The 144,179-nt window shown below is 37.8% G+C and overlaps 2 protein-coding genes across 5 annotated transcripts; one reads left to right on the top strand and one right to left on the bottom strand.

Annotated features, from left to right (window-relative positions):
- The first annotated feature begins 23,694 nt into the window (after window positions 1–23,694).
- On the top strand, window positions 23,695–87,225 carry TSPAN12 (tetraspanin 12). 4 transcript variants are annotated; one of them, XM_058528985.1, is made up of 8 exons: window positions 23,697–23,981; window positions 24,923–25,058; window positions 37,785–37,867; window positions 38,911–39,046; window positions 60,360–60,434; window positions 64,211–64,318; window positions 68,400–68,543; window positions 86,671–87,225. In XM_058528985.1, exons 2-8 carry the CDS (start codon window positions 24,993–24,995, stop codon window positions 86,974–86,976), a joined length of 918 nt encoding a protein of 305 aa, XP_058384968.1. In that variant the 5' UTR covers window positions 23,697–23,981; window positions 24,923–24,992; the 3' UTR covers window positions 86,977–87,225. The 4 variants fall into 4 exon arrangements, with proteins under 4 accessions (XP_058384981.1, XP_058384968.1, XP_058384975.1 ...); XM_058528992.1 differs by lacking the exon at window positions 23,697–23,981 and adding an exon at window positions 24,395–24,535; XM_058528994.1 differs by lacking the exon at window positions 23,697–23,981 and adding an exon at window positions 24,561–24,761.
- A 27,615-nt stretch (window positions 87,226–114,840) lies between these two features.
- LOC131399941 (potassium voltage-gated channel subfamily D member 2-like) lies at window positions 114,841–143,240 on the bottom strand. The gene is made up of 7 exons (XM_058534598.1): window positions 143,108–143,240; window positions 134,676–134,706; window positions 133,100–133,262; window positions 124,251–124,346; window positions 122,461–122,553; window positions 119,107–119,402; window positions 114,841–117,175 (listed from the first exon to the last, which is right to left on the bottom strand). Exons 1-7 carry the CDS (start codon window positions 143,238–143,240, stop codon window positions 116,998–117,000), a joined length of 990 nt encoding a protein of 329 aa, XP_058390581.1. The 3' UTR covers window positions 114,841–116,997.
- Window positions 143,241–144,179: the final 939 nt, after the last annotated feature.

Below are 144,179 nucleotides of genomic sequence, written 5' to 3'. Positions count from 1 at the left end.
ATGGTGTACTGGAATGCAATATTCCTAAATCTATATCCTTTCCACTGTATCACCTCGGTTCACATATATTCACTTTCACATTTATATTAATGTAACAGACAGAACAAACATATTTTTCATCAAATCAATGTAGAAGTGAGCATTATAAGTTATTTCACAGCCAGATAAACACAGAGGGATGTGTCAATTATTGTAAAAACTACTGACATCATAATCATGTACTTTGGAATGAGTTGTGCTTATTGGTTAATATTGAGATAAAGTATTTTCAATTTTGCAGTGTAGGTATATTTTTTATTTGCTTTGTTTTTTGTTTTCTAAAGGATTTTAGCAGTCCTGTGTCCTGAAGAAACCTGTGCTGTGCCCTTACAGCATAGTAAAATCCATGGCATGCAGTTCAAAGAAAGTGCACCAATTAGGCTAAGAACATTTTCCAGATTCTAGGAAGCCTTCTTCGCATTTGAGCATGGTCTATGGATCAGTGAAGATAGTAGTTCAAAGGGACTAGTCAGTTTAGTAAAATAAGTACCTTGGTTACCCATTAAATTTGCCTCTGTAAATAAAGTACAGTGAGTTTTCCTTTGATCTTATGAAGATAGTTCAGCATGCTATACATAGCACAGAGATGAAAGGAGATGGGGCTGCTTAAAATGAAATATGCCACTGAGTGATATAAAGCTTTCAAACTCTTCTGAGCAGAAGCAGAAGTAATCTTGTAAGTAATATCCTTGCTTTGCCGTATTTTCATAGGGCATTTGGCATTAATTTCAGGTTATTTTTGATTAATATGAATAAACAATGGGCACAGCAGGGAAAATGTTATAAGACATTAGGCATAAACAGGATCAATGATTTATGATAGGCTGCGTTTCCATTTCTCGGAAATTACACCTAGCTTTCCTATTATTTCATCAAAAATCAGTTGTCAATCTCCTCTCTGGCCAGCACATTAAATTTTTTAAATTTAATAAAAATGCCTCTACAGCCTTACATTTTATCTTTCTCTGGCTGGTTGGCATGACTTGTCCTATTATTGGTAGAGGATGGTGCATTAAAAAACAGAAAATAGGAAAAGTTAGATTATTATATTTGCCATTTTAATGACACATTTCTAACTTCTGGTAGAATTCTTCTGGTGTACTTGCCTCCTCAAATGTCAGCTTTTAGCCTAGTTTTTAACAAATCCAGGCCAAGGTTTTTGCTAATATTTAGCTTATATTCTGAGAGCTGGCATTTTAATAGAGGTTTTGAACACAAAGCAATGAATCCCTGTGGGGCAATTTTCAACACACCTAATAGATGGGGTGTAAGAAGTGGCCTGAAGAGTGTGCAACAACTGGCTCCCACTGGCATTCTTGTCACCTCTTTGGGAAGCTGACCCTGGTTGAGGGATGTACATAATATGTACAATAATTCCTACTTATGATTTATGGCAATCTGATTTTATTGTCTTTTTAAAAGTTTGTTGAAGAAAGAAACCTTATTTTTTTTAATTCCTAAACTATCTATAATGTTTAGGCTTTCAGTATTTGCATGACTGTGTTTTTCTTTGACAATTAAAAAAAGTACCTATTTTCATCTAAGTCATTATCATAATGTTTTTCAGTTTTAGTTTAGAAGTTATTTTGAATAAATTAAAATTATGTTACTATTTGACAATGTGTTTTGAATATTAAAATGTTTCTATATATTTTTTGAAAATTAGAGGAAAATTATATATAGATAAATACAGAATTATCAGAGTTATTTTCTGTATCTACAAGCCATATATGGTAGGCAGAATGATGGCCACCCAAAGATGCCCCTGGTCTAATTCCTGGAACCTGTGACCACATTACCTTACATGGATAAAGCAACTTTGAGGATATGATTACTCTTAAGGACTTTGAGATGAGAAGATTATCCTGGCTTATCCAGGTAGGCCCAACCTTCACAAGAATCCTTACAAGAACCTTTCAGACTGAGGACAGAATGAGAGGGAAAATGGTTAGAGAGATGAAAGGGGGCCATAAGCCAACCAGTAGGGATGGCCTTTAGAAACTGAAAAAGGCAAAAAAAATGGCTCATCCCCTAGAGCCTCAAGAAAAGAATACAACTCTGCCAATATCTTGATTTCAACCTAGTGAGACCCATGTTGGACTTCTGAGCTTCAGAATTGTAAGATAATAAATCTGTGCTGTTTTATGTCACTTAGTTTGAGGTAATTTGTTATAGCAGCAATAGAAAAATAACACAGATTTTGGTACCAGGAGTGAGGTTTGAACCCATGCAGCATACAATATACCAGGTATTATCTTTTCTTTAACTAAAGATAAATAAATGTCTAGGATTACAATTTAATAATAACAAATTTGAAAAAACAAAGCTACATATACAATTCCATTTAATAACTTTTTGTGTGCAGGAGTTATGTTTCTTTTTGCTTCACAGTGAAAATAGCTTTATTGGTTTTTCTTTTTTTTTTTTTGTGAGGAAGATCAGCCCTGAGCTAACATCCATGCTAATCCTCTTCTTTTCGCTGAGGAAGACCGGCTCTGAGCTAACATCTATTGCCAATCCTCCTCCCTTTTTTTCCCCAAAGCCCCGGTAGATAGTTGTACATCATAGTGTACATCCTTCTGGTTACTGTATGTGGGACACGGCCTCAGCATGGCCGGAGAAGCGGTGCATTGGTGCGCGCCCAGGATCCCAGCCTGGGCCGCCAGTAGCGGAGCATATGCACTTAACCGCTAAGCCACGGGGCCGGCCCTGGTTTTTCTAATTATAACATAAGAACAACACAGAAAAATAAACAAACAAACACAAACAAACCAAAAACCATCTGAAATCTTACCACCCTGAGAGATTGTCCCTTAACATTTTGATGATTGTCATTTCACATAACTCTATCTTTATACATACTCACACATGCAGGAAGTTTTTCATAAATGGAATGATTACACTTGTGATTTTTATCTTGGATAAATTATTTTTTCTTCTGAAATGTATTATTCATATATAAAAATATTAAACCCTATAACTAATGTATATATAATAGTAACAAACACTTGTGTACCCAGCACTCAGATTAAGGAATATAGCATTTAACAGTACTTAGAAAGTCCTCTGTGCCTCTTCCCATTGCATTTCCCCTTCTCTTCTCCTAGGAGTAACCACTGTTTGGACTTTGGAATTTTATACTAATCTTCTCTTGCTTAAAAAATAATAGATTCAGCAGCTGTATCAGTGACAATGTCAACTCGTCTTATTCAATGGAGAAATATTATCAAGTGCACTTAATTGCATAGCTAAAGTTGTGCCTCTAATCTAGCCTTCGCTGGTAAGGCAGCTGACATTTTGAGCTCCATCTGTATTTGCCTTTTAGTTGGTACCAAACTTTCGGGGTACAAAAGATGCTACCTATTAGGCTCCTCAAAACCCTGGTGGATATATCAGTTGTCTTGTCCCGATGTCATTAATTATCCAAATCATATATTTAATTCCTGTTGTTCTGAGTCCATACGTACCAAGCAGCCTTCAGATAGTAACTCGCCTCTTTACCAGGCTCGTTTATAGGAAAATAATGCATGCAGCAGAAGATTTTAAGTACCTGGCTTCCAGTTCTATTTCTCTTTGTAAATTAATACGGGGGCTTTTTGTTTTGATACAGTACTTTTGTGAGGCTGGTTAAGGTGCATCAGCCCTTAAGAGACGAGCCTCTCAATAGAATGACCTTGGAAGTTGTGAGCAAAAATAGTCAAAACTCCAAGACATTTCAGTATTCAATCCAATATGGTTTTAATAGTAGGAAGAGTGGGGTGGTTTGATTAACATGAGAAAATGCAGGGTTGACTTACATTCAAATGTCATCACACCTGTATGTGAATACATTTACTGGTCTTAAGAATGAAGGAAAGCAAAATCCATTTAACGGGTATAGCTACCTGGGTGGGAGTTATAGACTCTAACCTGACTTGAAAGCTAGATGATGATGTGATGCACTTCTAATGGATATGAGCCACATGAAGTTTTCTTCTTTAACTTTAAGTCCTTATTATAGTCTATTATAACCTACAAGGTTCAGTATGTTCCATCCCTGTCACAGACAGGATCCAATCTTACCCCAGGACTAGCCTCAGGTTATTGAGAAATTGAGAAGGCAGCTGCAAAAATTATATGGGGATATAACCCCTAAAATTTTGTGAGATGGTATATTTCCTTTGTGGAAAAGAATTTTTCATATCTGGGAAGATTTAGAATTAATTGTAGAAATGTTTAAGAGAACCAAAATGTAATATTAATATTTTTACATTAATTAATGTGTGCATACTTGCTATATTAAGTATCTGCAAGCTATAAGAGACTTTAACCTGTTAGAATAACAGGTCAACCTTGTAACACCATTTTAAATTGTCTAATTAAGAATTGATTTAGAATTGTGTGTCTAGACTGAATATAATTAACTTTTTATTTAGTATGTGAAGATTTAAGAAAACTCAAAACTATTTTTAAAGTTTCATTTATTAATTTGAAAAGTATTGCTAAATACTTGAGAAAGTTTGCTAGATAACTTACGTATGGATAGAAAGAAATTGAGTATATTAAATGTATTCATGGAATTTAAAATGTTAAAAGGAGTTTAATTAACAAAGTTTATAACTGGTTCCAGAAAATAATTAAAGGCCACCTTTAAAGTGACTGTGAAAATTTGCTAGCTTTATACATGGGATAAAAAGGTTTATAAAATGAACTGAAAACTGTAAAGAAGAACTAACCTTCTTTTACTTATAACTGTAATAAATTAAATATTTTAAAAACTAATAATCTATTAATGATTTTTTTCCCACATAAAAACCAGTCTGGAGAAACTCAAACTCTCATTTAATAGGAATCACTTTTAGTATCAGACACAAATCAAACTTCTGATATCAAAATTTGAGGCCAGTGTTTGGATTAGGCCGTAGTGTATTCATCAGAAAACGCTAACATAGGACGGCCCTTTGGGAGACAGGCAAATGACCGTTAATATACTGCATCCTGACCCTATTATTGGCAATTCCCTTCCTTTTTTTTGGAACTTCTACAGCTTTTTTAGTGCTTTATTAAAATAAGTTATTTCCTTAAAGTACTGAACATTTAAAATACAACATATCATTGAGAATAAAGCACAGACTTGGAGTAATCACAGGATCTTATTGTTCTCAAGCAAGTCAGCTCTGGTAATAATGAAGACAAGTTTGAAATTATAATAATAGAATTTACCTAACTTCCTAGATTTTTCATGAGTTTGCACTTCAAAAGAGCGTTTGCCCTTCTCTAGGTCCTATTGTGATGCATGAATAGATATCAATGGCAAGAGGGTTTGGAACCAGACAGATCTTGGTTTGAATTACAGTTCAGTTTACACTAGTTCTGAGACCTTGGGCAAGATATTTAACCTCTTAGTTTTCTCATCTGTAAATTGGGGATGATAATACCTACTTTATAAGGTTGTTGTAAAGCTTAGAGATGTTATATAAAAAGAGTTGGTACACAACTGGCCCTCAATGAATAAAATATGATTCTTACGGGTATTGTGAAAACAAGGGTATGTGTTGTTGGGTGAGAAAGGGTTAAAATCTGCAGTGGGTTGAGTATGTGTTTGTATGAAGGACCAGCTGCCTTGACAATATGCTGCTGCAGTGAATCATGGCTGGCTGCCAAACAGAGGCTCCCAAAACCCTTGTGCAATGTTAGGCGATGATCTGCATAGTGTAAATGATACCCCGCAAGAACTCTAACCTCAGACTTCATGGGGTTGAAGTTCTGGCCCCATACGGTCTCCTAGAGATCACATATCCTATAACTCATTGGAGTGAGAAAAATCCCTATGCCCAACTATTGTCCGTATAGATTTAGGGCGGCCTACTTAATTCCTTAAGGTCTCCTTCATTCCCTAGCCACATGCGCTGGTGTTAGTTTTGTTCATATAGCCAGTGGATACTTTTTTCCCCCTTTGATTATTCAATGCAAAATATCAGACTTGTGGAAACTGTAAAAAAGATTTTCTTCTACACACTGTTGTGGTGAATCAAATTCTGAAAGTGACATTTTATATCAGTCTCCAACACTAAACAACATTAAAAGAATTAAATAGAATGTTCTAGAATTTAGAGAAAGAAAGAGAAAAGATGTTGACAATATGACAGTATTTGGATACAAAAAAAAGTGAGGTGTTTTTTTAGAGAGCTACATAAAAGGGGAAAGATCTCCCCAATTGACAGCCTTACTGAAATTCACTATTTTTCAATGAAGTCTTTGTTACATTTGAAGACACTTTTTAAATGGAATAACAAATACAAAGATGGGATCTAATGTGTAACAGAAGAAAACTGACGACCAATTCCATGAAGTAAAGAACATGGAAATCAAATACTTTACCATCATCCCAAACACACTTTATTGATATCTTCTGTTTAGTATGCTAAAAGTTAAAATTTTCCAGTTGATAAACTGTTCCATTGAACTCTTCCCAATCTGGTCTAGAGGAAACTGAATCTTTTAGGCATTAAAATATATGTTGATTGACTAACTTTAAATTGACTTCAAGGGTTAGTTACACTATTTATCTTGGTGTAGATTTGATTGGGTAAAACTATTACCTTTTTTTTGTGTGTGTGAGGTAGATCAGCCCTATGCTAACATCTGCCAAGCCTCCTCTTTTTTTTTTTTTTTTTGCTGAAGAAGACTGGCCCTGGGCTAACATCAATGCCCATCTTCCTCCACTTTATATGGGACGCCGCCACAGCATGGCTTGCCAGGAGGTGCGTCGGTGCACGCCCGAGATCTGAACCGGCGAACCCCGGGCCGCTGCAGTGGAGCGTGCGCACTTAACCACTTGCGCCACCGGTCGGCCCCAAACTATTACTTTTTATCATATTATTTTAGAGAAGTTAATCTTTTAATTTGAAAAATATGTTTACCGAAGCCTATAGAATGTTTTTAGACACCAAGGAGATGAATGATAGAGACTGCTCTTAAGGAGCTTACAGTCTAGTGGAGAATATAGGCTAACAAATAATTATAATACACAATTTACGTATCAAAAGAGGTTACATGGGGTGTTTTGAGAACATCAGTGAGGGGCACTTAATTCAGCCTGGGGCTGTCAAAGAGTACAGTTTTAGGCCTACTGTGTTGAAAATGCCAGCGAGTCATCAGTTGAAGCTGGATGTATGGTGTTTCAGTTTTGGAGCCTTTACTAGCTGTAGATGGAACTCTAGGGACTACTCACATTTATGAAAAAATTGAATGCCTTTGAAAAGCGTTTGTCACTCGTGTGTAAATGGTGTGCTATTCCTTATGGTTAATTTCAAGTGTACATGGAAATGTAGTTTAACTATAACATTACTTAGGGTGGCTTGGGAATTAACAAAAGAAGACTTCTGATGATAACTTTGGTCAGGAAAATAGAGGAAGCAAAGTCTTAGAAGATTATAATTTCTAATCTCAGTTGCAAAGAACTTTTTGGCTAATCCCTATAACACAATCTATAAAATTAATAAAATCAATTAAGTTATTAAAATAATGAAAGTAATGAAAATTTGGTCATAAAACTAAAATAAAAGGGTCAAATGTTTCAGTTTAACTTAGTTTACTTAAATACGTATTTTAGTTATATTCAGACCAATTTAAAGCTTTATTGTGATTTTCTGATTATAACTGGTATAAGTTTTTAGTAGAAAATTTGGAAAAATGCAGAAAGAAAATTATGGAGAAGAAAATAAACTTACTCATAATTTCACCTCTCTCTTACACCCTCAACAATAATCTCTTCACATTTTGATGTTTTCTACAATATACGTGTGCATGTGTGAGTTTTCTGTTCCATTTTAATTTTGGAGAGATGAAAAATATTCCTCTGGTCACTATTCCTATAAATATAGAGTAGCAGTATAGTTGAGTAAAAAGAACTCAAAATTTGAACTAGCCAGGTCCATTTCGTAATTATATGGAATGGGGTAAATGGTTGAACCTCTGAGCTGGTTCACCTGGCTTAAAATTCCAGCTTTCTCCTTTATTGCCATGTAAAGGACCAATTTATTTATTATCAGGAACTTTGGTTTCCTCACCTGTAATAACAGGACAATAATTCCCATTACTTTTTTATGGAGAATGGATCAAGGGGAGCAAATATCAATGTTGCAAAGGCTGAGGAAGTAGTCCAGTTGAGAGACTGCCATTGTCTTAACTAGATTAGTGGCAAGGGAGACAGAATGAGATATGGATAAGAGGTATATTTTGCAGTAGAATTGATAGAACTTTCCATTAGAGTGAATAAAGTGTAGAGATAAGAGAAAAAGATGAATCAAGGATAAAATCTAGGTTTCTGGTTGAAAAATGAATGAATGGTGATTCCACTTACTACTTATTGAGAAGTGATGTGGTGTTCCATTGCTGAGAGTTCCATTTTGCACACATGAATCTTGAAATACCCTGTAGCTGGTTGGATACTAGAATCTGGAGTTCCCAATAGAGGGAGCCTGGGCTCGAGATGTACTTATAGGAGTCGTCAAGATGTAAACGTAATTTAAAGCTTGAGAATTAACTGAGACTGTGTAAAGGAAGGGAGAGACTGTGGAGGAAAAGAAAAGGAAGAAAAATAGCTAGAAGGGACAGAATGGCTCAGGAAATGCAGCTGCTCCCCATTGCATCAGCTCCCAGTGCCCTGCAGGGAGAAAGAGCTCTTGAAATTAATCCCACTGTCTCTTTCCCAGTTAATTTGGCGGAGTAGGGAGGGTACAGTAAAGACATATATGAAAGCCTTAAATAGAAGCAGCTGCTGACTCTTCTGGGTAGTAATTTGATGACTATTTATTTGGCTTCAATGGAATAATTTTGCTGAGTAGATGAAACGGTTTAAAATATTCTTTTGCTGACTATATATACTTTTATATCTTACCAATTTTTTTTTTTAGTGGCATAGGTAGATTTACAGAACTGCATTTCCAGGTAGAATTGAGATGTTTTTAGGGTATTAAAAAACTTAGATATGTCATATGTTCAGTTTGAGTTAGCCCAATGAGCAAATATTACTGTTAAAATTTTAAAGCCCTATATACCTGTTAATGATGAATGATCATTTCTATTTGTGCTTTCCACATTGTTATTACATAAAATTAAATTAAATTATATTGGCAATTTACACATATTCTGTCTGTGAAAGTAAGTGGTTTTTTGGTTGATATTTAATGGAAAGCAGTAATTTATAAGCCAATAAGAGTTTTAAAAAGATTATTTTATGAACTAAGAAACTTTTCTTCATTCTCCTTATTCAGCCTGTAAGTTTGGGGACTTTTTTTTTTTGCCTTTCTTTCTTTCTGTTTTTTTTCCTAAGGAATGAAAGAGATGAAAATCTAAAGCATCCCTGTTATGGTCTGCACTGAAGTTACTAAGTTAAAAAACAAGTTCAGCAAGTTTTAAAGAAAAGACCTGTTAGTTAAGTAGAAGGCAAATATTTTTATTAGTCCTGAATGGAAAAGGGAAAGTTTCATGTGACACATCAGTGTTCAATCACTTCTTACCCAAAGGCCTTTTAACTCAGAGAAGAGAGAGAAAATAAAATAACGAATTTGAGATGAGAAGAGTTCACATCAGCAAAATAGTTTTTTTTCTTATAAAATACAGCAAGAAGAGATGGTGCTATTTTATTCAGCACCTTTGTACTTTTTCATGTAAAATAGAAACTCATACAATTATTTTGGATATGTTTTTTAGTAGGATGGAACAATTAAGGAAAAAAACTAAAAAGAACATGCTAAATGTAGTAAGGAAGATTGGGAAAGGAGGTACATTCTTGTAGCCCACCCCACAGTGTGCATGTGGTGGAGATCAAAAAGGCTTTTCATCTCCTGAGCATCATCTCACATCTAGATGGTGCCCTGAAGGCTTTATTTACCTCCCGGAAGAGACGTCATGTCTGCATGTGCTGGAACTGAAACAGGCTTTTGGGATGAGCCTCTGGAGCAGAGAGAGATTTCTCTTCACAGTGGTCCTAGTCCTGTGGAACTCTATTTGAAAAGGGGAGAGTAAAGGTGTTCCGTTTTAGACCCTTGAATGTAATTATTAGTGAGGAGAGTTGATTTCTGTTAATTGTGGTACCTTCAACCCAACTCCAAAGGAAGCTTGTCCCAGGAAGCTAAATCAAGAACTCACATGAAAAATTTGTACAGGAAAACATTGGGATCTCAAAGCACTCTGATTATGAACCTATTAAAAGAACTGTTATACTCGCTGGAAGAGGACCAGCTCACCCTCCACATGCACATCCTTCCTGTTCAGCCTGGGGAGGAGCGGACAAGACCGTGGGAAGAAAGAAGCATAATGACAATGCAGTGACGCTACGATTTGCCTGCATCACCAGGAGCAACAGGCTACTGAAATGGATCAACAGTGGCAACGGAAGTTGAGTCACTATATTGGCACTTGTGTCTATAGAACAAAGTTCTAATGATGTCCAGAGACTGGGTGAGAGAGGCCAGATCTTGTTGAAGGAAAGAAGAGTATAAAATCTTGCAGTTTAAAAACAAGCCAAAAACTATGCTTATTATATCACCCCTTCCCCCTGCAAACAAATTCTGTCATGTTGGTGAAAATTGGCAGCATGTATTCCATTCAGAGATTTACTTAAAATATTTAATATCATGAGGGTCCAGACAACAACAAATTAGAATAAATGTTCCAAAACCTTGGAAGAGGTCCTGGAGGGCACGTGTTGCCCCAACCTTAATGCTTTATTTTCTAGGTAGTGCAAAGATTGTGGGAGAGGGGACCAGGTGGCTGGGGAGTCAAGGGCTCAGAGGAGCAGCTATTTGCCAGGTGGTTCAGAAGCACTTAATATTTTAATGACTAGTATGGCCGTATCAATGCTTGCCAGATGAATATAAACTCTGAGGAAATTAGATAACAGTTCCCACTCTTTTGCAAACTTGAATCAATGGTGTGCAGCTTATTTTTTGTATGTTTTAGTTGAATCAATGAATCTGAGCATTCTTTCTTGATAATTCATCAAGTATTTATTTTACTAAACATTAATTTTGATGATAGAAAGGATTTTAGACCTACTTATTTTGAAACTTTCTTTATACTTCAGATTTTTAATCAAAATTGAATTATTATTGGGGCTGGCCCCGTGGCTTAGCGGTTAAGTGCGCGCGCTCCGCTGCTGGCGGCCCGGGTTCGGATCCCGGGCACACACGGACGCGCCGCTTCTCCGGCCATGCTGAGGCTGCGTCCCACATACAGCAACTAGAAGGATGTGCAGCTGTGACATACAACTATCTACTGGGGCTTTGGGGGAAAAGTAAATAAATAAATAAAATTTAAAAAAAAATTGATAATAATCAAACAGCTTTTATAGGTCCAAATCAAGATTTCATTCATGTATTGAAACAACATTTTACTGTATACATGCATTTGAACTGTCTCCGAACCATTACACATAAAGATTTTAAAAGAACTCATTTAGCATAGCCTTTCCAAGCATGGTTTTAAGAAAAGTAATCAGAATAGCAAATAAACCTTGCCAATCAAAATTACAAAAAATTGCTAATAGGAAAGATTGTTTTTGGTTTTGTTTTATTTTTGCCGTTGATGCAAACAGGAAAAAACTGACTTGGATACAACTCAGTTCTGCCCGCATGTCTAAATGGAGTGGATGTCCTGACCATCCAAAAGAGAGTATGCACCCTAACTTGCTTTTCAGCACCAAAGTGGTTCATTCCTACCCTCCTATGAGCCCTGTGTTGAATAAGGGCCAATTTCCACGGGACAGCAAGAACTTGTGATCCTGAGAAACAGACTGACTCTTTCACTACAATGGGTAGCCCAGAGTTTCCTTGGTTATAGAAGGAAAGGAAAAAAATTATTAGGGAACTTGGAGAATTTTCTGTTTTGGAGAATTATAGGCAGAATTTAGTTCTCTATTCATGTGCCTTTTCCCAGAAAAAGAAGGATGATTTAAAAAAAAAAATCTGCTGCCAGGCGCATAGATAGATAGGTAGACAGACAAATAGATAGATAATTTTTGTCATTGTTGTTGAGGAAGATTCGCCCTGAGCTAACATCTATGCCAGTCTTCCTCTATTTTGTTTGTGGGTCGTCACAGCATGGCTGCTGACGGGTGGTGTATGTCCTCACCTGGGAACTGAACCCGGGCCTCTGAAGTAGAGCATGCCAAACTTAACCACTAGGCCATGGGGCTGACCCCCAGATAATTTTTTTAAATTAGGCTTAGATCACCAATGAGTGATATGAGTGCAAAACAATCTTTGTGTTCATGCTTCTCTCCAGTTCAGCCATCTCATTGACTCTTCCTTCTCTGATTCCTCCTTCCTTCTTCTGTATTTCAATCTCCTCTTCTCTCTTCCTTCTTTCCCCCCTCCTCCCCTCCTATGCCCTCCTGTCTCCTCTCCTCCCCTTCCCTCCTCTGTCCTCCCTTCTCTTCTCTTCTTTCCTCTTTCAATATCTCTTCTTCTCCCGGCTCTCCCTCCCTTGGTCCCTTCCCTCCTTCATTACCTTTTTGTTCTAACTCCAGTCACATGATGCTTCTTTAATCCTTTCCCTCTTCTTTTAATGCTTCAGCACAAATAACCAAGCACAATGTTGGAAATTTGGGAGAGCTTTGTGGGGATAGGAGATAAGGGTGTATAAGAAAGATTTTATGATGTAGCTATTGTAAAAGGTTTAAAGTAGGAAAATATTCAGCTTTTCTATAGTTATGATCATTAGAACAAAGTATATAAAAGGGGTACAGATTAAACTAAATGTGCCTTAGTGCTGCTAACTAATTAAACTAAGTGAATGCTCATGATTTGTTTTATCATTTTTACATTAAGGAAATTTCTCAAATGGAGGATAATTACAGCAAAAGCCTAATTAGATACTAACAGACCAAAGTCTTCTGTTCTGATGCATTAATGATTTCTTTTGTGTTATAATAGTTGTATTCATCAGGGCGTGTTAAGTGTTTCTTGTTCAGTATTCATGCAGAGAATGCATAGTGCAAAGTGGGGACTGTGACTTAAGAATGAGCCAGTTATTGAAATGAGTTTGATATTTCTAGTCCAATTCATTTCAGTTTTATTATCTGCTTTGCAAAAATTTCTAAAACACTTGGCACTACTGTCAGTTTTAGCAGAAAACATATCTTTTGAAAATCACACTTTTCCCTCTTTCTATTCAACTGAGAATCTCAAATGTGCTTGTACTGAGCTATTATTGATTACTGGTATACTACTTATTTTGTGATGGCTGTCAAGTCATAAAAATCATACAATATTGTCATTTTTATCTTGTAAATGAAAGGATAATCAGTTAAATGCATCACAATTTACTGTCTTGAATCTGAATGAACAGAGGAAATTGGTAGCTACCAATTAGCACAGATTAATAAAGTACAATTATGACTTCTATGAATGTCCAATGTACAAAAATTACAAGACTAAGTGTGAATGTGAATGCATAACATAATTGCATGTTTTAATCACAGCCATCTTCAAACTTGAAAGATAAAAGAAAAATAAGAAATAAAGCAAATTTAACACTTGTAATGCCTAGATACACCTGGAGGAGACCTGAGTATTTGATTTATGTAACACAAGGACCATTTCTAAAGCTGTCTTAGAAAGAAGAGATTGTTTTTTGCTTTTTAAACCGTAGATAATCTGTAAACTAATATTGTAAACCTAACTTGGAACCTAAACAATTGAGATGTGATTTGTCATAACAATATCAAAACACAGAACAACTGCTACCAATAGAATTGAAGGACATTCCCTGTATCAGCACTTAGTGTTTAGAGTTAAGAAAAGGGTGTTAGGTCCTGAATATTTTGCCTCTAAAAAATTTACTATGTGTAGTAGTTTTTGTCAAAACTAGAAAGGACAGAATTTTAAATATTTGATCGAATTGCTCAAAACTGGAACTATAATATTAAAGTTAAAGAAGTTAATAGAATGTTAGGGATAAAAAAACCTTTTCTTGTCCCTCCAGATGAAGAGCCATTAAACAGCTCTAGGTTTCCTGGCTCAGGAAAAATCTGGATTAGAAATTCAGATTTCTGGCTTCCCAGTTCACAGGTCATTTCACTCACTGTGTAGGCTTGAAGTAGCTCAGATACAAATTTAGACTTGGAAATACTATGATCTGCTAAAAGTAAAATGTTCTTTAAATATTGTCTGAGTTTTTTTTTGTTTTTCGAAAGGTTAATTTAGTAATACTTTCATGACCAGAGGCCACTGATCTTAGAACTTCACCTAGAGCATAGATGAGTAAAAACACACACGCACACACACACACACACACACCATCCTTACATTAAATTCTTATGCAAAAACAGACATCACAAAATCCTTACACTAAAGCTCCTGGATTTTTCTAGACTCTCATTAGAGTGTATTTCCTCTGACTTTGTGTTCCATTCTATCACGTTGGTTCTCCTGATTTTCTGCCCAGAGTAGATGAGAAGATTTGTTCCTTTGCTTTTGACAGGAAAGAGAGCAGGGTATGGGGATGGGAGGAGCTATGTAGCTTGTTGCAAGCACACTATGAGCAAAAATACCAAACCAATAAACAAAACCAGCGGGGTTGGGGGGCTGATGATGCAGAACATCGAGAAAATTCCAAGCGACTTGTCAAATATTTTACAATTATATTACGTGTCTGTAAGTCATAGGCCCAATAATACATTTTACATATATATATATATGTGTGTGTATATATGTATATATATAGATGTTGTTATTACATAAAATGCATTTATATATATAAATATAAAATGTCTGTTGGGTCTAGAACATATAGAAATGTTAGGTTCTTTTTTTATAATTTATATCTGTTTTTTGGTATTATCTATATGATGTGATTGCCATCATACCTTCCTCTACTCCTTTAGTCATACTTCCTTTTGTGCTGTGACCATATTTATGATGGCTACTTTGAAATCTTTCTCTGTTGGATACAACATCTGGTCACTGTCACAGGCAATTTCTGTTGTCAGCTTTTTTTCTGGCGTATGAACCATACTTTCGTGTTTCTTTTCAGGCCTCAAAACGTTTTGTTGGAAACTAGACATTTTGGATAATATATTGTAGTAACTCCAGGTACTGGTCACCCCCTCCTCCTTTGGGGCTTGTTATTGTTATTTGCTTGTTTATTTGTTTAGTGATTGGCTGGATTATTTTAGTGAAGTCTATGTCCCCCCATGGTGTTAAGCCTCTAATGTTACTCTTCAGGAAGGCACAGCTTTGGGTATGCCACAGCCGTACTGGGGTGACAGCAGTCCTGGTAGGGCTCTCTTCTGTTCTTTCCCTGACCACAGCCAACTGGTAAACTCCACTGATTACCCGCTGATTCTTGTGTTATTCTCAACAATGCCCTTGGGTATGTATTCCTCCACAAACTGATCCAATCAAAATGTGGCTTCTTGGAAGGAATAGTTTCTGAGGTCAGTATTTGACATTTGTTCTGATCCCAGCATGACTCTTCCCAGCTGTCTTAATCCTAGGTTCTCTTCTGAGAGCTAGTCTGTAGTCTAGGCTGTATCTTCATTAGATCCACAAATCTCTTCTCAGTTGCCTTGCACTAGGATTTCTATCAGGGAGAAAATTTTGTGAAGGCTGAGACCTCTAGCGCACAGTTTGAAAGAAGACTATAAAACAAAAAAGATAGCTATGTTGTCTGCATGAGAAGTTACCAGGAATTTGGGTTTGGAGTAGAAGCAGTGAGAGAAGAAGCAAGAAGAGGGAAGTAAGTCAACATGGAAACTTTAGGGAAAGACAACCAGGAAGAAATAAGTAGGACTAGAGCAGCCACAGGAGTTCTAATACTTGTTTTTTTTTTTTTTTTTGTGAGGAGATCAGCCCTGAGCTAACATCCAAGACCTCTAGCGCACAGTTTGAAAGAAGACTATAAAACAAAAAAGATAGCTATGTTGTCTGCATGAGAAGTTACCAGGAATTTGGGTTTGGAGTAGAAGCAGTGAGAGAAGAAGCAAGAAGAGGGAAGTAAGTCAACATGGAAACTTTAGGGAAAGACAACCAGGAAGAAATAAGTAGGACTAGAGCAGCCACAGGAGTTCTAATACTTGTTTTTTTTTTTTTTTTTTTTTTGTGAGGAGATCAGCCCTGAGCTAACATCCGCCAATCCTCCTCCTTTTTTTGCTGAGGAAGACGGCCCTGGGCTAACATCGGTGCCTATCTTCCTCCACTTTATATGGGACGCCGCCACAGCATGGCTTACCAAGCAGTGCGTCGGTGCGCGCCCGGGATCCGAACCAGCGAACCCCGGGCCGCCGCAGCGGAGCGCGCGCACTTAACCGCTTGCGCCACCGGGCCGGCCCCTCTAATACTTGTTTTTGAGTTGTGTGTGGAGCTGCTACAGAAATCCCTTCAGATTCTCTGAGGCTTCAGTCAAAGGCAGCTACGAATGTGGTCTTGTGCTGGCGATACATTGAGAGGGCAGGAATCTTTTCTTGAAGGCTATGGCCCTTCAGAGAAAAGAATAGCATGCATGAGAAGACAAGATGATCCACAAATTGATTCAGAACTCTGCAAGAAGTGTTTCTCCTTGTTTCTCATCCCTAGAATCCCCAGAGAGATTGCAAGGGGAAAACAAGTTTACCCAATGCTTGTGGAAAAAAGGCTCAGCCTATTCTATTTAAACCTCAAAGGACAGTGTGACCCCAGCTAAATTTAGGCCACTCGCGTATTGCATAATACTCATTACCACTTTAGGAGGTAGGTATACAGATAAGGAAACTGAGGCTTACGGAGGTGAGGTCATTTGCTCATTATCACATTACTAGTAAGTGATGAAGCCAGTATTCAAATCCAGTTCTGACTTCAAAACCCCTGCTGTTGTTTGTTATGTTATTCTTCTGCTCACGTCAAAACCCTTCAGTGGTTGCCATCGCCTCTGAATAAAGCGCAAACTCCTCAGCCCATCATTTAAGATCTTCCTTCATCTGGAAACCATAAAATTTTCTAATCTTAACGTTATGACTCTTAAAACTGGGGACTAGAGGAATTTCTCTGGGACTGTGGTTCTTGTTCTTGCAGCTTGCTTTTCTACAGACCTGCATTCGTCTCCCTGGACCAGCCTCACCAACTGGGCCTTTACAGAGAGTGACTAAATCACCTTGACATGGAGGAGGCCTCGCCTTCTTTGTGAACCTTTTTATGTTTTTTGCTGCCCAACTCCTGTGCCACTGAGTTCTGTCCATCTGCCAGGGCACCTGCCTGCTACCATTTGCTGGGCCTCTCTGATGCTGCCATCTGTCTTCCTGCTGAGATTTCCACCTCGGACTTGCCAACACATTCCCCTCATTCTTGGTTCTGCTCCACTGCCTGAATTTACAGCGCCTTTTGATGGGTCTTCACTCGAGTTCCAGTCACACCCTAATTGATTGGTCTAGTTTTTAGGTTCTGGCCATCCTTGCCTGCTCCCATAACTGAATGAGGCATGTTTGTGAAACTTTGGATATGTAGCAAATGTGATAAGTTCATGGGATAGTTGGCAATACTGGCCTGAATCAAGTGAAGGTTGTGGAAGAGAGGGACGGTGGGAAATGATTTATAATGTCATTAGTATACGTGCATGTTGGGGACAATAAAAGAAAGAAAAGATCAAGAAAGAGAGTAAACCTAAGTAACGTTAAGTTTTTTGCTGCTCAATTTTTTTGTCTGATCTCAGGAATGGCTGTTGGGATCTAGTTAGTTAAGTTAACATATGGCCAGCCTTGCACCCCAAGCTGGCTGCTGCCACATTTTAGACTACCTTCCCCCCTGACGTGAGAACCAGTTCATCTCTGCATTGGCAGACTTGGAAAGATTCCTCTCTGCAACCCACTGCTAAGATGATGCTGACTCATAAGACACCATCGATATAAAACTCACACCAGAAAACATATTTAATTCCTACTAGTCATTTTGAAAAATATATATAAGTTTTCTAAATCAAACGTGTTACATCCCACGTCTATTCTCTAGTCAGTTACAGTGAGTGATAACACTGATAAAGCTATGAAATGTATTAAAATAACAGAAATGTTTGTAAGTTATTAAAACTAACAGTATGAGTTATATATGGATATCTTATGTCCCTGACATGATATCTCTTCCTTTATTACTGTGAATAGTAATCATTTAATACTGCTTTCTGAGAAAGAATACTAACAATACAAAGATTGTAAAATATAACGGCAATTGTTAGTTCTTTGCAATGAAAAAAATGTGAGATCATCAATAAAAGAAAGTGAGGACACTAGCTTTTTTCCTTATCCATCAATCATTTATGTATTCACACTATGAAACATGAAATGAAAATTCATAACATCTCTAGTTTGCCATACACGGTTATGGCTAATACATATGCATACAAATAATAACATAGGAATAGAAAGTCTAAGTTGCAATGATAAAACTTTTGTAAAGGCTGAATTATAATTAAAAACATCGCAATTGTTTTTGCTACATAAAATGGGTGGTTTCTACCTGGTAGGATGAGGACACTTGTGAGTTTGGACTAGATAACTGAAAATAATTTTAAAATTAAATATTTTTATCTAGTGTAAATAAATAAATGTTTTATTAACGCAGTGTTGGAGTAACCTGAAAGTTTTAAAACACAGCAAGTGAATTGAGGGAGCAGCAGCAGAAGACAAATGTCTAATATTCATGGTAACCACGTGTTTATCTTTCTCCTAGTTGCTGTATTGTAAGCATGACAGGAAGCTGATGTAGTGGTATAATGGAATAATTCCTGAGGGATCTTTCTAAGAAAAGTAGAGTTTGGCAGCTGTTTGTAAATGGAGCCTGTATTCCTTCCTTTTCTTTACAGTTTGTTTCAAAGAACTGTAAATTAAGACTTCTTACAAAGGGAAAGAGTTCTTAAGTTTTATAAGTTTCACTTTGTGAAGAGGAAGTATGCTAAGAGAGTTATAAATTCTTTGAGAGTCAAAATTATGTTAGAACTTTTGGTATCTCCCGGTACAGTTCTGAGTTTGTAGTAACAATTCAATAAATATTTATTAAATAGAATTGGATTATTTGTACCAATGTCAGCTGGTGAAACGAGTTCAAATCTCTGAACTTTGTCCAGAGGCTGGGTTTGGATAAACTTTAAGAGGAAAATCGTCTAAGGGCTTTTATGAGGCTGCTGATTTGGGCAATCCTTTAATCAATAGTACCGTGTACAAAGGCAAATGTGGGTACAGGATATAAACTTATGTCACGGGATGGAAATGATGGGATTCGAGTTTTCTTAGCGTCTTTTCCTGTTGCCAGTAGGTTCTTACTTCAGTGGTTCTCTCAGCATAAGGGCCTTCGCTGAGTAGAGCTACAGAAATAGCTGGCTGAAAGCTGAGTTGTTTTAGCAGTGAATAGGAGAAAGGATGGTAGCATCCATTCCTTTCTCCACCCCTCAGTTCAAATGAGATCTGACTGTGTTCAGTTATTTACCCTCCTCTGTTTGGCCATGTGTTTCAGAAAAGAGCTACCCCAGGCACAGGGAATGCATCCTGATTGTTTTACACCAGTCACAGCAGACCCGTCCTCCTTGCCAATAATTGGTGCACACGTGAGAACCTGATGGGGTTCTAGCTAATTAATCATAGGGGATAACCTGCTGCAAAACTTCTCAGAGAGGTTTCCTTGATTCTAGGAGAGATCCATAGGAGGAAATAGTTTCTTCCTCCTCTAGAAGACATTGTAACTGTATGCAATGCCTGGATTTGCACAGCCATCTTGAGATGGTGAGAAGAGGTAGCCCAAGGACATTAGCTGACACATTGTGTATATCAGAAGAGTAATGTAGAAAAAGATCTGATTCCCTGATGCCATTGGATGAATTGCTATTTTTGGACTTACTGTTATGTGAAATAACATATTTACTTATATCTTTATTGCTGTGGCACTTGGAGTTGAATCTTCTAGTTTGCATAGAGTTGCCAGAATTAGCAAATAAAAATCTAGGATGTGCACTTAACATTTGAATTTCAGACAATAAATAACTTTTTAATATATGTATGTCCAATGCGATATTTGTCCCATGCTATTCGGGACATCCTTATAATACCAAAAAATTATTTGCTGTTTATCTGAAATTCAAATCTAACTGGGCATTCTGTGTTTTATTTGCCAATGCTAAGCTTGTTGTTGAGAGAAGTCTACCTAATTTGGTCATAAAAGGCTGTCTCAGGTCTTATTAGGTATACTCTTTCAGAAAGGAAAGGTGGAGGCCGGCTCACTGGCGCAAGAGGTTAAGTGTGCGCGCTCCGCTGCCGCGGCCCGGGGTTCACTGGTTCGGATCCCGGGCATGCACCGACGCACTGCTTGTCAAGCCATGCTGTGGCGGCGTCCCACATAAATTAGAGGAAGATGGGCACCGATGTTAGCTCAGGGCCAATTTTCCTCAGCAAAAAGAGGAGGATTGGCATCAGATGTTAGCTCAGTGCTGATCTTCCCCACAAAAAAAAAAAAGAAAAGAAATAAAAGGTGAAAGTAGATTTACCAGTCATAGTTTCAGTATACATATTTGAAATTCAGCTTCATATTCTCAAGAACTAACAAAAAATGCCTAGAATATTTTTCTTCCTGAGGCTTGTCAATGAATCTACACCTAGATTTGAAATATTATTGTAAGGCAGATTAACACTGGAGTGAGTCAGACAGACCTTAGAATCTCAGTTTCTTTACTTACTGCCTGTATGGTCCTGGAGAAAGCAACTATCTGAGTCTCAGTATCTTGCTGTGTAGTCATGAGGAATTAATAAGATACATTATGAGAAGGTCCTATTATGTCAGGCACATATGACTTGCTCAAAACATATTAGGTCTCTTTCCTGTATTGATTGTGAAGAACTATCTTAGGTGTATTACAAGGGTATTATACTAAGAGGAAAAAGAAACTCATTCCTCTTACCAAGTACCTATGCTGCTCCTTCTCTCTGCACAACTTGAGCAGAATGAGTGGAGTAAGACATGGACAAATGAGTTGCCTTGTGGAGTGAGGAACTTGTATTACCTTACTGCAGAGCTAGCTGGGTTTTACTCCTGATTCTGGGACTGACACATACTGATTGCTTGTAAATAGTAGCTGTTACTGTTTTCTAAACTGAAAAGAGTAGTTTTGCCTTTTCTTGGAGGATAGGGACCCATCTTATTCTCAGTATCTTCCACATGTGACACGATAGGTGCTACACACAAAAAGTACTTAATGAAGCCTACACGGCCATAGAATTGGGTTCCTATCTCATGGGCAGTGAATAAACCATATAATCTTCCTGACGTGTTATTATACATTCAAATTGTCATGTCCATTTTGGGATTTTTCTATCCTACCTTTGTGCACAAAAAAGTTATTCTCACAGAGAAAAATATAGAGCCCATAGAATGACAGCTGTGATGTCAAGTCTTGTAGGGCTTCTGTAATCCTGGAGAAGAGAAGAACTGGAGAGGAAGGGAGCAGCAGCTGCCCTCATGGAGTTGAAGGGCTGTCAGACGGGAGAAGGATCGCTCTGCTGTGGACTCCAAAAGGCAGAACCAGAGTTGAGGGGTAGAAATTACAGAGAGGTATGGTTAGGTGTAAGCAATCAGAACTATCTAGTACTGCAGTGCCTCAAATGTGGTAAGGTCTCTACTGAAATGCTGATTCACACACTCTGATGACCACTCATTAGGAATATTATGGCAGTAACTACAGCTCCGTTTTGGTCTTAACTTGTAAAATGGGGATACTGATCCCAATTTATCAACTCACAGATGTGGGATTTGATCCAGCTAAACCTGAAGAGACTCCTTTGCTTGTTTTCAGGCATCCATAAAATGCTGGTTGCAGTGGTTTTCAAACTTTGCTGCAGATTAGAATTACCTTGCAAACTTTGAAAAATCTGGATGCCCAGGCCATATCTGCAGAGATTCCAATTTATTTGGTGGGGTACTGCCTGAGCATTAGGATCCTTTGTACAGAAAACTCCCTAAGTGATTCTAATGTACAGCAATGTTGAGAATCACTGAACTAGAGTACTAGAGAGCATGATGCTGGATTTTAGTTTGGAATCTGATTTAACTAGATATGTAACGTTGAGCAACTCCTTTAACTTCTCTCGCTTCCATATTCCTTATTTACTAAAAAGAAAGGGGGCATACATATTTCTAAAGCATCTTCCTTTAAAATTTTATTATTCTAGAGCCCTTAAAGGTTTATGATTAAAAGGCGCTTAACTGCTTGCTAGCAGTAGAAGAGGATCTCTGTTCAGAGACATGGGAATTATTCGCACTGTTTTTGTCAGTTTTAGTGGCAATCATAGACTCCCCTCAATGTGGAAAGGTCTCTTTCACTCCGAGGAATGTACCACACCACAAGCAATCAGATGGCTGGCTGTTTTGGCAGTCCTCTGCTTAGAACTGGTGTACATTGTAATTTGAGCAGAAACTGATTGAGGATAAGTGGGTTTCTTTGCTCTTCTCCATGATTCCAGAAGGTACTTTGTTGCCAGAGTTAGAGTCATCTGATGGATGACTGGACATGTTTCTTGGTGTTTTGTGTGGATGGCTATCTTTGTGCTCTTTTGGGCTTGCTGCCTTGTGTATGGCTTAGTGACTGACTTACCAAGAATTTTCCTACTTGAATCCAGAACACTCAGGTTCTTTTTTGGTCTTCATTTTACTGCTACCCAAATGAGAGTGTGTGTCTCATTGTCACTCTGGTCCTGCAGCAACTGACCCTAGACAGGTGGTGATGGACATGGACTCCCATTTTCTTTTCTCCCACAAGGAAATTTAAAGAGAACTCCCATTAGATTTTCTCAAAGATGTTGCTTGTATTTCAGGTAATTCATATTTATTAGTGAGGTTTTATCTGCCACACAGTGTGCACAAAAGTATCATAACAAGGTGGACTCTCATTAGGCATAAAACATCAAAATTTTATATGGAAAATATGAGCCAGTGATTTTTAAGTGTGAAACTTCTTACTTCCAAGGGAAGGTACTTTTGGAAGGATAGTCTCCTATTATTACTTTAATACTTCCTGAATTTTTAGTTTTAAAAATATTCAAAACCCCTATGTACACAGTTCAACGTAAATCACTCAGTTAAAACTCAAATCTTATTGGGAGAAAGTTTTGGAAACTTTGGATCGCTTGTGAAAGAGTTAAAAATGTTCTTCCTATTCTGGACGTCAGATCTGGACACATCTACTCTGGTGATGACTTAAATGCTATTAGTGCATTATGGAAGTGGGTAGGAACTGTTTTTTTTAAACCAGGGAGGGCAACAAAGCAATAAGAAGGTTCATAGGGCACCATGTTAGTGACAAATCACAGGAGGTGGTTCCAGAAAGGTTTTGAAAACTAGTTTCTCATTGCAGGAATTGGGTTGGGCCACTCCTTCGCCCCCCTTCTCAAACACAAATATTTTCATATAATAAAAGCCTGTTTCCCCATGGTTATAACCCAGCCTCCCCTCCACCGACACCACCATTTTACAGGGGTTTACTGCGCGGACTTTTCCAAAGTCCCTACGCTTTATGTCTTTCTGGACCTTGTAGAGGTGAGGCGTCCCTCCGTGGGCTCAAGCCTGGCGAGGGGACAAGCAACACCCATTAGGATCCAACCCCGGCAGCCGGCGGCCCGAGCATGCGCTGAGAGTTTGTGCAGCTGGCCCTGGCTGCTGCCGCTGCCTCGTCCGGACTTGGCGAGGACTTGGGAGGGACAGCGGCGCTGGGAGGTGGCTTAGCAGAGACTTTCCAGCAACTGCTGCCCAGGACTCTTTTTTTTTTTTTTTCTTTTTCCCAGGAGGCGGCGACGGCGGCGGCGGGGGGAGAGGAAGAGAAGGAAGCGTCTCCAGTTTGAGTCTATGCAGCCCTTCGGCTCTCCGGGAGGAGCGTCCCTGCCCCGATGAGCCCCCGCCGTGCGTCCCCGACTGTCCCCCGGCGGGATTGGGCCACGGAGCACAGCGCCGACGGTGAGTGGCCGCGCGTCTCTCGTCTTTCCTGCCCGCTGTCCCGCCAGCCCGCCGGCGGCTGCCCTGGGCGCTGTGTGCTAAACTACTTAGAGGCTGGCTTTGGAGCTCCCCGCCGCCGGCGCTTCCCCCCGCGCCCTGCCGGGGGCGCGCGGCCGCGGTGGCGGGGCCGGTGACCGCGCTCGGCTTTGTGCTCCTCCGGCAGCTCGGAGCGCGAGGTCGCCGCAGCGGCGGGGGCCGGGGGAGGGGCACGTGAATGACTAACCCGGCGTCTGCACAGCTGCACCGGCCCTAATTCCCCTGCGCCCCGCCCCGCCCCCCCGCCCCAGGCTAATCCATCATTCCCGGGCCGAAACATCATTTCTCACGTTCTCCCAAAGAAACCCTAGTCGCCGGGCGGAATCCCAGCTCAGCGCTGCGCCCCCTCCAGTGCCCCGCGCTCAACTCGAGCTGCGGGATGGGGTGGGGGGTGCAGAGTTAGGGGGCCCAGGAACTGTCCTAATGAGAGCGACACTCGCACGCTCGGACTCGCCGGCGGCGCCTGTGACGTCCGAGGGGTAGTGTGGTTTCTAACCTTCAGGACAGTTCTGAGCAGAGCTGTCCCCAAGGAGAGGCATGGACTGAGGGAGGTTTTAAAGAGCGTCTCATCAGAATGCAGAGGACACCGCCGCGTGTCCCCTGAGAACCGGAATTTACTGTGTGCTTTCATTCATCCGGGGAGTCAGTCTTTTCTTTTCCCAGCAGGTGTTATCCGAAGCCGGTTTGGAACTTTTGAGAGTTTAGGTTACTGTTATAGCTTTAACAAATGATTTCGATGAAGCGATGTCTCGAATGAACTAGGCTTTGGATCAGACCCTGGATCCAGCTGAGGGCTGGCACAGGAGGGATGGGCTGGGGGTGGGGAGCGCGGTCATAAATCCCCTGTTCTCTCCCGCCCCTTCTAGATCGCTGCTGCTTTGCCCGTGGGGGTAGGATGTGGTGAAAGGATGGGGCTTCTCCCTCCCGGGGCTCACAATGGCCAGAGAAGACTCTGTGAAGTGCCTGCGCTGCCTGCTCTACGCGCTCAATCTGCTCTTTTGGGTAAGTCAAACAGTTGCACTGCACCAACAGGTGGGGACGGCTGGACTCGGTTTCCGACAGCCACCGCATAATACGCCAAAGGGCATGGCTAAGCATTAATTAATTACATAGGATCACGTCCTCTATTTCTCAGAGAAGTAAATTTTGACCTTAAAATGCCTTTGATCTAGCTCAAGTTCCATTTGTAATTAGAAAAAAGAAATCCACCCCTGGATACTAGTGGCAGTAAAATTAGACTTGAAGTTACTCTAGGGATATAAATAAATGCACGTGCTTGTGCTTGTGCTTGTAGATAAGAAAATTATGACATACTACTTAGGGAACTGCTTGTTTTCAGGAATTTCAGATAACTGTGTGAGCCATAAATTGTTTCCTTACATCATCCTAGCCTATAAAATCTGATTGGGGCAAGCAGTCTCACCATGTTTTTGTAGGAATTCATACCTAGATATCCTATCAGAAGACTGGGTACATTTTTCTAGGAGATTCCAAACAGTCTGAAAAGGTGGTTTCATGTAAGTATTTTTAAGTTGGCAAAGTTTTAAGGAATTTTGTTATGCTTTTGGAAAATCCCATAACCATTTAAGGAAATAAAATACATAAAATTTAACAAGCTCATGGAAATCTTTATGCCCTATGAGTTAGTGACTTTTTATGCTTTGCACCCAGGCATAAATTTTCATTAAGTGTTATTAATAATCACATTATTCTCATAAACTTATGAGGAAAATATAAAAATTAAAACTTTGAATTGCTTCAGGAAGCTGTCATGCTTAAGCAGACAATTTTTTTTCCAATTTTGTGTTCTATTAATAATTTATATTCAAAATGTTCTGTTAGAAAATTTAATACATAATTTATTTGGCTGACTGGCTGGCATTGACTAGCCTTTTTTATAGGCTGTTACATGTGGTCTCTGGAGGATCATACTTTGGTTGAATTACTCCTTATGGATGGCTCTATTTTAAGGTGACAAATTAAGGTTTGCTTCAGTGAGTAATCTGAAAGATATCTAAACTGGCAGCATTTTTTTCTCAACATCAAAATTAAAGCGTCGAGTAATTATAGTCACCACTTGGAAATGTAAAATCACTAGTTGATCTTATTGCAGTTTTTAATTCTAAAAATGTACATTTTTAAGTGGATCATTAAATTACCTGCTTAGCTATAAAGTATTAAGATTTCAAACTTTGTTTCTTTAAAATGTATAATTAGCACTCCTATTTACTTAGTTTTTCACTTTTCTACTTTATGCATTTTAATTATAGAATCATCACATTTTTATAACTAAAAGGGGATTTAAAGATGACCTGGTTGAACTTCCGTACTTTGTGGATGAGAAGACTAAGTGTAGGTTAGTGACTTGCCAGACAGTAAAGAGCCCAATGATGACAGTGCCAGGAGCAGAACTCCGCTTCCTTGTCCCTAAATAGTGACTTTACGTGGACGATTACTGAGTTCTGGACCTCGGAATTACTAGGATTTGTTGTTGCTGTCCAGCAAAGAATAATGCTTTGGAAAATTTCTTAATAATGTATATTATGAATTATTATAGGGGGGGAAATAACCCTAAATCATTTAACAAAAATCCTGCTCCTCTGAGTAATGAAATTTGCTTAAAAACACCTGTTCTTCAAACTCTTCCAGGGCTCTTTGTGTCTCCAAAGAATGTAAAGTGTTATTTCTTTGGTGTTATCCTGTGCTTCAGCATACTCACTTTCTGTGTGCGTGTTCTCATTTGTTTATTTAGTGAGATTGCTTCCCTCTTTCTCCAGCCCTCCTCTGCTCCTGCTAGCACATCCCCTCTAACAAAATAATCCATGTGAACCACCTAGTATGTGAACCCTCTGTATTTTTCTTTATTTCATACAAAGATATATTTACCCACACCTGTGCACATACACCCATTCATGTACATTCATAGGCACACTCAAAATATTTTTTGTTAAATTGTTTTTCTCATTGGGTTAGAGTCGCAGGAGTGGGATTGCTGCGTCAGAGGATATGTAATGACAACAGGAACAGAATAGCTAACATTTATGGAGTTCTTCTTATGTTTGCCAGGTGCATTTGGTGCCCCAGTTTCCTAGTCTGTAAAATAGGAGTGATAGTTCCTATTTTTTAGAGTTGCTGTGAGAATTAGAGTTAATGAATATAAAGCACTTGAACGGTGGCACTTAAGAAGTGCTATCTATGTAGCAGTAGCAGCAACAGTAGTACGTAGTAGTACTTGGAGCTGTTATTACTAGTACTACCATAATGATGCTCAAGTAGATTACCAGGAGGTGGATTGCTGAGTCAAAGGAATCTTTGTAGTAGTAATAGTAGTAATTGTTATTGTTGTGATTAATATTGCTACTACCTTTACCACTGCTATGCTTCTTTGACCCAGCAATCCTGTCCTGGGAATCTGTCCCCTAGAAATAAAAGCACCAATGCACCCCATCATATGTACACAAATATTTGCTGCCATGTTTTGGTTTTGTGGCACTTTTTAATTTTTGCCAATCTGAAAGGTTTAAAGTATTATCTCACTGTTACTTTATTTTTTACTTCCTCCACCACCGTTGGACATGAGCATCATTTTATATATTTTCAAATATATAATTTCTTTTCAGAATTCATGTTCATTAAATATTTCATATTTAGGGCCGGCCCCGTGGCTTAGCGGTTAAGTGCGCACGCTCTGCTACTGGCAGCCCGGGTTCGGATCCCGGGCGCACACCGACGCACCGCTTCTCCGGCCATGCTGAGGCCGCGACCCACATACAGCAACTAGAAGGATGTGCAGCCATGACATACAACTATTTACTGGGGCTTTGGGGGGAAAAAAAAATTTCATATTTACCATTCGGATTTGCCCTCTTCTTTGTCAATTTCATTTATCTGTTGCTATATAATAAACAAATTTTTATACGTTATTTTTAATAGAATTTTTTTCTAGAATTTTATATATTGTTTTATATTCTTCTGTTCTTTTAAAGCACCTACCTTTCTTGTCTTAGTTAAGGTTTCTTTTTCCATATGTGCTTTAACAGTGTTTTACACAATTAAGAATATCTGTCAGGGGCCGACCCTGTGGCGTAGCGGATAAAAGTTCCTGTGCTCTGCTTCGGTGACCCGGGATTTGCGGGTTCAGATCCCAGGCACGGACCTGTGCACTGCTTACCAAGCCGTGCTGTGGCGGTGTCCCATATAAAGTAGAGGAAGATGGGCACAGATGTTAGCCCAGGGCCGGTCTTCCTCAGCAAAAAGAGGAGGATTGGCATCGGATGTTAGCTCAGGGCTAATCTTCCTCACACACACAAATATATATATATATATATATATATATATATATATCTGTTGGGATTTCTTTTGGAATTGCATGCAATGTACATGCTAACTTTGGGAAAATTGGCATTTTTCTTTCGATGTTGAAGCAACGTTTGCAGATTTTATATTTCCTTACTGAGTCAGAAGCAGTTTTCAGCCTTGTGCTGTGCACATGCCTGGGCATCCTTACGCTGCCGTCTCAAATTCTCCTAAAAGCCCTTGAAAATAGTGGAGTTTTTTTAGGTAAAGAGAAGTTACTCAGAGAAGTTCAGTAACTTGCTAGTAAGTAGCAGAACAGGGCTTCAAAGTCCAATTTTTTTTTTCCCAAGTCTGGTAGAAGTTGTACTACTGGAAAGGGTGGTGAATTTATTTGTGGAGAAGTAAACATCCTCAGTAGGAAGGCATGAGCTGTCCACCTGCTCATTCCAGGTCCTCTAGAGCAGTGCTTCACGAGCCTCCACGTGTACAGGAATCACCTGGGCGTCTTGTGCAAGTGCAGCTTCTGATTCAGTATGTCTAGAGTTGGGCCTGAGAGTCTGCATTTCTGAAAAGCTCCTCTGTGGTGCTGATGCTGCTGGTCTGAGTGCTGCACCGCGAGGAGCAAGGCTTTAGTCCTTGCTTTTTGTTCTCACTGGAATTAGGAGCAGAACAAACCAGTGTGGCATATGAACCTCACTTCTTAAACCAGACTTCACATCCTGAGTGTGGAGAGAGAGATTGTTCTTGTCTCTGGTTTTGCAAGATTGGGAACCTGCCCTTGTTACCTGTGAGATCAAGAGCTGTAGCCTTTGACTCTTCAATCGGCATTTTAAATGGATTTTTTCCTGTCTATTTCTACTATACCGGTACCTTCTCCCCTTCTCTATCCCACAAGGATTTTAGGGAAAAGAAAAAGAAATCTTAATTGGGAAAACATGGAGGACTTATGCAATTTTGTTTTGCTGTTCTGGGAGTTAAAAATCAAACTGTGTGATTGTTTTTTAATTGGAAAAGTACATCTTGAGTATTTTTTTTTAAATATGAGGTGTAGATGTGTAAGAGGAAGCAACCCACAGCACATTCAAGATCACAAATGCACTGCATTCTCTTTGTTGCTATGGATCTGATCACCTTGATTTGCCGTCTGAGTGGTTCTTCCATGTTCTGAAGAAGCATGATCCCAGAGTAGCTGTGCTGGGGATGGCGGGCAGACACTGGGCCTTCTAGGTTTGTCATGAGTGTCATGGGTTTGTAATGGGACACCGTGCATGTGAGTAAACTGCCCCAAGAACTCTTTTGAGACCATGATTCACGTTCTGGCTATGATGGAGCAAGGAAATGGGTTATTTTTACATCAAATTTATCACACTTTTACTATTTAAATGGCATATTATTTAAATAAATGAAAGCTTCCCTCCATTCCAAAGACAGCTTCTATAGTTTTATGATATGAGTGTTTGCCTTTCTTAGCTGGTAATTTTCTGCTATTGGAAGTGTGGCTAAATACTGTTCTTTTTGGAAATTCCTGAAATTGGTGAACACAACATTCATCAAATATGTTTGCTTATTATTTTCTAAAAGTATAATATCTCATCTGTAGTTTTAAACACCCATTTGTCACCAGTAGATAAGAGCCGTTGTTTTTTACTTACCTTTACTAAAGATCAGCAATAGAGGGAAACTATGGCTGATTAAATATGAAAAGAAGCTTATAAAAGAAAGCCTTAAAAATGGACAGGAAATCTACTTTTGGGATGCATGCAAGGTAGATGAAAAAAACAGAAGGCTCAATGTTCTGTTTCTTTTTCTCTGGCCATCGGTAGCGAACTTTAGGTGTTTGACCCAGCAGACCCTGAAGGGGTTCTTGGCAAATAGACATTTGCATTCACATGGCATTTATATAGTCACGTTAAAATACTACTTTTTAAATTGATGCCCCCAACTTTATACTATGAAAGTCATTCTAGTTTTCTTTTACTCTTCCTATAGAATCGTGGAGAGCTCTCCAACAAATGTCAGTGCTTTTTAAAAATAAACTTTAATCTCAGGGGCAAAGCTGATACACTTTTTTTATACAGTGTGGCTCAGCTGAGCAAAGATGGGCCACTGCATGCTTTGTAAGGAATGCTTTTGGAGGAGAAAGGCATGGATGGTTCTTTGGAGCACATCCCTGCTGCTGATTGGAGCAGTAGACCCCTCACTCATCTGTCCCCCCTCAGAACAGTCACAAGCTGGGGCGCTGGGGATGTGGCGATGAAGTTTACTGCCGGACTGCCTAGAAACTGCAGCGTAGAATGAAGCATTTTGCCCTCCTTTGACCTGCAGTGCCTGTAGGGTGACCAGATAATTTGTCATGGAAATCAGGACCTTTTTGAGAGTGAAATGAAGGAGATGTCTCCACTAATAATTATGTCAGGTCAACACAGGCTTAAAGCGGACTCTGCTGGTCAGAGTGGGATGTATGGTCTCCCTGTCTACAGGGCAGCATGATGATCTATAAAAACTATTAATCAGAACAGCTCCAGGATGCTATTGACTTATTCAGCTCTAATTAATAGATGTTCATGCGTAAATGATGCCCACGAGTAATCTCCGGAACTCATTTCAGCCATCATTTCCGTTGCCTGTTCTTTCACAGTGTTTGCGAATAGTGTTATCTGTCTGCTCTCTTTTCTGCTGCTCGTCCCCTGGTAGAAGGGAAGCTGGTAACGCATGAACTGACCAAAAGGCTGAGGGGAGCAGTCGTGGGAACATGAAACAGACGTATTACTGGGAAGTACTGACACTGGGCTGCCAGCCTTCAAATAATCAAGAATTGATTTACCTTTATATTTCAATAAATAACAATTTGAAACCTTTTTTTCCCCCAAAAAAGGGAATTTTAAAAGTGTCTAGTCCAATTTCTGCATTTTCAAGATGAGCAAACAGAGGTTCTGAAAGTTTGAATTATTTGTCCGAGTTCTCTGTAGAGACAGAACTGTAACTAAGATCCTGATCTCTCTTCTGCATTCTGCTCTTTGCTAACAGATTTGACATAAAAAGGAAAGTTCAGGTACGTAGTTTTAGACATCTGTCAGCCTTGCACAGAAATGATTGTGTCACTGTCACCTTCTGTGAGACTATATATTATGTATGGCAGAGAGCTGAAGGATTTAAAAGTCTGTTTTTCGACTGTAACTTTACTATTTGATGGAAACTACAGGTATACATTTCATAATAAATTTAGAGAATGTGTGTACACATAAAATTCTGATTTAGAAAACAACTTGATTCAATACTTATTTTTACATAATTAGATTCAAGCAAAATCAGAATGTATCTCCAATACAGCAAATTTCATATTTATAAATATTTGTTGAGATCCAGCATTTTCTAAGTGTTTTGTAGAACAGAATCTGGCAAATGTCCTGCTAAGTTATATATTAAATATATTTCTATAAAGTAATACTTGTGTTATTTTCTAAATATTTCCTTGAGCTACAAATAATATTTTGCAAATTGGAGGAAATCTAAGGAGCTTGAAGCCTAGTAACATATGATAACTACAATGTTCCTAAGAATTTAATCATCATGAGTGACAGTTGATGAATTATTTTATTTTAATTTGGAAAATTAGCAGAAAATACCATTGTTAGTAAGGAGTACTGAATTGGCTTGCATAATTTGTCCTTCTAGATTTAATAGCATCAGGATAAGTTATTGTGGTAACCTAGTCTCATTTTAGCTTAATTTCTTGCTGTAGCATGCACTGTGTCATTTCTGTTATTATTTTCTTAATCCCACTGAGTAAAATCGCTCTTTGAGAATCAAACTGTTCTCACACATTTAGTGCGGCCAGAATTAATGTCATAATAAAAAAGCTGTTTATTCTCAGAGTTGCTTGTTTACTGTAAGATAAAGCTTTGTGCTGATATTACTTAGTTTGACTAGTGTTCTGTGCACAGCTGTGATGCTTGGGTAACTCCTGTGAAAAAAACAGTAGGGCCAAGTAGGGCAAAATTTGTAGTTTAAAGGACTTTTGAGAACGCTTAAGCCAGCTTCTGACCTGATATATAAATCTTTGATCTTGTAATTCAGCAAGCATCTCTCTACTGAAAAACTTCCAGTATAGAAAACTTAGTTAAACCTGTCTCCTAATTTTTGGTAAATATCTCTAATAGTTAGCTTTTATAGCAAGTTGAAATCATCTCCCTTTAATTTAATTGTTTTCTCGTTCATTCATCTGATATATATTAGGCCTCACTACTGGGCCTGGTACTCTGCTATGTGATGGGGCTCTGAGCAGTGGTCTGTGCCCTCTAGTGGAGTGAGATGGGTGGGTAAAAATAGGAAACAATAGATAGCTGCTCTGTGTGGTCTCTACAAGGGCATTGCTGTGAGTGAGCAGGGAGTTGGGAGAAAATCTTTAACTTCCAGCTGATATTTGAGCTGGTCTTTAAGGATAAGTCCATGTATTCATGACGATAGAAAGGCTGGGGCAGGATAGCCTTCGGGGCAGAGGGATCTGCATGGGCAAAGACAGAAAGACTTTGGGAGATCTCATGGTGCATTTTGAAGTGCAAGCAGGTTTTTTGTCATCTGTGTCTAGAATTGTGTGGGAAGGAGCTGGCAGGAAACAGGTTGAAGAGACTGGTTAAAGGGTGACTGAAGAGGGCCTCGTGTGCCCTGCTGAAGAGTTTAAACTGTTCTCTAGGAGAGAGTTGGGGGAAATGGAAGTGAGAGTTGGGGAGAAGCCGTAAGGAGCAGTTATTAGAGCTTTGTAAGCAGAAGAACTTGATCTCTGTTTTATAAAGCTAACTGAAGGACAAATTTGAGGTGGAGTCTGTGAGCTGGAGAGTGCTATGATAAGGTGATTGTGATTATCTGGCAAGAGCCTGAGGGCCTGAACCAGTCAGAAGTGCCAGGAAAGGGGGAGGAATTCACCAGACGTGTTGCAGGAACAATCTGTAGGACTTGAAAGTAATTAGTTGTAGGACTGAGGAAGAGGGAGAGGCTCAGGCTGCCTGCCAAGTTGCCAGTTTATGTGATTGAAGCCTTGATTATACCATTTACCGAGATAGAAAAAATAATGCAAGGGATATGTGGGCTTCCAGAGGAGCGGAGATGAGTTCAGGTTTAGAGACGCTGAAATTGACAATGGCCGTGAAAGTCCAGTAGGTAGCCACATCACAGAACTTCTTCTCTCGCCCATTTGTTAGACCTTCAATATCTGAAGACTCCATTTCTGAACTGATTTAGGAGTTGTCTAGTCTATTGAACTGATTGAGAAAGATTAAGAGAAAGTCCTGGGGGCAGAAGTGACTAGAGATTATATAGGTAATATAGATAAGAATCTTACTATGTATTTTTGTCATGTAAATCCTCTATGAAGTAGGACTTATTATTATAACATTTTAGATGTGAAGCAACTGTGGCTTAGGAAAGATTAAATGACGTGCCCCAAGTCATAGGGCTAAAAACGAGCAGAGCTGGAATTCAAAACAAGGCTTCTTAACCCAATGGCTTCTCATTGTCATCATGGTCAAGACTATAAGCCTTAAAATAACCTCTAAGACTCTGTGGGATCTGGCCCCTGCCTGGCTTTCCATTCTCACCACCAGCCAATTTCCCTTCCTTGAACCTATCATGCTGCCTTCCACCCTGGGACCTTTGCTGTTCTTTCTGACTGGAATGTTCTTTTCAACTTCCCTCTCCCTAATTAACTTGATAATTATCCTGCAGATCTCAGCATTCTTAGAGAAGTCCCTTTGACCCCATGGAATAGGTCAGGTACCCAAAAGGAGTTCTTATAACAATTTGTATTATTCCTTTCCAGTACTCATTACAATTTGCAGTTATACATTTGTACCTCTGATGAGTTGATTAATGTGTGTCCCCTTAGTTAATTTCACCATAGACTAGAGATGGTGTCTGTTACTGCCCGTCAGTGTATCTCCAGCACATAGTATAGTATCTGGCAAAGAGCAGCTGATCAATACATATATTTTGAGTGGAAGAATGACTTCAAAACCTATGCTCTTAACTGTCCTACCATACTAGAAATGTCTTGGAATATGACATTTAAAAGAAACACACATTTTTTTCTAATAAATGGAAGAACTGTGTATAATGACAACCACTGATAATATATTATACTAAATGAAGAATCTGATAATTTATTGACACCTCTCTCAGAGCTATGATATTGAAAATTGGCTAAACAGCCTGTAAGAAATTAGAGGATGGAGAAACCAAGATCAGTTATTACTTTGAAGAGTGATGAAGAGAGGAGAGAATTATTTATAACTGCAAAATAATTTGAGATAATTAAATAAAATAGCACATTAATGAACTTTCCTATCCCCCATGAAACTTACAAGGTATTTAAAGACTCACATATAGCCAAATAGAGAACACATAGCCTCAGATTTAATTAAGTAGTCCATGGTCCTCTGCTAGCCCTGTGTGTTTTAATAGCTTCTATTGTTGTTTAGATATCATTATTTAGGTCAACAGAACAGGAAACAACTGCCGTTGAAAAGATAGTTTATTATACTCACAGATCTCAGGAGAGGGAGTATGAGTTTCATCATGGAGGAGGGGTTGTGGGGGGCAAGAGAGGGAAGCACTGCGGTCCATCACAAGGCAGAGAGAGAGGTGGGGACTGGGCAAGTGTTTTCATTGTGGTTTCCGCCAGAAGGAATGGGCAAGGCAGGGTAAGTTGGTTTAGGATTGGCTAGTCTGAATAATTTCAGCAGGCTCTGGAGTATAGGGGCTGTCCCTAGTTGTGTGGCAACTGAACCTCGGGGTGATTAGGGCAGGTATAGAGTGGCCCGGAGTGAGAGAGCTCCATACAGAAGTTGGTTGAGGGCATGGGCTTCGGATTGGTTGGTTTGTATATGAAAATGAAAAGTGTGTCCTGTCCAGGGAGAAGGACTCCTCTCCAGGGTGGGTGGAAGGCAGACAACCAGGAAGGCAGGAGGCCAAGACAAGGTGACTCAGGCATATTATTGGTTTCTCTAGACCAAGGTTTTTCCAGCATGTGCATGTAGAACAGATATTAAAGCCGCAAGTTTACAGAAGCTAGAAGCATGGTTAATACACTGTGGCTGACCCACTGGGTAACTTTTATTAGATTTACAGTCTGTTCTTCATTCCCAACAGAAATGAGGATAATAACTGACCTAATTCTCCTCTGTACTGTTGTCCCAGGGTTCTTAACCTGACTTAGGCCATTGACTCCTGAATCCCCATTTGCCACAGAATATAGTTCAGATGTTCAGACCAAGCCTGCCCACTACAGACCACCTCGCCCTGCCTCCTTTTTTTAAAGGAACCCTGAATGCTACGCAGGCTAGACTCCTCACCGTCTGTGGAACTTACCATTCTTGTTTCTAAACTTGGAAGGCAGTTAGTGACTGAACCTAGGTCTCCAAAGCCCGAAGGCCTGGATTTAAATCTGCCAGTTAGGATCTGTGAGACCTTGAACAGGGTACTTCACTTTCCTGTGCTTCATAGTACTTTTTACACTTTATACTTGTCTGATTTATATATTTATTCCCTGTGTCCCTCAATAAGCTCTACAAAGGCTGGGATCTTGCTTCTCTTATTCATTGTCAAGTCTCTGAATCTTGCACAGACAATACAAGGCAGACAGTAGGCGTTGAGTAAATATTTGCAACCTAATGATGGACAAGTGAATTCACTAGGTGATTTTCCAAGCAAGTAGCCATGCTTCATGTTACATGAGGTCATAGAGCTCTACATGTGCGGCTTACTTTGGAGCCTTTATCCAGAAAGCATGTTTCATAACCACTGCTTGAGTCAGTGCAGACTCGTTCCTGTACATGCATTATATCAGCATTTACAGCTAAATCTGTAACACATAATGAGAATTGATGTTCACTAAGATGCCAGAAATTGTTAAAAATCAAGTTAAATTGAATTTCACTATGTTGTGTTAAAAAGATAAGTATAAGTCACGTTTTAGAAGGATTTCCATCAAAACAGGAAAAACCTTCAGAACTTAGGTTAACCTTCAGCTTTTAGAAAAGCTTCCTAGCAAGACTCTTTTTGAACATGTTCTAGATAGTTTCTTTCTTTCTTTCTTTCTTTTTTTTTTTTTTTTGCTGAGGAGGATTCGCCCTGAGCTAACATCTATGCCAGTCTTCCTCTATTTTGTATGTGGGTCGCTGCCACAGCACGGCTGCCAGTGAGAGGTGATCAGCTCTCTTTTGCTGATTGCACCCTTCTGGTGGCATTTAAAAAGTTTAAATCTATTTTCTGTATTTCCTATAACCTGATAGTTAGAGCTGGAGGCTTGATTAGATTCAGGTTTGACTTTGAAAATACTTTAAGGGTATCTCTGTGTACTTTCAATTGCATCACGTTGGGGGAGACATTATATCTGATTTTTCTCTTTTTATGATACTAAAATTAATCACTGGGTTCTGGTATTTTACGTCAGCCTGGTCTCTCCATTCTGAAAGTCCCCATCATCCTTTCACATAATGCAGTGGTTCTCAACCCCAACCACACATTAGAAAATCTGTGGAGCCTTTACACATTTCTGATGCCCAGGTCCCACTCCCAAGAATTGGTCCAGGGTGTACCTGAGCTCAGTAATTTTTGAGTCCTAGGTGATTCTGGTGTACAGATAGGACTGAGAACCACTGACCTGATAATTTTGGCAGCCATTGAGGGTCTTTGCCTAGAGGTCCATTATTTCAGAAAAGGTTCTTAAATAGTGATATTCTATCATGCTGTCTGCACACATTAGCAGAAATTCTTCTGTAAAAACTTTCATGAAGTCTTTGGTTCTCTCTTTAGTTTGTATAGGAAAGGTAGAATGAATACTGGATTCTTATCAGTTTTCTGAATAACGAGTTGACTATCCAACACCCTACAAAGGTGACCAGTGAGTTTTGTTTATGTATTATAATGAGTTCATAGATTTTAGCATATTTGATATGTTTCAAACCATTGCAATCCTTATTATTGCTACTGTTATTTTGATGTTCAAATTGTTTGAATTTTAGCCAGTGGAAGACTTTTCAAGTTAGCTCCTCTGACTTTTTTTGACATCAGTACTATTAGATTGCTTCCTTGCTTCTAAGTATGACAGCATGTTTTAGGCTCATCTTGTATGTTTGATAATTTAGTTGCTCTGTGGCCTCCTCATCTTGTGCAATTCCTGTCCTGAACCTGGAATCAGCCATTTAATACTTTAGCTATCTGTGTCCTATTTGGTGACGTTTTATTTAGTGGCTATGACATGATTACAAAACAGAATGGCAGATATTCATAGTACCAGTAAATTTCAACGGGTGGTAAATGGTACTTAGGAAAAAGCATAATGATTATATAATGAAAATCATTAATTTTTTTATTATTAATCCTGCAGAGAATGTTGCATAAATTCTTGGTAACCAATTGGTATTTTTTTCTCCCCAGTTAATGTCCATCAGTGTGTTGGCAGTTTCTGCTTGGATGAGGGACTACCTAAATAATGTTCTGACTTTAACTGCAGAAACAAGGTAGGCATTACAATCAATGACTGATTTTTCATCAAGTTTTCTCAGACACTGGTTTCTAAGTAACTTTGCCCTCAGTGGATTAGATGGGAGTGCTGTTCCATGATCATTTGGGAAGTTTTTCCTGCCCACGGCAGCCTCTGTTGCAGACACTTGCATTTTCTAGCGTTATCATTAAGGTGTGCCACTGGTCCTAGAGAACATTTCTGGGTGTAGTAATACTAGTCGCCTGTCCTCCCAACAGTGTGTCAGCCATGTCATATTTGTGTATAAAGGACAACAGAGCCACTTTTCTCTAAGAAAATCACTGCCAGCCTTCTTACAGGTTGATCCACTAACATTGCAAGGGGCAAATTACTTAACTTCTCTCAGCCTCGATTTCTTCATCTCTAAATAGGGATTGTAATATATACCACTGTGAAATGTCGTAAGGATGAACTGAGATACGTTTTTGTAAAGTCCTTAACACATTGGAGCTTAGCGATGGTAATTTTTGGTATCATTATTCTTCTTCTTACTATTATAGTTCTAGTTAATGATTTTTTTCAGTTTTCTAGCAAAAATATCTCTCTCCCATCCTCTTTCTTTGATATAGACCAATTTCCCATTACATGGCAGTCTTTTACATTTTAGGGAAGGATCAGTTTTCTGGGAGAAAGAAAGTTCTGTACATGCAGTCCTAGATCAGAGAAAAAGAGGGAGATTCTTCTCAGCTGGGGAATAGCAAAGGGTCCTGTGTGGTTTCCTCAGGCTAAGCCTTCAGAGCTAATAGTAGATTGACTTCTTATTGAGAACCCCTCTCTTATACTGTGTTTTAAATGGGTTGATGTAGGAATGCTACCACTTGTATAAAAAAACTAAACAAAATAAAACAAGCAAGCAAATTGGTGATAGCACAGTGATTTTGAAAATAGCAATATAGTCATCAGCTTTGAGGCATGATGATTTAAATAATTGTTGCACAAATCACACTTGTGTCTTACTATGTCTTGGGTACATTTTGATTATATTTTATTTATAATATGACATTATTGTTTTTCTTTCAGGGTAGAGGAGGCTGTCATCTTGACTTACTTTCCTGTGGTTCATCCGGTCATGATCGCTGTTTGCTGTTTCCTTATCATTGTGGGGATGTTAGGATACTGCGGAACAGTGAAAAGAAATCTCTTGCTTCTTGCATGGGTACAGTGTTTATATCTTCTCTTTATTATGGTTAAAACGACCAACCAGTAATGTATTATTTTTTCATCAGTGCACAAGATTACGTGCTTAGGGAACTGTGAAAGCAGTACTCTAATCTGTGGTAATTGTTCAACATCCTGTGAGAAGGGAAGCGTTCTTTCCATGAGAGATGATTTCAATACAAGTATTTGCTGTACTCAAACTATGAGGTGGGGAAATATGTACACTATTTAATTATTTCACTTAGGCTATGTGTTGACATTTTCATTTCAAAGTAGGAGTTCTGGTGTCATGGACTTTATTACTACTCAAACAGGACCCTCAGGACAGGAACTAAGTCATAATGGAACTCTCTTTCTCTCTCTTCTTTTTTTAAACAAACCCACCATGTGGAAATTCAGTTGGTGAGGTAGCAGACACACAACGCAATCCTGGCAGTACTTTTACATAGGTTAGTGGATATAAGTAAGTCTCAGTTTCTGTAACTTAGTGTTTTTTTTTTTAAATTCTGAAACAGTTGTAGATTACTTCTTAAATTCCCTTCAGCACTCAAATTCTATGATTACAAAATGTATGATTAGACTTTTAATTAAAAAATTAGCAAGCTCACTTTTAACCTTAAAAATTTGAGTCAATTAAAAATACAGCTTATGTATAGATTTTTTTGGAGCACACTGAGTATACAAAATGTTGCATGTTAGTGACACCAGCTAGTGAGGCTGCTAACATGTAATTGCAGACATATCAGACTCCTAAAAAATTAATTCATTGAGTATATTCCTTTCTTTGCAGTGGTTCTCAATGCTAGCTGTGCATTAATTTCTTGTAGGGAACTCAAAAAAAATTTTTAACGGTGTGCCGATATGCTGGATATCTGCGCACAAAAAAGCCCTGGTTTGTAGCATTTGAAGATTTCTGTGAGGTAAATACTCCCAGCACGGTCGATTTCAGGCTACCAACGTGGTATCACTGGATGCAGAGTTGGGGAGAGATGAACACAGATTGGCTCTCAGGAGCTGGCTTCTGCACACCAGTGCTTGACTGGCTCCCATCCCAAGCCAATTAAAACAGAATCTTAGGGGGAAGCTGAACTAAAGCTTTGAATTTCACAGGAACAACCTGTGTTAATGTATTACTTGGCTTCTTGGAAGATAACTTGTTAGGTCCATGATTGGAAAACAGAAAATAAACCACACTCAGAGAAGGGGAACATGCACGTTGTCTTCTCTCCACTTTGGTATACAGTGAAAAGGAGAATGGTGGAAGGAATTGGATGCTTATTTTGCAATTTAAGATATTTGGACAATAATTTAAACATAAACTAAAGAATTTACTTTATATGAAACCTATAGTTTAAAGAATGGATAAGGTATTTTAAACTTAAAGAAATCTCAGAATCCTTTTCTAAAACCACAGTCTTACAGTGATGTCCCATTTACACAACCAATTTAAGTATGACCGCCGTTCTTCCCCATCCTCCCAACTTGTATGACTCTGGATGATCCCTGGACTGTGGGATGGGGCGGTGTGGAATAGCATATTTCATGGAACCTCAAAGACTTTTAGGAACCCATTTTGCAAACCATTTATGCATTCCATTAGGCTCTTTGAATGCTAGTAAAGCAAGTTGACACAGAACAAAGTAATTTGGTCTCTAGAGGCAGGATGAATCATAGAGACTTGTACATGAGATGCTAGTATGTGAGGCTAGAAAGAGCTTTATGACGCAAAGGTGACATGGAGGACTGAGATTCTAAGGGTCACTAATTTGGTCATTCACTCATTCTTCAAATACTCATTGAGGACGTAGGCACTACTGGTTTTTGCCATCAGACCAGTGTGTGATAGACAGATGATTCCATTACTCCCTGATAAGACCTCTAATAGGGTTTACACTGGGTGCTCTGAGGTCAGAAAGGAGGAGCTCCAAACTCAGCCCTAAGGGGTCAGCCCCTCCTCTAGGAGGATGATAAGCGTAGGTTGATACAGCTTTATTCCCGCCCCCCGCCCCCTATGCTTGTGGGATGCCGTCTTTTTCACAAAGCAGCTTTTGGTGCACTGCTGTTCAGTGTGTCCCTCTTGGTTGCTCCTTCCCATTGACTGCCTGTTGCAGTTCATTTCCCATTCTCATGAGCCTCTCTGCTCATGGCAAGTTTCTAGGCCTTACTCTGTTTAGACCCAGCACAGCTTTTTCCCTTGCTAAAGAATGATCTGTGGTCTCAATTTCCAATTACTGGTCACTCATAACCAATCTGTATCTGATCTGCTTCTCAGGCAGTTTCTTCTCTGGCTTCCTTTCCATGGCCTTTTCCTTTCAACAGTTGCCAAGTCCTGTAAGTTCTGGTTCTACAATCTCAGGAGCCTGTCCTCTCTTTTCGACTCTTATTTGGAATGCCCAGGTTCAGGCTCTCCTGACTTCTTGCTGAAATGGTGCAGAGCTCCCTAACTAAACTTCCTGCCTTTGTTGTCTCCTTCTAATTTATCCAAAACCAATACTGCCAGGTTAGTATAGTGCAATGACGATCACTTTACTTCTCTGTTCCGAAAACTTGAAAGACTCCTGGTTGGGTAGTGAAGTATTTAGAGATGCCTCAGTCTTGCATCAAGCTCTTCTATAATCAAGGCTTCATCTGCCACTTTTAGCTTTCTTACCTACTTCATCATTCTCTGGTCAAACTGTATTTTTTGACCCTTGGACAAACTTTTCTTGCTCTGTTCTTCTCTGTTCTTCTTATTCTTGCTGTCCCTGTAGCTGGGACTTTCTTCTTAGTACTTTTGTTTCAATACTACCAGCCCATTAAGACTTGTCTGACATCCTGCCTCCTGAAATCATAATAATGACAAAGATGATGATAATCAGAGTAGTTAACATTTCTCAGGTGCTTATGCTGTAGAGATGTACATGAATTTTTTAATGAAGAGTTTTACATGAATTAATTAATTTTGTTCTCTCCACAATTCTAATGAGATAGATACCATTATTATTCCCACAATGTAGATGAGGAAATGAGGCACAGATTGGCTAAATGATTTGCTTAAGTTTGCATAGCTAGTAAATGGAGAATCTGGTACTCAGACCATGGCAGTCCAGTTCCAACAACATATTTGTAACAACTTCACTCTTTTACTCTATAATTACTGCCTTTTCCTAAATGCTTATAAATGTATCTCACATTGTATAAAACATTTTCCCTGTGATCTTTCATTTTAAACCTGACAACAATCATCTGAGATAGACAATTATAAATGAGGTTGAGAGAGGTTCAGTAATATGTCCGAGGTGACTCAACAATAATGAGTAGAGCTTTAATTCAGACCTCAGCATTTTCTACTGCCAAGCCCATTCTCCTTGGGCCTTTACTGAGGTCTCTAATAGATGCTTCTCAACCATTGAAGTCCAATGAATTTCTCCTTATTATAAATTTCTCATATTTATAACCAGCCCAAACTACCAGCCAACAAGCAACCTGATAATATTCACCTTGTCTGTTGCTTTAGTCAATTTTATTAAAGTGAATAATGGGCAGGAAATTAGAACAGTGTGAGTGGTAGTGGCCAGCACATCAGATAAAGGATAGTGAGAGTTTAAAGGAGGAGCCTGGCTGTTAGATAGGTTTAGACTACAAGGGAATGGCTTGTTAAGGAGCAGCGGGAGTGGGAATAATGCAAAATGTGACATGATGTTAGGTCTTTGGCAAATATTTGTAAGGCAAATCTCATGGTTTCTTCCTTTGTGTCCTTTAGCTTTTTATTCTAATTAAAAAATTTCTTTTAGGAAGTTCCTTACTTATATTATGGATGTAAATATTTAAACAAGCTCAATGCATTCAATCTAACTTCTCCATTTCCCTGGATTCAAAGCCTTGTTTCACTTTTAAGATGTGTAAACCAGATTAGCAGAAAGAAGATTTTTTTAAAGAAAACCAGTATCTTAGAGCTGCCATATCTCTTGAATGATTACTAAAAAACGAGCTGGTAACTGGTGTATGGTGCTGCTCAAGCAAAAGTCAAAATGCCATTATTCATCAGAGAGATTAAGAAAAAGTGAGAAAGCCTCAGAACAGGTCTTTATAACCAACCTGCCCTTGCACCCACCCCCACCGCTCAGAACAGGTCTTTATAACCGACCTGCACTTCTACCCTCTCCACCCCCCTAAAAAAAACAACTCTGCAGGCTAAGAGGCCACCCACAGGAAAACATCTCTGGTGAACCTTGGTCATGAATTTGACCCTTCTATTGAATTATAGATGCAAGTTTTTAAAACATCCTAATTTAAGGTTCCCAAATACAAGACATGTAATTAAATTTGGATTTCAGATAAACAATGAATAATATTTTAGTGTAAGTATGTCCCATGCAGTATTTAGGATATACATGTACTAAAACATTATATACATTGTTTATCTGAAACTCAAATTTAAATGAGCATTCTGTATTTCTTCTATCTGCTGAACCTGGCAACCCTACTCTAACTAGATTTGTTCTTAATAAATGTGAAACTGTCACAGAACAGAAACTTGTATATATTTATATGAGGAGATCAAGAACAATACAGTTCTAATTATATTGGGAAAACAAGCCAAAAATGTCTAGGAAAACGAACTTGAATATGTGGTGAGTTTCAAAGTAATTTCAGTAGCAGAAATTCCTTCTCTCTTTAAAAGAGACATTGAAGCTAATTGGAAATTGGTTTTAAGCCTTACATGGGCATTTCCCAAGGCTTTTAGCTGTAGACTAAATGAAATTCATTTGTTATTGCAATTCTACCTTGCTATTAACATAGGCATTAGGAAAGCAGTGCCAGCTCAGGGGGAACGTAAACAGATTGAACAGACATGTTTACAATATCGACAACAGCTGAATGTCGCCATCAGGAGATCGTCATTTGTCAGAGTGTGATGCTAATATGTGCTCAACTGCCAGCAAACCACAGCTAGCCAAGTGCTGGTCAGAAATTAAGTTGGATGCCTTTCACATGTTTAAGACCAGAGCCTTGTGTTTAAAAGGGAAGTTTTCTTTTTTTTTCCAATTTTATTATTCAAGAGAATTTGCATATGGCTTGTGATTGTGCAGAAACACTTTTAAAGCTTTCTTAAAATATACGGTGATTAAACCAGATTTGAAGTGATTCTCATAATGGAAAGCAAGTAAATTTTTAATGGCCATGAAGGAATTAACCATCCTTAGTTTTTTTGTTTAAAATCATAATGCAAAACTAGAATATCTTTAAATAGGAATTACTTTTCTACAGACTCTCTTTAAGGCCTTCTTTAAGTATTTATAAAGTTTATAATTATATAGCTAGACAGAAGCCATTAAGTTAAAATTAAACTATTAAGTTAAATATCTTTATTATTTTCTGTTTATAATTTTGGTTGATAGCCTAGCCTTGATTTCTAAATCAAGGTCCATCGTGTCATTGATGCATGTTCAGTATCTGCCCCGTATTTTACTCTGTTTTCCCAGAAAATACTTACAGCAACTTTATGCAGTTAGACTTATTTACAGATGAGGAGAAGTAGGGTGCCCAAAGATATGCAGCTGCTAGTTGCTGTCATTAGCATTCAAATACAGTCTATGCTCAAAGGCCCTGTTTCATTCCACCACACCACTATTATAGTGCTTTTAATTAATTACTGGCATTATTTCTGTAAAACTTAAATGCACTTAATTTATTTTTATTTTATTTTTTTGTGAGGAAGATCAGCCCTGAGCTAACACCCATGCTAATCCTCCTCGTTTTGCTGAGGAAGATCGGCTCTGAGCTAACATCTATTGCCAATCCTCCTCCTTTTTCTCCCCAAAGCCCCAGTAGATAGTTGTATGTCATAGCTGCACATCCTTCTAGTTGCTGTATGTGCGACGCGGCCTCAGCATGGCCGGAGAAGCGGTGCGTTGGTGTGCCCCCGGGATCGGAGCCCGGGCCTCCAGCATCGGAGCGCGCACATTTAACCGCTAAGCCACGGGGGCCGGCCCCTAAATGCACTTCATTTATAATTCCAAGGCATTCAGTAGTCATTTAGCTTTTAAAAATGTAATCTTTTAATATCCTTACTATAAAAGGAACTCTAAAAATTCTGCCATAGTTCTCTTATCCTGTCTGAGAATCAAACCTTTTCTCTTCTTCCTTCCCTTTCTCCTTTTCTTTCCTTTTTCCCTCCTTAAGCATATATCGAGTACCCAGTCTGTGATAGACACTTGAGATACAACGATGACAGGGAGAATGAAAAGAAAATAACAAAGCAAAATGCAGTATTAAAGTTATAAATAAATTTCTGTGGAACACAGAATAAGGAGCAATTGGAGACTTCTGGCAGGCTTCATAGGGGAGTCTTTCTTTGAGCTAGATATTGAAAAGGTAAGAGTTTGGTGCAGAAGGGGAGGGAAGGGCTTTAGAGCAACATGAAGGGTGTGTGCAAAGACATGGAGGAGTGAAGGAACGTGGCAATTTAGGCAAAACAGAAATTCGTGTGGCTATGGTGTCGGTGGACAGTGAGAAGAGTATGAAGTATTCCAATTGTGCAAGTCTTTGTAGCCAAGTCTGCTGTTATCCTTTGGGTTATCGAGAGCCAATGGATGTTTCCAGTGTGGGATGAAATGAGAACGTTTAGGGCTCGTGGCACTGGGAAGCCCAGTTAATGGTTACACTATAGTCTTCAGAGGCCATGGATTGAGTCTCAGTTAAGACTTTGGGGATTGGAGAAAGGCAGCTGAATTCAGTAGACCTTGCTGAGATAGAATTATGGATAAAGGATTGCACATGATGGTAACGTTTGTATTGCTTGACATCAGGAAATGATTTATTATTCAGCATTTATGCATTTTTTCTTATAATAGAAACATTCTCCTTCATACACACATTTTCTTTTGACATGTTAACTAGAATTTTTTAAAAGCTATAGTTTTTAAATTTAGTTGTTAGACTCACAAAAATCTGAAGCAGAGGAAACTGAAAATGATTTAGGCATTCTGGATCCAGAGGCTCCGTTTGTACATCTAGTTTTGCACAAGAGCCCAGGACAGAGTTTCGGAACCACTTCTCTTTCTTAAGTGATGTTGGTGTGACTGCCTCTAATTATTCTCCAGAAAAGCAAGTGAGCAGATGTCTTTAAAAGTAAATGTTATGTTGGAGACCAAGGACCAGGACAATTGTGTGATATTCGTGGCCTTAGTGTTGGGTCTTTGAGACAGGATTTTGAATGCTCATTGGACTTTTTGCTTACTTCAGAGTTTGAAGTATGCATGGTTCAAGTATTTGTATTTCTGTCCTTTGCATAATTGAGGTGTACTCTGTCACAGTAAGCATTTTAAGCTTTGTTGTATACTGTTTCTTAGTATATACATTTGAGATAACTTTGGTTAAATATAAGCCATATAAATCTATATCCATTGATTTGGTGAATGTCCTTTGTGCAGAGTTCAAAGCCAGGTATTTCTCTGGCAGCATATGCTTAGAAAGGCTTGTTCCAGCTGTGAATACTGGTCACCAGTTACAACAAATGCTACCTTGAGGCAAATTCAGCAATTGTGCAGTGTTTTTGCTTTCTCGTCTGCTTCCACATTGTTGGTCTGTTGACTTCCTTTAGCGAGCATAAAACGGTAGACATTCATTTAAAATCATATAGCTGTCTAATTGGTAATGTTCTGTTTCTTAAGATGGATGGTGGAGAGGAGGCTGTTTATTTTATTATTCTATCCACCTTATCCTATGTGTGTGCGTGTGATTTTGTTTATATAAAATACTACATGATAAAAAATTAAAAGCAATTAAAAAAATCATATGGCTGTCTAGATGACACAGAAAACAGTGTCCCTCAATGTACAGAAAGTTAAAATGAGAGGGCAAATAACACATGTAAATGATGACAGAATTAAGTCATATAAGCCAGTGAGGAAAATTGCTTTCAGATAAACTTTTTAGAAAAATGATGTTTAATATTTACTTTATTTGCAGTGTCTAATGAAATTGATGACTAAATAATAGCTTATCAATTAAAGTTAAGCTTTTTTCATGAAATTTCATAAATTTAAAAAACTTACTTTTTCAGAATCGTCATTCATATATCTTTTCCCTTTTTCAGATAAAGGGTGATAATAGGCCCTGATTATGTGCTCAGATTAAGATGAATCTTCTCAGCTCAGATGACAGAAACACTAATTTAAATTTTATTTAAAATATATAAAAACTGTAGTCGTATCACTTAGTATTCTTGTTAAGCAATACATTTGAATTATTTGAAAATAAGTGATTATTCCTGAATTTCCTTTAGATTACCATTATTTTAGTTTTAAAACTTAGAAACTACACATTTCCTCAAAATGATTACAACTATGAAGATATTTTAAAAACATTGTCTTCAAGAAGATAGGAATTTTATTAGATGATATTTGCCAATGTAAGAATTGTTTCTAATTAAGTAAAAACATGAATTTTTTTCAGTGTCTCTTCTATGAAACAAGCTTTTAAGATATTTTCAAGTTTCAAGTTCTGTGCAGGATTTGCACAGCTGAGTTGAAGGCATGGACTAATAACTTTTAATGAAGCCATGAGAGGTTTGCCTTTTATAATTAAAACATTTTAATTCTAGAAGTTCTTTCTTTGTGTTGTTAAAGATACTTTAAAAGAACTCTCAGGAACAATAGCCTTGTTCTACTGAGAATATTTCATAAAGGGACATGAGGAAGGGTTTGAGCTGAGATCTGACGCAAAGTGTGAATGGTTGGTGAATCCTGGGCAGGGGTCAGCAATGGTTTACCCACGGGCCTTGCTGGGGGAACAAGGCATTTTTGAGGAATTGAAAGGCTATGGAGGGAGCAATTATGATAAGACTCGGAAGCTCATGGTGTGTTGGAGAAGGGCCTGTGTCATTCACAGGGTAGATGTGTGCCAGACGTGCATGGCTGAGAGTTGGCTGTGTGACCTGGGGCCAAATTATGGACAGTTTTGAATATGATGCCTACGTACTCTGCATTTTGAAGTTTTATCAGCTGAAAAGTGATGTGATCTGACCTATCTTGTACTGCATAACCCTGGTAGCAGTGTTTCTTCTTGCTTGCTTCCGGAGCTTGCTTGCTCCTTTACCTGGGAGAAAATAGCTACCTGGTCTTGCCACTCTGGGCTAAGGGGGCTTCACATTTAGGGAATCTTTTTCATGGTAGAAGAGAGAATGGAAGACATACTTTTATTCTAACGGTGTGCCTTTACGGATGAAGAAATAAATGTATTCAGGTGGGGAAGTCTATCGAATGTTTTAGAATCTTTTTCCAAATGTACATTATAAACAAAATTCTGTTATTCTGGATGTGTTTAGTTCAGGTTTAATAGCAAAATTATAGTTTTTGTTATACCAGTGCTAGGATGCCCTTAGGGAGACAAGCCAGCATCAAGGACTCTTGTGCAATGGTTAGACCAGCAGTTCGTTGGAATGTTGCAGTCATTTTCCAGCCTCCAGGGGAAAAAAGTTCCATAAACAATTGAGGAGTATCAGAGGATTGTTGTAGAACTGCTTAACTTGTTTGAGAACAAACTTCAAGCATGTTAGAAGCATTTACCTACAGATAATGGATATGCTCCTTTCAAACCATCATTGATCTGTTTATAAAAGCAGGTCTTCAACGATTTCTACTTTTCAACATTGTTATAGCTCAAATATTTGTTGTAACAAAAGTGCATTTATTTAAAATCCTTTTATAATTCATGCTATGCAATTCAAGATGTTCCTTCTACCAGTTAGACTGAATTACTGATGTTTGGGCAACTTTGGTGAAAATTGAATGATTTTATCATTATTCACACATGGTTTTCTTTCCCTGAACATTAAGCATGACTGTAAATTGGGGATTGTGTTCTTATACTTTGTTTTTTTAAGGAAGAAAATATATTTTTGGTTTAGGAAGAAAGTGTTTTTGTTTGAACATATTTATCAAATAAAGGAAAAAAGAACAAACCTCTCCACTTGTAATAAATATTTGTATAAATGGATTTGTAAAATTTAAAGGAAACATTGTCCTTTAATACTCTTAACAAATAGGTTTGTGGTTATTCTGGAGAATATATAAAAATAAGTTAAAGTGTATATCTTGTCTGAAAATAAAAGTAAAACAATTAAAAGAATGTGATTTAGAAGAAGAAACTTTCACAGACATAGATTGATCAAAAGTTGTCGGCAGATATTAAAGCATGAGTTCCCTTTCTACCTAATAAAACATCACCTTTAAAAATTTTCCATTTCCTAACTTGTCTTATAAAAGGTGTTGTCATAAAGGTGCCTGCCATAATGAACTCATGCTCCGCTTGTGTTTGGGAGTGATCTGGCCACATTTGGTTGGGTCTGAGTGAGAGGCTCAATCTGGATCAGAAGTGAATCCAGTGTTACTTTGCCTGTGTTCCTTGGGATATTTCTAAGACTCCTTCCTATTTATACTTTCCTGTCCAGATTCTGGTGATGGGGGCTCGTGTCTCGAATTCTGAGGAATGGCCCAATGATATGTAGAGACAGCCTCTTCAGAGACCAGTAACACCTTGTAAATCTTTTGAGATGTGGCTGAGCATGCAGACTTTAGCTGACCTAGCTTACAAAACAACAGAAACTATATACGTGGTGACCTGTCTAGCATGTCCAGCTACTTTATTGCCTCACCCTTAATGCTTTACCTCTCGTGAGATAGATCATTGACCCTGGGAACTCGTAGCCCTTGACTAATTCCCAGATCCTGGTGTAACAAAATTCTGTCTAATAGTTGGAATAGCATGTGAAGCAAACACTTACTAATTTGAACTTCACCAACATCTTTGATAAAGAAATTAGCTCAGCAATTACCAGTGTAAATAGAATTGAAAAGAGGAGTAAATTAAGATACATTCTTAGAAATATTCTGCTATATGTATTCAAATATAAGCATGAACAAAGGACCACAGCATACCAATACTTTCTTACTTTAGCTTGGATTTCTGCACGGGCTCAGAAGTTACAAGACTTTGTTTCTTCAAAGACTGGTTTATAGTTCTAGCTTTTTCTAAATTAGACTGAACTCATTTCTTTTATGATTCTTAAAAGAAAGGATATTTAATGTTGCCTTGTCTTTGAAAAATTTGTAGACAGACATAGAACGTGGTGAATAATTGGCCTTCAGAAAGTACCAAGCCTGGGTCTGCTATGACATCGTTTTGAGACCAGGTTACAACAGAGGCTTTCTGTGGTTGTGTGTTTTCAGCAGCAAGTGCTCTTGGACTGTTAGTAGTTTAGCAGTTTAGCCCCAGTGGATTCTTAACAGAATGTCGGCTGTTCCATTATCTTGTACAAATATTTGGCACTGGAATTCTCTTATTTACTAACTATAAGTAATATAATATTTTTAAACCTCCAATCACTGGGAAAGGAAAAATAAACAACTGACATAGAGATACTTAGCACTGAAAACTTGCAGAGTTTCGTATTTGACAGGGTAGAGACTGGAGTTTATCATTTATCATTTAGTGAACACAGGCCTTTAATCAAACTTTTTGTTTATTAGAAGTGTGGGTTATGTAGCATGTAGATAGGAGTCAAAAGGAACCATGTTTTTAAAATATTAAAATGTCCAGTAAAGTAGGTTATATTTTGAAATAGTTTTTATTTGGGGGAAGGTGAGTCTCAGGTTGTATTAATTTTCCAAGATACGCAAATCTGACTTTTATGGTTTCAAATTATGTTGAGTGTTACTTATGAAAAAACGATCTGAGTTTTTAGTTATAAAGTAAGAGAGTAGCAGGTTAAAATAACTTTTACAGTGTTTATAATTTTTACTTTTCTCTCAGTAAAATATATTCTTACTAAGGAGGTTCTGTGATACTAGGTTGATTATCTGCTTGCTTGCACTGAGAAACTTATGTAAAAGTGTTCAAGGAAGACATTACAATTTTGTTTTAATGTAAAAATTCTTTTCCGGTTGGCATTTATGTAGAAAAACAGGTTAGAAAATAACTACTTTGTCTATTTGTGGTAGGTTGGATATAGAATTTTTTGTTTCCTTTTGATAGTATCTATCTCAGAGTCTTTTCTCTATAAAGCTGGATAGAATGAGGATAAGTTTTATATTAATAGAATATATTTTCTATAAAAGTGCTCTTGTCTTTTCCTCTATTTCTCAACTGCTTATAAATCTTAGTATTCTCAATAAATGTAAGCACTCAATAAATTGACTGGCTGTGTTATGGCAGATTGTTTTTTTGTTTTTATTGCATTGATAAAAGTTAGAAATGAAACTTTAAAAATAAATTTATTTTCCCAAAAGTGAAAATTATTTGAAATATTTTCTACAAAAGCAACTATTACTTTCTTAGAAATTTTATTAATATCAGTGATTAACAGTAAAGACGTAAAGATGTAAAAACAATAAATCACTTTCATTTATTAGTGCTTTTCTAAAAGTTCAATTTAATGAACTGTTAAGGACTCATTGGCTATATGGCACTGCACTTCATTATAAAATTTGTAAAATGTGAATAAGAACAAAAATTAATTTTACTATTTTAAAAGCAGGTGATCTGGCTGACTTAATATAAGTTCAAAAAACAAAAGAGAAGATGGAATTGTTGATATAATTTGTCCAGGATTTTGACATAGCAATTAAAGAAGTATTTATGCCTTTAACTAACCATATTAGGTGGAAGGAAAAAGGAATTTTTTTACCATCCTTAAAATTTTGATATTATTGGCAGTCTTCTTTTTTTCTGCTGGAAAAGGTCAAAGATGGGAACATAGGGGTTTTAGATCATTCCTCCTTAGTTTAAAGACAAGAAGGGTTTTGTATATACTTGTGTGTACATGTTCTTGTGTTCATGTGTGTTCGCAAGTTGTGGGTCTGTAGATGATGGATCAGGAAGTATTGCTAACACCACTAGCAACATCCTACTACAATACATACTGTGTGCCAGCCACTATTACACGTGCTTTACGTGTATTGACTCATTAAATTCTCCCAACTATACTATGAGGCTGGCACTATTGTTGTCCCCATTTTACAGATGAAGACACTGAGACACAGAAAGTTTAAGTGATTTGCCCAAAAATTAAGCGGTAGAGCTGGGATCTGAATCCAGAATGCTTGGCTCCAGAACGTGTGCTCGGAAACACTTAGTCCTCTGTTGCATCTCCATCATAGATGAGTGTGCCTAGCTCCATTTTCTATTTTTTTTTTTTTTTTTGTGAGGAGATCAGCCCTGTGCTAACATCCGCCAATCCTCCTCTTTTTTTGCTGAGGAAGACCGCCCTGGGCTAACATCTGTGCCCATCTTCCTCCACTTTATATGGGACGCCGCCACAGCATGGCTTGCCAAGCAGTGCGTCGGTGTGCGCCCGGGATCCGAACCAGCGAACCCCGGGCCGCCGCAGCGGAGCGCACGCACTTAACCGCTTGCGCCAACGGGCCGGCCCCTCCATTTTCTATTTTTAAAGAATAGAGACAGTGATATTTTTGTAATATTTTTTGAGGAGTAAGTTATACAATGTATGTAAATCTCTGGAACCATAAATGATTTGTGCATTCACACCTGTGTGTGTATTCACTCACATACGCACATTTGCATATACACATATATGAGTATATTTGATTTTTTTACATACTTTTTGTATACTTTTAATTTTATATACTCACAATGCTTGGTTGTATGTATACACACATATATATCTCTCCTGAAAATAAACTAAATCCAGGCCTCCCTCATTGAATGAAATTGCCCATAATATAGAATTCTAAGCTTCATAATTTTGTGACTAAAATGAACTATTGTGGATTTGAGCAGACTGTGTCTGTGGTTTTAATGAGCAATATTGCAGGAGAGATCCAAATTTCCAAACACGGTCTAGTGAAAGAGACCTGTAGGTGGGGTCTATAAATCATATTTATGTGTATGCACTTTTTGTATTTTTTATAGCACTCCTATTTTGAGCTACTGAAGGAACATTTAAAAAAAAGATGACGGTGCCTGAGCATAAAGTTTTCAGTTGCCACCCACCCCTTTTAGTCCCAATAACCAAGAAGTATAATTAGTCTACTTAGAATTTTCAGCCTTTTTGAATAACTATTGCCATGTAAAACATATATAAAATCCTTGAGCTATCAACATTTTTCTCTTTGATATCAAGGCTTCAGGGAGGCTAGTGTTTGTTTTCATTTTGTTTTTACTTCTATCAGATTGCTTCATACACATAATTTACTGAGTTAATTTCATTCTAAAGGGTTTATTATGAAAAATAGTAGTTCTCCACTCCTACCATTTTCCACTCCTAAGAGGCAGCCCCTTTCTATTTTGTTTTAACAGATTCCCTTGGAATTTACTTCCACGTCTCTAAATCTCATATTTATGTGACTCTTCTCATTCTTTCAGTTTTTAGTTTTAAGTACTATCCGTTGACTTCTTATGGAAGATGAAGAACTGGCACCCTTTCCTACCCTCAGGCCACTCCACCCATGCATGCTTCCTATCTCATATCAACAGGGTTGTATCATAATCTCAATTAGATCAGTGTTTACGTGATCGTGACTATGTAAATGCTATTGACAACTGGACCAGGTAAATGCTGGGTTTACTTTTTCTTTGTGGAAGAGTACTTTGTTTTTCTTGGAATTAATACTTTGTGTTCTATGTATTTCTGTTTAATTCAACTCTAAACTCTCCCTGGTGTAAGTTTTCTCTTTATATATTCAAATATTTTGGACATTCTTTTGATGATTTTTTTTAAAAGAAATCTCTCAGAACGTTCTCGACCTGCACTAATCTAGACCTGCTGAAGCTGTTGCCGTCATGGGATATCCCCTTACTACCACTCTGGGATTTCCTTTGTCTCCCTTGTTTCCTGCAGTCCAAGTCATTGTCCTTTTCTGTTTCGTCTCTCATTTTAGGGAGCACATCTTCCAGTAGTTTCCTGAAAAAGCATACAAAGGAGATGCTTTTTTTTTTAAAAGCCTGCGTGCCTAAACATGGCTTTATGTACCCTTACATGTTAATTTTGATGGCTATAGAATTATACATTGGGAATCATATTTTCCTCAGAATTTTAAAGACACTCTTCCACTATCCTCTATCTTCCAATATTCTATTGAGAGATCCAGTGCTATTTTGGTTTGAATTGAGTTTTGAACCTTTGTGGAAAAGGTATGTAAATTTGAACTTCAATTCTCTGTTGCCAGTACTGTACTTTATACTCTACTGTACGAAGTGTCCCCAATCCTGAGACTCTGTTTTATTGTCTCCACAGAGTGAGCCCCCCAACTTCTATATTGGTGGGGGTGGATAGTCACCCAGCTACACAGTGTAGAGAAGGGCAGCCGAGGGCTCTGACTTCTTGCTAAACAAGTTTTCAGCAAGTCGTCCTATTTTTAGCCTTACCTTCATCTACTTCCAGAAGTATCCAGGGCTGCCAATACCTGAGCATTTTGGGGGCTCTGCAGTGAGTCAGGTTGTTCCTGGCTTTCCCCACCACTGTTAAGCCTTCAGCTTTTCGGGGACTGCTGAGAAATTTGCTACTCATCTCTTTTCTTTGCACCTTCCAAAAATATACTTACTTTTGTCTCCTTTTCCTTTTTCTTTATCTCTGGGTTAATTTATGCCTTTTAAACCATCCCTTTATTGTTGTTTTAGTGAAGTTTCAAGAGGGAGAAGGAATAAGCAAATGTGTTTAATCTGCTTTCTTTAGGGGGAATTCTTGGAGGTGGGGGTGTCAGGGAACCAGATCATTTTTATAAATAAACATTTCTTTAAGAAAGGAGCTCCTTGGGGCTGGCCCGGTGGCATAGTGGTTAAGTTTGCACCTTCTGCTTTGTCGGCCCGGGGTTCGCCAGTTCAGATCCTGGGCGCGGACTTACTCACCACTTATCAAGCCATGTTGAGGCAGCCTCCCACATAGAAGAGCTACAACTCTACAACTACGATACACAACTATGTACTGGGGCTTTGGGGAGAAAAAAGAAAAAGAGGAAGATTGGCAACAGATGTTAGCACAGGGCCAATCCTCCTCCTGAAAAAAAAGAAAGGACCTCCTTGAGTTTGTACTATTTTGTCTGTACACATACAGTGAAATGAAGTAACCTTTAATAGAGAGAATGATCCCTTTTATTTCTGTTGAGGGATGCATTTACCTACAAGTCACCAAGGGCTTAAATAGGAAGGAGGGATTTCATGCCTTTCCCTGCCCCCTCAAATATGCCCAGTGAACAAAGGGGCTACAAATCTATGCCATTCTTGCCATTCTGTGGCCAATCTTAGTCTAAAATAACAGACGAATGGATTCCAGTATTTTTTGAAGTTAGATTCCCCACCCTCCACACCGTTCCTGCTTCAGTTTCCTAATAAACATGTTTTGAAAAATACCAGCTATATTCTCACTGTACAGGGATTTTACTAAAGATTTTATCAAATAGCTTATGAGATTAGATGTCCTTTACTGAGAGTGACCCTGATAGTTGTAGGAGGAGATGAACAGTTTTACTCACTGTCATCCTCCAATCTTAGTTACATCTAGTCAAGAAATATGCATTGAGTACGTGCTCTATGCCAGGCAGTATGTTAAGTGTTTAAAATTTAATGACACTTCTTGTCCTCATGGAGTTTACATTCTGATAGATACTATGGTGTGGTTAATAATGGCTACCATTTAGGTCACGCTTACTATGCAACCGCATTTTCCCTGATTGAATCCTTAGCACAACCCTGCAAGATAATTTTAACATTCTCATTTTATGGATGAGGAAACTGAGGCTTACTGGTTTGCCCAACGTCATCCAACTGGTATGTAAAGGAGCCAAAATCTCAAGCCTGGTCTATTTTATTCAAAGCCCATGTTCTTCCCATCTGTATAGTTTTAAAAAAAGCAGTCAGCAAAGCAATTTCACATACAATGTTTTGTCTAATCTTCTTTTGTCTAACCCAGTGAGGGCACTCATTTTTGAACTGAAAGGTAATTATTCTCAGCTTGAGAGATTTGGTGAAAAAAATCACTAATTAATTACATCATTTTGGGGGTGTCTCCTATCACCAACTTGCCTTACTTGATGCAGTTTTTTCATGAACATATGTTTATGGATAAAATGTATTCGTAGAACACAAATTTTAGTTTAATTGCATTAGAGGAACTTAGCTATTTTAAGGAACTCTGTACTGAATAATTTTTAAAGCAAATAAAATAGTTTGTCATGCAAATAATTGCATTCCAATTTCCTTGTATAAACACACACTTTCCCATTCTTCATTTCTTTTAAATGTTTAGTTGTTAGTAGCTCAGAAAGATGAGGAGAGTCTGCATATTGTTCTTTTTCTTTAGCTGTGTAAATTGTCTGAAATGTCTAAAGGCACACTGGATTATCATAGAATCATCCACAAAAAAGACAGTGGTAAAACAAAGAGGCAATATTTAAAATAGAAATGTGTAAGCAGAAGTCAAGGGGAATCAAATGTTAACAAGAAACTTAGTGTTAAATTAGTCAGAGAATCTCTAGGAAACCTGAAATTGGCCTCTTTAGTTGGTAAGCTGATCATTATTTCCACTGACATTTATTGAATACCTGCTGTGGGACAGGTACTGTTCAGGAACTGGGGATAAAATACTGTTTAAGAACAAGATCCCTGCCAGCCAGAACCGATGGTCTGGCAGTTAAGTGAGCATTGTGACTTGCGGATGAGGCAGCCAACTGGTTTAAAAGCTGAAGCCTCTGAAGCCAGATGTACAGCAGAGAGGGAAGCTTTGATACACAGAGGGAAGGAGAAAAGTAAATGGGTAAAGAACCAGAGATGAAATACTGGAAAACAATGATGAGGAAGAAACTGCAGCATGTTGCAGGTAATGAAGGCTATGCCCAGGAAGAAAGGACATGTCAATGTTGGGTTGTATTTCACAAACTAGTTCAGAGTAGCATTTGTATAATGCTGTACAAACTTAAAATTTAAAGTTTTTCAAACCACTTTCACATGTATCAAATAAACCTTGACAATAACAGTAAAGAGGTCTTTATTTTTATCATCATTATACAGATGAGCAAACTGAAGCCAGGGCAATTCAATGATTTGCCAAAGATCAGAGAGTGTGTTTCAGAGCTGGGTGCGAACTTCAATCTTCCAACTCCAGATTCAGAGCTCTTTTCACCATTCTAAAAGGACAGCACTCAAGGAAAAGAAAGGAGCAAGTTTCTCTGTAAACTAGATTGGTACAGGCCATCTCATCAAACCATGTGCATTGGGAAAGTCAGAGCATGAGAGATACATGCTGACACCATTAGGGAAGGTATATACATGTTCCCAGTAATGTTGAAGACAACAGGGAGTTTTGTAGTAAAATGTGATATGTATGTACACTTCATACCATAAAAAAATTCGGTGGGAGCTGTTGCTTAATTGTTTGCTAGTTTTGTTCTGCTGAAACTATGGAATAACACCATGTTTTACAGATGCCTCACTCAGATCCAGCCCTTAAACTAAATAGTGGCAGACTGATTCTCTGCGCAATAATCAAAATGAGGATGACTTTATCTAGGACTCAGAGCTCACTGAAAAAGAAAATGTAGGGGTAAACAGGGTTGATCAATGTACGTTTGTATTGAAGATGGATTTGATATTTAAAGTTTTCCTTGGAATTAGAAGACTGGATGTGTGAGGTTCACACAATGACATCAAAGCCAAGACAACTGATCATGAACTACAGCATCATTTGTAAAAAAAAATTTTATTTGAATTAAATTTTAGATTTAATTTGTTCTAAGAATGTTTTATAATGCTGATGAAACTTGTATTTTCAATCTGAAGTTCAAGTAAATCTGTGCTGCTGAGTATAAGTGGAATAAAGACAGAGGAATTGTTTTATATGAGAGAACTTACATCAAATGAGACCATTGGAAATCTGAAACATAAAATCATTTTCGAGTTTTCTGAATTAAAAGAGTGTCCAACTAATATGGACCCCCTCCCTCCCATGATTGGTAATCTAAGCTTTGAGTTTGTATTGAGAGATTGTTTTAGCTGTATATGCTTTATATATATGCATTCCTGGGCAGGCTTAAGTTATGGTATTGCTAGCCCATTGTAAAGCTCACTTAAAAAGTCAAAGGTGATGTCATGCCTGTAGTTATTGCTCTGTTGTTTGGATCAGCAGGCCTAGCAGAGTCACTCAAGTGTTGCATGTATTGCATACATCTGGGCACTTGCCCTTGGCCCTGTGCTGGGGGCCTTTCTGCTGGTATAGCACAGGCGTCTTAAACTGGTCAGTGACTCCAGGAGACAAGAAACAGGAGAGATGACTCAAGGGGGGTTTAAAAGGATATAAAATCAATCCAGAAATCTACATGGTTGTTTACCCCCAAGGCAGTCAGGGTATCTGCTATTTTCTTTCTAGCAACAGCACACATAATTCTTGTCCCTGCCCATGTTTTATCTTAAAGGTATGCCTTTTCAGGGCTGCTTTGGTTTTCATTGTAACCAGACATCAATTTTGAAAAGAATTTGGGTTAGGCATCTGAGAAAGCAAAAGTATCCCATAGTCCGTTTCTCTGGAGTCTCCTTCTCTTGTAGGGTCTTATCAAAGATAAGAAAATTGACCTAGTATATAATTACTGAACATTTGGTCTCTTTGCAACATAAGGTGAAACTATAGTATTGTTCATGTCTGGAAATCATCTTAAGTAAAGCATTAAAGAGAGTTGGAGAAACACTGACTTGGAGTCCTGTGTTCACAAAATTTCTTCTAATCGTCATTTCAAGGCTAAAATCTTTAAAGTAAGGCAACATTTGGAAATGAGATCTGAGTAGACTGAAGTTGACCAGGAGTACTACATATATTGGAAATAAAAGTGCTTGTACAATGGCATCCCTTTAACAAACTGTTACTTTATCTTTTGAACCAATTATTATTTTTATGCCATGTTATTGTCTGAGAGACTATGCAGCTATGTATTCTTTATTTTTTATATGAAAGAAACAAATCAAAACTAATAGCAGTGATTTATATTTTTAAATCATAAGGGATATATCATGGAAGTAGTGGAAAATTGCTCTATTTTCTGTATCTTTTATTCCCCCCTCCCCTTTTTTGGCAAAAATTATGAGCGAAGAAACTCAGTGTTCAAGTCTCCGTGGCTCACAATCCTAAATCAGTCCATTTTAACCCTTTCCCTGCTACACTCCTAGTTCAGCAATCTTTTATGTAGTTGCCCTGGTCATACACTTGCTTTCCTACAGGTCATTTTTCATAAAACAGCCAGAATTATGTTTTTATAATGTACTTCCAATCATGTCACTGCTAATGGATTTCGATTACGCTTACAATAAAATCCAAAATCCTTTCTATGGCCCACGAAGCTCTGGCTCTGTGCACCTCCAAACATCATCTGCTTGTACTCCCTGTACCCACCCCACCCCCTTCTGTGCTCTGGTTACCACTGAGTCCTTAACTAACTAGCTCACCCTGAAAGGTGGCCTTGCACTTGACATTTTCTCTTCCTGGCTTGTTTTTCCACAAGTCTTATCAGCGTTACCTTCTCCTTGTCATTACTGACTCATCTTAAAGGTCACCTTCATAAAGAGGCCTTTCCTGATCACCCAGTCCAAGGCAGCTCCCAGTTTCTTACTATCATATTGCTTTGCTTTGTTTCCATTTATTCTTTTATGTAACAAATATTTATTGAGCACCTACTTTGTAATGAGGAACACAAAGTTCCTGCCTTAATGGAGCTGTCATTCTCGTGCAGGGGAATAATCAATAATCATCACTGCCTGGTACCCCAACTTTGAGCCGGCATCATAAACATAGTGGAAGAGTCATGAGAGCAGTGGTGGTGTTTTTTTCTGCTGGAATTAGTGAGGAGAACTTTCAGAGAGCCCACTCTTTCTCACATTTTTACTGTTTACTTCTGTGAAGTCTCCTCCACCACTGGAGAAGTGTCAAGGTATAGCACAAGGAATAGGGCCACAATGATCTAGCCCTCTAGAATTTACCATGAACATTCTTGAGCAAGTCATGTTGTCTATTTTTTGCGTTAATTTTCTCATTTGTGAAATGAGGCAGTTCTATCCATTTCACAAGGTTCCTGAGTGAATTAATTATGAAAGTACTTGATAAATAGAGCACTATGGAAATGACCCACTTAGGTGAGTATTGAATGCTGTCTGCAGCTGTCTCTCAATTTGCTGAAATCCTTCCTGTCTGCTCCCGAGGGAGCTTCTTGATTATGTGCCTCTGTTTTCTTGTCCATCAGATAAACAACACTGAATAGTATTTGGCTTGTCTCTGATGCGCCTATTTTACTTTGATTCTATCCTAACAGCCTTAATTTTCTGTTCTTCTACAGTACTTTGGAAGTTTACTTGTCATTTTCTGTGTAGAGCTGGCTTGTGGTGTTTGGACATATGAGCAGGAAATTATGGTGAGTTCAAAATGGGATATAATCACAATCTGAAACAATATCCAGTTCAGACACTTAAATCAGATACTTTGGAGTAATTTAGGCACACTATTATTAATTTGAATGTTTATACTATATGATAACAATGAATCGTTCCAATACTTCTGAAAAATAACATTTTTTTCTGTCTAAAGCATGATTACAAATCATGATTTGTAATATTTCATTTAGTATACTACGTCTTTAATTCCACAGATTGCTTAAACGTGGATATAATAGACTAAAAGTAGTATGTTCTTTAAAATAATTTTACCAACTTCTCAGTATATAATAGGAAACCTTCGCATTTGCAGCAGGGTCTGAGAAAGCTTGAGAATCAACAAGACAGCCTTATAAAGTGCTCCCTGCAGCTGTACACTGAGGACTAGGAAGCACACTTCTGTTTGCGACACGTGGAACCATCTTCCACTTTAAGAAGTGTATTTGAAGAGTTGCCGTGTGTTTACCTCAGTCTAGAAATACTCTCAGAGTCTGAGACTTGGCTACATGAAAACAGCTCTTCAGCATTTTTCTCTTTCATTTTATCAATTGAGACTGCTGGAACAGCTTTTATAGCTATGTTGGAATGAATAAGGATAAGAGTTTCTCAGTCTTAAGATTTGATCAGTCTGGTCAAATGTTTGGTTTACCACTTGCACTTCACCTCTGCTCGCGTTGGGCATTATTACTCATTTATTATTTGCTCACTTCATTGGTGAAAATTGGTGCATTTATCACCGATGAGGTCGAGCGCCTTTGCCTGTCTGTGACTGCTGGCTGTTTTCCTGGTGCCAGGCCAGGTTTTTCCACTGTAAGTGTCGTGGAGTAATTCTGTTTCAGGAAGATGATGTTTTTTAACATGTAGTCCTTGGACTGTCTACAGCAGGAGTCACCGAGGGTGAATCTTAAAAATGCGCATTATAGGGTTCTAGTCCAGATCTGCTAAATCAGAACAGAAGGAAAGGCAGAGGGAGGGGGCAGGGACTGGGCATTTGCGCTTGTGACAGGGTTCCCAGGTGAGTCTTCAACATTTTTAAGAGCTCTTCAGAAGAGAGGGAGATGATTTTGTGCTTCTTTCAGAGAGGCATTTCGGCAGCTGTGTAGGAAAATTGAAGTCATTTCGGGTATGATGCAGTTATTTAAGATTCTGCGGTGAATTTGCCGCTGTACCGTGAGACTGTTTTGAATACTAAGTGGTATTCAGACTAGTGGGTACTCTGCTTACTCCAATTTCCATGTAAACGATGCTTTGGCACTGCCACACATCTGAACCCTTCTGAAAGCACTCATGCTTCCAATGTACGACAACTCTCAGTAAGAAGAGAGACTTTATGATTATTTTTTTCTCTATTGAAAAATCAGGGCAGGTTCTAACCAGTTTAATATAAAGTTAAGAACTTTCTTCAAAACTAAATCTCCCATTCAAATAGGAATTCTCTTACTGTCTTTGAAAATCATATTTTTACTCCATCCTTAGAAATTTTGTTTACTTAGGGGAGTGAAAAAGTAATTAGTTCCAGGGACTCAGTTTCTGTGTTTTACTGGTAAAGAGATGGTCCCTCTTAATTTTTTCTGTTTTAAAAAAATACATGTATCTCCCTGACGTTCAAGCAATAGATAGTAAATTATGTAATCAATTCTTGATCCTCTCACCTCAGCTTTTGATTGTGTTCTTTTTGATAATTAAAAGGTTTTTAGAAATGAGTTCACTTTCTGTAGATTTTTAAAATGGTTTGTATAGTGCTTATGTCGTACTAACATTTGATAAATCTCCTAGGTTATAACAAGTTCAAAATGAATTAATTTAAGGTATTTGAAAGGAAATGTATTGATTCTAATACAATTCTAAGAAACTTGAGCAAATGGAAAGGAATTTATACTTGTTTAGATACTTTCTTCATTTCTGTTAAGGTGGGAACTGCAAATATCTTCTCAATGTCCCACTGGTACTACAGGGGTGCACACTGCCATTTCAGTCGAGGGCAGACATCACTGGTTTGCTTGTGTAAATCCTCCCCATTAGGTCACCAGGATAGAACAAGGGCTGTTTAAAAGTGAAATGTGGAAAGTAGTCCTTCAGAAAAAAAGTTTGTCAGAATTTTTTTTATTGCTTTTGCACTAATAGCAGTGTGAATGAAAAGTGCCATTAAAGTTTATTAGCTGCCAAATTTTGCAGAACCCAGCCTTCGCATAGAATGGGCTTTGTGCTCTTAGCTGTTCCATGCAAGGAGCCAATAAATGTGTGTTTTTCTTCATTGCCAGATCACAGTATTTTGTGCCAGAACCTCAATGATCTCCTTTCTTTCTTGCCATATTTGGTGTCAGATCGATTGTGGTCACAAGGGAGAAACAACTTATACTTAGTTTGGAAAATAAAAGTAAAAATAAGACTATTCTGATAACCAAATCAAGAGTTGACATCGACAGTCTGTTTCTTTATTTTTGTTGTTTATATATGTTCACCTCCTATTTCTTATTCCTTCTCTAGATAAAAATCTGTCAATAATATTGCTTCAGATGATAAATTTCTAGAGAATTTCACTTCCATTTATTTTATGCTCAAAAGGGTTTGAGATAATAATTTGTAGTGAGTAGCTTGAACTTCAGTTAGTTCCCTAAACTTTGTTGAAATCATATGAACACAAAGCATACCCAATCAGCTCATTATTTGGAGAACAAAGTTATGTGTCCAAGTGTTGAGGTGTTTTCTATTGTGCATTTCCAAGTAACAAAAAAGAATATTAACAAAGGAAAAAAATGAAGAATTTCTGTGGTCAGGCATTTTTAAACTACTTTTATCAATATTACTATTTTTTAAAATAAGATTTCAGAATAATTCTAACCTTGAGTTAGTGTCAAGCTTGCTTGACTAAGCCTGGTCTGTATTACTTCGTAGATTGGATGTGGATGTCTGTCCAGTTTCCCAATTACATATTCCAAAGGTAATACCACACGTGTGGTGAGACTAGGGTTTGTATGCCTCAAGTTCCCCCCTTGGCAGTGTAGACAAAACACAGCATGATACGCTGCTAGGATTTCTGGCCATCTGTTGTGTTGTGTACCTGAAGCTCTGTCATGCCTCAACACTCTGTTAAGGGAGATGGTGCTAGGTGACTGGAGAATAGAAGCACAGAAAACACTTTAATTCGAGAACTATTCTTTCTAAAATTCTAGCATGTCTCCAAAATCCAGTTTTGAAAAGGTATTTATGGACTTATTCTAGAGTGAGGCTTGACTTGAACACTTTGCCTTCTCAATTCTTCTCCCTTTATTTTAGTACCATAATCTGCAGTGACTTCAAAGAACAACTTTATAGCATTATGACATCAAATCAGAGGGCATTTCTCTGCAAGAGCATTTGTTACCAGGAGCTCTTCAGGTGTATCTAAGATGTGTATATATATATATAGTTTACATATATAAACTATTTTCCTTGAGCCTGTTTTGTGATTTCCTTGAGCCTGATAGTGACATTAAATGATTTTGCATTTTTTTGCTTAATATGAAGTACCGCCTCATTAGTATGAAAATCTACACATAGAGATTGTTCAACAAGTATTTAGTAACCCTGAGCTTAATTTAGGCCACAAATAAATACAAATTTAAAATAGTATTTGTTGATTGCAGTACATTCTAAGTATGTGTGAGTATGTGTTTGAGTCTATGAGTGATTGTGTTTGTGAATATCTGAATGTATGTATGTCTCAATGTGTGTGTTTGTGTGTTACAGTTGTTGATTTTTTGTTTTTTATCTCCAGGTTCCAGTACAGTGGTCAGACATGGTCACGTTGAAAGCCAGAATGACAAATTATGGCTTACCTAGATACCGGTGGCTTACTCATGCTTGGAATTTTTTTCAGAGAGAGGTGAGTGCCACAATTTCTGAGACAGAGGGTATGGAATAAATGGCACACTTTCGAAGCAAATGTTCAAAGCTTTGGCTTTGGTCATTTTCTCTGTGCTGAAAGTTAAGCCTATGATTCAGTTACCACTGGTGTAATTCTTTATTGAGAAATACCTTAAGTAACTCCACATCCTTTTCTTTTCTTCCCATGTCTACCATTTCCCTTTAATTTCATACGATTCACATATATTTTAGAATTTCTTAAAAGCCATTTTGCTAAACTGCTGTGAAGTTTGCTTTTTATGAGAATTCCTTGATAAATATCGAAGTTCTATTTGAATAGGTCATTTTTCATAACTTTTAGAGCTATCTGTATTTTAAACATCAGTTAAAATTTTAAAATAATGGTTCTCATTTGGAAATTAGGAGTCAGTATATCAATAAACGCATGAGCCTTCTGGCCAGAAAGACCGTGGTTCAAATTCTGGCTCTGCTGCTTAATATTATATGAGCTTCTATAGTTTAGTTAACTTCCTTAAGCCTCAGTCTTCTCACCTGTAAAATGGGGATAATAAAAGTACTTTCCTCCTCAGGTTGTTGAGAAGATTAAACGGGATCATCAGTTTGATCTCATTTAGCTTATGGTTATTAACAATAACCTTACAAAGTATAGGTGCTTTTAGCTTTTCTTACCTAACTTTCATATAGCACTCTATCCAATCATCTTCTTAAACAGGGATTATATTTAGATGTTTAAAATCTGGTGACTTGAAGTTAACCGTTGATCTTGCTTCAAACCAGGCTCTTCTCCCAAGCAGTTTCCTTGTGATTGGTGTGACATTCCCAGATGACCAAGGATATCCATTTCCTTTAATTTCATTTTGAGCTGAGCAACAAAGCATTTGAGGATCAGTGTCTTTTATGATAGATATCCAGCTCTGTGCTCAGTTACTCTGTCTTGGATACACACAGGCAGAGGTTCAAGTCCAGGATAATCTCCAAATCTGGCTCTTTGTGTTCCAGTTGTTGAGATGGTGAAAATTATCATTGTAACACAGGTTTCTTGTTTATTTAAATGCTTCCTGACTTTGTTTGTTTACTGTTCATTTGTACTAAAAACAACATGAAGGGAAAATAAGCGAAGCATTAGGGAATTTATAAAAAGCTGTGTTCAGCTACTGCCCTGGGTAGAAGCTGCCTAGAGCTCTTTATTTTCCGGGATTTGTGATGTCGACCATGATAATCCAAGTTAAAAAAAAAAAGTGAGTCATTTTCTAATGGTCCAAGAGAGGCTCCACCTAGATACACTATGTACAAGCATTGCAAATGGTAGCACATGTATTTTTAGATTTGTTGCACAAGTTCCCTCCTCCACGTCATAGGTCTATTTCACCCAAAAGCAGGTGGTGAAGACCTCTGGGCACCCTGAGAGAGTTTTTAAAAGCCCCTTGTATTAGTTTTCTAGGACTGTGTCTATGATAAAGTACAACAGACTGGGTGGCTTAAACAACAGAAATTTATTGTCTGACAGTTATGGAGGCTGGAAGTCTGAGATCAAGGCATCGTCAGGGTCACTTTCTTCTGGGCCTCTGTCAGGGGCTTGTAGATGGCTGTCTTCTCTCTGTGTCGTCATGTCGTCTTCCCTTTGTATGTGTCTGGGTTTAAATTTCCCCTTCTTATGAGGACGTCAATTACACGAGATTAGAGCCAACTCTTATGACTGTATTTCAATTTAATTACCTCTGTAAAGATCCTATCTCCAAATATGGTCACTTTCTGGGGGTTAGAACTTCAGCATGAATTTTGGGAGGGGGACACAATTTAGCCCATAACACCCCTCTCTCAAAATTGTAGAGCTGAAAGTGACCTTGTCAGGCCCCAGTTTTCCTGGCTGCTCATTCAGTGCAGTTCTGTGCATCTCACTTTAGTAGACTCTTGCTTAAGCCCTAGTGACATTTATTTAATACCTTTAAAAAAAAACTTACTTTAGGAGCTGGCCCCGTGGCTTAGTGGTTAAGTTTGGCATGCTCTGCTTTGGCAGCTCGGGTTCAGTTCTGGTTACAGACCTACACCACTCGTCGGTGGCTATGCTATGGCTGTGGCGGTGACTCACACGCAAAATAGAGGAAGACTGGCACAGATGTTAACTCAGGGCGAATCTTCCTCAGCAAAAAAAAAAGCACAACTGACTTTAAAAAATATATTTATTTATTTTAACATAATGATTGGAGTATAGGCTTTGTAATAAATAAGCTCTACCACACACTTGTCTGTGACCTTGGCAAGTTACTTGACCCATTGGAGCCTCAATTTCTTCATATGTAAAATGGCAGTGGTATTTCTAGTTTGACACAGTGTTAGCAAGAGTGACCCTATCTCACAATGCTATTTTAAAGGAGGCAGGAAAACTACAAGGAGATGTAGACCACAGTCATGTGTGGCATAAGAATGGGTTTGCCTAAGGGAGTTTTCAGGAAAAATTTCAGTACCAATTCAGTATGTTCTGTTGATGAAGAAAAACAACTATGTAAAAAGAAAAAATATCTCAGTGACTTCCTAAAATAAAAAAATGTTTGGCACTGAACGCGATATGCCTAAGTTATTTGGAAAAGTCATTTCTATGGAGCACCCCATTTCCTAACAAGGCCAGATAAATGGGCTGTTCTGTTGAGGAGGGAGTCAGAATGTTCCAAGAACTTTCTTGCTGTCATCGACATAGAAAAACACATGTTGTTAAGAAAAGAGAAAAGTGGGTTTTCTCTGAGTGCGAGGATTTAAAAAGATGGACTTGGAAATGTAGTAGTTTACGATTTTTAGAAAGTAGAGTCTTTTTACTACATGTTTTTTATGAATACTCAGTGACTTACGTAAAATATATGATGTCAAATTATGTTTAACTTAATTGTGATGTTTATGGTATTTGTGATGTTTATGGTATATTTTGTGATGTTTATGGTATATTCATGGCTTTTAGAACAAGTTTATAAAAGGCAAATACTACAAATATAAAAACAGTTTTTCGGGAAATTTTAGGATTACTCATAGCATCGATAATTCATCATTTATAATACCCTTACGATGATGTTTTCTTTTTTAAAATTAGATATTTAGGCAAATGAAAATTTGAGAAGTTCAGAATTCTTCAAAGTTGATTTTAGTTGAATTTTGAAACGGTGCATTGTGATATTTTATGATACAGTGTTAATCTGGACACACATTGATCTGTTGGGCTACATAATTTGCAGAGCCAGGCATTCTTGGCCAAGTTCTTCTCAGTGACTCCCCGTAGTCCTTATTTTTGACTATATGGGAGAGTAACCCCCCTTCTCCAGGGGCGGAAAATTTTCATAGTTAATTTTCTGAATCTAATCTACATATGTCCTTAAGCAGTGTTTCTAAACCTGACCAGAGAAAGTTTTTGCTAATCTTTGTTGGAATGAGATGTTTTTTTTAAATCCAACTTTATTCAAGCTAAAGGCACATCATTTCTTCTGAGATTATACTGATAGAATATGACAGTTTATTTCAAGACTTTCACTCAGTTGAATAAAAATTTGTTGGCCAAACCTATGTTTATATCTCAAAAACTTTTGGAAATTTACTAGTTAATGAATCCAAGTTGGGTAATCTTTGTGACGTCGGCTTTTGGTCAACAAATCTTTCTACAGAGATTATGGAAACTTTTAATATAATATTTAAATTTGTTATGCAGTTAAGTTGGTAACTAGGTGAGGTACAAATAGATTGATCAACTATTCCTTAGTGGCTACAGGTTTACTGATAAACATAAAATTTCAGCTATTTGTTTTGTGAGTGTGTATATTAACTCTGTTGCTATCTGATCACTTGTAGAGGGTGTTACGGCTGGGGAGTGACACTCAGTCATGCCTGATCTGTTTTATGTGTTATGGGCATTGTTGTTCAGAATTGTTCCATTATAGAGTCTTTTACTACATTTCTGTCATCAACATAGAATCATTAGGTGATGACAGAAGTGAGTTTAGCTCTGGGTACAAAAATTTAAGAAATCTAATGTTTAATCTCCTGTAAGTTAAGAAAATATTTTTGTAGTTTCTGAGCCTGACGAGTCATTCTTTTTGCAGTTTAAGTGCTGTGGAGTGGTGTATTTCACCGACTGGTTGGAAATGACAGAGATGGACTGGCCCCCAGATTCCTGTTGTGTTAGGGAATTCCCAGGATGTTCCAAACAGGCCCACCAGGAAGATCTCAGTGACCTTTATCAAGAGGTAAGGCCATATGTGACTAACTTACCAGGGATAAAAATTTCTTATAATGACTTTTAAGTAAAGGATCAACAACATGCCAATGAAATGTTCCTCTTCTGTGTAAATTTAAAGGCTCCTAAAATTTTTCTCTGATACATGGAGAAACAGGATACAGCTAAAAATCAGTATAAAAATCTGAGCACTAATCACATTTTAACAAAGGAAATCGAGAAGGATTAGGTGTCAGAATTAATTGGATTTTAAACTGTGTTGTCTAGAACCAAGTTCTAGTGCCACCTCCAAGGGGTCCTGTAAAAATAGACACACAAGAGTGTATGACTAACTCTGGGTATTCGAGAAAACAAGGTTGGGAGTTCCTGAGCAGAATATGTATTTTAGGGCCTCCACATAAAGTAAAATATATGTAGGAAAAAAAAATCTCACTCTTCAGAGATGATGCTGTTCTCTACTCTTCAGTTCCCCCTGCTGGCTAATGATCAGTGATAGTTTTCGTTAGGTGATTTAATGAAGTTAGATGCTCACTGAAATTAAAATCAATCCTCATGTGCCCAAGAAACTTGCATATTTGTGTTTTCTGAGAGAACTTATCAGAATCATCAGTTATTCCTTTGTTAGCAGAAGTTTTCCTATTCCTTCATGTTTAGTGATGATTTTCAAACTTTGTTAGCAGTGGAATCCTATTTTCAAATTAAAATCTAGAACTGCGTCATCCAGTACAGTAGCCAATAGCTATATGTGGCTGTTTAAATTAAAATTAAATAAAATAAAAATTTCATTTTCTCAGTTGCACCAGCCATATTTCAAGCGTTCGATAGCCACTTGGACTAAGAGGTCCTGTATTGGACAACACAGACGTAAGACATTTGCATCATTACAGGAAGTCTTATTGCAGTCTTGATCTAGCAAAATGTAAATCAAATGGAAGGGGAGCTGCTCAGGCTGAGGGGCTGGGGTCATTTCCCGGATACATTTCCAGTAAAGTACTTGGGTACCACGATGCACTGTTGAAAACCTCTGGCTTAACCTAAAGTAAGAACTTATACTATTCGTAATATCACACACACACACACACACACACACACACGTATATAGTGTGGCTATAAAGAATGAAACTTTAAAACAAAAACACATCAGGATTTATAAAACGTGCATTTTTATATATTTCAAGATGGTTACCTTAGGAGCTCATACATTTTCCCCTAGAAATACTATTATTGTTGAAGACATCTTTTAGGCTGTCTGCCAAAGTCAGTTGTACAGATGTGCAAATATCAGTTTTATTAATTTATAGTGTAAATTAACTAATTTGAAAAAGATACTGGATTACCTACACAAATGATCCATTGTATTCATGTCATAGAGCTGAGTAACTTTCGGCTATTAAAAAATTCATCTCAGAGGACAAGACTATGTCACATTTAAGGATATCCAAAATAAAGTGCTTTGGGCTCTGAAGGCCTGCCATAAAGAAGAGTACCAAGAATTTTTTAAGAGATACAGAATTGTATTAGTTTCCTAGGGCTGCTGTAACAAAATACCACAAAGGAAGTGGCTTAAACAACAGATATTTATTGTCTCGCAGTTCTGAGGCTATAAATCTAAGATCAAGATGTCAACAAGGTTGGTTCCTTCTGAGAGGTGTGAGGAAGAATCTGTTCTGTGCCTCTCCCTCAGCTTCTGGTGGTTTGCTGGCAATCACTGGCATTCCTCGGCTTGTAGAAGCATCACCCCGATCTCTGCCTTCGTCTTCACATAGCATTCTCTCTGTTTGCGTGTATCTCCAAATTTCCCCTTTTTGGTAAGGACACAAGTCATATTGGATTAGGGACCCACCCTTCTACAGTATGACCTCATCTTAACTAACTACATCTGCAACAAATCTGTTTCCAAATAAGATCACATTCCGAGGTACTGGGGATTAGGACCTCAACATATGCATTTGGAGGGGACACAATTTGACTCATAACAAGAATTGTTGAAACAACTGAATAACTCAGGTTGTTTATTTCCAAGAATAATCAAAATACTTTTAGTTGTGCCTCACACGACTGAGAAGCATTGTATTTGGATGATAGCATTTTAAGCATATGTTTAATAACATTTTGGCTTTGAATGAAAAGGAATATACAAGGCATTGTGTATTGAATAAAGAGTTATTGGGTCAATGTCTCTGAGTTTCTCAGTGATTATTTTTTCTGGTGAAAGCTGAATATTGGCTGGTATCTGTAGTAGGGATGGTCAACTAACAAGTTCAACAGTTAACGTCCTGTTCGTTCCATAAAACAGAAAACAATGCTTAATATTTCTAAGATAATATTAAATGCAGACATAATTGTGGATATTCAAATACATTATAATTCACCACTAGGTTTATAAAAACAGATGATTATAGTATAGACATAAATATAAACATGTGACTTGAAACCTATCAACTTTCCTGGTGTGAACTTAATCCATTTGTTAGTTTTTAAGAGTGACAAGTCAATATGGGAAATTATTGGGCTACAACACCATGTATAATAATTTTTACCTTCTTTTGTGATTAATACTCATAATATGATTATGACCAATATTGATCATGAGAATGGCAAAACATGAATCAATTTACCAGATCTTTCCACAAAGTCTGAATATGAACAAATTCACTTCAATTCTACTTTATTTAAGTTGAAAAACATTCAATTAAACATTTAATAAAATTTTCCTGTTGTAAAAATACAATTCATTTTTACTAGTTTGTCTTAGATTATTTCCACTAGTAGTGTTTATAATGGGATGCTTTACTTTCAGGATGTCTATAATTACTTGTTCCATGAATTCTAAGATTGAAGGAAGCCACACTATTGTGCATGTGCAAATTGATGGCCCAGATTATTTTAAAATTTTTTTCATATTTTCATCAAAAGACTTTCTATAGCAAGCTGGCATTGTCAGTTATGAGACGTTCTTTAGACAGACTTCCAACAGAGATGGAGGTTCATTAAATCAGAGTAATCTGCTTTTGCATTTTACAGTTAATAACAGATGCTGATATTGGTAATGATATAGTGCATAATTATATGCATAGTTGACTTATAAAAGTGGATCACTTAGTAGCTTTATGGCACAAATGCAATTAAATCCATCATTAAAAATAAGATTTAATTCCACTTTGCCCTGGAGAACATATGTTTCCTAATTGCAGTGTGCTGAGAGATCATCCACCTGGAAGATGAGGGTTCTAGAAGAAGGAACAAGTGAGGGACAGCAGGAGGTATTTGGGATGTTTATTCTGATGTAGAAAGTACTAAGGGGAGATATTTTAGATGTCTTCAAATATTTTAAAGTTCATCATTCAGAACAGGAACTAGACTTACTCATTGTTGCTCCAAAGGCCGGAAGTTACAGGAAGGAAATTTTGACTCAATAGAAGGAAGACCTTGCTCATCAAAATCTGTCCAATTGTAATACAGGCTCTCTTGTAAAATAGTGAGTGTTTCATCATGAAAAATATTAAAGTCAAGGTCAGATAACCATGTCATTGGTGGGCATAATGGGTTTTTAAATTGAGTGAATCTGGACTAGATGAACATCTAGGTCCCTTTTATCTTTCGTATTCTGTAAGCTCAGAGATAAGAACTGGCTTTCTTCCTGCATTCTTTCTTCCGTAGTCTGAAATCAAGGAAATAAATCATTCTCAACCATCTGGTGGCCTGCATGGTCCCTGACCCAATAATATTTTATGACGCATTTGAAACCTGTGAAAAATGACAGAAGAGAAACATAGCGCCAATTGCACATTTTAGAAACATTCTCATCAGAGGTATTGTTGAATTTGGCACACAGCTCCTCAAATATCCGTAATGAGCTACACACTTGTATAAAAGTATAGATTTAAAAATCACAGATGCAAATATCTCTGATCATCAATTTGGTTCCATCACATTCGTTTGTTCAAACCATTTTGTGAGTACCTACTGGGTTCCAGGTGCTGTTATAAATGCTAAGGATGTAGTGGAGAATGTTGCAGACAAAAATATCTCCTCTTGTATTCTAGTTAGGGATATAGACATTTAACAAGGAAAAAAAAACAGCAATAAAAAATAATTTCAGGTGATGGTAAGCACTTTAAAGACTCTGAACAGGCTCATGTGCTGGGGAGTGACATTATTGGTAAGGGATCTACTTAAGATAGGATAGTTAGGAATAGGCTCTCTTAGGAGGTGACATTTGAACTGAGACCAATTGATGAGAAGGATCCAGCCATGAAAAGATCTGTTGAAGAGTTTTTGAGTTTTTTTTTGGCCTAGGGAACTGCAAATGCAAAAGCCTACCCAGAGGTGGCCTGGACCAATGATTACTGACGCTTACTACCCTGTTCTTTGGGGTGTAACCACACTCTCTAAATGCTAGGTGTGATGCTTGGCCTCAGCGAAACATCAATTGGTAAAATACAGGACTAGGGTGCATCTCTACTTTCTCTCACCTGCTGAATTTTCTACCATATGAGTTATTAAAGTTCTGTGTCTAGACTTGACCTTGAGAGGAAAAATAGAGAGAAAGAAGAATAAAGAAGGCTGGCAGAGAAAAAGTAGTCTTTGTAGAGCAGGGACTTGCAACCTCTTGCCCATGGACCTGTGCTCTTCTTGGATGGGCTTCAGGGGAAAAGTGATAGGACTGAAATTGTTTTCGATATTTTGTGTGCATTTTTTCAGTGACTAGGAGCCATAGTTTTCCTCAATTTTTCTTGGGGTTCCATACTTAAAAGTGTACAGAACCACAGTTGTACAGAATAGTTGCAGCGTTTGCTCTCTCAGATAGGAAATGAGGGATAAATGTCTCCTCAAAGGGACTAAAATGCCATTTTCCTCTTCTGTCTGCCAGAAGGATAAACGTCTCCTCAAAGAGACTAAAATGCCATTTTCCTCTTCTGTCTGCCACCTAAAGAAAAATAAATGGAAGCAGACAGGCTCACAACAGACCTTACTTCAAATGGACCGACTCAAAATATAAAACAAAGAAGAACAGAGAGTCAAGTTAAATGTACCCCCAAAGACACATTTCTTTGTTTTGTAGTTAGGAGAAAGACCTTGTTAAAAGGTATTTACTTCTTCTTCAGAAAAGTAGTGTTCACAGAGATTTATGTAAGGGCTAGACAGAGAGATGGTTTCCACACAGCTGTGTGTCTTTGAGACACTTTTCCTTTAGACCCTTAGTCTTTATATGTTCATGTGGTGTTGGGTTTGAATATCAAATATTCTTAATAATTTTCTTTGTGGCAAATAGTTTTGCCCCAAACCATTTCTGCCTCTTTGGATGGTTGTTTATTTCTTCTGCGAATAGTGGAAAACATTTACAAATAGGGAGACAGGGAAGGGCACTGGGTGTGGATGTGAAGGGATGTGATCTTTCTCTCTGAGTCTTGGCTTACAGGACAAAGGACCCAGATGATGACAAATATGTATAGGTCGCTGGTGCGCTCAGAAGGTAAATGGACATGTAGGGGTGCTCCCCCAGGTTGAAGGTCGGGGCAGCTCTTGGTGAACCAAGTGGGATGGATTGTTTGAGGTTTTTATTCTCTCGGTTGAATGTAATCTGCTCTGTGTGCTGAGAGTCGTGAATTCACACTCTTAGCCCCCACCCTGATTGAAGGTCCTGTCCCTCTCCATATCCTTTGTACCCTGCTGTCCTTGGCAAATGGCATTTGTATTACGATCTACGTACATTTTCTTTTTTCTGGGCAGTATCTCAGCCCTCAACACATTTTGTTAACACTCTTCTTCAGTTACTATCTTTGACCAAGTAGAAAGGTGAGTCAATACCATATGTCTGTTTTGACTAATAGGAACAACTTTTATTTTATAATTTTCACACACAACATCCTAAATGCATAAAAATTTCCTCAGCTCTTCTGAGCCAGAAGTAGAGACATAACAGAGTGTTGTGGATACAAAAGGACATGGTAGGTAATGGGGGTGTGGCCTTTTGGCAAGCTCTACACAGTTATGGGATTGATTATTTTTCTCCCAAGTAACCCTGCTCTTAAGTTACTAGTGGGATTCTTCTTAGGACCAAGTAAATTACTGCACTGGAAACAAGCAAAATTACAGCAAAGTGTTGAAAGAGAAGTCCAAGGCAGGAAGCAAGAAGTAACAGCTTAGACCCCTGGCCAGCTACTGGCCAGTTGCGCTAATGTCAAGTTAGTCGAATCTATATAGAAATGATCCTCACATCAGTGGCTAGACTACAAGGTAGGAATTAGATGACCTTGAATTGGGGCACAAGAAGGAGCCTGACTTAGGGCAGGCAATCCTTAATTGCCATTGTGTTTATGTTTAAGACATTCAAAGGGAGCACATAGAGGGGTTAGTAATTCCTTGGGCTTCCAGTCGTAAAAGATGAGCAGGTGTTAGTCAGGTGCAGAAAATATTTGGGTGGCATGGGGCCAAGAAGGACATTCTAAGCAAAAGGGTAATGGTGCAGAGTTAGAGCTGGAAGCAAGATGGCACAGCTGGAGCATGGGGTGTGAGGAGGGCCATGTTGACAGGGCTGGAAAGGGCAGGTGTTGGATTATGAAGAGCCCTGTATGTCCTGCTAATGCATGCATTTTATACTTATGTCTGCGAGTAGTTTTCAAAAAAAAGGCAAATGTTCACAAATTTGAGGCATTACAGTAGTCCCGCTTATCCACAGTTTCGCTTTTCGCCGTTTCAGTTACACACGGTCAACCTTGGTCCGAAAATATTAAATAGAAGATTCCAGAAATAAACAATTCATAAGTTTTAAAGTGCACACCGTTCTGAGTAACATGATGAAATCTCCCACCATCCTGCTGTGTCCCACCAGGGACGTGAATCATCACTTTGTCTAGTGTATCCATGTTGTATACGCTACCCGCCCATTAGTCACTTAGTTGCCGTCTTGGTTATCAGTATATTGTTACAATATAATTATAATTGTTCTATTTTATTATTAGTTATTGTTCTTTATTTCTTACTGTGCCTAATTTATAAATTAAACTTTATCGTAGGTTTGTATGTATAGGGAAACACGCAGTATCTAAAGGGTTTGGCACTGTCTGTGGTTTCAGGCATCGCTGGGAGTCTTGGAACGTATGCTCCGTGGATAAGGGGAGACTATTGTATTATGAAAGGAAGACGTAGGATGGAGTAATCAGGGGATTGTGATTTATTGTTAATGAAGCTCCATTCTCAGATAAACACACATAGAATCTCCTGCCCAGATAGTAAACGATAGGCAGCTTTCAGGCTCAGTGGTTATTCAGATGGACTATCCCCAAGAAGTTCCATTCTCAGGGTTCTTTTATATAAAGTCAAAGACACTCCCTCCTGGCTCTCTGCTGACTTCATTATCTCCTCAGAAGCTGCTGGCGGGGATCAGGTTGACTGACTTGGGGTGATATCTGTTTTATCATTCAAAGCCCTGCAGGACCAGTTTGGGCTTGGTGGGGGGAAAAGTCCCTTTTATCTTCAGGCTTTGCTTGAGCTAATCAGGACTTGAACTATTCTGCCAGCTTTACTTCAGGTATACAAATGCATCCTTCTTTTTTTTCACTCTCTGTCTGATATAGTTCAATGGTGAGTTTCCTGTTACCTATTCACTATTCAAACAACTTTTCCTCTTGTGCTTTGTGAGTAGAGACTTGCAAATTTTGCCTTTAGAATTTACTGATATGAAATCCATTATAATATTTTGACCTGAAAAAGTACTTCACAAAGTAACAATTTTAGATACGTGCTTAAATACATTCTGTCGGCTTTGTGGAGAATGAGTTGAAGTGAGGATTAGGCCTCTAGGCAGGGAAATCAGGTAGGACATTGTTGCAGGTATTTCAGGTGAGTGATTATAAGGGCTGGAATTCAGATTGTGCTGTTGAGGATGGAGAGGAGGGAATGAATGTGAAAGATGTTGAAGAGGGAGAATGAACAGAAGGATGAATTGGCTTTGGGGAGTGAGTGACAGGGAAGCTGCAAGGACGTTTGACTTTGACTTGGACTCTGGATAGATGAAGAAGCCATTTATTGAGAGGAATGGTTGGATTTGATTAGTTCCATTTTGGAAGTACTGGGTTTAAGATTCCAGTCAGGTCTGCCATGTGCAGAAACCCAGTAGGAAATATGAAGCTCAGGAGATAGAACTCAGCCAGAGATATGGATTTTGTGTGTACTAATTACGAAAAGAGCTAACTCCGGAAACAATGGCTTACGTAAGGTGGGAGTCTGTTTCTCTCTCATCTACCAGTGAGGTGGTCCAGGCTGTCAGGCAGCTCTGCTGCACAAGTTCAGCCAGGAGCCCAGGATGGTGAGACAACTTCATCTCTCTCAATACCTGTCTTCCAAAGTTGCTCCTGTTTTTTTCCAGTTTCAGTCAGTGGGGAGAAGGAAAAAGTGGGAAGGAGAACATCCAATGCATTAAACTCTACACTCACCACCTCTGCTCCCATTCCATTGGTGAGGGCTCAATCACATGGCTGTGCTTAGCTGCAAGGGAGACTGGGAAATGTGGTCTCTGGCTAGGAGGCTGTGTTCCCATAGATGGCATTAATTACCATGAAGAAGTGGAGAACAGACTGGGGCAGATGGGGGGACTAACAGTTTACAGATTTTATCAGTGTATATGAGGCACCAAATGCATGGATGGAGATAAGACCACACAAAGACATGGTGTAACATATGCAGCAGAGGGCAGAAGTTGGGCAATGATAATAATTAAGGGCAGAGGAGGAGACACCTATTGTAGGCAGAGAAGAAATGGAAAGCAGTATCCTGGAAGTCAAGGAAGGAGAGGTTTTTAGGTATGAGTTTTTCTTAGTGAGGAAGCATGGTTCATAGATTAAGACTAGGCTCTGAAGCCAGACTCTTTGGGTTAAATCTTCACACTGCTCCTCACTAGCTGTATGACCAGGGGCAAGTTTTTAACCTCCTTGTGCTTCCTTTTTCTCACTTGTAAAATGAGGATAACCAGAGTACCCATCCCAGGTTGTTTAGAGAGTGAATTGGCATATTTGAAACCCTTAGAACAGTGCTGTTTGCAGTATATACTACCAGTAATAGCTGAGAGTTAAAGTAAATTAGAGACTGAAAAGTACACATTGGGTTTTTCAAATAGGATACACATTTATATAGCTCTATGAGAAAGTATTTTACATGCACTACCTCACTTAAGCCCTAAAACATTTCTATGAAGGTACAGGATTATTCTCTCCATTTTGCAAATGGGAAAAGTGAGGCACAGAGAGGCTAAGTGACCTAGCCCCGTTTCACAGAGCTAGTCAGTGACTGAGCACAGATCTCTGATTCCAAAGCCCACACTTTTAGACACAAAAATTTTGAGATGTGGAATACATGGTGAGGAGCAAGCTGAGTGTTTGTAGATTTTTTTCACTTCTAAACCTCAATTTCCCTATCTATTAAATGAGATAATAATAGTATCTACTTCATTATGGTATTACAGAGATAAATTGAGCTGCTTAATGAGAAACCCTTAGCAAATCACTTGGGACATAAACACAAATCTTCAATGCACGATGGTGGCTGTGACAATAATAACAGTAATTTATTAGCATAGTTATTAAAGTAAATAGAGAAATTAGTGGTTTATGATTATATGTTTAACTAGCCAAATTGCCCCTGGTTTTGCCAGTAATGACAGGAAAGTATGCATTTTCTGGTTGTATATATTTGTGCTGGCCAAAGGTAGATTTTCAGGTCAAGGTTTTGGGGACTTCATGTGGTTTTCCATTTTGCTTGTTTTAACACCTTCCCATTTCTTATAGACGAACATTTAGGTGGACAGAAGGGCCCAATGAGAGACGATATTTGAATGAGCAGCTTGTAAATGTTCTTCCGCTCAGTCAGGCAGGGAAGGCCGGCTGCTGGAATGGGCCTCACTGGGGAGAACAGCACCTTCTGGGTGTTCTGACTGTAGTCTCTTTATAACTGAATTTTTTTGGTAAGAATGAAGAATTTTCAGTAAATATAGTCTGTTAAACTTGATGACTCTGCCTGTCTAATGGGGATATTGTGAGGATTACATGAGATATGAGGGCCTGTCGTTATTAAGAAATAAGAAGACTTTTTCTACTGTACTTCCTAAGCTTGGGTTTGGTTAACCTTACTCTTCAGAGAACAGAAAGTCCTGTAGTGAATTTTATTACTTGCTGTTTAATTTTTTTTTAGGAAGCATTTATTTCCCTGCAGAGCTTATGATTATCAGTGGAGAACTTTCCATCTAACCTGCTTAAAGCTCATGAACTCATGAACTGCTATCATTCAGTTTTTCAATTTTAAAAGAAAGAGGGTTGAAGATTATATATTTGTACCTGATCATTAACACAGTCATTTCAAACTTGAGAGTCATATTTATTACCAAAAATCAATTACAAAAATATCAATACTGACATGTATTGGCACCTAGATTTTATTTACACTTAATCTTCATAAGCACATTAGAAGTTTGCCTAATTTTTTGATGTGATCTGTGAATATTGAGCACTGAAAAGCCATGGGGGTTCTTCCAATTTTAGAAACTCATTTTCGAGATAGATAGAGACTAATTTCAAGTGTATAATTTCCTCAGGTGAAATGAGGCATCCTGACATGCCTTCAAATAGATTCCAGGAAATGTGGGGATTAATGATTTTTCTCTGATAAAAAGGTAGTGTGATTATTTACAGTTAATAGTGGACCAGAATTTTAATATTGCAGCAAGTAAAGTAGGGTAGCCAGTATGTCTTATTCATACCTTTGAATTATCTGAGCTTATTAACGTAGGGCTAAAATAGTTTCATTTATGAAGAAAACGTATTCAAGATAAGTCAACTCAGGGTATTTTATTTTGAGAAAAGCAAATAAATGCAATTTACTTCTTTCCTATTCCGAATAAAACACGCATTGTGAAACGGAATGCAGTTTTGAACCCTAAAATTTCTATTTCCTCTTTTAACTCACTCAACAAAAAGGTTTGTTTATGCAACTAAACATATATGAATAGGACAATAAATTATATAGAAACACATCTATATTTTTTTCTTCTCTAGACTTAGTGTCTTGCTTTTCAACAAAAGTGTCCAGATTTACACTGAAAAGTGTAAACATTATGCGTGATTATTTGACTGGCTCAAAATAAACTCACAACTTGTGTTCAGACTGAATTACTTCAGTGAGAATGATGCAGAGCAGATTGTAAACCCTGGAGCTGTTTTGATGAAGAACTTAGTGGCTGTGGAGGACGATTATTTTATACACAGAAATCTGGAAAAATACTGACTGTCTTCTCAAGAAGAGGAATATTCTTTTGGAAAGTTAATCCTTAACTTTAAGTAACACTGATATTCAGCATGGTACCTGATATGCTCCAGGTTTCTACAATGTCTTCTGAGTCATGAGAGAAATACTAAATTGAGTACAGTATAGAGGGATTTGTGGTTTCATTTATTTATTTACGCCCTGAATCTTTTTTGTTAAATAAAAGATTTAATGCAGCATACAACAAAAACTATACAATGAATTAATAATAAGATATAAATGGAATTAGAAAGTCAGAGTTAAGGAAAGAGTAAGTAGACGTGCTTAACATGAAGGCAAAAGGGGTTGCTGTTGCTGAGTTTCATATTTGCCTCTGAGCTTTCTGGCAGCCCAGGTGAAAGGAGACATAATCATCTGTATGACTTTAATGTTAGGAGATCAAATATCCAGTGTTTCAAAGGGAGCAAAATTCTGAAGTATTTGTTTCAAGTGAGATTTCATATCTACTCCTCTAAGGTACCTAGGAAAATATCTTCAATATTATTTTTCACAAATTTTGTAGAGCAATTTCTTATGGTGTTCTTCAGTCCATGTCATTAAAATACACCTCAGTGGAGAATAATATGCAAGGGCATAGGCTCATATATTCCAACGTGGCAGATTTTGGTGTCTGGTTTGATGCTTGGACTTATTGAAAGTACCTAGAGATGTCAATTGATTTCATTTCTTTTAAGAAATCTGTAGATAATACCTCTTTCTGAGAAGGTCTTGATAGAGAAGCATAAAAATATAATTTAACAAATTTCGATGACAAACTTAAGTACTAAAATTCTGTCTTGTTTGAGGGGTTATCTGTGTACTCTGTAAACTAAATAAGACTGACATATTGTTATAAAAATTGAGGAATCTACCTAGGACCTTTGCTTTGAATAAACCACCCTCCCCACCATGACGTGGAGATAATCTTCAGGGCCCAGTGATCCAGAAGGAGGCCAGATCCTGACTATGTGCCATATGATACAATACCATGTCCACTGACCTGAAAAACTTTTTTCATGAGATCCCAACCCATTCATAACAGCCTTGGTTGTCTTAATAGTTTATTGCATTTTCTAGTTTTTTAAAGTTAAAAATAAGTGATATTTTCAAAGAAACATTGACGAAATCAGCACGATCCAGAAAGAGATCATTAGGATAATGAAGTCTATATATTTGCAAATCTTAAAGGAGCTAGGAATGGAAAAGAGAACGGTTCAAGGGAAAGAAATGACCCTTCAGATATGACTGTCTACCTTATGGAAAAGAGCTTGTCTGAGAGCAGAGCTAGGACCAATACACCTTATTAAGAAGACAGGTTCCAATTATTAATTATTATAAAATTATTAAGATTTAGTGTTGTTTAAGTGTGGACAAAGCTGTCTAGTGAGACAAGGAGTTCCTCTCATTAGAAGTGCGTTTTCTTTGATGGCTCTTTTTGTGTATATATGAGCCATACTTTCTTGTTTCTTTGCACATCCGTTAGTTTTTGTTGTTGTTGAGAACTGGACGTTTTAAGTAATATAACTGGTGATTCTAGAAATCAGAATCTCTCCCCTCCCATCAGTTTGTTGTTGTTTGTTCATTAGTGACTTTTCTGAACTAATTCTGCAAAGTCAGTATTTTTTATTTGGCCACTAAAGTCTCTGCTCAGTTAGCTAATAAATGAACAGAGATTTCCTTAAATGCCTGGAACCAATAAGTCTCCCAGCCTTTGCCAAGGGTGTACAGAGCCTCAAAGTTAGCCAGAGGTGAGATCTTAGAGCCTTTTTAGGTCTTCCCTGAGCATGTGCATAGCCCTGGGCAGGAGCACAGCCCTACTTGTGTGTGTAACTTTCTAGATCTCCACAAATGCATCAGAGTTTTGCCAAACCCACTATGGACTTCACATCCTCCTGCTTTTCCTTTTAAGCTTTTTGACTAGCCCATTGTGTGCAACTGTTATACACTACTTCAGGCAGCCTCAGTGTTCAAAAGTTACCTCTGATTGCTTTTGACAAACTCCTCCAGGGGAAAATGCTGTTTCCATGGTTGAGCTTCAAGTCAGACCAAGTAAAAACAGCCTTGCAAGTGAGGTCTTCCAAGGAACCACCAAATGGGACAAATAATGACAATTCTCTGGGAATGGAGTTTTGAAGTAGCTCCAACCCTATTCTGTTGCCTCCGGTAACTGCCAGCCTGCCGATTTTCACCATGACTGTGGGCTGTTGATTTTCAAGGCTACTGCAGAACTGGGGAGAAAGGATGGGAATAGTGTAAATGAAAATTCCACAAAGCACGGCCAGCCTGATGGCACAAGCGTTTAAGTGCGCATGCTCCGCTTTGGCGGCCTGGGGTTTGCAGGTTCAGATCCCGGTGAAGCACCAATGTACTGCTTGTCAAGCCATGCTGCAGCAGCGTCCCTTATAAAGTAGAGGAAGATGGGCGCGGATGTTAGCCAAGGGCCAGTCTTCCTCAGCAAAAAAAAAAAAAAAAAAAGAGGAGGATTGGCATCAGATGTTAGCTCAGGGCTGATCTTCCTCACACACACACAAAAATTCCACAAAGCTTGCCCTTCTTACTGAGATTCAGGTGCTTTTCTTGAATACATTCTCCTCAGGTTGCTGCAAGCCTTTGGTTAATTTCCAGAGTTCTAAAAATGCTGATTCTGACAATTTTTGCTAGTGTTTCATTGTTTATATGGAGGAGAGACTATTCAGAGGTCTTATCTCTGCCAGTTTTGCTGATGTCACTCTAGAAGTGCTTTTTAGCCATATTTTTCAAAGATAAAAAGTTGAATTCATTGACTTCCAAGGTCACCTCCCACTCTAGAACATTCAATGTTAACTAGTATATTACATTCCCAAACCATCCTAGATGATATAATTCACTGTACCTATTTTATAAATGTGATTCCAGTGCCAAAATATGAAACACAATAGACTGTAGCTTAGTTATCAATCTCTTATTCACAGATTTAAAAAAGAAATATTAACTTTCCTGCACAGTTTTTCAGCTTAGAATGAATTAGTCTAAAGGGATGGGAGATCTTATACCAATAGAAAGGACTACATAGGTAAAATTTAAGCACCAAAGACTACTAAAAAGGTAAAAATGAAATGATAATTGGCTTATAGCATTTCACAGTGTTGAATCTTCAACATATTTCTTGAATGATTTACCATTAATTCTGAAATTTATTGAAATTATTATTACCAAAATATTGATATGCCCATGCTAATTCTTTCTTTTATTCATTAAAGATCCATCTTTGTAACAAGTACTGAAAACATAGGTAAGGAATCAACTGACATAATCCAAAGCCATTTTGTATCAATTTCTTCAAAGATAGATATGATGATCTAGTGCTGCATTACTTGGCAATGATGTTAAATGATGTCCATATAACTTAATTTTCAAAATGTCTGAAGCTAAACCTTTTTAATTTAACTATTTTTGATGTGTCTCTTCTCAAAACTATGTTAAATATTTCTCTGCTTAATGAGGAGGCTAGGGATCTAATGTCTCAGTGGCGAATAATCATTGTGGATAGTTACTTCACTGTCCTGAAAAACGGTAACGACCACCTTGGCTCTTGTGGGCAAGGGATGTTGCATCAATACTCAGTGACGGGACAATGCTGTGCTTTTGCTGTTTTCATACTCTTAAAAAGTGTTGTACCTCCTATTGTCCATTAATACCTGGTTTTCATGGGTTTTCCATCTATTTTAATTTGAGCTTTCTAATCTTCTGTGGGCTGACAGACCAGATAAGAGCTGACACCTACTGAGCTCTTACCATGTACTAGATCCCACTGTAAGTGTTTAAATGTGTTAGTTCATTTAATTCTCCCAATATCCCAAACAGGTAGGCACTGTTATTATCTATGTTTCAGACAAGAAAACTGAAGCACAGAGAGATATTAACTAACTTGCCCAAAGTCACATAGCTTATAAGTAGCAGAGTAGGGATTTGAAATTCAGAATTCTGGCTCTGTGGTTTGTGATCTTAATTAACCATTATTCTATACTGTGTCATATAAGGATGCTTGTTAGAATTACACATAAATGTAAGAGTAAATGGGCTCTGATAGACTACCTGAGTGGAACTCTTTGAAAAGTATTTGAACTTTGGTGAATTGTCTTTGTGACACCTATTTTGGTTTCCCACAGAGTGTGTGTGTGTGTGTGTGTGTGTGTGCATATTCGTGTATGTATTAAATAGGTAAGATGGCCATAGAAATGATTTTATTAAACCAATGTTAAGTAGTATTACACTATAAATATTTTAATTCACTTTTGGTGAAATCGATGAACCTAAGGTTAGCACCTTTTACTGTTAATTTGCATTACATGGTGCAAAACTACCATGAAAAGGTAGTTATTGAAATTGTCTATGGCTAGTTTTATATGATTTTTTAAATTTTTTGAGAATAATACCTTACTAGGGTACAGTTACTGATCAATGTCTTTGTAAATCTAGGAATTATGTATTATTCATTCCTCCCCCCCAATATAATGTACAAATTAACAACTGATTCAGTCATCTTGCTTTCCTTGATTTAGTTTGAGTTCTTTGTGGAATCTGGAGAAAAAAACAAGGAGGCAGTTATTTAAGTAGTTATCAGTTTCTTTTTATTCAAATAGCTGCCTTGATAGGGCAAGGACTGAGTCAAAGCACTTCCCTCAAACTCAAAATAAAAGCTTTGAAAAGTCAAGTTCTTGTTGTTGGGAGATAATTTCCCATGGGTCTTGTGCATTTCTGTATGTCCTGCGAGCAAAGGCACTGGCTGCCTTCATTCTAGATGATATTTTCAAGAGTGTTTTCATAGAATACAGCCTTGAAGTTAGAGATAGTATCTCCCTTCAGAGAAAAGGACAGGTTTATTTACTGTCTAGTATAATAAAGATAATATCTGTCTCCAATGCAAAACACAGGTATGCTTACTGCTCATTTTAAAAGATTAGGGTTCCCTAAACTTGGGGTTCCCCTCCCAGAATACAACCCACTGTGTGCGCAGGCATCATCTGGCCTTTTTCCTGTTGCCCTAGGGACTTGAGGAACTGGCACATACTCTGGTTATTTCTATTGCTATGAGTAATCAAGTCCTTTGTCTCTGTCTTTGCCAGCATCCGTGAAACTGTGGCAGGCTTATTGTTAGTTTCTAAGTAGAGTAAAATCTCAGAATCGTCAACATTCTTGAAATTTGTTATAGTATAAAATTCTTTCTAGGTTTTCCCCTTAATTTAGAATCAGCATCCCTTTAGAAGAATGAATTATTGTTTCTGTGCTCTGAGTTCACTAGAGACATGGCAGGTAGCCTATGCTTTGGTCACCTCAGAGATAACATGACAATTGTTAGATACTTTCTACCCCCTTTTCTCCCTCTCCCCAAACCCCACCCCCCCCACCCCCCCATTTTCCTTGGTCATGGCTTCTCTTTCTCTTAGTTTTTTTTCCTCCTCTTTTCTTCTTTCAGAATTCTCTTCCATATCTGCCATAGGCACTCCTTAGCCTTTTGTGCTTAAACCTAAACATAAACAAAAACCTCCATAATTTTTTTAGATTAGATATCTCCAGCCTGTAGGGGAGCTAAAGATACCTTTCAAATCCTTACCTGGTAAACTAGAAGTTGGTGTCATGCGAACAATTCCCCCATGTGTATTTCTGCTACAGGCAGTGGACAGAGGTGTGTGTGCATGTCGGGGGGCGGGGGTGGGGGCAGTTGGGGGAAGGGAATAGGTTGATTTCCACCCACCAGCATGTTTCAGCAGCAGACTAGGGAAACATTCCTAATCCTTGGGGAAAAGTCTCTGACCAAATGACCTATAATCTAACAGTGAATACATATAATAATATTATAATAAAACATTATTTTTGAAAATTTTGGATCAGTCTGTATCAGGGGTCAGCAATCTATAGGGCCTGTGCCCCAAATCTGGCCAACTGCCTTTTTTTTTTGTTGAGGAAGATCAGCCCTGAGCTAACATCTGATGCCAATCCTCCTCTTTTTGCTGAGGAAGATTGGCCCTGGGCTAACATCTGTGCCCACCTTCCTCTACTTTATATGGGACGCTGCCACAGCATGGCTTGACGAGCGGTGTGTGTGCACTTAACCGCTGAGCCACTGGCCTGGCCCCCCTACTGCCTTTTTTTTTGTACATGAAGTTTCATTGGAACATAGTCACATCCATTCATTTAACATTTTCTATGGCTGCTTTCATGTTACAGTGGCAGAGATGAGTAATTGCAATAGAGACCATATGGCTCACAAAGCCTAAAAGGTTTACTATCTGGCCCTCGACAAAAAAAGTTTGCCAACTCTTGCTCTAGATGTTGTGTTTTACTATCAGTGGTTCTCAATTCTGGGTTGTGAGAAAGACAGAAAAAGGAGTAGGCTCATCAGAATCACCTTGGGCAGGCTTTTCAAAAAGTGTATACATCTGGGGCTGGCTCTGTGGCGTAATGGATAGGTTCGCACGCTCCGCTTCCGTGGCCTGGAATTCACAGGCTTGGATCCCAGTCGTGTACCTACACACCTCTCATCAAGCCATGCTGTGGTGGCATCCCACATAGAAAACAGAGGAAGATTGTCACAGATGTTAGCTCAGCAACAATCTTCCTCAAGCAAAAAGAGGAAGATTGGCAACAGATGTTAGCTCAGGGCGAATCTTCCTCAGAAAAAAAAAAGGTACATGTCTATCTCTCTTCTAGCTTCTCATGGGCATTCCCTGTTGAGAGTCACTGTCTTCAACCTTATGATTCAAGTAGTTTAGTCCCATTAACTGATACAGACCTTTGTTTTCACTATTTTGACCCTTTGTAACACATCCAAAGTAATGTCGACTATGTTATTTTTTTTACAGGGTTGCGGGAAGAAAATGTATTCCTTTTTGAGAGGAACCAAACAACTGCAAGTGCTAAGGTTTCTGGGAATCTCCATTGGAGTGACACAAATCCTGGCCATGATTCTCACCATTACTCTGCTCTGGGCTCTCTATTATGATCGAAGGGAGCCTGGGACAGACCAAATGATGGCCTTGAAGAATGATACCACTCAACACCTGTCATGTCGCTCAGTAGAACTGCTGAAACCAAGCCTGTCAAGGATCTTTGAACACACCTCCATGGCAAACAGCTTTAATACACACTTTGAGATGGAGGAATTATAGAGAATGTCAAAGAGGGAAGCCACAAATTTATTTTATTGGACTTGTGAATTTTTGAGCACATAGTTATCTGTTTCAGAAATGTGTGGAAATAAAAATGTTGCCATAGAAGGATAGCTAAACATATAATTTTCTATCCTTTAAAATGAAGAGGGAAAAGATCCATATTATAAGACACCACCTAGACGATAGTTGATGCCCTTTGTAATGCTGGGGAAAGATCTAATACTCACTTTATAGCCTATGTAAGATTTTTACTAAACACAGTTATGCTTTGAGGTTTACGCTTTTGCATAGTTTGACCAGCATTTCTGCATCCATGAAAACAAGCCGTGCTGTGGTGGGATTGGAGCTACAGTAAAGTCTGATTTACTTCCATAAGCTTGCTAGTATACAAAGTACGAATTAACTGCTAACATAGGAAGTTCGACAGTACTGATGACTTTTATTACTTGGTGATATAGTCTTTTGAGGGTGGATATATTATACATAAGAAAATTCTGAAAATTGGTGACTACCTAAATGTGATTTTTGCTGGTTACTAAAATATTCTTAACTACTTACAAGAGCAAACTAACACATTGTCTTTAACTGATCAGGGATCTATGTGTATATAAGAGTCTGTGTTAAGTCTGTATAATTCAGTAGTTTTCAGTTCTTATAATGTTAAGAATAACAATTGTGAAAAGGATAAATTTATCCTGTATAGCACCATTATTTTTAACCTTTCCTGTTAATAGAGGTTTAAGATTTTGTCCTGGGTTTATATTACATATGTAACTATTAATTTAAATACTTAACCACTAATTTTGAAAAATTACCAGTGTGATACATAGGAATCATAATAATTCAGAATGTAGTCTGGTGTTTAGGAAGTATTAACAAGAAGGCTTACACATAACCTCATTCATTCAGCAAAGACTTTGATGCTGTCTTTCTCCCAAACTAAGACTCTTTTTGACACTAAACACTTTTGGAAGGAGCTTATCTTTGCCTTCTCCAAAAAATAAATGACAGTCTCCAAGTCTGAATATAATTCTACAGATAATAGTGTTCCTTTTCTCCAGCAAAACTCTGTGAGAATCATTAAAATAGGTAACAATTTAACTAGAGATTTTCTTTGCTTTGTTTCACTGATTAAGATACTGTGGTGAATTACACAGATTATTAAATTTTTTACAAGAGTAAAATATATTTATTTGAAATGGGAAAAGTGCATTTTACTGTATTTTGTGTATTATGTTTATTTCTCAGAAAATGGAAAGAAATTAAAATGTGTCAATAAATATTTTCTAGACAGTAATAATTTCTGTGTCTGATTTTTATATATCATAAGCACTTTACCACTTGAGAAGATTAGCAAGGAAAATATGAGAAGAAATGATTGAAGAAAGTAATAATAACAATTTTCAAACTTTGGAACTGATCTATAATAGTGTGTATTTTCACTGAGAAAAGAGAAAAAAATGCCCACTTACTTTTCAAGTTTGATTTTGAGCTAAATGATAATGTATTTGATATAATATAAAAATATGCCCATTTATGTTAATTTATCTTAATGTTTTCATAGCCATTTAAAAAATAATTTTCAAAAGAAAATGAGTCTAAGGAATACAATATTTGCAATCAGCTGCCAGATTCCATCTCTTTCGTAGACTTAAATGAAAACTGCTCAATCCGAACCAAATCAATCAGAAAATCACTTGCTCAATCAGAACCAAAAGCATCCTTTTTTATAATTTCCTCAACACCCCAACTCCCCATAATTTTACCTAAAATGCCCAAGTAATTGAGATAGCTTTGAGCATTATATGAATTATTTGGGTAATGGTCAAACTTGGCTGCTTCTCTTTTGATGTGTCTCGGAGTCACAGAAAGAACAAATATATATTGTATTGAGCTCAGTAAAAAAAATCCTCAAATTATAAATTAAAGTTGATTTCCTCATTTTCAGACTTCAAATATTTTGATATATTACCTGACTTAATACTCTCTAGTATAGTCAACATAAATTTACACAATCATCTTATAAACATATACACTTAATGGGAACAAATGACATTTATAGCAATGGTCTACAAAGGCCCCTTATAGGAGCAGCGCACCTGGAATAATAAAACTGCAAGGGAGTTAAAGTGTATTTAATATGGTAGAGCTTAGGGAGTTCACTGTTTGGGTACATTGGAAACAAAATTGTTAACTGTTTCTTTGGGAATTTTTAAACGCTTTCTTTGTAAAAAATCACCATTTTTTAAAGTAAAAATTTAAGAAGATTACTTTTAGACTGGTTAATAGTCAAGTCAAAGTGCTCTGGAGATTCAGAGATGGCAGTAAGTGATGGTGTCTGTCCTTTAACACTGTAAAATCTGGTTGAGAAACACTCATGCCAACCACAGTTAAATTAAGACAGGAATACATGGTGAGTGGGGCCATGCTTAGGAATGTGAGTTGGAGGAGAGTGGAATTAAGGCAGCTACACTGAGGAGATGATCTTCGAGCTGAGTCAGGAAGAAAGAATGGAGCTTAGCTAACTCATGCAGAACATTCCATGAGCCACTACTCTGAGGTTATAATTTTATTTATTTATTTTTTCCCCCTAAGCCCCAGTAGATAGTTGTACGTCATAGCTGCACATCCTTCTAGTTGCTGTATGTGGGACTTGGCCTCAGCATGGCTGGAGAAGCAGTGCGTCGGTGCACGCCCGGGATCTGAACCCGGGCCGCCAGCAGCGGAGCGCGCACACTTAACCACTAAGCCACGGGGCCGGCCCTACTCTGAGGTTAAAAAGTATATGTTATTTATGGGGCCGGGTCTGTGCTTCAATGTGTTTAGACAGAGCATAGGATGCTTGAAGAGATGTGAAAGGAAATGGGTGAAATTAGGGTTTTTAGACTGCATTCTATAAATTCAATGGCAAGTCATTGAAGTATTTTCAGAAAAAGCAGTGATTTGTTTTTCAGAAATTTAACTGAATTAACCAAATGAGAAACAGGGGGCGGGGAGACAGTTACACCCATTACACAACTCCCTGGGGTAGGCCATTCTTTACCTAGTCTAGGTATGGGGCACTCCGGAGTTATGAAACGCTGGAGACTCTAGAGGGGCACTGGCTAGATTGCTGCTGCTGTTGTCCTGGAGAGAGAGAAAGATCCTCGCTAAGACAATGGAAGTCAAAAAACAGAGTGCACAAGACAGATTACAACAGGGTGAATCCACAAAAATTGCCAGTAGATTGATCTTGGGGATTGTGGGACAAGATGCCAAAGAACTGAAATTTCTAGATTTTGTACCTGGTGAACTGGCAATGGCATTAACCTAGACAGAAGACTGGAGGGGGAACGGTGTGTGGGAGGGTAATTAATTTGGTTTGGAACACACTGAGTTGGACATGCCTGCAGGACATGCAGATGGAGATGTCTACAGGCAGCTGTAAATTCCAGGCTGGAGCTCAGGAGAGTTCACTGTTGAGCCTGAGAATTTTTATGCATTGCTTTCTGATCTCAGGAAGGCTGACAGAAAGTGGGCTGAGAACCAAATCTTCTATGAGGAGAATCTTAAGCAGGATGCTACAAGAGCTTCCTTTTGTCTAAATTCCCACTCCTGCGGATGAGTCAAGGGAGATAAAGAAAAGAGAAATGAATACACCACTGAATCTTCTTGGCAAAAGGAACCACCCTCCTTTTAAAAAATACTGCCAACTGCTATGTTGCCTCACCCATCCCCCTTCCTACCACTGTCCTGTGATTTACAAGTGGATTTGTCTTTCCTGTTAGCTGAGTTCTTATTTCCTCACATCAAGCACCTCCTAGAAACATGTGTGGGAGAGTCTCTGATATGATCTTGAAAGCTCATTTATTTTCTATTATAATATGTTATTGCAATCATTCTTCATCTCATGCATTCATGAGTGCCCACTAGGTGCCAGGCACAGGGTGCTAGGTGTGTTACACGTATTTTCTCTGCTCTTCACAATTTTTTTGCAATCTGTAGGCACCATTAACCTCATTTTACAAATGAATAAGAGAGACTCAGAGAGGTTGAGGAAATTTATTTAACTAGTAAGTGGCAGTGCTCTACCCTCCTCCCTCTCCGTTTTGTGACACAGCATCTTCATCAGACTGTGGCGAAGCTTAGCTGATGCCCTACATAGAAAAGCCAGAGCCTCCTACCTGTGAATCCATATCTCCAGGCCCGATTTGTCTCCAAATTCTGTTACTCTGTCCTTCAAAATGACTCTTTTGTCTATCTAATTTCATTCCTAATATTTTCCAGAACTAGTCCAAATTATCTAAAGCTTTGATTGAAGCCATAAATGTCTCTCCTCTCCCCATCTCTTGTCTCCTCCCATTGATCTTTCTTGCACACACACAGCCAAATTAATTTCTTTAATCAACTTTATTAAGGTGAATATAAATATCACCTATTTTAAGTATTCGCTTTGACAAATATGTATACTTATATAACTACAACCACAATCAAGATATAGAACATTTTGTCATTTCAAAAAATTCCATCACGCCTTTCTGCTGTAAATCCCTGCAATCTCACTCTTAGCCCGAGGCAACGCTAATCTTCTATATGTTACTCAAATTAATTCTTGCAAAACACAATCCCTATCATATCACTTCGTTACTCAGACACTTCCAGGGGGGTCCCTGTCTTAACCAATACAGAGCTTCCCAACTCGTTAGTGGATGTGTCATTTGCATGGCACATCAAGTTAAATGAAGGTCAGAGGTGACTGGACATCCTAGGCCTTGCCTGGCTAAACAAGCGCTACGGGAAGCAACAGCTCAGCACACAGGTTTGGCTGCAATACAGTGGCTTAAATAAAATAAAAGAGAGTTTATATTTCATAAAACATACATGTGTGAGTAGCCCAAGTTATGGCTGCCTGAAGTGTCAGGGAGTCAGGCTCTTTCCTGCTAATCTGCTGTGCTAAGATGTTTCCCTTACTCACATGGTCCCAAATGCACCCTCTACTTACATATTTTAGGCAGCAGGCTGGAGAGAGGGGAAAGGGAAAGGTGGAGAGTCATGCCTCTTCCCTGTAAGGGCACATCCAGAAGCACACATAGCTTCCATTCACATCTCATGGCTCTAAGGGCAGGTGGGAAATAGTCTTTGTTCTAGGTACTCATGTGTCTGGTCAAACCATGACGTTCTGTAACAACAGAAGGAGGGGAAAATGGGTATAGGGGTCAACTAGCAATCTCTGCCACATTCCTTATACTTGCAGAATAAAATCTTTTGCTTGAACTTATTTCTGTAAAACTATCCCCTAATACTTTCCCACATGCCACTATACACTAGCCACATGGGCCAACCACAGTCTACTCATTGCCTCTAACATCTCACATATCCTGTACCTCCTTGATTTTGCTCACATCATGGTGCTTCCCTGACATACTTTCATCTCTACAGGTTCACCTTATACTCAAACTCTAAGTCTCAGCTCAGCAGCCACCTCCTGTGTGAAGCTTTCCTTGCCCATTCCAGCCCACAGCAATCCTTTCTCCCCTGAGCTCAGCATTAATTTGTGGCCATGATATCTAGTTTGATTCTTATACTTTCTATTTTATAATATTATTTTTCATTTATATTATTACTTTCTCTTTGTATATCTAGTCTCTCTTGAGAATAAATATTATGCTATTTTGTATCCCACTCAGCATTTTGAATAGGCCTGGGTAGTGTTTCTTATGTATTAGTTGCATATCTATTCACTATGTGTATGAATTAATACATGCATGAATTATGAGTTAGTTAAATGAATCAAAAGCCATTGTCCAAAATTATTCAATGAGAAGAAATTGCTCTAAAGGAGGCCATCTGTTCTTGACTGGGATAGAGGACACTGGGTTATCATGGGCTAAGTACTCACTTAGCTATAAATGGATGTAGATTGGATCTGCAGAAGGCATTTAGAGCTAGGTCAAGTCTTATAAATCTCTGAGTGAACTATCAAACTGTACTTGTGGTCTAATAATATAATAGTGTCTTAGATTTATAAAAGGTTTTATGCTTAACCCCAAATCCTTCAACTTTTAAATCTACATTTCTTTAACTGGGAGTGTACAGAGTAAAAGCTGAGTTCATATCGCTGAAGAAATCTCTGGAGAGTTGGAGATTGGAGCAGATCACCATAAGTTTGCAATTTCCATTCCATTCTAGAAAGTAACTTTAAAAAATTATGTGCATCCAAAACGTCTGTGCTGAGTGCATCAAATACACTGTTTCATTTATTCTTCTCATAATCCAAATGAGGTCAGTTTTACAATAAAGGTAAGGTAACTGGATCAGTGATGTTAAGAAACATGCTCAAAATTACACAGGAAGTAAGTGATATTGCTGAGATTTTAACCAGGTTTGTTTAAATTCCGAGTCCATGCTCTTAACTACTTTTTAAGAAAGCTACTGTATTAACAGATTTCCTAAATTATTCTTAATTTCTTGGTCATGGCATATTGTTATTTTAATATATTGCTGAATTTTGATAATTAATATTTCTTTAGGAATTTTGTGTGTATATTTCAAAGCTTTATTCATTTGGTTTTTTTGTGTGTGTGTGTGTGAACACATTCATCTTTGATAGATACTGTATCAAAAACAAGCTAGAGTCCTGTAAATATATTTACTTTAAATTTTATTTTAGTCTAAGAATTTGGAAAGTGTACCTCCTGTGTTTAAATCCACAAGATAAAAAATTCTTGAATATACGTATCTGTATCAACATTAAGAATGCAAAATAGGACTTCCACTTTCAGCCAAGATGGAATAAGAGGGACCAAATTTATACTCCTGCCTGAAATAAACAACAACACAGTATTTGAAACAATGGTTTTTAAGAGAGTGGACATCAGGCAATAAAAGACAGTGATCTTTAAGAGACTGGTAATATATGAGGTGAGCCCTAGATTTCCCCAACTTATTGCTTTGAGAGCTTCCAGGATGTGGTGAAGGGAGGGAGAAGAATCTAAGTAGAGCCTGGAGGACTCCATAATTATAAGAGGTGGAGCTCAGAATACAGGAAGACCAGGGCAGATAGAGTTTGGAGGACAGAGAAATGGAGGCGAGAGATACATAGATAAAGAGCCTGACAGATACGTAGAATGTCCCCTTTGAGTATTCAGAAGAGTACTTATCAGCATATTCAAAAAGATTAGAGCAAACAATGCCTAGTGTCCACAAAGGGCTGAGAATAGTGCCATTCTCACCAGACAGAGTAGGAAACCTCAAAATTCATAGGGCATTGGGTGGAGTACTCAGAAAGTCTCAACTCAGGGGCAGAGAATAATTAGCCCTAGGGTAAATATGGCTCTACTGGCACCAAACACATCATAAAAGCAAGACCCTAGATTATCATACTGTTTCCACATAATATAACTGCATCCAGAACAAAGCTTAAGATTATTTAAGAAAATATAAAAATTTCCTTGCTAGAGCACTCAACAAGGGAACATTTACAATATCTGACATCTGATCAAAGGTTATCAATTAACAAACAAGAAAATGTGACCCTTGATGAAGAGAAAAACCTAAACTGAAATAGATTCAGAACGTATGTTAAAGTTAGCAGACAAATACATTGAAGAGTAATGATAGTGATATGCCATGTGTTAAAAAAATTAAGTAGAGATAGGGAAGATATTTTAAAATAGACTCAAATCAAATGTTTAGAAATGAAACTATGAAGTACGGCATGAAAGATAAGCTATTGCAGAAGAAAAGATTAATGCATTTCAAAACATAGCAATACAAATTTTACAAAAAGGAAACCAAAGAGCAAAAAAAAAAAAATCAGAAACAGTGAAAAGAGCATCATGAGCTGTGACAGCTTCAAGTTGTTTAATATCAATGTGATTGGAGTCCTCAAGAGAAAGGGGCAAAAGAGAGATTTGAAGAAATAATGTTAGAAAATTTTCCAAGTTTGATTTTAAAATATGCAAGAATATCAAAGACCTCAACCACAAAAACCATGAAGAAAATTACACCAAGGCAAAATATAATCAATTTGCTTAAAACCAGTGGTACATGGGAAATCTTTAAAGCAGCCAGAAGAAAAAAAGTCATCTTATGTACAGAGGAACAAGCGTCAGGATGACAGCCAATTTCTTGACAAAACAATGTGTGGAAGATGGCAATGGAACAATATCTTGTACTGAAAAAAAAAATGTCAAACTAGAATTCTCTACCAGCAAAAATATGTTTACAATGAAGGTAAAATAAAGACTTTTCAGACATACAAAACCTGAAAAAAATTCATTGCCAGCAAATGATACTATGAGAAATGTCAAAAGATAATGGAGGGCCTACTACGTGAGTAAATATATGACTTTTTTCTTATTATACAAGGTAAGAAAAAGAAATAAAAGGCATCCAGACTTTTATTTGCAGACCACATGATCGTCTGTATAGAAAATCCAACACAACTAAAACTGAGTGATTTTAGTAAGAATGCAAAATAAAAGTCAATATGAAAAAATAAATTGTTTTCCATATACTAGCAACTAACAATCAGAAACTGAAATTAAACAGTACCATTTACAATTACATTAAAAGTACTAAAACACAAGGATATTTCTAGGGAAAAAAAGGTGTGTAAGACCTGTACATTGAAATCTGTAAAACATTGCTGAGAGAAATTAAGGAATGCTAAAGTAGATGAAGATTTATAGTATGGTCATGGATCAGAATATCATGGATCAGAATATTAACAATATTAATATTGTTAAGATGATAATTCACCCCAAATCGATCTTTTGATTCAATGTAATCTCAATCAATATCCCAGCAGGTTTTTGTAGAAATTGAGAAGCTAATTCTAAAATCCATATGAAAATGCAAAAGACCTAAAATATTTTTTAAAAGTTGAAGCATAAGAACATACTTGGAGGGCTAATACTACTGAATTTCAAAAGTTATTATAGAGCCAGTCCTGATGACCTAGCAGTTAAAGTTCCGCACGCTCCGCTTCAGCAGCCCAGGTTTGGTTCCCAGGCATGGAACCACACCACTCATCTGTCAGTAGCCATGCTGTGTTGGTGGCTCACAGAGAAGAACCAGAAGAACTTACAACTATACTGGGGCTTTGAGGGGGAAAAGGAAGAAAAAAGGAGGAAGATTGGCAAATAATATTAGCTTAGGGCGAATCTTCCCCTGCAAAAAAAAAAAAATCCCTTCATTTAAAAAAAAAGAGAGAAAAAGAAAACTAATTACTATAATTGTATCAAGATTGTGTGGTACTGGTGTCAAGATAGACAAATAGAGCAATGAAAGAACAGAGAGTCCAGAAATAAACCCTTACAAATATGAATAACTGATTTCTGACAAAAGTGCAAAGACAATTTAGTGGCAAAGACAATTCAGTGGTAAAGGATAGTTCTTTCGACAAAGATTAGGCAAAGTTTTCTTAGATGTAATATCAAAGCACAATCTATAAAATAACAATTGATAAACTGGACTTTATCAAAATTAAAAAGCACTTCTCATTGAAAGATACCATTAAGAGAATAAAAAGACAAACTATTGACTGGGAGAAAATACTTACAAAATGTATATCTGATAAAGATCTTATGTCCAGAATATACAAAAAATTCAATAATGTGAAAACAAACTCCAATAAAAAATGAGTAAAATGTTTCAACAGACACTCCACAAAGAAGACACACAGATGGAAAATAATCACATGAGAAAACACTAAATCCCATTATTCATTAGAGAGATATTAGTTAAAAACACGATGTGCCACTACACACCTACTAGAAAGACTAAAATTAAAAAGTTTGACAATACCAGGTGTTGACAAAGATATGGAGGTTAACTGGAACCGTCATACACTGTGGGTGCAAATGTAAAATGGAAAACACTTTAGAAAACAGTTTGACAGTTTCTTAAGTTATTAAACATACACCTAACATACGATTCAGCCATTCCACTCCTAGGTACTTATTTACTCAAGAAAAAGCAAAGCGTACTTCCATACAAAGACTTGTATATGAATGTTTACAGCAACTTTATTAGCCATAGCCCCAAACTGGAAATGACCCAAATGTCCATGAACAGGTAGGTGAATGGATAAACAAATTGCAGTATATCCATATAATGGAATATTACTCAATAACAAAAAGGAAAGACCTATTGATACATGCAAAAATGTGGATAAATCTCAAAGTAATTATACTTAGTGAAAGAAGCTTAGCAATAAAAGGAAGGACCAAATGTTATACACAACAACATGGGTAAAAATCAAAAAAATTATGCTGAGTGAAAGAAGCCAAAGAATAAATACTGCATTTTATTTAGGTTAGAGTTAGGGTTAAAACTCTAGAAAATTCTAGAAATTCTAAAACTCTAGAAAATTCAAATTAATCCATAGTGGCAAAAGCAGATCAGTGGTTGCCTTGGGGAAGAAAAGGAAGTAGTGAATAAAGATGGGCATGAGGAAACTGTCATGGGGATGGTGGGTAATTTAAGAGGTATCTCCAACTCTAACAGTGTTTGAACCCCATTTCCCACAGGGTAGGTCCCCACTTGCCTGTTTGGACTGTGGTTCACTTCCTATCTTGCTCCTACTTGAACTCAACGTTCTCAGTCCTGAGCTGAGCTCTGCTGACATCTCTTCTCCATAGAGCATTTGAGCTCTTCTCCATTTGAGCAAGTTACAAATTCTAGTGTCTAGCTGTTAATACTCTACTAGGACTTGACTAAACTTCTCTCGTTTTAGTGTAAGGTAATTTCGCCTGGACAGAGCTGAACTAATCAGCTGCTGAGCCTGCTCGTAAGCCTGATCCATTAGAGCCTTGCTATGATTCAGCAAGCTAGGTAATCATACGAGGCATCTCTTCCATTTCTCAGGGATTTCATTCTGCTCCAGCCCAGGGCATCTCTACTGTGCTTCCCAGGACATATTCTTTCTTATTCTTAAAAGAAGGTCTAACAAAACAGGCGTAAAAATAATGATCCTCGATTGATCTAGTAAGAAAGATAGAAAGCATCTGTTACGTACTGGGGCAGGAGAAAGTTCCCTCTGTTTTATAATTCATTGTTCAAATGCTTGTCAAAGGGCAGGGTCTTGTAGCTAGAACAGTTAAAGGGGAAAAAAGTAGATGCACTTTCCAGAATTAACAATTAAGCCTTGGGCTATTACCTTTTATATATTATAACTAAGAACGCAAGAATTTAACTGCCCTTGTGTTGTTAAGTTCTCTACACGTGCATAGCTTAAAAATCTATTTCCCTCTGGAAAGCTGTGCTCTGGCAAAATTGGACAAGAAAATTGCTGTGGTGAAGGTATAATGTGCTATTATTCTGCTTGAGGTTCAATAGGAATCAATCTGACAATCAGATGTCTAATGATGGTCCCTAATTCCCTTCTATTCTCTCCTAGTTTTCCTTGGAATTCATCTTCTTATTTCTCTTGCCAAGTGTGAGACCAATTCAATTCAATTTAGTAAGATCCGTTGAACATCTGCTGTGTAGAATAAGTTGGGCTGGACACTGAGAAGATCACAAAAATATCTAAACTATAATCCCTGCCTCAAGGAGCTCACAGTTTAATTGGAGAGATCAGGCAAATGGACATGGACTAGTTATCCAGCGCCTGGTACAATTTCTAGAAACTGAAGGTACTTATTAACGTGTGAGTTGAATTAACAACACTGAAAAATAGTGTAAGGATAAATGCAAAAGTGTGTGGTACAGATATGGGATTTCAGAGAAAGGAAGACATCAAAGCAGGCTGAAGTTTTGGTATATCACGGAAAAATTGTACCAGCAGTGGGGCAGATTTTAGTAAGAAAAAAATGAGAAGAATGTGTCAGGTTAGGGTCGTTATAAATAAAATAGATGGGTGTTAGCATAGTGTATGACTGGAGAAGATAAAAACACAGAGGTAGGTTGGGATCAGATAACGGAGGGCCGTCTAAGAATTTTGGCCTCTTTCTGAGGACACAGAGAACCCTACATGGGTTTTTATTAGCAGAGCTGTATTTTTGAAGTCTACACTTGCATAGCACACAAGATAGACTGGAAGAAAAATACTCTGAAGATAGAGAGATTTGAATGTAGAAATATAGGAACGGGGTAGTGACAACCTGAAGTATTATGTTTGCAGTATGGCTGAGAAGAAAGAAATAGGAAACAATGAGGGTCACAGATTATGAAGAAGAAATAAAATTTGACTTCCTGATTTACAGTTAGAAGATTCAGGATTATACAGTCTCAGAGACAGAAGAGAAAACTAGAAGGCATTATAGACTGTCCAATTATCTATATTTGTTCTAGGAATACCACATTCAATTAGCTACTACTAAAGATCTCTGTGGATTAAACCATTTTGATTACTGCTCTAGTCCTGCTGCCCATTTTGGTAATCACCTCTAGCTGTCCCTTAAGATTGGGAATCAGAGAGCCCACTTCAAAGGCAGCATCTCTCAACATCATGGCTGGCTTGAAGCACCCTGATCTTTCTAGGACGTTGGTCCTTTCCTACCCAGTATATTTCTCAATGAATTGACAAAGGTAGTTTTCTGGGCACTCCCTTGGGACAGAGATATTGGAGGGGTGAGTGGGTCACACATGATCAATTCATCCCAAATTCCTGTCTGCCTCAGCCTTTGAATACCTTCATCTACAATATACCAAAGATGTTCTGGCATCTCAAGTTCATTTAATTTGCGGACATACGTACACAGAACAAGTATTAAAACATATGGTCGGTGTAACATACAAATCTCAGCGTAAAGTTTGGATATGGAAAGGGAAGAAGGGAATCGGCATCTGGAAAGCTTCACCTGTAATTGTAATGCTTGATTTCTTAGAAATAATAAAAATATCTGAAACAAACAAAGCAAAATATTAACATTTGTTGGATCCTGGTGCTGAGAACACAAGTGTTTGTTTATTCTTCCTACTTTTCAGTATTTTCAAAATATTTCATACTAAAATATTTTTAAATCTCAAACAATCGAGATGAAACCAACAGTTGTAAGCAAACGTTTTTGTAGTACAGATCACATTGCAGAATGTTTGCTGAAGTTGGGAAAAATGATTCTTAAAATAAAGGCCCTTCAAAAGAGTTGATTACAAAAAATTAGTGTCTAAGAAGACATGGACAAGGGCCAGCCTGGTGGCATAGTGATTAGGTTTGTGTGCTCTGCTTCAGCAGCTGGGGGTCACAGGTTCAGATCCTGGGTGTGGACCTACACACCACTCATGAAGCCATGCTGTGGCGGCGTCCCATAAAAAGTAGAGGAAGATGGGCACTGATATTAGCCCAGGGCCAATTTTCCTCAGCAAAAAGAGGAAGATTGGCAACAGACGTTGGCTCAGGGCTAATCTTCCTCAAGAAAAAAAAAAATAGAAGACATGGACAAAAAGGGATGAAATTTAAATTTTTTTTAACGAAGAGATGCTAATCCTGCGTGTTCCTTTGACTAGGTAGGTGGAGTAATCCTGCCATTACGATGGTTTTATTTATGCTTTCATTTCCGGAGACCAGCAGCTTCCCCTAAGAATGCCCTTTTCCTTTATGTTAAAGGTAAGGGGAGGAGGAAGCTAAAAAAAAGAAAGAAAAATTTAAGTCTGATGCCACAGTTATCTCAATAACCAACCACACACACACACATTTTGTGTATACACGTTTCATCTATAAGGAGTTTCTCAAAGTGTGGGTTTTATGTGTAAGTGACCTTTAATATGATCATCTGCTTACAACTGACTGCTATGATTAGTATGATTCTTTTTAATGATATCAACAGAGAGAAATGAGAGTAGAAACTGATGCTGAAAATGCTAGCTGATCTCATTTGGATTTTACAGCTAGTCCTTGAGATTTTCTGTGTCTTTAATTTAGATAAAATAGCTCTTACCAAGAATTATCAAAAAAGAGAAAGAACAAGCTCCTAATAATCACTTATAAAAGTAAAATAAAGGAATGGCTGAATCAGGTGTATGAGGCTATACGGAAACACTTAGGTACAAATGTGTGCTTTGGAGTAAAATGTGCTGAGCTCATGCAATGTATGAACAACTTGAAAAAGGAACATTCAGTGTCACCTGAGTAAACGTATTCTATCCTCAAACAAACCATTGACCTCTATCCAGCTATTCCCATCCACATATCAATAGCAGAGAGAGTAGATGGGGATAGCCTGTGTGATCACCCTAAAACCTTGTCATTTAAAAAGACTTTTCACATGTTCTCTTTTATTTAACCCTCCTATCCATCTTTGAGTGGGCAGAACTTCATTTTAGAGATGCAGACATTGAGGCTCAAAAGGCTGGATACATTTCCGAGGTCTCACAGTCGGTTGATGGTAGAGCCTGGACTTCTGTGCCTTTTCTTTACATCTCACTGACTCTTCACTCTTCTTACTCTCTATGTGTTCTCCTAGTCTTGACCTTCCAATTTCAGGGAAATTGGGGGACGGTTTAAAGTATTTCCTTTCGGGAATACTTTACGAAACCCATAGTGTATTCACACTGACCTCTAGAGGTTGTGTTTCATTACCAGAAATACTAGTCAAGGTAGGCAGCGCTTTGACCAAAATAGCTGCGGGTGGAAGAGGTTAACCACCCATGGATCCATGCCACAGATCTCATTTCTGAGTGGAGAAAAGATGATATCAATTCTGGTCTCTCCAAATACGTTTAGCAGATTTGATTTTTTTCCCCATAGGAGTAGAGGAATAAGAACATTAGAGGGGAAGCTTGTTACACATAGTCACATAGCATTTTTTGTCTCCGTTATGCTGATGAATTAGTTATCTATTGCTTCCTAACATATTACTCCAAAACTTTGCAGCTTAAAAGACAAACAATTATTATCTCACAGAGCCGCTTGGCTGGGTGGTTCTGGCTCAGGGTGTCTAAAGAAGACATTGGATGAGGCTGTAGTGATCTGGAGGTTCGAGCACGGATGAAGAATCCACTTCCAAGCTGGTTCACTCACATGGCTGCCAAGTTGATGCTAGCTGTCGGTTGGGGCTTTCAGTTCCTCTCTATGTGGGTCCCCTTACAACACAGCAGCCAGCTTGGCTCAGAGCAAGTGATCCGAGAGAGAGTGAGAGAGAACAAGAAACAGCATCCAAGATAAAAGCTGCAGCCTTTTTATCATCTAATCTTAAAGTGATATCCCATCACTATTGCCAGATTCCATTAATTAGAAGTGATTCATTAAATGCAGCCCATACACAAGGGGAAGGAAATTGAGCTCTACTTGTGCGGGGAGGAATCTCAAAGAATTGGTGGACATATCTTTAAAACCACCACAATATCTTGCCCAGATTCTTAGCTTTTGCTGGAGAAAGCACATAAAATAGATTTATTCCTTTTCAGCTGGTTCACATACTAGTAAACCTGATAAAAATTCTCTTGCTATTTCTCATCCTCACTGGTAGTGTCTTCTATTTTCTTTGCTGCCCTTCCTCCTCTGTTTGCCTTAAAATGTTGGAGGGTCCTCAGCTGATCAGGGCCTCTTCTTTATGTACACGTTCACCTTACTAACATCTCTGGTCCTGTGCTTTATTCACCATCTCTAGTCTCACAATTCTTATATTTCTATCTTCAGTCCTGACCCTTCCTTGCAATTCCAGTTTTATATATCCAGCTGCCCCTTGACATCTCCACACAGATCACACGAATTTAAAATGTACCATGGCTAACAGAACTCTTGATTTCCCCCGCTTCTCTCCCAACCTACTCTTTCTTAGTAAATCCACCCAGCTGTTTAAGCTCCTCTTTGTTTCATGTCTAATCCCTCAGTAAGTCCTGTCAGCACTTCCTTCAACATCTTTCCTGGGTCCACCGGACTTTCACCATCTCCACCATTACCCCTCTAGTTCAAGCTACCTCTCTTCTCATCTGGACCACTGCAGTCATCTCCCAACAGGTTTTCTTGCTTCTCTGGTCCTTGTAAGTATTCTCCATAGTACAGCCATGGTGGTATTTTGCAAATGAAATCAGTTCTTGTCACTCCTTCATTTAAAACCCTTCCTGGCTTCCTATTTCACTTAGAATAAGAAACCCAACACTCTGCTCTGACTTTGAATTTTTTACATATTCTTGTCCCTGACAAGTTGCCAGCTACACTGATCTTCACACACACACACACACACACACACACACACAATACAATTTGGTAAAAAGGAAAAAAAAACCTTAATTGGAATTTAAACCTTATTTCAATTGTAACTTAAAAATTAGAACACATGGTTTGTGTAGTAATTATGGGAAACAATTAGACAGAAAAGCTGAAGTCAGGAGTATCCCATAAAAGTGAAAGAGATTATCTATTTGTGCCATGTTATGTGACAGGAATGGGATCAATAAATTGGGTACACCGGGAGGAAGCTCTGATTTAGTGAATGATGGGCTGATAAATTTAGTGAATGCTGGACTGATAAGTAAAGATGGTAATACAAGTGCTATTAACAAAGGTGTATTCAACATAAAAAAAATACACAGCACTTAGGTATATTAGCACACACTGTGTGCACGTGTGTCTGTGTTTTGTGTGTTTGTGTGTATATGTGTGTTTATGTCATGCTGTGTGGGTGTGTATAATGTATGTGTGTCTTGACGTATTAGTGTGTATCTGAGTATACGCACGTGTGTGTGTGCCTGTGTGTGTATCTGGTGTGTCTCTGTGTATACAGGGCCATCCTGATTGATAGGCACATTGGTCAGAATACACAGCTCCCTTGAGAATACCCAGGGACCACAGATATCTTCTCTCTCAATATTAATAATTCTCTAGAGATACGTTAAGTTTAAGTGGTCTCTTTTCAATTGCAAATATCCTAGGAGTTCATGCTTCATCTGTATCTTTGTGTGAATTATAATTAGACTGTGTTTCTCCTAGCACTTACTGACAACAATCAGAGATAAGAATGAGTGCAAGGGTCTCAGAAAAGGAAACCCAGGGACACTTGGGTGGTGGGTGGGGGGCTTGCTGGCTGAGGTGACATCTCCTGAATTATCTCCCTGGAGCACAGGGATTTTGCCTCATCCATGGGATTGGCCAAAGCTGGGGAATGAGAGGAGAAGACAGAGAAGGAATTCAGAGGAAACCAATAAAAAGTCAGCTGTTCCCAAATTATGCTGAGAACCACACATGCCTCGTATGTTTTTCTGCTTCAGGAGTTTCCAGGTGCTTTTTAGAGTTAGGGTCATTCCTCCTTTTATTCAGAACAGTGGAAGTGCAAACTTGTTCCCAGTAGACACAGTCACCGCTTGGTGAGCACAAACAGAGTTAGCAAGGGAGCACATTCAGTGACTATTCCACTCTGTTACACATAGGCACCTGGGGAACCTTTCAGAGAAGTGCCTTTTGGTGCCCCAGAGGAACTGGCCCCTCTCCCACCCAGGGCCTCTTCCTTCTCTGATTCTGTGCCCTCCCTTTCTTCACGCTTTATGTTTATCCTCTCTTCCCTGCAACTTCAACTTTTCCTTTTCTATCTACTAGATCTTTCTTACCAAGATTGGAATATGCCATATTATATCCCATTAAATCGAGAAAATAAAAAACCCACCTCTTGTCGCCTTATATTCCTCTTAGAAATCTCCTCATCTCGGAGCTGTACTCAGAGCCAAGCAGCTCAAGAACACTTTCTATACTTCAAGTCTCCAATGCAGTCTAGGTTTTGTACTCACTTTGTACACTTTGTTTCGTTCCCCTTGGATTTAAATACCTCCTCCATGATGCCAATTCCCAAATGAAGAACTCTCCAATCCTCTTCTGTGCTGAGTACTCCTCTATCTAACTACTTATTTAAATACCAAAGAGAGAGATTCCTGGGGTAGTTAAATTTTCAGGCTTTGGAGTCAGAATCAGAAACCTGGGGTTCAGGGCCGGCTCCGTGGCTTAGTGGTTGAGTGCGCGCGCTCTGATGCTGGCGGCCCGGGTTCGGATCCTGGGCACGCCCCAAGGCACCACTTCTCCGACCAACCTGAGGCCGAGTCCCACGTACAGCAACTGGGAGGATGTGAACCTATGACGTTACAACTATCTACTGGGGCTTTGGGGGGAAAAAATGAATAAATAAAATCTTTAAAAAAAAAAAAAAAAAAAAGAAACCTGGGGTTCAATCCCAATCTTGCAATTTATTTGCTGTGTAAATGACACTTTCCTCCACTCAGCTACTTAAATCAGAAATCGACAGCTTTCCTAGAATTTTTTTCATGCTGATACCAGTCATTACCATGTCTTCTTGACTTTAACTCCAACGTGTCCCTTAAGTCGTCCAGTTCTCTCAGGTACCACTCTAAATTGGTTATACCTCATCTCTCACTTGAGTTACTGAAATGGTTTCCTAAGTGGTCTCCCTGCTTCCTCTCCTGCCCTTTTTTCTAACTGATTCTTCGGCACATAGCAACTAGAGTGATCTTTAAAAAGCATAAATTGGATCCTGTCACTCCTCTGCTCACAATTCTTCATGGTTTCTCATCGGACCAAGGACAAAGTCCAAAATCCTTAAGTGGAAGGGTCTACAAATTCTTACACAGCTTTTGCCATGTCCACTTTCCAATCTGTACGCACTCCCCCCTCACTCACTGTGGCTCAACCACACAGGCTTTCAAATGTTACGAGAGCTTTTCTATCTTATAGGTTACAATTTTGCTTCTAGAGTCTGCCTGGAATGTTTTTCTCCCCTCCTTGGATAATTCCCACTTCTCCTTTGTGCCCCAATAAATGTCACTTCCTCCAAGAGAACTTTTCTGGGCCTTGAATCTTAATGAAGACCCCTCTGTTATCTCATTTGTAGAACCCCATTATTTACCATTATGGGGTTTATTACAATTATATATTATTGTCACCCAGGAAAGTCCCTAAAACATTTCCATATCTAATGCTTTGTTTTTTAAGTTGTACTTGCTTATAGGAACTGAGGGAGAACATTGCCAGATGGCCAAATGGCAGAACCAGTCCAAACCGGAAAGGTCCTAGGTGGCAATGGGGTGCCGTGCACAAAAGGAAATGTGTGCAAAAGGTGCCATGTGCAAGAAGGGAAGATCTGCTCATGCCCCAGATGCCCCATCCTCTGCGAACCCTGCTCACCTTCCCTTCAGGGAGAAGGTATTTTAGAGCGTGAGCTCTGCCTCCTCCATTCGTTGATCAATGAATAAGATTTCTGCTCTGCTGTGCCGAACCGGGTCTCCTTCTATTCGCATGAGCTGCACTGGGCAAAAGGACCCACTTGCGGGTCACCGGTCCCTTAGGGCTTGGTAACATTTGTGTTTATTTGCTTAATGATGGTCTTTTCAACTACATGCAAACACTGTAACCATGGGGATCATATTTGTCTTGTTCACTGTTTTATTTCAAGTGTCTAGAAGAATAGTGCTTAATCAATATTTGTTGAATTAATTAAGTGAGTGAATGACCTGTGGCTGATAAAAATAGTTACCAGTCATTTCAGTGTTGAAAACACAATAATACAGTTATAAGCAAGTCACAAGATGTTCCTCAACTTGTTGCCTTTAAGTGATGAAATCCAGAATTGTGTGTTTCATGCATATTTAATACTATTTAATTTTATTGTTAATAAAATGAGAGACTCTGTTAAAGGGGGAAGTACGAGGCTTTTGCAGTCAGACCTAGGTTTGAATTACATCTTAATCATTTACCAGTAGTGTGGCCTGGGGCAAGCTATTAACTTCCCTTGACCTCAGTTCCCTTGCTTGGAAAATGGTTATCCTAACACCAGCTGCAAAGTTGTTGCAGAGAATTGAAAGGAAGTGAATGGCTCATGTTGGTTGCTTAATGAATAAACCTTAGCTGTCATTTTCACTGAAAGACCTTTATTTTGGTACTTAACTATGAAAGGGAAAGAAGTCAGAATCAAGAATGATAAACTGTTGATTTCTTTAAAATATCCAGAAAATTTGGCTCCCAAATCATATAATGTCCTGAAATAACAGGTAATAGAAGGGGAAAACGAAAACCCATGAATTTTACTGAAATCAAATAGATTGGTTCTTTATGTTCCCAGGGCAAATGTACGTGGACTTCCCAGGCCTGGAATGCTCTTTGTGTGGCTGGCTCTTCCTTCTGCAGCTCTCAATGTCTTTTCCCAGAGGTCTTTTCTTCAACACCATATTATACATTCCCTCCCCACCACCGTTTCATTGCTGATCTGAACACCCTGTAAGTTTTTTCCTAGAATGCATCTCACTATGAACTTAATTTGCTTAATTATATTTGTACCTGTTTTAGGTCCAAGTCAACAAGTAGACTATAAATACTGAAACGCAGTAGAACATACTACCCCAAAATGTGACTGTAGGAGTTCAGGACTTGCCTCCCCAAAATATACCGCTTTGGTATATTGATTCTTTTGAGTTGTAGGCACCTGAAAAACAGCAAATGCAAGGAGAGGCTTTCTCTGAACTCCCCTTATCTACCTAAAGCTAAGTCCTCCAAAAGGACCTCAGTTATCATAGATGCCTTCCCTGGGGAGTTTCATCAACCAGGGAGGATGGACTTGTCACAGGAGAGGAAGACTAGAAGTCAACACCACAGCCAGACAAACTTTGTCACGAACTATCATACCTCCCATCTATTCTTCCTTCGTGAAAATTATTTACCTTCCCCTAAGAGGCCTACATCCCCTCTCTCCTTTTCCTATTAAGATGATATTTAATCCTGAATTCTAGTCCACCTTGGATGGTTGCTCAGTTTCACTGAGTATCTCCCATGTATACATGTTAATAAACTTCTGTTTATTTTTCTCTTGTTAATCTGTGTTTTATTATAGGGGGTCTCAGCCAAGAACTCAGAAGTGTAGAGGGAAAATGATTTTTCCTCTCCCACGATACCAACAAGGGCAGGATCTTGTTACCGTTTCATCTCAGCACCTACAACAGTGCCTGGAATGTACAACACCCTCACAAATGAATGAGTGGAATGGCGACCTCCACAGCCTGAGTTTCGCTCTGCCTCTTGGCAGTACTATTTTCATCATAGCTGAAGTATAATGCAAAATCATTCCTTCCAAAAATAGCTTTGTTGTTAGAAAAATCTCTTGAAATTTATGTAATTTTAAGCTGCAGGCACTCTACTTTCCACCAGGGGAGCTTAAAACAACTTTCCTGAGTTGTGTCTCCCACTATGTAATTTTCAGGATGCATTTAACATTCCCTTTTAGTGAGGGGACTTGTTTCCTTCCTGTTGGTGTCCCCAGTTCTCCACACAGAGTCGTATACAGTGATTAACATGGACTGGAGAATGTGGGCGCATGTACACATCTGCCATCCTTATAAATTGTGAAGCCTGAAGAAACTGGCTTAGCCACTTGACAAGTAGGGAAGATGATAAGGCAGGAGCTCAGAGATACATTTGGAAAAGAAAAATTTGAAGTTCTTAGCGTCCTTTTTAATTTCATGGCAACAAAATAGGATAGTTTGCTTTTCATAAGCACACTATCAGATATAAGTACCTTAAAGTTCAAAACAAATTTAGCTAAGAAATGGAGTAAATTTTAAGAAAACCTCTCTGTTGCTTTACTTAAAAGTAAAGTAAAAGGAACAGATTCTCAATACATTTGCAAGTTAATAAACAATAGGTTTCTCTCTTTCATGTAAGCATTCAAATCACTGCTATCTTATTTCTTCCCTCTACTAGCTAATGCAGGTTTAGGCATTCTACACATTTAAGCTTTAGAAAAAAGATAATGCTGTTTGGTAATCCTAAGAATGCTACTTCTGATAGTTCTTTTCAGGAAGATTAATTTAAAAGCCTAGACACAGCTACATTATAATTTTCTACAATCAACAAAGAAAAAAAAAAAAACACCAGAAGATGTAATGATTACCGGCAAGAAAGTTTCCTTCCACAGTTCATTAACATTCTAGTTTCATCAAGTAGTTAAATAAATGGAATTCCACATTCTGCCTGTCTCAGTGTGTGTGTGTGTGTGTGTGTGTGTGTGTTTTCACTCGCTCCCTCCAACATGTTCTCTCCTGAGTTTCATCTGAGACATAAAAGAGATTTCATAACAAAACCATTATATAAGTTATATGGTAATCTATGATTAAAAATAGAAATATACATACAAGAGATTTCCTAAGATCTTATATTTTTATAGCAATATTTTATGTTACATATTTCTATTATGAAAAATGCATTGGATGCTTAAGTTAACGTATTTGTTTGTTTCTCTTACATAGTGAAAAACCATTTCTTGAGGCTATGCTCCTTATAATACATTTCGGGCATTGAAAAGGGAAGTGCAACTAATTCAAATTAAACAATAGTCATTCTAAAGTTCGTTTGTATTTAAATTTTGACTACGGTCAGGGATTATTATAGAAACATATTTAATCAGAATCAGAGATACTCAGATGCATAACCTGAGGCATCTATACCCTCACTTTTTGACTGATGGCCTTAACCTTATTCTCCTAAATAGAATATTATAATCATTTTAGCATTCAGTCTAAATTTAGGTTGAGATACTTATTATAATTTGAGGCTATAGGTGATGGGGGAAATGTCTTGAATTAATTTCAGATAATCTTACAAAATTCATAATCTATATTTAACAGTAAAAAATTGCAGCATAATAGAACTAAATTCTCAGATTCTTTGCCAATGAACTGAATTCTATGTAAGATAGCCAAAGAAACAGACATGATATTGAATTCTTCCAATCTTTCAAAGTCTGTATCTTCCAAATGATATATGGTTTCAGGTCCTTCAGTCACTCATGGCTCCATTTCTCTCTTAGTCTCTCGTTAGTGGGCTTGTGCACACTTGGATGAACAAATGCATTTTGTTTTAGACACTAGTGGAGCCATCTGGTATTATATGTATAAATATATCCATTTCAAAATATAGTGTGATTTTTATATTAGAGTTTACCTGCTATATATTTCTATGTTGGAAAAAACAGAACTGAAAATTTTTATCCTTCTATACGACAATTTAGAGAAGCTTTTATTATTTCGTTGAGGCAAATTTTTATAATTTATCATCATCTTCAGTAGGATTTGACAATGATAAATCATATATACTATTAAATTTTCTGTGTATTTATTTTTAATCGTAATTTCACCTTAATTTTTCATGTAAAAGGAGTTTCGGACACAATGTTATTACTTATGATGAATAACACATTTACCTATTGAGAAGTAGGAAGGGAAAGATTGAGATGGAAGGTAAAGAGATATTACTAATAGGCCAATGCTATTTTGGAACATAAAACAAACAAACGATGAAATCCAAAGAAGTTTTATGACAAGTAGTTATATCCCAAGTACCATTTTAAAAGGTACATTAAATTTTCTACAGTTCTGTATAAATCAAATGTGTGTGTTTACACCTTTACGGAAGCTTTCTATTTTATTAGGAGCAAATAAAAAATATCAATGACCTACAGAAAAATTTTGGAATTCTTTGTGAGGATGGAAAAACCCAAGAATATTTTAAATTGTATCATATTAATTTGGGATACTGAATTATGCAGTTTTTTTTGCCTGTCTGAATCTCTTTACCCCTTATTTTGCATGTGGTATTAAACGCCAATAGGCACTTCACTGTCATTCTCTAGAATTTTCGCCTGCAAGAATTTGAGGAAGAAACAGAAGATAATGAAGAGTGGGAACTGTGGTTATTGACCAAAATGTTTCTGTTTTGTTATTATAAGCCTCCAGGATTTGGACTATGGGCCAATTAGATGCTTCAGATTATAACTACAGACCTGATCAACAAACCTTGAAAATTTTGGCAGGCCTTGTTCAAAAAGGGGAGCAAGTGAGAGACGATGGATGCTCTTGCACATAATTCTCTCTGTTACTGGAAAATTAACTCAATGTGTATGTCGTACCGGTACGGAGTTGTTGGAAAAATCTTTAAGATAGCAATATACTTCCCAGCTAGGTTCCATTTTTATTTTAATTCACCAGTGGTCAATCAGGAATAGTTATCAGCAGCACATTTTTCATGATAACAAAAAAATTTAGGCCAAAGTAAATGGAAAGAAAAATTGATCGTCTTTGAGAATGACATTGTAACTGATAGAGCATGGATATAACCAGACTTCCTTCTGCCCCCATTTCCTTTAATTTTTGTTTTACTCTAAAAGAAGACATAACATCAATATTTCTACAAAATAGAACTCTATCATGGAAATATATGCTTTAATTAAACATTTTATATTATCTGAATTAGGAAAATCCAGACCCATCATTTTTCATTGTTAAAGATTTTCTCAACAGAAATGTGGCTAATACAATTGCCTAATGGATTGATACATGTAAAGTGATTAGCACAGTGCCTTGCATATATTTAGGACCCAAAAAAAGTTAGCAGTCGTTATTATTGTTATCTTTTCATGGTTGATATAATCACTATTATTTAGTGTTCACTGTGTATCTATAGAAGAAAGAAACTGTATACTGGAAAGGATGCATTTAGATTTTACATCTGTGGTTCGTACATTGATTCCTTACCAGGTTGGCTGGAAATAAAAATAATGCTCATTAGGTCCAGATTAAGTCCTATATAAAATTGTGGTGTGCATGACATTTTCAGTTTTTTTGTATGTGTGTGAAGAAGATCAGCCCTGAGCTAACATCCAATGCCAATCCTCCTCTGTTTTTGCTGAGGAAGACTGGCCCTGGGCTAACGTCCGTACCCATCTTCCTCTACTATACATGGGACGCCGCCACAGCATGACTTGACAGGCGGTGTGTTGGTGCGCGCCGGGGATCCGAACCTGCGAACGAACCCTGGGCCGCGGAAGCAGAGCGCGCACACTTAACCTCTGTGCCACTGGGCCGGTCCCGACATTTTTAGTTTTGAAATTTTTATATCCAGTGCCTCTGACTGGGAAATTTAACAGATTCATCTACCCAAGTTCAAGGTCCATGCTTTGGCTCTTTCAACTCTCTTTCCCATTTCTCAGTACCAGTTCCTTATTCTGCTCTTTTAAGGTTTTTTTCTCTGTTGTACAGGGAGCCTGGACGATCTCTGAGCAATTTATCAGTGCTTGAATTTTAAAAACTGATAATAGGTTAAGATAAATACCTTTAGGTGTTAAAATTTGTAGCTCTAACAAAGGAATTAACTTGATCAAACTCAAAAATGCTAAATTATCAGTTGGAATCAAAGCCCAAGGATGCCTCTCTACCACCTTGTAGTCCTTGTTAACCACACCCACCACTGTCTTCTAGGGTTCCTCCAAATCTCTCTCCACATCTTTGGTACCCATGCTTCTTCAGTCAGCCCCATGCCTTGAAACTGACATCGACCACTTAGGCCCACCTTTTTAGCTGGTGCTGCTGATTATAAACTTACCTTTCTTTCTAGACTTACTGCTCTGTTGTCCCATTCTCTCAGATATTTCAAAGGGATTAATCAGATGAACTAATTTGTGGTGGAGTGTTAGGGATCACAGCAGCATTATGTGGTACTCCTCCTGCAAAACTATTTTAATAGTTTTCTTCACATCCTCTGAAACTATAGTGGGAAGTGCAGAGTAGATAACTGGGAAAGGCTAGTTTTTTGCCATGCTCAAATCATGAATGCGAAGGTCTGCCTCCTTTTCTGTTTTGTTTTTGTCTTGTCTTGTTTCCCAATCTTTCTCTAAGCAGTAGGTGGAGATTCATGGACCCTTTCCTGCATCCTCTTGCCCCATGGAAGGAGGACCATGGCCTACAGAAAGAAGATCTTAATGACGTGATGGGAAGATCTTAGAAAGCACTTTGAAGAACAATATCCTGATGTGGCCCCTGTTGAAGAGACGTCTTCAGGAGATTGAAGTAGAAAAATAGCTGTCAGTGTGGCAGAAAGGAAAATACCTGTAGCATGAGATTATGAACAGCAGTGTGAAACAGGGAGTACTTCAAGCTATTTTCTACTATATAACTCTTTGAGGAGGACTTGCTCTGAATTCTTAATCTCTCTTTCTTCAGCACCTATCGCAACGTGACCCATTCTGTACACTCAATAATTTGAGTTACATGTAGAATGAACAGTATACGTAGAAATCCACCTAGTGGATTTCCATAGCAAAACTAGAGGAAAAAATGATTAGAGAAAGCAGGAGAATAATCAATTAAAGGAATGATTTTAGTGCTTGAAGAGAAAGGAAGGAAAAGATAAGGTGGGCTGTCAAGAGCAAAGGATTAGAAGGTACAACATAGATCTAATATTTCCACCAAAAGCTTTTTGCAATAAAAATATTTTATAGTTGTCTTAAGCAAATGTGCTGTTCAAAAGTAATAATTCCTTAAAAGTAAAAAATCTTACTCTTTTGAGAACATTTTACTACCCTAAACACAACCAGTTCAGGTAGATACAGTTTAAACTCTTATTTTTTCAAAAACTACACTGTGCCTACACAACTGTGTTGAAAATTCTGGTGAATTTTACACAGCACAGAGCAATACCCATTCTTGTACTTGTGAGTTAATAAAACAAACACGTTAATAACACTCTAGGGAAGAGGAGATGCCTTCCTCCTCTCTGAGGAGTCATCTATTTGATAACAGGAACTCTTTTTATTCTTTTGAGCAATGTTGCTGGCAGATATTGATATAACTCCCTGGAGGCTATTTCCAAGCCAAAATTGCAACTAGGTTGAAGGAATAGGGAGGTGTGTTGAATCTTTTTGATGCAGGATTGGCATCTTAATAAATCAAGGATTGCAAAGGAAAATAATTAACAACAACAAAAAATGGAGACTATCTACCAAGAGGATCACTAGTTATGACTAGCTAAAATCACTCCCTGTACTAAATGATTTACTCTGTCTTTTTCCTTCTTCTGATAATTTCTTACCATTTCCTTGCTCTTTGTCCCCTATTGAAGAGAAACCATCAGTATGTGCAGACACTATAAAAAAAAATGGATAAAAATCTGTGTATGTGAATGATTAAATATATATATATAAACATACACATATATAAACACATACATATAGGCAGACAAATAGATCACCATGTCTGTTTCCCTAGATAGAAAAGAGTCTTTGACTAAGAACCTAGTTGAGTTCTGACCAAAGTTATGACCTCAGAGCTTCTCTTTGCTTCACTCAAATAGTGGTGGTCAAGAAGTATATAAGATTCAGTCACCAGCCTTACTTCTCTCTGATCCACACTGTCCAAGAGGCAAGCGGCACGTAAGGTACAGACTACTAAACTGTGGGTCACCACTGTATTTGAAAGAATCACAGATAAAAAACAACTGATTTTATCTATCCTACCTTTTTTTCTAATGACCAACAAAACTTGTCATATACTTACATTATCATAGTTAATAGCTGTGGAGTTGTAGTTGCTGAGATATTTCCAAAAATGACCATTTAAAGCAGTGGCACTCTTTTATCTTTAAATCATATTAACTTTTCTATTAAAGTCTCTGCCTAAATTCCCATTGTTGGCAGAAAGCTGCTGTCTCCACTGATTTAGACTAGATTTAAATGTGACTCGCAATCGATGGGTTCTTTGAGTTTGTACATGTTACAGGGTTCTCCCAAATATGTATTAGGTGTGCGTCACATCCTAGATTTTGGAATAGAAGAAAGTCTAAGAAAAAAGGGCAACTGTCAGCCACGTTCTCCTGTTCAAGCATGCACATTTTATTTAACTATTCTCCAAAGGTCTATTTTTTTCCAGCATAATGCAGATATTATGCTATCTTTTGAAATAAGATATATGAATTTAAACAAAATTGTCAAAAACAATGACCTTGGTTACTCCATATGGTACACAGAAATAATTACGTTTCACTTACGATACGGATGCACTTGACACAGTCATCAATAGCCATTCACCACCAACACAGTATATTTTTAAATCACCTAAAACACCAAAAAGTTTTTTTTTCTTTTCCAAAAGTCTAAAGAAATTAAGAGTTTTGGATAAATGATGAGTTGAAAGGAGGCGGAATTGTCAACTGAAATAATCTAACTGCATTTTTTTAAATGTAATATTGAGAACATGAAAATAGAACTTCTCATTGGGAATCAAAAGACCTAAGTATTCCTGATTGCAGTTTCCTTAGTCTACTTTATAAAAAGTTTTTCAACAAATGCCATCAAAGAAGTTTCACTATATATTTGCTCTAGAAGCATAAAGTGACACGAGGCAGGTGTTAATATAATTGTTAACATTCACGCTCCAGGAAGATTAGTAGTTTTTCAAAAGACATACTAGGAATAAGGCCAGTTCTTCCCAAGAGATAGCAGAGTTTATCTTACTTTCACTCAGCAAATGTTTATTAAGATTACTGTATGCACAGCATTGTTCTTGAAGCTATTCTAGAAATGGGAAGCAAGAATTTCTGGCTTTACTTGAAAATGGTTGGATTAATTCCTTTTTATGATAAATTATGATGAGCATTTTAAAAATCTCTATAGTAGAGGGATAATTATTAACTGTTTCCATGTATGGAAGCTAAAATTTATTCCTTACGGTGGTGGTTTGGAATGAACAAAACTTTTCATTTGACATAAAACTTTTTTACACTGTCACGTGCAGACATGTCTGCTGATATATTTTAAAGGCGAAAAGGTATCAAGACTTTTCACTTAAATGTACATAGAGATAAATTTTGCATCGTCAAACTCCTGTCCTCCTGATTTAGTGGAGAAAATTGCTCCTTGCAATATATAGGAGCCTTTCTGAGATAAATTTGTGCTGCCTTCCCCAACGGCGTAGGAAGCGTGCTTTCATCAAATATTGCTACATAAAGCACTCCAGTTTATCTCTGCATTTCAATTCACATTAGTTATTCTCAAAATGTATTTGAGATCTAAAGCAAAATAAATAATACATCAAGTGAGATTCTGGGATCACTGATCCTGTGATATTAGTCCCAGCCAACTCTTTTCATGATGCATACAGTGATATATCCAGTATTCAGGTTTTTCCATAACAGCAAACAGGTTAGAGATAATTCATAGATGTCAACTCCTTTTTCTAATTTTTGACGAGGGGATTGATGATGATGATAATCTACTTACAAGATAATTTGTTGGAGAATACAAAAGTAGGAAAGTCATTTGAACTACAAAACGTTAGTCCAGTTGATGACGATAAACCCAATAGAAAGATGCTATAGAAGAAATACAGGAACAAATAATGCACTGTCACAGGAATACAGTGGACCAAAGAATATTACTGAAAAACATTTATGGCACAAGAGTTGTGGATTAAAAAGTTACCTAAAACCTGGCCAAACCAGAAGTTTTTCTATGAAGTGGCTCTTACTGTATCTATGAAGATCCGAAAAGTACAACGAAAAATCCTGATTCCTGATACAACAGGTGTACAATGAATTATTGCAGTTGTAACAGTATCTAGGTGCAAGGTAAAGTGATAATTAATACTGAACTATCTGAACACTGTAGATTTACTAATGAGCATCCCCATGAGAAATACTGCAGTTCTAAAAGGAGTTTATTTGCACAGCCCACCATGGAACATGAACAATCAGCTTGTTGTAAGTGCACAGAAATTCTCCCTTTCTACAATTATAGTTTATCATGCCTATTCTGAAGACAACATAAGGAAACTGAGATCACTGCTCCAAAGAATCTAGCATGCATTTGATGGTTTCCTTCAGTCAGTACAAATGTGTTGCGTGAGTTTTTTTCAATATGTAATAATCTTCATCATAGCCAATGTTCATGGTTTTAACAGGAAAAATTTTTATCAAAATGTTTTCCATATTTTTCTTTGTTTTGCACTCAACTGGAACTTTATGTTCAAAGATTTATTTATTTTATTAAAAAAGAGTTCTGGTCATAAGAAGCATCAATAGGCGGCATTTCATTGTGCTCATTCACAAAGTCAAAGGGCCACAGAATTCCTCTGTATAACAGGTCAAACTCTGTCTAGAAATGCCATTTGGTGGTTTTTTTCCATCCTCAAGTTTGGAAGTTTTGCTTTTGTTTCGCTACCAACCTTCTTGCTTTGCCATTTTCATCCGCAAAAGGTTTATTGTTTCTTCTTTCTTCCACGTTGGGATTCTTTCCACATCCAGGGCTCAAATTCTTAGACCTGATTCCAATTGTCTTACAAAGCAGACACTCTGACAATATTCCCCCCTGAGTACTCAGGAGATTCTGGCCTGTCATCTCCTTCGGGAGTGGTCACTGGAGGTGTTGGGATGCTTATAATTGCTGTAGTCACATAAGGTTGTTCACAGTTTAGTTTAACACACTCTTCCATTTTGGCATTTAAACTGGATCGGCTGATGAGGAAAAAATAGATTTAAGAAATTAAGTTGTTTACTTAAAAATTTTTTTTCCCCTACAACTGAGGAATATGTTTTCATGTTTATAAGTAACATTTTAAATGTCTAAGAACAATCACCGGGATTTAAAAAAAAAAGAAGCACCAAACCTTAATATATGTTAAAGTGGACATTAGTCACGTCATTAACATTAAAAATAAATGTCTAAAAGCCAGGTCAATTTGGTTCAATCAGTGTTTCTCAATCAGTGTCTTCTACAAAAATGCAAGAAAGAAGACCAGGAAAGTTTTGGAAAGCCTGGGTTGAGAAAAGTAAAATAGTTTTCTTTAAGGCAGGATCTCTGAGAGGTTTGAGTAACCATTACGAAAGGGATATATCCTGTGGATATACCTCAGTTCTTTTGAACACAGAATCATTTTACTATCTTGGCTTTTTGGGATATATACAATGTCCTTAAAGCTCTCAACTTAGTGACGCCAAACGTTAAGAACCCAAAAAAGTTAGCTTTTGCTAATACTTCAAGGTTTTCCCAAGTGGTATTCTTGCACGAGTTTTATTTTCTACGTAGAGGGGGTAAAAGGGAAAAGATCAAGGAGGGTATACATAGGAGCTTAAAACTAATAATTTTATTTTCATGAATCTTAATTAAAATGTTTACATCCTAAGATTTTCTTTCTAAACACTTCTTCATCTTCAACTTCAGTTTGGATTGGATGTAAAACAACACAGAGATAGAATATCCTAGAGATAGAAACCTTTCATTGATCCAAAATTTAATATTTTGGTCCCAGAGACATCTGATTGATGTAAATCAACATAGCCTGAATTCAGAATCTCATCCAGATTTTCCACAAAGATTGATGAATGCGAACAGAGAAGCAGTACTGAATTAATGGATTGTTAACATAAAAACATAGTTATTTAAAACTTGAGGAACAAAGCCAAATTATTTTGGCAGAAATTGATGTTTTTAATGACTTGTATACTTTGAATGTACTTTTTATTACAAATATATGTTTGTGGTAAAAAAAAAAAGTAAATAAAGAGAAGCAAAGGAAAAACACCACTAGAAAAATTTCACTGGAATTGTCCATAAGCTAACAGAGGTGAACAATTTTAGCATGTCACTTATGTTTTTTTGCATTGGATTGATTTTTGTGTTTGTTGTGGCCAAAATACCTTTATGATCAAAACTGTATACTATTTCAAGAAACTGGTGTAGGCATAGTTTTATTTTTCACTGTTATAATGAATATGTTGACATATTTTTAGGTGCTGTTGAGTACTGTTCTATCATACCAATGTCAATTTAATTTGTCTCATTTAATAGTGTTGACTATAGTTTCAGGCTATTTGCATTTACATAAGGGGCTCTTGAGTATAGATGTGTCTGCTCAAATAAGAAAAAGTAGTGGAGTTGAAATACATTTGTGTTTGCCTGACCATCTTATCTTCTTTATACTTTTTTTTTTTTTTTGTGAGGAAGATCAGCCCTGAGCTAATATCTGATGCCAATCCTCCTCTTCTTGCTGAGGAAGACTGGCCCTGGGCTAACATCCGTGCTCATCTTCCTCTACTTTATATGGGATGCCGCCACAGCATGGCTTGACAAGCGGTGCATCCGTGCGCGCCCAGGATCTGACCCTGTGAACCCTCAGGGGGACGGAGTGGAGCGTGCACACTTAACCACTGTACCACTGGGCCGGCCTCCATTCTACTTTTTTAATACTGATACAACTACTACTTTTGACTATTAATGAATTTTACAGTAGATCCATTTTCCTACTTGTTACAGATCAGTTTTGTTTCACTCTAAACCCTAGGAGCTAGGATTTAGACACCACAGAGGTAGCAACACGACCGCAGGTGGCAATATGCTCTGGGAACCAGCACAGGTGTGTGCACACACACAGATTAATCTCAGGTACCTGTTAGATAGTGGGGTTCTCTCCACACATCTGATCTGAATCGTACTGAGTTCTTGCACACTGCCTCGGTGGCTTCCTGATATGTTGGCATTTGGGATGCGGAAAGTTTTTTTGTGTCGTCGTGAACAGCAAGTGCTGGTGACTCCTTGTGAAGAGAGAGAGGGGCTGTGACTTGAAGGACGATTAACAGTTGCAACTTCCATGCAGCTTTCTTCAAAGACTTGTTCATCCACAAACTCGTGATTCTGTTCCACCGTTGTAAGAAAATGTGAAGAAAGCACAGAAGCACATATTAACTTTTGAAAAGGAAATGAAAAGCTTTATTTTTAGAACGCAAATGTGCCCACGTACATTTAGACTAACAGGTAACTAATACAATTTTCATAATGATTAGAATATCAAAGCCATCTCTTGTTGTCATTTGTGTGAAAATAAAATCTCTCTAGTTAGATCTCGAGATTGATGTATGCAGGCTGATTTAGTATCCATTTATAAACTGACTTTATCTTGAAACATCATTTATTAATTTACACCTAAAATCTAAAAGTTATAAACTAAAGGAAAAAACAACCCTTGAAAATGAATATAGATAATATCCACAGGGAATTCACATTTACTTTATGTTTTTTAAACAGATTGAAATTATGGAAAAGAGACTATTTTAATAGAATGTCCCAAGTTAGATTGTCTGTTATATATTAGCAAATATTTTCACATGGGATTGAAAACATTTTTTTAATTAGAAGATGAGATACCTTCCCATGTCTTTAGATGCTCCTACAAAATTCACAGGAGACAGAAAACTATGACATTAATAACTAAAATACATTTATCTACAAAATGTGTCACTTTATGTTTGACCCAGAAGGGATTAGCCCTGAACTTTTGAGGTCTCCTTCCTGATCTTTGTGATACATCGCTGGCTGTACTCATGATCTCAGGCTTATTCAGAGTTCTTCTAGCCCAGGAGCAAACAGTGATGGGCATCATTTCATATACCACATCTTAGAGAAACACAGTGCAAATTTTGCTTTTAAGATGTTTAGTAGGGGCCAGCCCCGTGGCCGAGAGGTTCAAGTTCTGTGTGCTCTGCTTCAGGGACAGGGTTCACAGGTTCGGATCCTGGGGGCAGACCTACACCATTCATTATCCTCACTGTGGAGGCATCCCACATACAAAATAGAGGAAGACTGGCACAGATGTTAGCTCAGGGCTAATCTTCCTCAAGTAAAAAAAAAAAAAAAGAGGAGCATTGGCAACAGATGTTAGCTGAGGGCAAATCTTCCTCACAAAAAAATAAATAAATAAAAAAAATAATTGCCTTCTAAAATGCCTATGCAAGACTTTTTCCTCAGAAACACAGGGAAAACATTTTTGGTCTGACCAATTAGAGAATGACTTCAATTACAATTCGTGTGTGTGTGTGTGGGTGGCAACAGTCTTATAATGGAAAGCTTTGCACATGCTGACCTCCACACAACCATGTCTCATCCTAAAATGTTAGTAAACCAGTTGAAGCAATTCACTGGCTAATAGGAAATAGATTTTTTAGCTATTTATTTTGTCATTTCTTTGCTGAGACAAGCATTTTGAAATAAATGCAACTTAACATTCTACCATTTAAAAGTCCAGAGAATAATATGATCAGATAAGACAGAATTTCATGTAAAATATTAAATTTTATAGAAAAAAATATAGTTCAAAAAGGATTCACAATCCGTTTTCTTCTTTTACAATGCACGTTTCACACACATAATACAAGTCATAATGCATAAGATTCTAGTTTATTTCATCAGTGATTGGAAGTGAAGAAATCATTCTGTTGCTGGTAACCATATATTTTTTTAGGTAGCTCAATTTAAACTATATTAATTGGTGTTAAGTAATTTTTTATTTAAAAAAGGCCTAAGTGGTAAAATAGTGAAAAAGTGAAAACAAAAGGAAAGAAGAAGATAGGGATAAATACATTCGATTATTAATGTTATCATTTAACTTTCAAAGAGTTATCCTAATAAGTTATAGACTTTTTCCTATAAGTTATAGATCTTTATTTAAAAATGTAAATATAATCATGTAACTACCATGTTTAAAGCCCTCAAATAATTTTCCATTTATTATAAGATAAAGATCAAAATTTTTCACACGCCTCCAAAACCTAGTGTTATCTGGCCACTGCCCTCCTCTCTGCCTCTGCTATACTCTCTCCTTCCGACCACCCTCAAGTTTTTTCACTTCATCTTAGGCCAAGTTCCAGGCTCCTCAGGTGCTTATATCACCTATAGCCCCTTCATTTCTTTGCCTAACTAGCTCATAGTCATCCTGTGGGTCTAAATTCAAGTTCTTCCAGGAAGCCTTGCCTAATCCTGTACCCTCGTGGCTCCGCCCTCTTTGCCCTGCGGCACTGTGGCCCCGTTGTTTCTTCCTCTGCCCATTAACCTTCTTCAGTAACATCCATGTGTTTTGTCCCACACATGGAGGCTCGATGTAGGCAGGGCCACACCTGACTGCATGGCGTATCTTTGGTCTGGCTCACTGTCTGGCACATAGTAGGCAAGTAATACGTATTTGTGGAATGACTATACAAGTAAATGAATAAACAGCTGGGCAATATGTCGGAATTGAGAATACAAATATGCATCCCCGGTAAGTGAGTGAGCAGACTTGATTCAAATATAGTGAAAGTTTTGCTCTGCTCTGTGGTCACAGATTGTGATCCTTTTTGACAAGCTAGCTAGAGCCGGGTGCCTTTGCTAAAGGGGCAGTCCAACTGAGAGCTTGTAAGTGGAGAATGCAGAGTCAGTCCTCAGCCCCACGGGGCATGCCAGTGATTAAATGTGTCATTTTTCTTAAGATAACAGATAGTTTTTATTATCTACCTCCGTTCATTATACCTGTGAATGAAAGAAATGCTTATATTCAGTTATTCTCTATTTTTTTGTTATTGTATTGATATTCCCTTTATCCAGATGTCAGGAACACTCGTACTTCATTATTTTTTTCTGCTTAATCAGAATTTTAAGAATCAGGGGAAAAATGATATTTTATAGGACTTGCAGTTGGCTCTTATATGACGACTTTCCATCTGCATTAAAATGATTTTTTAGACTAGAGTTAAAATAACCACTAAGGATAAAAACATTTTAAATAAGTCTCTAAAATACTTTTCAAGTTGAAATGTCACTACAGTCTTTCAAAGTAATTTTAAATATTGTGTTTTTTTTGGGGGTTGTTTGTTTTTAGTATATTTTCCAGTAACACGGACAGTGAAATCACGCTTGGAAAGATTAAGTATGCACAAAAGCAAATGGCATTATGGTCTGAGGACAGGGGCGGGCAGCCCTGCCGTTTCCTTACCGTGGTTTTTTCCAGGCAGTGAAGCAGGTGGTGGTGCTGGGTTTCAAAGCTGGAGCCCGATTTGCTAACAAAGGCCTGCTCATCCTCCGAGGACTGTTGGCACAGACAAGACAGAAGTGCCTTCTATTTTATTTGCAAACAATGAGAACCTCAGCTACACATTTCCACAGGGAGATCTGGCCTATTTCCTGAGATCAAAGGGCAGCATTTTATTTTTTTAACTTAAAAGGGACAAATGTGCCGTTCCTTTTAAGTTTTTGATAATCGGCATTCCCATTTTTGTGAAATTAGCCGTCTGGTCTCATAGACTTGCCTCCCTGAATTGAAAATTTAAACCTCTTTTAATCATTCAACTATCAACTACCTTTGAAAGCCTGGCAAGCCATTACTTTTGGATAATAAAATTTTATCTAGTATTTAGATAATCTTGAAACCACTATCATGCTTACCTGCATTAAAGCTATTTTGTAAGCAAAGATGATTGGAATCCTAAATATTAAAGGAAAGTTTTGACATAAAAGTAAAGTTTCTCAAATTGTATTTCATATCATGTGCACTTTATAACACTGAATGGTGTTTTTTCTCCATTAAGAAGTAAAACAAGACATCATGTAACCCACTACTCCCACCCAAATGAACTTTAAGGAACATTTAAATAATTTTGAAATAAAAAATAATTACGTATTTGAGTTACTGACAATTTTTGACCTTTCTCACATAAAAAGGGTTCTGGACCCAATTCCAACGTGGAGGGAGGTTTCCCCCACACCATCAAGCAATGCTCTGGATACCAGCTGGGTGTCCTACAATGTAACTCAATCCTGACACTCTCTACATGGTGATAGCATCATATTCCATAGGTTAAGGGCTCAGTCCTAAGAGACTACTCCGCCCCCACCCCCCTGCCTCCCTCCAGGTTGTTACCTGTACTTCTGACCAACTGGCTATAATCAGAGGTTCCCACAACCCTCTCCTTGGGTTTGACTGATTTGCTAGAGCCATTCACAGAACTCATAAAATCATTTTACCTATTATATTACTGGTTTATTACAAAAGGATATAACTCAGGAACAGCCATATGGAAGAGATACATAGGACAAGGTGTGGGGAAGGGCATGGAGCTTCCATTCCTTCTCCAAATGAGTCACTCTCCCTGAATCTCCACCGGTTCACCAACCTGAAAGCTCTCCACACCCTTTCCTTTTTGGGTTTTTATGGAGGCTTCATTACATAGGCATGATTGATTAAATCATTGGCCATTGGTGCTAGAACTCAATCTCCAGACCCTCTCTGCTTCCAGGAGGTTGGGGGGTAGAACTGAAAGTTCTAACCCTTTAATCACATGGTTCATTCTCCTAACAACCAGTCCCCCATCCTTAGGGTTGGTCCAAAAGTCACCTCACTAACATAACAAGAGCCACCTCTATAGTTCTCATCACTTAGGAAATTCCAAGGGTTTGATGAGCTCTGTGCCTGAAACGAGGATGAAGACTAAATATATATCTCTTACTGTAAATCACAGGATCACACCATGTTTACATGAGACAGTGCAGAAATACTGCCCAATCGTGAATGGGAAGCACGATTTACTGGCAATATTTCATAGCCCTGTTTCTAACCTGCTCCAGCCAATAAGACTGTTTAGGGCGAGGTTATTAAAAACTGACACTTTTGTTGTTTCAGCAGCCATTTTCATAATTGCCTACAATAAAAGTATATGGTTAAGTAGAACTAAATCACTATTACACCAATAAATTGAACATTAAGAAAAGTGAAGTGCTTGACCACACCTGTAGTTGATTACTGAGTAAGCCGTTCCGTTTGCTCTGCATGTAAGCATTTGCACTTCCGCTTTTGGCTGCCCTGATCCTGGCGAGCCTGGCTTTCTATGGGAGAAGAAAAATGAATGTTCTATTAATACTTATGAATTGTTTTCTTAAAACACTGAGTGCACTCTTGTATAATCCTAATGTCAGCATACATATTTTTTAAAGTACGTCAGCTTTTCACATGTAACTACTGAAAATTAAATTTTCACCATTTGAGGGCTTTTTTAGTTAACACTTATCAGTAAGATCAATCAACTACTTTGGAGCTGGGTTATGCATTTAAGAATCGTAATTAAGTCTTTACAGTAAGATCAAGTTATTTCATTATTGTTTCTATCAATTGTGTTAAGAGAAAAACAGCAGTATAACTTTACTTATATTTTCACTTGCCCCAATCTGAGTAATTTAATAAAACGAAGACCCAGCAAATCAGCTACCAACTCTTTTTCGTTTAAACTAATGTCCTTTTAAAAATTAGTAATAAAGTTCCAGGAACCGATTTCCTTCCTTCCTTCCTTCCTTCCTTCCTTCCTTCCTTCCTTCCTTCCTTCCTTCCTTCCTTCCTTCCTCCCTCCCTCCCTCCCTTCCTTCCCTTCCCTCCCTCCCTCCTTCCTTCCTTTTCCCTCTCTTTCTCCCTTCTTTCCTTCTTTAAAAAATCACTATTCAATTGTAACTGCACCCTCCATATCAAATTTTATTTTTGTAATTATTTTGTTAAATTGGCCATTGTAGACCCTGTGCTGAACAATATGGGCTCTCTTAAAAAATCCCTAAGTTCATCCACTTTGTACTGGCACAGGTGCACACAACAGTATGCTCATCTGATTTCTGTTTCACTCTTGAATTTGTTGAAATGAAGAACGCAGTGAGCCACTCCAGAGAGATTTGTAACATTATTTTTAATTTTTAAAGAATTTATGTCTAGAGAATATTCCTCAATTTAGAGGGTTTAGCATGGTCACTTCAGTTGTTCACAGTTACAGTGAGATCACCAAAGCCTATTACTGCTCAAACTGCCTGTTCAGCCAGATTTCTGGTATTCCATTCTGCTTTAGAACTGCTGGTGTCTATCTGCCGTAAACTGTCATGGAGTGAGTCTGGTTTTCACTTCCCGGAGAGCACTATTTTGGTGACCATTCTATTTGTATGATGAGTATCTAAGCAAGTGTATGTAAGGAAGCAACTGGGATGGCTTGGATAAGAACTATCTTGTAAAATTACCCTACAAAGACTTATTTCCCTTTCTAAACAAACCAGATAAATACGATCTTTAGTCTCTAGCCCTGGAACGTTTTTTGTAATAAGAATTTTTAAATTTTCTAGATGTTTAAAATGGAAAATGAATACATATAAGACAAAATTTTAATACCACAAAAGTGCATGAAAAATGAGCAAATCTCTCTAGACCCTGGAGCACCCCTACTCCTATGCTTCATTGTGAACCACTGGTAATATTTCCAGAGAATCTTGCCAGAAATTTTCTATACACATAAAAGCAAGTGTATATATATATATATATTCATATGTGTATACACATATATTTTTACTCAGTGGGGAGAATGTGCCTCACACTCTTCTCCACTTAGCTGTTTTCATTTTATACAGCTTGGGACGCCTTCCATATCTACATATTTATATCCACCTCATTTGTTTATGGATGTATAATATACCACTGTATAAATGAACCATCACTTATTTAGCCCAACAGGTACAATTAATTTTTTAAAGCATCTTTTGCTACTACACTCAATGCTGCCTGCTTTTGCTACTACATCAACATCATAATGAGCTTATCTTCAAGATAAATTTCTAGAAGCAGAATTATTCCTGGATCAAAGGGTGTGTGTGTATGTTTGTTTGATAGGATTTACCAAGCTTCCTTCCCAAGTTGTTGTCCAAGATGCCCTTTCACCAGTGGCATTTGGGAATAGCACAGAGACATCTGAAGCTCTCAAAATAGCATTAAGACATCATCTGGTTTCAACTCCACCCTCCTCTTGTCCTCCGTGAATTTATTCTTCCTGTGTGCTGATTCCAGGTTAAAACAATACTTTGTACAAAGATTATATTTATAAGAGATGGGAAAAATAGACAAATTCCACTCTTTGTTGGCATTATAATGTTTAGATCACTCAAAATACTGAGACAATACAAGAGAATGAAGCTGGAAGGTAGAAAATTTTTAACTTCAAAGGTGTGCTGTGCAGCCAAGATTTCAGGCCAGACTCAATAAAACAATGACAAGTGACAAGCACATTTGCAAATGACTTAGAATTGATGTAATAATTCAGAAATAAGTAATTTAAATATACATTTGGTTTCCAGAAAGGAGTTATTGTTGAAATTTCAGTCCTAATGTCTCATTGGTCTCCTGGAACATTCAACTCCTTTTTTGGTTCCTATCTTCTCTCAACTTCCCTCTCCCCTCCCCCGTTCCTTCTCCCTCCCTCCCTCTCTCTGTCTTTCTTTCTTTCTTTAAAACTACTGCATGTAATTGTATTGCCTATATCATAGTTATTAGTCTCACCTATGTCATTCTCCAAGCATTTAACAGCAGTATCAGGAAACATTACTTTCTTTCATAAATGAGACATTTATATTAACCAAAAATACTCTCCAGCAAAGGAAAATGACGTGTATGTATTTCCCACAATGGAAGGCCTACATATGGTGGCAGCCACTACCACAGAAATAGTTCTAGGCTTAGAGAAAAAGAAGCAGTTGTTTTAAAGACAGAATAGCTATTTTGCTAAGTCATGTACTGTGTTAGAAAAAGAACTTCTCATCTCAATTTCAATCACGACTTCTCTTTCATTTTACTACAATGTTGTATGAGTTAATTGGTTTAAATGGTCTTGTGGAGCACCACACCAAATGTCTGTTGAATGCTGGCCTTTATGACCTGTGATTACATCTTTGGTTCCAGTAGGTAATTGAGAGAAATTCTTTTACAAAGATATTTTAGAAAATAAGTTTACTACTGACCCACTCAGTGTAACAATTTTTCTTGGCAACTCCGGCTGTGTAATTGGGAGGTTAAAAGAAAACCATCCACTAGTAAAAGAAAATGTATTTCTTCCAGCCCCCACCCCCAGCCCTGTAAGAAATACAACTTCTCGGCATGGCCAAGCACCAGCAAATATTATGGAAATTAGATTAAGGTTTCAGTAAATACTTTATCTTAGCCTATATGGAGAATAGGAGGTTTCCAAAATTTTAATTAAAAAATAAGGTTTATATTGCCAGTGTGAAAAATAGCTTTGCAGTTGTTTTCAAATTCTTCATCTGCCTTGAGAAATACTGATGGTGTTGGGGAAAAATTGTCTCGTAAGCACATTTTTCCTATGCATCCCAATTCTTCATAAATTCAGTTTTTTTCTTAATTCTCTAAACTCAGCAGGGTTTCTCAAAGTTGATTCCAAGGAACTAGTAATTATGAGTAAAATCCAAGCCAATCAAATGAAACCAACAACTGGCTCTGTGGCCAAGAAAAGTTTGGGAAATGCTGAACGGTTAAACAGGTTTCTGTGCTATTGGATTCCTCACAACATACCATATTGCAGATGTTCATTGTGAAGGTGAAAGAGGAAAATAGTACGCAATTTTTCTCAAACTAATTTGACATGGAACCCTTTTATTGTGGAACATTCAGAGGCTAGTATGCAGTGCTTTTTAGCAAGCAGATTGTTTTTTAATTGTACCAAATGACATTATATAAACTTTATACTGTATTCTCTGGAACAGAGGCTGAGGAGCCAATCAGAAAAAGATGTATAAGCCAAAAACCATTGAGATAGCAATTTTCTTAAGTGGGATCCATCCTCTAAATGAGGTATGAGGTAGATTGAGAGCAATTATTGGACCATCTTGTTACCAAATCACAAAATGTTTGCAATACTTTTGAAAAATAAACGTATGCTAGGCAGCCTTGAAAGTGAGGTAGAGAAGACCTCTGTCCTTTGTAGTATGAGGCAATTCCTCACTCCTCAAATATCAGCCCACATACCCATGTGCCATTTATTATGGAAATTTCACTTACACTTGTTTCTTTCATTTAAGGTTTAGTAAAATGCCTCATGTGGAGGTAGCATATTAAGCTTTAGCAGTTTTTAAAAATTTAAGGAATCTTTCCATTTGTTAATGAAAATAGCTCCCCTAGAAATGAGACAAGATGGTGCCCAATAATAATAAAAAGAGAGTTGAAGGTGGTCAATGGGAGACAGTGCAAGACTCGCAGCACTAGAGCTTGGTTACTCCTGGAGATGGCAGGGCTGGGCAGAAACAGTACTGGGATTTGGGTCAGTGGAAGGAACACTGGAATGAGAAGGCAACAAGAGGACTCTAAGTGGGAAGAGGTGAAAACTAAAAGAAGATGTAGGAAGGTGCCAGAGACAAAATCATGCTTCCCTATATTGTTTTCAACTGTCCTAGGAATGTGCACCCTAGTCTAGGAAAAGAGGCCACCGTCCAGGTGAACAAGATCTCATTGTTCATGCACTCATTCTTTCATTCATTACACAAACATTAAGTGTCTATTTTATGCTGGGCACTGCCCTCAGAACAATGGAGGAGAGGGACAACACAGTGTAATACATGATAATAGAGTATGTATAATATTATGGGAGAAGAGAAGAAAGAGTAACTAACAGTGTCCACACCATTCATAAAAATCTTCATAAAATGGGTGATATGCAAGTCGTGACCCCTCAGTAGGAGATTGCCAGGTGGCTACATTAGGTAGTGTGGGGATGGAATGGAGACTTGAGAGCAGAGGTAAGTAATTCAATAAGGCTGAAACACAGAGTGGATATGGAGAAATATGTAATGTCCAGATTCCTACATGTGTTGATGGTAGGGGCTTATTAAACTACAGACAAATTAAAAAACTAGGTTACCCACAGGGATCTGAGGTAGGGACTGAGTAATATTTTTTAATAGTGGATAATCTAAGAGATCATTCTCAGGCTCTAGCAAGGAGTTATTTTTTGCTTTTAATTATTCTACAATTCTGTAAAAAATTCTTTGATTTGGATATTGCTGAATGTGCTAGGGAATGGTTCTCAAAACGCGGTCCCCAAACCAGCAGCAGTGTCAGCATCACCCGAAACTTGTTAGAAATGCAAATTTTTAGGCTCCAACACAAAGCTACTGAATCAGATGCTTTGGGGATGAAATCCAGAAATCTGTATTTTAACAAGCTCTTCCGATGATTCCAATAATCTAAAGTTTGAGAACCATCATAACAGGTGTGATAAATGGCAGACAATATTGGTAACATCTTCCTGTGTCAACGTCAACATCATGTGAAAAGTAAAAAATTTACTTACGTTGTACATTGGCTGTATGTTGGCTCATTCATTCTAAACTTCTCACTGTATTTAGAATTATCTAAAGGAAAATCCCTAAAGATTCATAATTCTAATAAGGTCAGAATTTCCTTGTTTTAGACTTTAATCAATAGGTGTATGAACACGAGCAAGACATCTGTAAAAATGAAATAATAACACTTCCTTTGCAAGTTGATTGTGAAAATAAAAATAACAGATATAAAGCACCTGGGACATACTAGAAACTCGAGAGAGGTTGTTGTTGCTATCAGCATTGTTAAACTATAATTATAATTACTATTACTGTTATACATGATAATTACTCACAAGTTAGCCTTGTAAGCATGCAGCTGATTAAGTGGTGTGATTTGTATTTTAAAACAGGGTAGGCTCCCTCCTTCAAAATATCAACCCTACCACCTGTTATTGCATCAATTTAGCTTTATTTTGGCAAATACATTCTACTCAATAAATATTTATTGATTGACTGAGTGAATAAATAAATCTATTAAAATACAATTACCAGTAGTGGGGTTGGGGCAGAGATGTCACAGTTTAAGTCTATATTCACCCACATGTCAGTGTTTGGTTAAGAAATTATCAAGGATTGATAGAAATGGGGCAAATGTTGCATTCCCTTTAAAGGCTGGGGCAGGTAGTGAAAGCAAGAAGAGTGCTTGCTAGAAGGAAGAGCCTAGAAGAAAGCAAGTATCCCTGAGTGTGATAATGGGAATGTTCTCAAACACATATTGTGCATATTTCATGCTTTTGCTTGAGCTTGGACTTGGCAATGGGGCTAAACACCAAAACCTCTGGTCTAAAAAACCATTTTGTAATATTACTACTTATTTAGCTTAACTGATGTTTTTACTGAACGGACTGCTTGCTTGACTTAATTAGCTGGTTATTTTTGCATAACTTTGATATTTGTCAAACTGCCCATTTCTAGATTAATCTAAAGTATCTTAGCCTAATAAATGTTTATTGTTTTTCTTTTTAAATTTCCTGAGAAGGAAAACAGGAAATATCCTTGATAACTTTTTTAGTTTCATATCCACTGTTCTTTCTTAGATGACTATGTTCATCTAGCAACTGGGCATATCACAATAGGTAATAATATTCAACTTTATTAAGCCAATATTTCTAGTAGCCATGATGTGCAAAATTCATTGCATTACGGCAGAAACTTAGAATATAGGACATTTTTAAAGATGCCAAAAAGCATTCACGAAACATGCTTTTCAATTTAATGTACTTTAAAAATATCACATTTATTTATTTTTGCATTCTAAATTTATTTAGGCAAAAAGGCTTCTACAATATTCTAAGATTTTCTTTATTGATTTTCTTGTTATAGATGACAAGGTTTGAAAAAATACTGATATTTTGGAGATTAGCTTTTTTGAAAATGAGATTTGTACTTCCTACAGTTTTCATAAATGTGGCTTTTTTTTTGGCATAGAGAAAATGAATTATAGGTAGCTCCTATATTAAAGAAGGAATTTCTAGAATGGAAATGGATGGGTGCTGAGGAGCTATGCTTTTTGTAGAATTTCTATTATTTTAAAGAATGTATATGTGTGCCCAGGAGAGGGATTATAGTGTGTGGGCAGAGCCACAGTTTTGGTACATGAAAGTCCCTGGTGGAGGGATCAGTTATGGCTGAAATTCCTCCGTCTCTGCTTGCAGGGCCAAATCGTGCCCTGCATGATTCTACAACTGTCAAGGGGGTGCCTTTTTCTAACCCTCCCCATTTATTGGATTATCAGTTCTATGTATTCATGTTAACTGGACTATTTGTTACTATTCTCTACAATAATTAGTTAAAGGCTAGGTACTTGTTCAAAAAATGGGGGATTCTGTCAAGCAGGAAACTACAAGGCTGAAAGAGAGATTCTTTGCTCAAAGAAGACCTCTGACAATGGACATGAACAAGTTCTCTGGACAATGTGCTGTGTGACCATACTCTTTAACCTGAACTTTCCAAAGAGTTACTTTATGAGATTTTATACTTTAATAAAGAGACTGACATTGTTCAAAAGCATATTTAGAATCCTGTTCTGGAATTACCTACAAAGACTCTTAAGAACTGCACCAAAATCTCTCATGATATTTTATAATTATACCACATTACCTAGATTGCACATCTACTTTAGTCAGGGTTATAAATGGTTTTTGGATATTAAAAAACAATGAATCTATCCTTAAAAGACAATGACGTAGTGTCCATGAAGAATACTGGAAATTTAGCACCATAGTCCTGAGGAAACTACAAAAGAGATTGCCAAAATTATTTCTAATCAACAAGAGCCCAGACTCTCAAGGTGACAATTTTGACAAAGAATGAGGAAGGGAAGTGTGCTAGTATTTAGTCAGTTTTCCTGAGAGGCAGCCTATCATGGTGTTGAAGTGTCTGCACCTGGGAGCCAGATTGGCTTAGATTGAATGTTCTCCAATTTATTAGGTATATGACCTTAGAATTTCTCAATTTCTGGGTACCTTAGCATTCTCATGTACAAAATAGGAATAATAATGGTAACTAACTCGTAGACTCGTGAAGATCATATGAATTATTTTTTGAAAAACATTAAACCAATCCCTGGCACATAGTAAGCCATCAGTAAATGTTAAATATTGGTAATATTAAAGTATGCTTATATAGATTTATACATACATTTGTATATAATCTTAATCTTATTGTGAGGTAGGTACTGTTTTTCCCATTCTGCAGATGAGCACGCACATCGTTTACATCGAGAAGGATTAATCAACTGGCTTAAAGTTCAGAGAAACAGTAAACTGCTAGGCCAGGAATAAAACTCAGCTATAAATGATCATATTTCTTTCACTTCCTGGGTCATCTATGTAAAATATCTGAGACACATTTTGGTGCCCTTTAATAGGCCTGGTCTACTGGAACCAGCTTGACCCCTGGTGGACAGAGGCTAAATGAATCAGATCTAGAAATCTAGTTCTAATAAAATTTGCCAGGAATCTATCTTTGATGTTACTACTGTCATTAGTGCTGTTCACCCGATATTTCTTTCTTTCTGCCTCTGGTTGCATGGTAGGATTGCCTTTCCCACCCACTTTGAAGTTACACATGGCTATGGGACGTGATTAGGCTAAAGCAATAGACATGGAGGAGGCTTGCCCCCCTTCCAGGAGGAGGTTTTAGGAGTCACTGTGTGATTCATCATGTCTTTTACCCTTGCTTGAATGATTGCAGTTGGAGTCATGTCTTTTACCCCTGCATTATGGTGTTTCCATCACTGGACCAGTAATGGAGCTGCAGCATGACTGAGAAATATTCCTTGTTGTTTTAAGCCACTGAGATATCAAGGTTCTTTTTTACTGTAGTACAACCTAGCTTGTGCTGACTGATGCAGCTATTAACCAAATCAATAGCCAGTAAGTGATTTTAAACCTCACTATAAAAAGTGGGAGACGCTAAATCATGGTTGCACAATGCTGAATACACACCTTCTGTGCTCTCCGTTTGTCTGCCCGTTGATTTTGGTGGTAGATCCGACTGAAGTTGGACACAATCACTGGAACGGGTAGAGCAATGACCAAGACCCCACTCAGCGAGCAGATGGAACCAAAAATCTTCCCTGCTATGGTTTTTGGTACCATGTCACCATACCTGGGTGAGAGAAAAAAATATATTGCTTAAGTCACAAAAAGTCATTTCCACTTGCTACAAATAGCTTTTTGCTTTAAGTCAAATGATTTTTTGGACCAACCTATCTCTACTTCATGACCGCAATACACATGGCTTAAGACTTTAATAAACCAGAAATTATGAATATCTGAATACAAAAAATTACCTTTCAACCTTGAAGAAACTGATTGTAATATTTAGAAATTTCTCTGATTGGAAAATATTTTAAGCCAGATGATGTAATGATAGCTCTTCACCTTGTCCTTTATATAATACGGCATAGTTCTTTACATTTATTTAATAATCAATATTTCCATGCTGAATTTTATAGTCCAGATAACACTCTTGTCCACTTAATTTTTTTTAACATTGGATTGATTATGAAATTTAAGCAGAAAAAGTAGTCTATCATGTTCCTTTCATCTGATATAATCACCTAAAAAATAAACTTTCCAGGGTCCCATTAACCTTCACTTGTGAAATCCAATGGCCATTTCTCCATGATAATCTTACTCAATCTCTCTCTCTCTCTTTTTTTTTAATTCATTGACTTCTTTCTCCTTGAAACATTTTCTGTTGGCTTCAGTATTAGAAAATTCCCTTAGTGGTCCTCTTACCTTATTGGCTGCTGCTTTTCTATCGTCTTTTCTGGCTTCTTTTCCCTTATCTGATTTCTAAATCTTGGAGTAATTTAGGTCTCAAGCTCGAGTCTTCTTATCTTCTCCATGTAAACCCTCTTCCTATGTGATTTCATCCAATCTCATAGCTTAAAACAATCTACATGCTGCTGAGGCCCTAATTGACATTGACAGTCCCGATGGCTATCTTGAAAATCAAACTCATCTTCAGCGGTCTGGTCTGATTATTCCTACCCCCGGATGTTTAAGAGCCATTTAAGACTTAAATTAGCCAAAAAAGAACTCTTATTTCCCTAGCTTCCTCTACACCCCTCACAGTCTATCACCATTAATTAAATGGAACCGCAAACCACCCAGTTGCTCATATCAAAACTGAAAGAGCCACCTGATTCCTCAGTCCCTCCCTCTCATTTCTCAGCTGGTCTTGTTGTCTCTGACCAAACCAAATTATACCCCATTTGGGTCTCCTTCCTCAACCCCTATTTTACCACAATATTCCAAACCATCATCATCTCTTGCCAGAGCCATGGATTTAGCTTCTTACCCGAACTCTTTTCCACATTTACCACTTTACAATTCATGCCAACATAGCAGCCAGAGTTATGGTTTTAAAAATGGAGATTGTAGTGTTGCTACTTTGCTTAAACCTTCTAATAGACTTGAAACTAAAATAAATCCAAACTCCTCATTTTTGTCTCCAAGGGCGTACATCATTTAGTTCCTGCCTATATTTCACAGCAACTTCCACCAAGCTCACTGTCCTTCGGCCACACTGGTCATTTGGCTTTCTGTCACAAGTGCAGCCCCAGATCATCATTATTCAGGTCAAGACTTAAATGTCTCCATTCTCGAAGTCATTTTCTGGCCACCTTATCCATAGTGGTCTTATTCTCTCCCCCAGTTATTCTCTATAACGTTTTCCCATTTGTTACCTTCACGGTACTTAGTAACACACGATATTTTCTAACTTATTAATGTATTTATTTTGTGACTTCCCACCTGCCCTTCTGACATTAGAATAAAACCTTGATAAAGCAGGAGCTGCTCTATTCATTATTATTTATTAATAGTATTAGTTTATAGTAAAAAACAAAACAAAACAAAACTCCAAGAACTGAAATGCTGTGTCCATATGAAACAAGGTCTCTCTCTGTAGTCCATTGGGGAAACTAAATCATAATCTGAAGATTATGGCAGTGAGGAAACAGTCAAAACTAAAGGAATTTATAAGGTGAGCAAAAAAAGGCTTGGGGATTTTCTTACCACAGGGATATGTCCGTGGAATTGGAAGATCAACATTTTATACAATGCTGTGTGCACATGAGCCAATTTCTCTGTTTGTCACAGTTCACACTGAGTGCCCGGCCATACTTTATGAACGTCTTTCTCTTCACACTGATTATGCAGTAGGCCCTGGAGAAGTCTAAAGCTCACCTAACCCCCATATGCACACACATACAAGCAGCTTTTCAAAAAAGGGATTTGATTTTATTATTATTATTTTTTATTTATTTTTTAATTTTTTGTTTATTGCATTAACATTGGTTTATAACATTGTATAAATTTCAGGTGTACATCATTATACTTCTATTTCTGCATAGATAAAGGGATTTGATTTTAATGTCTACCAATTAGGACCTAGAAACTGTTTCTCAAAAGGGAAAGTAAATAAAATTCGGCTATTTGTTATGGCCAGAGAAGAAAAGCATTGAGTCCATGTAATTAAAATAAACCTTTTAAAACTTAAATACATAAAATAAAATAGCTAAATGAATCCATCATTTAGTTTTTCCTACCTCTTTCTGAGTTTTCTTTTTTTTTTTTTTTTTGGTGAGGAAGATCAGCCCTGAGCTAACATCTGTTGCCAATCTTCCTCTTTCTGCTGAGGAGATTGGCCATGGGCTAACATCTGTGCCCATCTCCCTCGACTTTATATTGGAAGCTGCCACAGCATGGCTTGACAGAGGTGTGTAGGTCCACACCCGGGATCCAAACCCGTGAACCCCAGCCCACGCAGCAGAGCGTGTGAACTTAACCACTACACCACTGGGCCGGCCCTTAAGAGATTTTTTAAAATTAGTATTTATTAACTATTTTTTGTATTCTAGGCTCACTATGTCATAGAGCAGGAAGGCCAGCATTTTGTAATTAGCAGAGAAAATTAAGGGCTAAACTGTGTGGTATGGACCCAAAGCTCAGCAAGACTTCAACAAGATGAAGACTGGTAAGTTCAGGTAGCAGGTGGTGGTAGTGGGGATGGGGAGTAATTGTGCACTCAGAAGGGCCAAGCCTGAAAGAAGCAGAGAGAAAATGGATTCTGAGGGACTCAGTCAAAGGGATTCTGGGCCCATTGATAAAGCAGGTTTTCCTGGGAAAGTAATTTTTGAGGAGGTGTCTGGGATTCAATTAGAGAAAGTATCACTGCAAATCCTTTCTGAATGTAAACAGAGACTATAATACAAGCAAATAAAGCAGAAAGCACACTTGTTACTCAGAGGGGAAAAAATGGGTAGAATGAAATATCTTGCTCGTTTTGTGACAAAAAAAGTAGAAAGTAAGGAAATGAAGCAGCTTGCTGAAGGGCAGCAAATTCACAGCCTAGAAGGATCCATAAGGGAAAAGTGATTACAGAACATAGGGATGGTTTAATGTCATAAGGCTATGCTATTCTGCATCAAATGCAATTATATTTGTTATTTACCTCCATCGTATTTGTTTTCTAATCTAGATTTCCTTCATAATCAACAAAGCGTGGATGAACACTTGAGATGACTGGCCAGGACTGTAATGATTTTGATGGGAAGAGGAAGGGAGGAGGAAGCACTCATGGGCAGGGACATCATGTCTCATCTTTTTACTCTTGGGTAGAAAGCCAGAGCTTTCCCACCTTAGAGAAAATTCGAGTGGTCCCCAAGTCTCTGCTGTTGGGAAGCTAAGGCAGAAGGAAGTGGTGATAGAGCACAAGGGAGGAGAATGCGCAGGATGCTAAGGCTGTGCAGACTGCCCTGTGGTCATTGGTGTAAGGACAGCCTGAGCCCTTGGCCGAGTCCCAAGGAGCACCTGCTGTCTCCTTCCACACACCCCTTGGTTCTGTATACATCACCCTTTCTGCTCTTCTCTCTGTCCCCTTCTCCTTTTTAAGATTGGCCTGCTGTTGATATTTGTAATATTTTAAGCATATTTCACTAGTTTGAATATGTTGGAGAATCCTAAAAAAGATACACAGTATGATTTGCATATGTTCTTATGTTGGCCATTTTGTCTCTCTTCTCACTTAGGAATGACCTTGAGAATGGTAGTGGGTAATGTTTATCTGCAAACTTGTACTTGGGCACAGAATCTGCTGGGGATGGGAAATAACTCTGGCAAAACCAGCCGCTTTCCTTTGTTTAACAAAGGATCTTTTAACTAGTATTCAAACTCTTAGTAAGAAGCAAAATAGCATTATATCCTCAGGAATCAGATCTCTCTGAAACGGTAGAAGAAAGGCTTAGAAGCTTTATCATGAGAAGTGACACTTACTGTGGCTAAACAATCATTTAAAGTTAAATATTGCCTACAATACTGCTAACTTTTAATGATTATTTCTATTCTAGGCAACTTGTTTACCAGTTGGTATTTTCTTCTTCATAGTTCATATAAAAATATGCCTCATTTTTCCTGACTCCTTATTCTTAAATTTATGCTAAGCTCAGCAGTATTATATATTCTATCCTTTCTTTCTTCAGAGTTTAATATTATGTCTCTGGTCTTCAAAAATCCATTTCCCAAAAAGACTTACACTACATTACATAGATGTGGTTTTGTTGTTATAGACACATTTTTTTCTATATTTAGATAAAACTGATTAGAAGATTGTAAGGGGCCTCTAAGGTCAAATAAGATAAAAATTGAATTATTGTTAAAAGATAGATGAAAACAGGAGAGAGAATTGCACAATATAAAAGAATAACTCACAAGAAGTTTTACATAATAAAAATGAGCAGACTTGAACTTTGCTAATTGAAAGAAAGCTTTTCCCATACTTATTCCACTTTCTTCTGCTTCTAACTTTCCCTCTTCCTCCTACATCCACATGTAGAGCCACTCCCATTTCTTTCTGCTCCTTTTTCACCCTGGACATCTGCCAAATCTTATGTTTGCTCCTTCCTGTCCTCCTCACATGAGTTAAAAAGGTGCAATATGGAGGTGTCATTCACATAAAAATGTTAATTTTAAATTTGCACACACTGCCCAAAATACTTGGTTAAAATGACATCTTTTGCCATTTGTTAAAGGTTATATTGAGTGGAGGGCCAGTTCCTCAGAAGAGATTCAATTTTTGGTTCTCGAGGATTTTAATCTCAAATGTCATCCAAAAGTTTCCTGCAAGGTACTTCAGGTACTTCAATTCTGGCATGCACTTAATAGCAAAAAAGTGGCAAAATATAGTTAATTCAGATGAACTAGTAGAATTAACATATCTTCTATCTATCTATCTGTCTATCTATTTATCATCTATCCATCCATCCATCCATCCATCCATCCATCCACCCACCCATCTTCCCAATTTATCAATTAATATCAAAATAGGTTGGAAAGTATGCATAATTTTAAAACACAATACATTGTAAACCAAATTTTACTAACATCCACTCAATTTTTCCCATTTTGGCATGTCTCCAGAAATCAATATGGTTAGAGTGTGGTGTCTTTAGAACTCAAATGGAGAAATATTTCCTCGAATTTTCTTACACTGTTAGCTTCCTAGTCCTATTCACGTAGTTTCTATTTTTTCTTCTCTTTTTATTTGAAGAGTATAAATGTAGGCTCATTTGATAAAGGAGAAATGTTATATAAGGCAAAGTTCCCCAGCTAGGGCATGACTTCCCATCTGTGAAACTATTTACCTTGGATACTAAGAGAGAAAACAAAAACCATGTATTTTATAAACAAGCATGAAGGTAGAAAAGATCTTCATATAACAGGAAGGAAATGCTGATTTGAAAATAAACCTTGATGTTTACTGTAACGTAATCTTTCACTCTCCCTTTTTCTTTTTACAATGAAAAAATCTTAAATTGCTAGGTGTAAGTAATAAAGTGAATAGATTCTGCACAGCTGCACAGAAGTCCAGGAGCATTCTGTATGTTGTGTAGGACAGGTACTAGTTCAATAAATATTGTTACATTAGTTAAAAAAAAAAACCCAACCACTGCATGTGGGACAGCAGTCAGTATTTAGGGGTGTAAGTATTTGAAAATAAGGTATCTGCTATGATATGTCTGAATGTGTCATCCCCAAATTCATATGTTGAAATCCTAATGCCCAATGTGATGGTATTTGGAGATGGGGCATTTGGGAGGTGATTAGGTCATGAGAGTATAACCCTCATGAATGGGGTTAATGCTCTTATAAAACAGCCCCCTCTGATCTCCCTAGCTCCTTCCATCATGTAAGGACACAGTGGGAAGGGCAGTCTATGAACCAGGAAGTGGGCACTCACCAGCTACCACACCAAATCTGCTGGTGCCATCTTGGACTTCTCAGTCTCCAGAACTGTGAGAAATAAGTTTCTGCTGTTTATAAACTAGCAAGTCTGTAGTATTTTGTTATAGTAGTCCAAACGGACTGAGATGGTATCCTTAAAAAAATTACTTGAAAGTAAGTGACATAAAATCTTGGTGAAAGCTATTAGTTAATTGTGTGTGTGTGTGTATTTTAACTACTGATTTTGTGTTTGAATTTTTCTCCTGGACCTGAGTGCTATTCAGAGAAGTCTGAGAAATAATTTCTTCTGACCTGGAAGCTGGATCACTTCTCAACTAATAAGTCTACCCCTTAGGGTCTCAGTAGCTATGTTATTCCTGGATTTTCTGCCATCAGCTTGGTATTCTAGAAGGATCACCATTTGATGGATAATTTTCACAGTAGCTGCAATGTTTGCAAATAGCAAATGACTTTTTTTTTCTTTTTTAAGTGTTGCTATGTAACACCTCTTGTGGTGCAGAACTTGTTTGCCAGAGGGGCCTGGTATTACTTTGACAATAAACAGATTTCTCTTTGACATTTTAAAGTCAATGTTTGCCTAAAAAGCTGCCTTGATTTTGTCTCCACTTCTCTTGCCTGTAGGATCAATCACTACACTATTCTAGCTGTGTTTAAAGCTTAAGAATTTTTTTGGATTATATCACCTATATAGTTATTTCAAGTATTCTGTGTTCTCTCTTGTTCTTCAAATCTAAGCCAAATTTTGGGCTACTATTCTTTTACAAGTGTATTTTTCTTTTTGACTTTTTCCACTGTTCACAACATTAATAATCTTAGCATCTACTAAATGAAAGGGGCAGCTAGAGGATCCCCCCACCTTAATTAGTGGTTCTTAGCCAGGAGTCCATGGACTTGTAAGGAACTCATAGATAAAATTCAGGTGAGGCAGGAACTCCATGACAATGTATGTCTTCATAGGCATTTTCCTGAGAGTTTTCAGAGCTTTTATTAAATTATCATAATTATGGATCAAATAATGTTAAAAACTTATGGTCTGAATATTTAAGGGCCTGTCAATGTCATATATTATCAATATAAACTGTTTGAACATGCATTGTACAAGAGAAATGCTGTACAAATATCAGCACTGGGGTCAGCCCTGTGGCTTAGCAGTTAAGTGCACGCGCTCCGCTGCTGGCGGCCCGGGTTCGGAAACCGGGCGATGCACCACTTGTCTGGCCATGCTGAGGCGGCGTCCCACATACAGCAACTAGAAGGATATGTAACTATGACATACAACTATCTACTGGGGCTTTGGGGAAGAAAAAAAAGAGGAGGATTGGCATGGATGTTAGCTCAGGGCTGATCTTCCTCACACACACACAAAAAATCAGCACTATTTTACAGCTGCAGAAATACCAAATAACCACTAGGGGGCATAAAAACCTAAATGAAAGTTCGGAAGCAAACCAGAATCTTTTCTGGTTTCCACAAGCTAAGAGAAAAGTATTTCCAGTAAATTGCCTCTACTGATTCCTTATCTTGCCTACACACATTCAATATTTAGGATATATTTTAGGCATCTTATTCCTCTGGAAATAGTTGAACAGGACAAAACCTCACCAATTTCATACATTATCTATTTTCAAGGTGTTTCTAAAAAGATGCAAAAGAATTCTGACAGCATTTTTTTATTTGTTTCTTTTAGAAAGATAAGTAAATTTCTGTAATGCAAGATATCACTAAAGCATAATTTTAAAAAAGAAGGCCATTGACCAAGACCCTTAGTGTGAAAATTAGGGGAAATTAAAGGATTGGGTTTGTGTACTGAAATGGGGAAAATCGGGGAAAGGACTAAGATGCTTTCAGCACATCTACTCACATTTAAACTCTAAGCTCTCAACATGAGATTTCAGTGGGGCTGACTGACTGTTCCTCTGGCTTGTGCCTTTTTCAAAAATAAATTATTATCTGTTTCCTATTTTTTCTCTTCCTTTTAGCCTGTTACATGATAAAAAGAGACTTTAATGGTTATATATGAAACATGATTATGACATAATATCCTAATAAAATGTTTCTTCCCTAAATGAATACCACCAATAAGTCTTTATAGTCTCCTTTAAAGAACATTTTCTTATTTTCAAAGTATGCTTTTCAGAGCTGATGTTTCTAACACTTACTTTATTCTTCATTTTTTAAAAAGTTATGAAAATATATGTACAATTGATTATTGTGAGGCACACATTAAAAAAACACTAGGGACTGGCTTTCCCAGCTGTGGGACCTCCGGATATATTTCCCCCTGCTTTGGGATCCTAGTCTTTGTTGCCTGGAGCTATCCTTTCACCCTCACATATCTTAGAGTCTGATCATGTCATTATCCAGCATCAAAGCATCCATTGTCTCTCCATCACCTGCAGGAAAAAGCTCCAGCTCCTTGGCATGACAGACACAGCTCTTCCTGGCTTGGCCATCCCATCACCCACTGCTTACCCACACGTACCCTATGTCCTAATTGGAACAAATAACTTTCTATTACTGGAATGTACTATGTCCTTCCATTCCTCTATGCCTTTGTATATACTGTTCTTTCTAGAATATTCCCCTTTCCACTCCCACTGCATAAATCCTTTGGGTGAACTCCTAATTTACATTGATAAAGCTCAGGCATCAGCTCTTATCTGAAGAATTCCTTGACTATTTTATTTCTGTCCAGTTAGAGTAATATTCCCCCTCTTCAATGCCTCCTACGCTGCTTGCAGCTAATAAGAGTACAATTAGTTTTTTCCAGGTCTATTTTCTCCCACTAAACTATGAGGCCCAGGAGGTCAAGGATCATGTCATCATTATAAACCCAAGTCTAGCACAGAGCTTGTCCAGTGCTGAGCAAATAGTTGGTACTCAATAAATGTTTATTGCTTAAATAAATCCTCCAGGGAGAGGTCTGATGGTAAACAGTAAATATGGGAGGGAGTGAAAGGGAATACACACCTACTGCTTTTTTTCTCTTAACCAGATTTCCTTTTCTTCTCCAGGCCCAGCATCATCTCATCTCACTTTGTCCAAATTCCTCTTTGGATGCTTAGATGATATGCCCAGAATAACCTATTTCTATACTGTCAATTAATCTTACTTTTTATATCCAGAGATATCGTTTCTAACCTACATGATTTTAAACGAACAGAGAAGCCGAGAGACCTGACACTTCCCTGGTTGCTACTTGTTTTCCATTGTCACATGCTTGACCAACATATATCCGGCCAGAATTTCAAAATACAAATCCACCTAAATTGGACAGATTTGCAATCCTCAAATGCCCAACAATTTGAATGAATACTGACTCCTGGTTCTCTGAATCTCATATATCATCCTGAGAAATGGCTGAGTCTTTCTGTGCCACTCTAATCTTCTCTAACGTGCTGCTAATCTTAGCTATCGAGCACTAGTAAATCTCTGAAAATTCCATTGTTTAGGATCCATTTTTCTTAACAAGGTCATTTCTGGTTATGTCCTGGGAGTGTATGGGAGGAGGTCTGTTTTCTTCAATCAGAAGAAAGTTAATCCATCAAGCAAATCAAGGTCCCAGCGAATGCCTGGTCGTTTGGGTTTGGGGCTGATGGCCCCAGCTTCCACAGGATGCATGTTTTGGTTTTGCATCCCAAGGGGTTCATCTTCAACACTGTCAGAGCTGCTCTCACACTGAGGGCTTTCTTCAGTTACCTGCTGCTGTTGCTTCCGTCTCTTCTTGTCCTTTGAAAGGTAACTGTTGGAGGAAGCTCCTCACTGTGCCTAGTTTCAAGTCACTGCTGTGGCACTGCAGGCTGTCACCCAAGGAGCCAAATCCCAATGTCATTTCGACAGTTCTTTTCTTTCTTTTTTTTTTTGTGAGGAAGATCAGCCCTGAGCTAACATCCATGCTAATCCTCCTCTTTTTGCTGAGGAAGACCGGCTCTGAGCTAACATCTATTGCCAATCCTCCTCCTTTTTTTCTTCCCCAAAGCCCCGGTAGATAGTTGTATGTCATAGCTGCACATCCTTCTAGTTGCTGTATGTGGGACGCGGCCTCAGCATGGCCAGACAAGCGGTGCGTCGTGCGCGCCCGGGATCCGAACCCGGGCCGCCAGAAGCGGGGTGCGCGCACTTAACCGCTAAGCCACAGGGCCGGCCCACGACAGTTCTGTTCATTAGTCTGTTTTCTTATAACCAGCCACCTCTCTCACTTGCTGATACCACCAAAATTATTCATTGTTTACAATCCATTCAAAGACTCCTAAATGCCTTTGCCATGGGAAGAGGGAGGAGATGGTCCCCAGGATTATGCTCACAGCACCAATCTTAGAGAATTCAGTTAGGCAGCATAAAAGCATGAAGTGGAGATGTTTATCATGAAAGTTTTCATTTTTTTCCACCCGGGTTTACACAGTCTAAAACCTATTAGCTATTATAGGCCTCATGATACCTTTAAGATGTCTTTATGTATTTATCTGTTTTATTTTGGACTGTACTTTTAAAATTACTTATGGATTATCCACTAATGACCTAAGTCACCTCTTGTTTCTAATTCTGACCAGTGAGTCCTGATAATTTTGCTACCTATTGTCCACTTCTTAGGTTTTACGGAAAAGAAGGCACACAATTCTAACTGCAGTGGAGAAAAGACTTGACTGTCAGGGCAGGGAATTAGGCTCTGCTTTGGCAGCAACAGTGTCTGACTGAGATGGTGATGCTGCAAATACAAGTTGCAGCCCTCCTGCAGATCTGGAGGCTGGGAGGTCCAAGGTCCAGTCACTGA

This window comes from Diceros bicornis, chromosome 3, assembly GCF_020826845.1.
Source record: "Diceros bicornis minor isolate mBicDic1 chromosome 3, mDicBic1.mat.cur, whole genome shotgun sequence".
NCBI classification, from domain to species: domain Eukaryota; kingdom Metazoa; phylum Chordata; class Mammalia; order Perissodactyla; family Rhinocerotidae; genus Diceros; species Diceros bicornis.
This window is presented reverse-complemented; position numbering and strand designations above follow the sequence as displayed.

What these genes read in the sequence shown, in the direction of transcription:
- TSPAN12 (XM_058528985.1), top strand. Translation starts at nt 24,993, where the DNA reads ATGGCCAGAGAAGACTCTGTGAAGTGCCTGCGCTGCCTGCTCTACGCG. An exon ending in ACTTTAACTGCAGAAACAAG is followed by an intron (nt 37,868 to 38,910) that starts GTAGGCATTACA and finishes TTTTTCTTTCAG; the next exon opens with GGTAGAGGAGGCTGTCATCT. An exon ending in CATATGAGCAGGAAATTATG is followed by an intron (nt 60,435 to 64,210) that starts GTGAGTTCAAAA and finishes TTTTATCTCCAG; the next exon opens with GTTCCAGTACAGTGGTCAGA.
- LOC131399941 (XM_058534598.1), bottom strand. Translation starts at nt 143,240, where the DNA reads ATGACATTGGGATTTGGCTCCTTGGGTGACAGCCTGCAGTGCCACAGC. An exon ending in GACGGAAGCAACAGCAGCAG is followed by an intron (nt 134,707 to 143,107) that starts GTAACTGAAGAA and finishes CACTTGTGACAG; the next exon opens with AAAGCCAAATGACCAGTGTG. An exon ending in TACTCAGTAATCAACTACAG is followed by an intron (nt 122,554 to 124,250) that starts GTGTGGTCAAGC and finishes CTGTGCCAACAG; the next exon opens with TCCTCGGAGGATGAGCAGGC.